The sequence below is a fragment of the Apodemus sylvaticus genome, chromosome 5 (genome assembly GCF_947179515.1).
Source record: "Apodemus sylvaticus chromosome 5, mApoSyl1.1, whole genome shotgun sequence".
Classification (NCBI taxonomy): domain Eukaryota; kingdom Metazoa; phylum Chordata; class Mammalia; order Rodentia; family Muridae; genus Apodemus; species Apodemus sylvaticus.
Genome location: NC_067476.1, coordinates 14,396,929 through 14,521,499, shown reverse-complemented (window position 1 = coordinate 14,521,499; position 124,571 = coordinate 14,396,929). Strand labels below are relative to the sequence as shown.

General features: G+C 46.9%; 2 protein-coding genes and 1 long non-coding RNA gene across 26 annotated transcripts; 2 read left to right on the top strand and 1 right to left on the bottom strand.

Annotated features, from left to right (window-relative positions):
* The first annotated feature begins 28,427 nt into the window (after positions 1–28,427).
* Positions 28,428–100,165, top strand: Ggta1 (glycoprotein alpha-galactosyltransferase 1 (inactive)). 24 transcript variants are annotated; one of them, XM_052182333.1, is made up of 13 exons: positions 28,428–28,646; positions 28,809–28,903; positions 29,846–29,902; positions 48,765–48,840; positions 62,453–62,540; positions 65,769–65,884; positions 76,580–76,756; positions 77,731–77,819; positions 83,430–83,465; positions 85,610–85,675; positions 86,493–86,594; positions 93,020–93,157; positions 97,501–100,165. In XM_052182333.1, exons 7-13 carry the CDS (start codon positions 76,664–76,666, stop codon positions 98,192–98,194), a joined length of 1,218 nt encoding a protein of 405 aa, XP_052038293.1. In that variant the 5' UTR covers positions 28,428–28,646; positions 28,809–28,903; positions 29,846–29,902; positions 48,765–48,840; positions 62,453–62,540; positions 65,769–65,884; positions 76,580–76,663; the 3' UTR covers positions 98,195–100,165. The 24 variants fall into 24 exon arrangements, with proteins under 24 accessions (XP_052038293.1, XP_052038292.1, XP_052038299.1 ...); XM_052182332.1 differs by lacking the exon at positions 28,809–28,903; XM_052182339.1 differs by lacking the exon at positions 48,765–48,840.
* LOC127685293 (uncharacterized) lies at positions 59,808–64,764 on the bottom strand. Its single transcript, XR_007977815.1, has 2 exons — positions 64,316–64,764; positions 59,808–60,018 (listed from the first exon to the last, which is right to left on the bottom strand). It is a non-coding gene; the product is annotated as an uncharacterized LOC127685293 (long non-coding RNA).
* A 9,022-nt stretch (positions 100,166–109,187) lies between the features above and the next one.
* LOC127684124 (N-acetyllactosaminide alpha-1,3-galactosyltransferase-like) lies at positions 109,188–122,795 on the top strand. Its single transcript, XM_052181092.1, has 6 exons — positions 109,188–109,265; positions 109,999–110,082; positions 110,987–111,019; positions 115,141–115,191; positions 117,174–117,317; positions 121,486–122,795. The coding sequence occupies exons 2-6, from the start codon at positions 110,006–110,008 to the stop codon at positions 122,177–122,179; spliced, it is 999 nt and encodes a 332-aa protein (XP_052037052.1). The 5' UTR covers positions 109,188–109,265; positions 109,999–110,005; the 3' UTR covers positions 122,180–122,795.
* Positions 122,796–124,571: the final 1,776 nt, after the last annotated feature.

Here is a 124,571-nt window from a genome sequence, read left to right as displayed (position 1 = left end):
ACCCTCTTAACTCCCATCTCATGCCCTGAATAAACTCTATTCTATACTATATTGTCCAGTTTGTCTGGTCCCTCAGGGGGAAGGGACGGCACGGCATGGCCGATTTCTCTTTTTATGATCACAACACTGTCTTCCTTTGTTACTGTGGGATTTTGAGCAGGGCAGGGTGCATCTTTGACTCCTTGCTATTCCAGAAACCTTGCTTTTCTTGCCTTTGGCTTAGAACCAGCCTGTTAGTCTAGGGTGTGTTTGCCTGTCAATTTTAGGGTGTGGAAGGGTTTCAGGGCATGAAAGCACCCAGAGGTTGATTTTTTTTTTTTTTGACAGTTGTCTTTTCTGGGGCTTGAGTAACTGTTATCAAACCAAGCAGAGACTTAGGTTGGAGCTAGAGCGTACAGAGACTTAGTTACTGAGTTTATTTTCAAAGAAATAAAGGGTTTGTTACATTGGTTTTTTTCCAATTAAAAGGAAAAAGGAAGGAAAAAAAGATTTAAAAAATCTTTCCCGAGAATAAGAGATTTAGCCCAATTGTGGAGTGCTTGCTTGTCCAACATTCTCCATGCCTTGCGTGGGATGCCCAGTAATATACAAACCAGACATGATGTCAAGTGCCTATCTTCCCATTATTTAGAAGGAGAATCAACAAATTCAAGGTCCTCCCAAGCTGCACAGTTAGGTTGGAGTCAGCCTGGGCTATCTGAGACCCTCAGATACAAACAAACAAACAAGTAAAGCCACAGAAAAGGGAAATGGCTCTAGCATAAGACAGCTGTGTAGAAAGCAAGGCCTATGGGTGACCGGGGCCAGACCAACTCCCTTAATGTCTTGACCATGTTGATGGAGGGTCCCCCATCCAAGCTCGCGTAGGCCTAGGAAGATGGCAGGCAGGTGACAACGATTGCCACCAATCCTGATGACCCCTGGAGTCCACAAGGCAGAAGAAGGGAACAAACTTCTGCAAATTGTTGTCAGACTTCCGTAAGCTCACAACGCCCTGCCTCCAAACAAACAAACAAACAACAAACAAATTGATTGATCCCAGAATTTGAGGGAGGAGGGCATGCTTCCCTGAAGACTGCCTAGGATAGCTAACTCTACCCTCACTGTGTTTATCTCTGCGGCCTGGATGCTTGAAGTCGTGGGTTAGCCTAAACTACCGGATTACAGATGACTATCTTCAAAGATCTCTATGCCATCTGCATACAGAATGGCATAATCCCAGGCCACGTCAGCTCACAATTGCCATGACTACAAGTGGACAAAAAGAACCATAAAAAGGTCAAAAGGGAACAGTGCCCACATTCCTGGAAAAGTTGTGCCCATTCCCAGAAAGCGCACAACCACCCCTCCCCCGCATTAGCCCGCCCTGCCCCTCATTTCTCTCGCCCCACAGCTATAGCCATCAAGCCCCCTGGGCTGCCGAGAAGCTGTTTTTCACATTTATTGTCTCCTTTATTCCATTCTTGGCCAAGAATGAAAAGTCCCCTTCACTGCTTGATGGCACTTGATCTTGTTTTTTTCCCCTCACAATTCTAAGAGGGACAAAGAACCCAGTTTCAGGGCTAAAAGTAGCAATGTGCAGGGTAAGGCACAGGAGAGGCAGGGTGCTCTGTTTGTCTGTGGCAGGAGAAGCCTTCTTCCCCGGGCTCTTAGGGGTCTTGCAAACCTGGGCAAAGCAGTCCCTGGTATTGGAGGAGAGAGAGCTTGGAAAGAATCATTGTTTGGAGCCTTTATTTCCTGCTGTGCGAATGAAGAAGAGTTATACCCGCCTTCTGGGGATATGTCCTGAGGTTTAGAGTGAATGTGTGTGCGCCTTCGCGAGCGCATGCGTGTGTGTGTGTGTGTGTGTGTGTGTGTGTGTGTGTGTGTTAGCTTGTGCTCAGTGTGAGCAACCCTTCAGAGTACTCTACAAGAACCTTACTCCAATTCACTGTTGCCTACAGAAAATCATGGAAATGCCTTGCGCTAAGCCTGTTTATCTTGGAATCCAGAAGGCTAGAAGTCTCTCCTCAGTGGACTAGCCCCAGCCTGTTACATGGAAGACAGCTTCTGGAGTGAGACCTTTAAACTTTGTAATGATCCAATCTCTTTTCTTATGACACTCCTCTTAGCTTTATGACACTTGACAATTGCTGTGACAAACAGGAGGAAGCAAAAAGTTGTCACACCAAAACACAACTCTTGCCCCAGAGACAATAGGAGAGGGTTATTAGGAGCCAGATATGACTGGTCATGACCCAAGCTCAGGAGTTCAGGTTACCCTGAATGATATCCCTTGGAGGGGTTAGCAGAACTCTTACAGTCACGGAAGGAAACAAAGGAAACGCACATCAATTCATTTACAGAGTAGTCTGTTGGGAAGGGGACAGCAGCTAGGCAGAGCACAGGCATGCCTGGGACTGTTGCTGTAGGTTCCAGACTGTCTGGTGACATTCTCAGCTCTGGAGTCGGTAGGTCAGGTGATTTCCAGGAATGCATTCTAGAAATGTCACCAGAGTGTCAAAAGGATGGCTCTGGTAAACTGATATGGACTAATGGTAGCCCAGAAGAATCTTATCTCTCTATTTACAACATTTCAACTCTCTCTAACTACAGAACTTCTAGCCACTCACTCTGCTGAATTCCCTGCACAGACATCAGTTTTTCACTGTACTTCAGTTCACAGAGCCAGAAGAGGCTGTGTGGGAATCTGGGGGATTGCTGCTCTTCCCTGTACAACACCTCTGCTTCTAGTTGTTGTTTGGAAATAGCCTCACCGTGCGGCCCAGACCGGCCTCCTACTCAAGCTAATCCTCCCAGAGCTGGCCTCAGAGCTCCAAGTTCTCATTTTCCTGTGGTCTATAGCCTCCCAGGTCCTGAGGACGGAGATGTTGGTTAGTAACGTCCTCTCCTACTGTGCTCTTGACCCCTTGCGCTGCTCAGCGTTGTGACTGGTTACACAATTCTGAGAGGGATAAAGGACGAAGGTTCAACCTGATCACAGAGGAGGAGAGAGCCTAGAACACTGTAGAAATGGACCACGAAAATGAAGGACTCTGAACGTGAGTGGTTGGTTTACCTGGCAAAGAATTTCACGCTCAGTCCTTAGCACCACATGCACACGGTAGACACAGACCAATGCCAAAGGCTGGGAGGTAGAATCGGGATGACAAGAAGTTCAAGGCCACCCTTATAGAGTGAGCCAGCCCCTGGTGGTGGTGGTGGTGGTGGTGTTTGATAAGTGAAGAAAAGGATCCCAGGTAACCCAGGCTGGCCTTGAACTTGCTAAGTACCCAAGGATGACCTTGAGCCTCCTGGTCCTCCTTGCCTGCATCTCCCAAGTGCTCAGAATCTAGACCTGCACCACTATGCCCAGGGTGCTTTTTCTATTTCTAAGACCTTGCGAATCCCACATCACTAGCAACTGCATGGTGCCACTGCCCCTGTAGGATTTGGTGACTGAAGACCTCAGAGTGTCCTCTTATATCTGCCCTAAATGAAGAGAGGTGCTCACACAGTAGCTGTATCTAGAGCCTAATGCAAGAACGTACAACATCTTTGGTAATTTTTGTAGGTTCTCTGAGGGACAGAGAATCACACCCACTCTGAGATAAGTAGTTAAGGAATAACTACCCTAAGGTTGCACAGTGTGTATAATTGCAGGGCCAGAATATGAGCCCAGGCTAATTTCAGGCTTAGGCTAGAATCTAATTTTACTGCACACTAATTCTTGAGGAGGCCCAGCCTACTCACATTTTGTATTTGTGCTTTTAAATATCATGCTCTTAATTTAAGAATTAAATAATACATTTGTACAAAAGAACAATCTAGAATTTCGTTCCCTCTACTCAAGTGGATTGAATTTCCTCCGTGACCTTTCTTAAAAGGTCAGGAGAAGCAACATTTAAAAACAGAATGGAATGCAACTTTTAATGTTTTGGTTGGGTAGGTAGGATTTTTATGTCAACTGCTGGAATTCTTTGGCTCTAAAAGCCCAAGAGTTGGGACTTTAAAAGAAAAAAAAAAGAAAAAAAAAAAGAATCCCAAGAGCATAAAAATACCTGGCTTTCTCTCTGTGTCTGCCTTTTAAAATTAGAAATATGGAAATACCAGAGGTGGGGTTTAATATCATTAGAAAACAAAGGACTTGCAAGTCATAGATAGGTTAAAAAGAGAGCAGTGGAGATTTGAACAGTGTTTCCTTGGGGGCAGCCAGGGAAAGAGGTGTTGACAGGAAGATCATTCCATCCGGGGTGACTTACTGTCAGGCTGGAAGAAAAACAATTGTGTGGATTCCAGGCCTGCATTGTGAGGCATGCATTCTCTCTCTCTCTCTCTCTCTCTCTCTCTCTCTCTCTCTCTCTCTCTCTCTCTCTCTCTCTCTCTCTCTCTCTCTCTCAGCTGAGGCTTCGAGAATTCTGATAAATTCACAAACAATGCCATCAATGTCCTCACCTTTGACTCACCAAGTCCTGTTGGCTTCACGAGTCATCCTCGGTAGATTCTTTTATCCTAATTTGTTGTTTTTCCAGACAAAGTTTTACTCTGGAGCTCAAGTTGGGCCAGAATCCCATGTTGCCTAGGCTGGCCTTAAATCCAGAGCAATCCTCCTGCCTCAGACTTTCAGGTGTTGTGATTACAGGCATGAACAACTATGCCTTGTTTTGGTCTTAACTAGTGGAATCTCAGGTCACACATCACATGCTGTAGTGTGGAGTTTGACTACATAGCTTTGCGCTCCTGGGGGGTCTTGCTCCTCCAGACACTTGCCCGGCAGCTCCCTGGATCTTTATTTTTAATATGACATATAGCTCAGTAGTTGAGCAGTTCTAATTCTCTGCGTGTTACCTCAGGCCCAATCAGGGAAGTGTCCATGGCAGCTTACCCTAATTCTTATATCTCATTGGCTCTCTTTCCTACATCCCTAAACCTGATCTATCTCCCACCTCATCATGACAATCCTTCTTTTTCTCCTCCTCTCTGTCCTAGCCCCATCTCCCTCTGCCCAACCACTGGCTGTGGGCTCTTTATTGGTCAATCAAAAGCCAACTGGGGACAAGGACCTTCCGGGTTTGGACACACAGAAATCCCAATCAAATCAAAGCATTAGAACCAATCCCCAACACATGTCACACAATTGAACGTAGGTTACAGAGTGCTGAGAGAGATAAAGGGGCTGAGACGCTCAAAGGTTCCATGTTGAAAGCAACACGGGAGAGCTGATGGAGCTGGAAAGGGGGTCACTGCAAAGCCAGGCATGAGGACCCCAAATCATGGCGCAGGGTGAAGGGGACGGATTGGCTTCCAGGTCCACTGGATCCAGACAAATGGCAAATGTGTGAATGAGGTGGTCAAGCTAAGGTAAAGCCCTGGTGATAAACAGAGGTTGTCCCCCTGAGGATCCTGTGTCCTTGCATCAGTGTCCTAAGGATGGGCTGATAGGTACTCTGGTAACTTGTTTTACACGATCAAGAAGGGTTACGCTCATAAGCCCAAGAGTCTATTTTGTTCTGATGTGGATTCACTACACCTCTGTGTTCCTGTCTCCAGCCTTCATTGACAAGTTCATAGCTGATAATATTTGTAGGAAAAGTTATTCCTCAGTCCGTCCTCAAGATGGTTCCCGTCTGTGCTTCCATCTGTTCTGGGCAGAGAACGCTAGTTTCCACTCACAATGGAGCAAGCTGATGCCACATAAAATGGAGTCACCCAGGCCAAGGCCCAGCCTGAAAGTTGTTCTATGCAATATGCTACACAGCACAGGAAACAGCTTTCCCAACCCACCCATCCCCATTCCTGAGAGGGGGAGTTGGGTGGGTCACATGGAGAAATTCAATATTGTTCTTTTTACAAGATGCTTTGCAGTTTAAGTAAGTGGAATCCACACTAAGTGTGCGGAATACGAACAATGTTTAGTGCATTTGCTTTTGTCTGTTTTGCTTTGAGAAGGGTCTCACAGTACAGCCCTGGCTAACCTGGATCTTACCATCTAAGACCAGGCTGGTCTTGAACTCACAGAGATCCACCTTTCCCTTTCTCTTAAGTGCTGGGACTACAGGCATGTGCCACCATCCCCTGCCCAATATTTTTCAGATGGAATCAAATTGTACTGGTCAGGTTATACCAAACAGTCTCTCTTATAAAATTGGTTTCCTGTAACCTAGGCTGGCCTCAAACTCACTAGGTACCAGAGAATGACCTTAAGCAAATCATCCTTCTGCCTCCTGATGGGATGACAGGAGTATAGCACCATGCCTGATATCTAATTGAACACTTTACATCTGCTTTACAGACTCTCTTAGTTAGGATTTTATTACTGTGAAGAGACACCATGACCAATATAATTCTTACAAAGATAACATTTAATTGGGGCTGGCTTACAGCTTCAGAGGTTCAATCCATTACCATCAAGGCAGAAAACACGGCAGCGTGTAAGCAGACGCAGTGCAGGAGGAGCCATGAGTTCCGCATCTTAATCTGAAGGCAGTCAGGAGGATATTATCTTCCACAGGCAGCCAGGAGGAGGCTCTGATTCCACACTAGGCAGAGCTTGAGCTTAGGAGACCTCAAAGCCCACCTACTCAGTGACACACTTCCTCCAACAAGGCCACACCTACTCCAACAAGGCCACACCTCTTAATAGTGCCACTCCCTATGGCCAAGCATTCAGACACATGATCTATGTGGGGCCAAACCTATGCCAACCACCACACATGCATATTGAGCTCCCCCTGGTTTGTTTCCATGACAAAGTCTGTGTGTCAATCCACAGGAGTTTTTCAGGATCCTCCGGGGCAAGCCTTTCTGAGACAATGACTGAATATATCAGGTGACAGTGTAGTGTTTCCATTGGTGTTCTATTGCTGCGCAATGACACCAGGACCTCAGCAATTCTCACAAGGGAAATTGTTTAATCGGGGTTTATGTAGGGTTTCAGAGGTTTAGGACATTATCCTCATGGCGAGAAGCGTGGTGGCACACAGACAGACATGGTGCTGGAGAAGGAGCTGAGAGTTTTACATCTGGACCTGCAGGCAGCGGGAAGTGAGGGATTCTGTGCTTGGCTTGGGCTTCTGAAGCCTTAAAAGGCTGCCACCAGTGACACATTTCTACCAACAAGACCACACCTCTGAATCTTTTCTAATAGTGACATTTCCTGGTGACCAAGCATTCAAATATATGAGCCTATAGGAGCCATTCCTACTCAGACCACCACATTCCACTTCCTGGTCCCCACAGCTTTATAGCCATATCATAATACAAGACTGCATGTTGTCCAGCTTTGAAAGTCCTCTTAGTCTATAGTAGTTGCAACACTGTTTAGAAGCTCAAAGTCTCTTCTAAGGCTCAAGGCAACCTCTTAACTCTAACTTCTGTAATATCAAAATCAAAGAGCTGATCCTATACTTCCAATGTGCAATGGCACAGGATACACACCACCATTCCAAGGAGGACAGGGAGCATCATGAAGAAATACTGGACTGAATACAGCTCTTTCTTTAGCACCATGTTGGCCTGTGTGCTGCTCTATGACCCACCATGAGAATGGACTAACCCTCTGAAGCCGTAAGCTGGGCATTGTTGCTACTTTGTTTCCAACCCAGTTCTCTGGTAAAATAAAGCTCAACTCAATCAGTTAACAAAACAAGCTAAAAGCCTTCATTGGGCGACCTCCCACTACACTACTCTATTGCATTACCAAGGTCTGTCAGATGATCCTGGGCCAGAAGGCTGAAGACTGATGCTCCAATGTTTTGGTGTATAGGGCCTGTCCAGGTGATCAGCGGTCTCTATAAATTGGCTAAGTTTTAGAAGCTATATTTTGTGCTTCTCATACTTTCAGGTAATATTAGTCATTCTTGGATTTCTGATGGGGTTGAAGACTAATAGTCTTATAGCCAGTCCAAGCTGTTTAGCATTTAGAAAGATGATACAGATTTGAGAGGATGGTTTTCAGATGGGTTACAGTATAAAGCCAGGACTTGAGTCAGGTATAGAATAATAAGTCTTTTAAGTTTGAATGGATGACAGGGGTACTACTTAATTGATAAAAAATGATTGACTGGGTGTTAGGTCTATCCTGTACATTATAAGTTATAGGGCATACTCCAAATTCTGTTTCCACGCCCCACTTCTCTCTCTCTTGGACTGGTTCCACTCCTCTATGCAGCTCTCCTTGGCAGGTATCCCACAACCCTGGCATCTCCAACATCTCGGCATCTCCAACGAAATCCAGTCTTCACTTTCTCAGCTTCACACAATGGTCACTCCTCGTCTCTGTACAGGGACGCCCCTGATACATGCCTGGCTCAGTAGCTTTTCTTAGCCATGAAGGGAGATTCTACAACCACTTTCTTGTATCCTTGACTCTAAAGCCAGAACCATGACAAGGTCTTCTTGGTCCAGCCACTAATCTGAAGTCCCAAAGCCCACATTTCACCAACAAGTAGCAAGGTCAGGCTGTCACAGCAATACTCTGCTCTCTAGTGATGTGAAGAGACATCAGGATCACAGTAATGCTTATAAAGGAAAACCTTTTAATGGTGTTTAGTTATAGCTTTAGAAACTTAGTCCATTATCCTCGTGATGGGAAGCATGGTAGCAAACAGGTAAACACGGTGCTGGAGAAGGAGCTGAGATCTCTACATCCAGATCTGCAGGCAGCAGGAAGTGATTCTGGACTTGGCTTGGACTTCTGAAACCTCAAACAAAGCCCACCCCACGACACACTTTTTCACCCAGGCCACACTTCTTGATCCTTTCAAGTAGTGCCACTCCCTGGTGACCAAGCCTTCAGATCTCTGAGCCTAAGAGGAACACTCTCAGCTCAACCACACACCACGCATCAGGTTTGAGCATTCCAGTTCACGACAGTCAGAGCATTGTGCCCTGAGGTGAGACTGTAATGTTGTATCACGGTGTTAGACTTACGAGGTGGGAGTCATTCCCATTAGTTACTTTCCTAATGCTGTGAAGAGACACCATGACCAAGGGGACACCCTCTGCTGGCCTCGACTGACAATGCCTACACATGGTGCACATGTGTACATGCCGGCAAACACTCATACACATACAATAAAAACATGAAAGCCCATACATGACACATGCTCTGGTTTTTATAACATGTCCATTTGATATCATGCTTCTTTCTGGGGTTTGTCTTGCTTGTTTGTTTGTTTGTCTGTTTGAGCCCGGGCCTCACACAGGGCCTCCCACTAGCTTGAGCTGATGGAAAGCCTCCTCTCAGGTTCTGAGCTGACAGGTGTGAGCCACCATTGTTGGAGTGCTGGCTGGTTTTGTGCCGACTTCACACAAGCTCATCAGGGTTAGGGGGTGAGAGGGCATCGTTTGGAAAGATGGGACATCTGCTGAGAAAATGCCCTAACCACACTGACGCGTGAGCACGCCCGTGGGGCGGCTTCTTGAAGGATGGTTGATATGGAAGGGCCCAGCCCACTGGGGCAGTTCCCCTGGGCTGTGGTCCTGAGTGGTGTAGGAAGGCAGGCCGAGCAGTCCACAGACAGCGAGCTAGTGCGGGGCACTCCTTCATGGCCTGTGCTTCAGCCCTGCCTCCAGGGTCCTCCCCTGAGCCATGCTGTGTCTTCCCTCAGTGAAGGACTGTGCTGTGGAGCTGTAAGCTGAACCGAGCCCTCTCCTCCCCAAGCTGTTTTCAGTCATGCTGTTTATCACAGCGATAGAAACCCTACATAGTGGCTAAGGCACCACAACTCAATGTCTCTGCTTCACTAAGGATCTAGTTACTGTGCTCCAGCAGAGGTGTGCATCTGCGCTGCAAGGGGCTGGGTCTGTAACCGGGACTCACTGGTCATGCGAGCAGGAAGCACAGGTCAGTGACCAGTGAACGGGCAACAACAGGTCTCTGGGACAATTGGTCTGAGGGTGTGACAGTAATGCTGCCACACAGGGTGAGGTATCAGAGGCTACCTGGTTGACAGCGCCATCACATTTTGTGTGGAATAGATGTCATGCTCTGACACAGATGTCACAACTGCAGATAGGATTACAGGTGAAAGATTAGCTTTTCTACTTGGTACAGGTTTTCACCTCATCGGGGCTTCCACACTCAAGACACCAGTATGGTCCATATGATAAACTCACCTATACTCCTAGCGTCGGTGACTGCCAATTTTCTATAACTGTACATTCTGATATGTCATTTCATCACACTGACATTTCTCAGTACCAAGATTTCCTGTGGGAGACATTGTCTTTAGTTTTGGTTTGTACCTTGTATAACTTTTCTGTTCTCATGCTTTCTATATTTCTTTACTATTTGTCTGTCTGTCTATCTATCTGTCTATCTATCTATCTATCTATCTATCTATCTATCATCTATCTATCTATCTATCATCTATCTATTATCTATTATTCTATTTTCGTTTTTTGAGACAAGGTCTCTCTGCCCTGGCTCTTCCAGAACTTGCTATGTGTCCTGGGGTCCCTGTAAGCATCGGAAGGAGCAGGAAAACTAGATTCATTGAACTTAGTTGGTCTGGATCAGACTTCTAGAGTCTGGTGCCAGGAAGTTCACTGTGAACTTTTAAGTTTAAGTTCACATTTAAACACAGTACAATTTGAGGGAAAGTCTCCAGATAACAACCATTCCAAATCCAGGTGTACAATAAAGCTTACAGCATGACTGCATAGAAACTCCTTTTCAAAGCACATGTGACCACTAGGGTGGGTTCTATAGCCAAAGGGCCTAGCATCTGGTGTGGTCTAGAGATCATCAGGCTCTAAAACACATGTGACATCTCCCCTTAAGGTGTGTTTTATTAACTAGGAGCTAAAGACAAAGGTTTAGGGAGGCAGAGTTTAGGATACATAGTCTGGGGGATTTGGGAATGGCCTGGCTCTATAGACAGCAAAGTTCACGGGGTCGTTAACATCCTTGTGGACCGAAAACAAGTGTTTATTTCCTCCATTGAGGAGACATCTCTCACGAGTAACATTTCTGGTTTCTCCAGTGTTTATCTGTGAGCACGGGAACCTTGTGCCATCCACATGACAGCCATGCTGGCCTCGAATTCAGAAATCCACCTGCTTCTGCCTCGCTGGTGCTAGAATTAAAGGTATGTGCCTCCATGGCTGGCTTTAGTTTAATTTTTTAATGAAAGATTGGCGCGTGTGTATGGGTGTTCTGCTAGCATGCCTGTCTTTCTATCATGTGTGTGCCTGGTACTCACGGAAGCTGGAAGTGAGCACAAGATTCCCCCAAACCTGGAGTTACAGATGGTTGTGAGCCATCAAGTGGGACTGGGAAGGGAACCCCAAGTCCTCTGAGAGCGGCCAGTACTCTTAACTGTGGAGTCCCCCCCCACTGTCTCCTTTGTTTCCCCAACTTGTCCTCCATTCAACTTTCATATTGACTTTTGTTGGTGTACCTGTGAGTTTAATCAGGGTTACCCGTAGGATCGCATGTACTTTACCAGTGACTACTGAAAGGACAGAGAATAATACAGTCTAATTCTAACGACCCCAAGAAATCAGTAGTTTAAAATGCTATCTCGCTTTGTTAGAAACTAGGTAAAAGGTCACATTCCAGAGCCCGCCCTTTGTTTAGACCTAGCAGAAAGGCCTTGAATAGGTGATCCTGGCCCCATAGGGTAACTGAAAATGGGCTAAGCTTATCTTGCTTCTGTAAACTTACGCCATTACCCCTAAGCAGGAGTTCATGCAGCTGTAGACATTATAGGAAACTAATTGGTTCACTGAGCGCGGGCTCCGATAATTTAAACTGATTGGCCTACAAACTATGGAGTGGTACAAATCAATTGGCTCGCATTTCGCGGGCTCTCCATGCTAAGAAATGATTGGTTTGTGATTTGCAGGCTCTGTCTCAAACTTATAAAAGCTGTCTCAATTCGGCACTCGTGGTCCATAGTCCTCTGACCCTGCGTGGTGCACGGCGGCTATGGAACCCAGAATTGTGGAAATAAAGAAATCCTCATGCTATTGCATCGAGACCGTTTCTCACGAGTAATTTGGGTGTCACCTTCCGGGGTGTGGGGTGCTGGGGCACCCTCGGTTTTTGGGGTCTTACAACTACACCAAAGAATAAAGTGTTCCTCCATCAGCAACCATTAACTACAGAGATGGGCGGGGCCTTGTGAGTCTCTTCCCCTAAAGTTAATCTGTCCCTTCCCCCACAGCATTTAGCTGGACTTCTCAGCCCATCCTATTCAAGCTGCGACATTCCTGGCTGGCAGCCTCCACCCTTCCGCTGGTGCTATCTCTGGCCCTTGCTCTGTTGAGAACCATTCAGACGCTTTCACCTTAACAACCAAGGCTGCCTCAGGGCAGTCTCACCTGGAGACCAGCAGAGACCTGCGTGACTAGAAGCAGGCGACCCGCTGAGAAGAAGAACCAAGGAATTCGAGGCCATGGGGGGGGGGGGGGAGGGTTGTTTTCTAAAAACTATATATATTGGCTAAATAATAGTAAAGTCAGTCCTGACTCAATTCTCTTTCGTTGCCTTCCCGTTTATCCCCAGCATTCTCTTCCAGGTCTCCAGTTCACATGTGGCCGCGGGCGGCTACATTAATCTTTATTTTTTATTTTATTTTATTTTTCTGAATGATATGATCCTCCTTTGTAGTGCAGGCTGGCTTGGAACTCACTGTATAGCCCAGGCTGGCCTGGAATTCACTGTGTAGCCCAGGCTATCTTGTAACTCACTGTGTAGCTCAGGCTGTCTTGGAACTCTGGGAAATCCCCCTGACTAAGCCTCCTGATGGATGGCCATTTGGATGTTTCTTTGCTTTATTTCTTCAAGGGAAGAGAGATCCTTCTGGGAAGTGGTCTCTGTCTTGTGGGCTGCATTCCTAGAATAGTCTGGGTGTTTTGCTTCTGTTTAATGTGCCATATTAATTAATCTACTGTGATGAGTAGTTTTCATCTTGGTATGCCATTTGTACTACACACGTGTTAGTATTAAATGTGAAATAGAAAATTGACCTGAATGTGGCCCTGGTTTGGAAGGGGTTTTTGTCTGAGTTATCTTGTGTGAGCCAGACAGTTTTGATGACAATTTAAGTGTTTGTAATGTGTCACACGTGGTATGGCAGCTGGCTTACACACTCATGAGTGAGACTTGCATGTTCTGGTACAGTTACTGGTCTGTTAGCAGAGCTTCCTTTCTCCTCCTCTCGCCTCCTCTTCTCTCTCCTCCTTTTCCCCACCCCCTTCCTCCTCCTTTGAGACAAGGTCTTTTTTGGTCCAGCTGGTCTCTCAAACTCCTGATTATTTGTTATTGAGCTCCTGATCCTCCTGCCTCCACTCCCAAGTGCTAGATTGCAGGTATAAGTCACCTTTGGCTAATGATGCTTCCTTTAACTCATCCATTGCTAATATCTGAAGATGCTTTTGCCTTTTGCCTTATTCATTGTTGACACAGCCCACTTTCTAGTGTTTTTAATTGCTAGATCGTGAGCTGTCCACTTTAAGTTATCTCTAAATTTCGTCAGTTCACAGTAAGGATGTATTTGTTACTTCCCAGACATGTGTGTTGTGTGGATATGTGCACAGCCACACATGTTGGAGCATGTGTGTGTGTGTGTAGTGTTGCACACGTGTGGGTATATACAAGAAGGACAACATGGCTTATTATCCATTTTGTATACTGAGGCAAGGTCTGTTGATGAACCTAGGGCACACACCCCCTCCCCTCAGTTGACTAGTTTAACTAGCAAGCTTGCCCTAGGGATCACCTGTCTCTGCCTCTCACATATTGAGATGACAAATGAGCCATGGCCAGCCAGCTTTTTATGGGTTTTGGAGACCCTGCCTCCAGTCTTCGTGCATGCATGGGCATGGCAAATGCTTACCCACTGAGTATCTCCCCAGCCCTTAGCTCTTAACACTTTCTTGTCCTACTGGGTGAGCTCTATTTGGGGGATCAGCTGTGGGACTCAGTAGCTTGTGCTTTAGTCATGGTTTTGTGCTTCATTTCAAGGACACTTAGGACTACAATATCCATGCCTCCATCTTCCCACAAATCAAAGCCACTCAGCAGCTGAGGTCCGTTTCTAGGCAACACAACATCTGTCTAAGACCTTTGAATTCACCCTTGATGTCTCCTCCACCTTATGGTTACAGTCTATTGCTGCTTTCTGGTTTTAGCAGGTCACACCACAAAGAGCTTCTCCGGGAATCATGAAAATCCCACGTGTCCCCAGGATGGGTGCTTTGGTGGCCCCGGTGGGTAGTCCATTGCATTGTTAATGTGGTTTGTATGTTATCTGGGCACAGATGTCTCCAAAGCATGGGACGGGGTGTTCTGAAACACTTTCAGTGCTGTTTGACCTTGTGATTGTCCTGATCAATCTTTGGCAGCCTTTTAAACAACATTTCATGTGACCCCTCTCTTGACATCCCACGTATTTATGGGGTTTACATCATTAGAATTCTTTGGGTCTCTCTTTGTCTCTGTCTCTGTCTCACTCTCTCTCTCCCTTCCCCCCCTTTCTCTCCCTAACTTCTTTCTCTTTGTTTTACCATGAATGACAGCGTTCAGGAGACTTCAGAGTTCTACTTTTCCTTATACCAGGTCTTTCTTCCAAGAGCGAACTCTATAGCACCCTCTCCCCTCTGTGTGTGCATGCCTGCGTGCCTGTGTGTGTGTGTGTGTGTGTGTACATGTGTGTATGTGCATAACGTTTTGCTAATTCAAGTCCATCTTGACTTCACTAAGCAGCTAAGACTAGACTTCAACCCACAGTAATCCTGTCTCTGATGCCTTAGTACCAGAATTGTAGGTATGTGCCACTAGGCTGGTTCTCCATGCATATGAAATCCTGGGCCATGGGGAGGTTTGCTATTCTTCCCATTGGTCCTGCTTTTGTTAACTAATTCCTTAAGCCTCGAGGTCCTGCACAGAGAGGCAGGGGAACCTTCCAGCTTTCTGACCTCCAGCACTCACTGTGTGCCTCCTCAGCACCACAGAGGAGTGCTACTCTCACCAGGATCGGTTTACACTACAGTGTAAGCCAGGATTTGGGTAACAGCTGCAAGCTTTGAGATTGTGTGTGTGACTTTGGTAGTGTTTCTGTTTTTATCTCTATCACCAAATGGTTTATTTTACTTGAAAAAACAACAAAAAAATTTATAACTCCATATGTTGCCAATTATTTTTGCCAGCAGCACGCTTACTTGTGGGTCTCCTTGGGTGGATGGAGTCCTGCTGGCCGCATTAATCGCTCTAGGTGAACTGTCCGAAAACTGGATTGCTGTGTTTATGTCTCCCCACAATGTCAAAGTTTATCAGAAACAATACATTCACAAGTCAGGTCTACTTCATTGACTCTAATTCATCAAGTACTGCAGATTTCACTTGGTATTCATGGCGACTGGCAATCACAGGGTCTTCTGTCCCAAATTGACTAACCGCTCATATTATCTCTCAGGCCATGTATTTTGTTTCACATAATGATGTATACGTATGTGTGTGTATATGTATGTATATGATTATGTATGTGTATGTGTATATGTGTATGTATATGATTATGTATGTGTATGCGTGCATATGTATGTGTGCATATGTGTATGTATATGACTATGTATATGACTGTATCTGTATATGTATGTGTATGTGTATGTATATGATGTATCACATATGTAATATATATCTTATATATTATATATAATATATATGTTATAGAATGACTGAGACAGGGCCATGGGAGCTGAAGGGCTCAAGGGTGCCTTTCAAAGACAAGATCAGAGTCTGCACAGGTCACAACACTGACATAATTGTGCTCACAGACCTGCTGTGGCACCAGCCTGCCAAAGACCAGAACAGGTTGAGGGCAGAGAGTTGGTTCTGCGCTTACTAGGACTAGACGAAGTCAAGTGGGCCATAAGGTCTACTCATGCCATAAGGTCCTCCTTGTAGATCTTGTGCTGCACCTGATGGCCTGATGGTGGTTGGCAGGCAGCCATCCCCAGTGTAACATCTTGGTTGTCAACTTGATTGCTTCTAGAATGGACTAAAGCTCAAGCATCTGGGAATACCTGTGAGGGATTTTCTTCATTGCATCATTTGCGATGAGAAGATCTACCCTAAACCTGGGCCACACCTTCTGGTGGCAGCACACATAAAAGGAGGTGGAAGAAAGACAGTTTTTGCTTTTGCCTGCTTGCTTTCACCCTTACTGGCAGGTTCATCTATGCTGACACACTCCTTCACTGGTGTTAGAACCTACTTCTTCAGGATTCCAATGTAGACTGAAGACCAACAGCTCTCTAGGAATCCCCTAGGACTCTTCCACTAGACTGAAACTTGTCAGACACCCAGTCTCATAGGCTAAAGAGCTGTTTGGCAATCTATTGAGAGATAGCCACTGTTTGACTACTCAGACCACAGAAACATCCTGTAGGTCACTCATTAGAGTGATTAAATCTCTACATTGAAATATCTAGATTAGACTCATTAAATCTCGACATACTCAAACACACTTAGATGCATACACATTCACAAACACAGATATACACACCCCACACACAGATATACACCACATACACAGATACATACCCCACACACAGATACACACACCCCACACAGATACACACTCCACACACAGATACACACACACACACACATACACACACACACAGACAGATGCACACACACATACACTTAGACATACATATGCACATATTTATCTTATTAATTCAGTTCTGTTCCTCTGGAGAACCCTGACTAGTATACTCTCCTTCATTTTCTATATCTCATATGAAGATAATTACATCATCCTTTGATTTGTTGGTTTTGAGATGTTTGCGGTGAGCCTGGACTATCTGGAATGGTTTTGATACCCCTATGTGTCTACGTGTTCCTGATTTAATTTGGTAAGTTCATAAGTGGCAATACTTCATTCGTGTAAATAAGTTACTTATTCAGCACCTCATGATGTGCACAGGACAGATAGTATTTAGGGGTAGCACACATGCATGTGGAAATTGGAGGACAACTGTCATAGCTTCCTCCTTCAGCTATGTGGGTCCCAGACATTGAATCAGTCCTTGGGTTTGGCAGCAAGCACCTTTACCTGCTGAGCCATCCTGCTGACCCAGGAGTTGGTTGATTATTGGCACAGGTAAGATACAGACTCATTCTGCCTCAGCATTGGTACTCCAAATGGGGAGAACTGCTGGTTGAAAGATGGGGTCACTTAGGACAAAGCCCTGCAGGTGAATCTGCCGTGTGACATGGGACACCTTAGAGCTTGTATGGCCTGAAACATTCATTCTCTCTCTTTTTCTTTATTCTTTCACAGCTTCCCTCTCTTCCCCCTCCCTCCCTCCCTCCCTCGTTCCACCCCCAAGCCCTTTATTTCTTTTGATTTTATGTCTACCTTTCTGCTTCTTTCATCTTTTCCCCTTTCCTTCTGATGTCATTTCCCTATAATGACTTGTGGTTAAGATGAGAGAATCCTGTTGAAACAGAACCTCCACCATGCCACACTCCCTTTTTGGGAGTATCTTACTACGGAGCTGGCTGTGAGTCCCTGGTCTTTTCTGTAAATGTCTCTGACAGGACTGCTCAGATGTGCTGTGCCCCACTGTCACCCACAGGGACCCAGGCCATCTCCAAGGTTCCATGACTAAGTTTCCCTTCTCTAGTGTTCTGCTCATCCCTGCTTCTTCCTAGATATAGGGTCTTACATTTACCTTGCAGTTCTGTGGAGTTAACACTATCTCTCTTGCATCTTTATTAAAACACCTCCTAACCCTTGCTGGATCTGTGAGTTTCCCCACCTGTCCCTGGATAAGGGGCTGGGGAAAGGCCCAGGACTGATGCTAGCTAGCTCTGAAAACCCCAAGTCTTTGACTTTGAAGAAGTCACTTCCCTACCTGCATCTCACTTCTGCATTTGTCTATGAGAGTAAGGCTGGCTGTTTTGGGGATTCTAGGGCTTTCTGGTTCCACAGAAGAGTAGGATTTCCTTCACCCAGTATTTCTGTGAGAAATGCTCACCTAACACTGGGCATGCTGACCTTGCATACCTTATGGCTAATTCTGTTCCCCACCAAGGATGCTAGGAGAAAATTTCTCATGTCAAGGATCTTCTGGATGTATATTTCAAACTCTCCCAGAGGCTACCTCTCCTGACAAGGAGAGTATGACAAAAGGAAGGACCTTGCTCAGAAACAGGAGGACATGAGCTGGGAGTGGGTGTGGACGGCTCGAATCTCAGATGTTGAGGGTGTTGAGGCAGATCAAGTGCTTCATACAAGCCTGGTTTACATCAGGAGAGCAAAAATGAGAGGGTAGGGAGGAGGAGGAGGAGAAAGTCTAGGAGTCAGAGATTGGCATCAATGCCCAGAAAGCAGGCATAGAAGAAATGAATAGAATGGTTGCCGAGGTGGTTTGAATAGGAATGGACCCCATGGATTCATACATTTGAATGCTTGGCTCATAGGGAGTGGCACTATTAAGAGGTGTGACCTTGTTCGAGTGGGTGTTGCTTGTTGAAGGAAGTGTGTCACTGTGGGGTGGGCTTTCAGGTCTCATGTGCTCAAGCAACCCCCAGTGTGGCGCACAGTCTCTCCTTCTGCTGTCTTTGGTTCGAGATGTAGATCTCTTGGCTCCTCCAGCTCCATTCTTCTCTCCATGATAATATGGACTAAGCCTCTGAACTGTAAGCCAGCCCCAGTTAAGTGTCTTCCTTTACAAGAGTTGCCATGGTCCCAGTGTCTCTTCACAGCAATAAAACCCTAAGACATGGGGTCAAAATCAAGAACCAAACACAAGCTTCAGGATTACTCATTATCTGTTTAGATTCATCCAGGTATTATTAATCTCTTATGTCCTTAGCTTTTGTTGTTCTTGTTGTATTTTTCAACTTGAGAAGAGCTAGAGTCACTGGGGAGTGGGGAACCTCAACTGAGGAAATGCCTCCATCAGACTGGCTTATGGACAAGTCTGTGGGGCATTTTCTTAAGTGATGATTGATATGGGAGGGCCCAGCCCACGGTGGGCAGGGTCACCCCTCTGTAGGTGGTTTAAGAAAGCAGCCTGGGAAAGCAATGAAGACAAAGCCAATATGTAGTGTTCCTCTATGGCTTCTACATTAGTTCCTGTTTCCAGGTCCCTGCCTTGAGTTCCTGCTCTAACTTCCTCCAGGGATGGAATATGACCTGAAAATTATAAGCTGAAATAAATCTTTCCCTCGCTGCAAGTTGCTTTTAGTCATGGTGTTTTATCATAGCAACAGAAACCCTAACTAAGGCACTAGTCAGACTTTATCATATGCGCTATATTGAAAATATATCTCCTGTTGTCTGATGAAAATACTATAAAGAAGTCCAATAGTGTGTGTGTGTGTGTGTGTGTTTGTATGTGTGTGATGGAAACAGGAGGAGTAGAAGTTTAAGGTCATCCTTGGCCACAGTGGGTACCACTATCCTTGGCCCCTGAAGACTCTGTCTTAAAAGCCAAAAACACTTTACTGGCTTTCAAAGTTATACTATTCAAGCAATGTAAAGATTAAATGAAAAAATGGTCTTGGTATACTTATTTTTTTAATTATTTATTTATGTTTGTGAGTACACTTTTGCTCTTTTCAGACACACCAGAAGAGGGCACTGGATCACATTACAGAGGGTTGTGAGCTACCATGTGGTTTCTGGGAATTGAACTCAGGACATCTAGAAGAGCAGTCAGTGCTCTTAACCACTGAGTCATCTCTCCATCCTGGTCTACTTATTTTTACCTAGAATTTTTCTTTAGTGAATGATTCATAAGACAGTTTCTGTGCCTTGTTTTGGGTTACTGACTGATAAGATAAAAAAAAGGTCAAAAAAGGTCAAAGCTAGGCGTGGTGGTATAGGCCTATAATCTCCATCCTTGGGATGAGGAAGCCAGAGGATCAGGATTTCAAAGTAATCCTCAGTTATATAATGATTCTGGGCCAGCCTGGGCTACATTAGACACTCAACAAAAGTCAAGGAAAGCCTCACCATAGGAAGGGGCCCAAGGATGTGAAGGTATGCATTTTGACATAAAAAGGGTTCATTTTCTTGTTTGAGATTTTCTGGATTCTTAGCTAGCAGGAGTAAGGGCCTTTGTGCCTTCCATGTTCCCACAGGTTTTTGTCTTCTGCTTCAGTTTCTACCCAGGCTGTTGAATTGCACCTCTTTGGAGCTCAGCCTTCTCACCATGAGAACTTGTCCCCAGAGCTCTCCCTCTGAACATTGATTAGTTGTCCTGGTGTGGAGAACTAAGTGATCTGTGTGAATGCTACCTCCTTCTGGGGCTATGACACCATCTGGCTTGATCATCTCCACAGAGAATTGGTCCTTATAAATATTCCCTATAAGCATGGAGTGCAAAGGGAAGATCTTTTCGCCCTTAGGCATAGGTCCATAACTAGAGGGATGGCAAATGAAGTTATTCTGCCTGTATATTACATCTCTCCTCTTGGCACCACTGGAAGATCAGGTGTGATTAGTATCTGTATGTAGGTGAGTGAAGATTAGATACATTGACATTTGTGTGAAACACCTAGAGCCATTTCTACCTGGTGGTCAGTGTTGATGAGGTCCACCTCTTCTCTCCAAGCCATTTAGTCCTTCTGCTCCTGCAGGATCTGGCATGGCTGTCAAAAGAACAGTATGACATGGTTCCTGCCCCTGGAGCAGAGTCAGAAGTGTGTGGGTCTTCTCAAGTGCTGATGGTTGCTGTAAGCAGAAGGCCTGTTTGTATAATAATGTATATATTTTACTTCATTTTTCTCCTTTGGGGAATGTCTCCCTGCCAAGGTTAATGACTCTATGACAATCAGAAACAGCACAATTCCAGGAGGTAAGGGTTTGTCTGATGGTCCTCAGCAAAATGGTGAATGTTGTGACCTTCAGGACAGCCTTAAGGCTGTGGGAAAGAATTCTGAAAACATGAGTTCAAGAATATATAAATAGGATTTCTCAACAATTTAAAATATAAGAATGCAATATAAAGTATATGAGGGACTTCATGGACCTAAACAAAACAAAATGAGAAAACAAAACAAAAGACAGAAGCAGCTGCACTAAAGAGTCAGGAAAGGGAAAGCAGTTAAAAAACACGGCTTATCGTACAAGTGAGCACCAGGAAGTGAGGAAATGGTGATCTCAGGACAGGATTCCATCCAGCTAAGCTTAGTGTTTGTTTTTTACAAAGGCAGGCAAATTTCTGAGTTCAAGGCTTTTCTGGGACAGAGTGAGTTTAGGTCCGGGTCCGGTGGTACATACCTTTGAGACAGAGCCATCCAAGTCTCTTGAGTTCAAGGACTCTTTACAGAACAAGTTCCAGGACAGCTATGCTTAAGGAGTGAAGGAGTTGGAAAACAGAAAGCAAAGTTTCTGACATAAAAATTGCCTCTATGTCTAGATTTGGCAACCATGAGTGCTGTGTACAATGAACTATATAGGACTTGCTATGTTAAAAAAAATGTACTTGCTATCTTTTTCTAAGAATCAAGGGACTGGGCTAGAGAGATGGTTCAGCGGTTAAGAGCACAAAATGGTCTTCCAGAGGTCCTCAGTTCAATTCCCAGTAACCACATGGTGTCTCACAACCATCTGTAATGGGTTATGATGCCCTCTTCTGATGTGTCTGAAGACAGCTACAGGATACTCATATACATGAATGAATCTTAAAACAAAACAAAACAAAACAAATGAATCAAGGGACTAAGGTTATAAAATGCTGATTTGTGGAATAATCAAAAGGGAACCTGGGGTAAAAGATTAAGTTGATATGCAATTCCTAAAGAAAGTAGCTTATGCAGATAAAATTCTGGGCTTTGGTCTGCTAGAGTTCAGCTATCTAGAGAGTCATCTCAAGCAGACTGCAGAGCTGTCAGATTTCATCCCATCATCGACTTGGATCATCCTTCATCACTCCCAAACACCCCTTCCCCAGGATCCTCTCCCAAGCTGATGCTGGTCCTCGGCATGCCTCAAATCTGTATATGAAGCAAAGAAGTCTGCAAAGGGTGGAACGACTCATAAGAAGCCGAATCCCCCAAGATTCAAACCCACCCCACATTATGAAGCCATTACTCTAAGGTAAGATAATGCATTTCATTCTGCAGTGAAGCTGTTAAGCTGAGGAAGCAAACAGCCACTTCTGGAAGACCCTGAGACTGAGATTCACCAGGCCTCTCCTTCCACAGGCATGACCCAGCAGTAAGAGCTTCCGGAAGACATACTGAGGCAAGGTGGGAAGCCTAGAAGAGTCTCAGGCCATCCAAGCTGCCTGGGTGAAACTCAGACCAACTGGGCTACTAAAGGATCTGTAACAACCTGTTGATCAAGCTCCATGTGCTGGATATTGTGGGCTGTCCCCCATGCTCTGGTGGGCTTGGTGATACTGTAGTCTGTGAATCATGTCTCATAACTGACCCCTCAGTAATATGCATGTAAGTAATCCCAGTAAACCCGTTGGTTCACCACAATCAGTGTTCTGCCGTTGGTTACCCGGGCTGACCTGCTTGCTGATATCTCCTCAGGAACAGTATTACACAGAAAATCTGGTAACTAACAGTCAAGGCATTTACTCAGTATAGCGGCTAGTTGTTTAAGTTTTGAGAACTCGATGGTTTTTCTCAAAAAATTAAAAACAAATCTAGCAGACCCATGATATTAGCTCACATTTTAATGAAACAAATTTAAATCTAAACAAAGCATGAATGTCTTAAGCCCTTGGCTCTATAAACTGAGCAACACAAAGTCCACAACACAAACGTGAATAAAAACTTTAGCATCAAATTTTAAAAAATTCAAATCACATAAAATCAAGAAACAGATTGAACTTGTAACATTGTGTTTCACAATAGCAGTATCAAGTTTTGAGTTACCATTTTTCTTCATTATATTTTAATTTAAGTTTTTTTTAGGGGTTGCAGGTTGTTTTATTAGACCTGGAAGACTTGCTGAAGATGGACTATTTGGTTTGAATTTCTAAACACAGAAGCAGAAGTCTTTTAATTTTATTTTTAAGAGGAATATAGAAAGCATTAGATACCAGTTATAACAGCTTCCAACTTTGTTGGAAACCACTGGGGTTTGCAAAGTGTTCTGTTTCCTCATCTCTTCCACCCTCTCCCCATTTTTTTGGTGGTTATGATGGTCCTGGGGTTGAAACCAGGGCCTGGTACAAACAAGTATGCAAGTTCTTGTTCACCGACCTCTCTCTAGTTCTTTTTACTTTGTCTCTCTTCCTTATGTATTCACTGTGGAAGAAAAGTAAGGAGAGCAGGTACTGGTGTGTCAAGGAACTAGTATAGAGATTAGAGGACAATGTTTTGGAAATCTGTTCTTTCTTACCTTGTTTTTAGGCAGGGATTTTCCTGTCTGTCTGTCTGTCTGTCTGTCTCCTCTCCCTTCAGCTCCTCTCTCTCTCTCTCTCTCTCTCTGTGTGTGTGTGTGTGTGTGTGTGTGTGTGTGTGTGTTCAGGTTGTTGTGGAAGCCAGAAGGGAACAGTTTGATTCCCTTGAGCTATCTAGTGTGGCTGCTGGGAACCAAACTCACAATTTTCTCATAACTCTTTTTTTTTTTTTTTGGATTTGGTTTTTCTGAGACAGGGTTTCTCTGTGTAGCCCTGGCTGTCCTGGAACTCACTCTGTAGACCAGGCTGGCCTCGAACTCAGAAATCCGCCTGCTTCTGCCTCCCAGAGTGCTGGGATTACAGGCGTGTTTCTCATAACTCTTAAGCAATCTTAACCATGGAGCCATTTCTCCAGCTCAAAGCAGAGTCTTTCTTGTTCCTACAGCTTTGATATGCACTTTAGGAAAGCAAGTCCTTGGGCTTTGGGCCATCCTCCTGTCTCCCTCACATATCATTGTGCCTGTGATGGCTTACAGGTGCTAGGGTTGAACTCAGGTTCTCAGGCTTGAGTGAGAAGCACTTTACCTGCTGAGCATCTTTCTGACCTTCGTCTTTTGATCATAATCACAATGGACTTTTGATTGAGCGATATCATTGTAAGCCAGGGCACAGCAAAGCCACTGGACTAGACCACCCCTGGGGAGAAAGGAAGGTTTATTGTTTAAGCTATCTCTCAGGGGCAGAGGACGGGTGGGGGGGTGGGGGGTAGGTGGGTGGAGGGGGTGAAGGTGGGGGTGGTGGGTGGTGGTGGTGGTGGTGGTAGTGGTGGTGGAGGTGGAGGTGTGGGGGAAGAGAGAGACTGAGAGGCTCTAGGCCTGACATGGGCTTTGAACCCTAAAAGCTCACCCCCAGTGACACACCTCCTCCAACAAGGTCACTACTGTTCTAACATTCTTACCTATCAGAGAGTTCCAATCCCTGGTGACTAAGCTTTCAAATATGGAGGCTGCAGGAGCAGGAGCGGCAGGGGGTATCTTATTCAAACTACAAGAGCAACCACAAAAGCTGTGAATCTCAGCACTACCCAAGCGGGGTGGGGGGGGCTGGGGGTGGGGGGGGTGGGAGGGTGGGGGGGTGGGAGGGTGGGGGGTAGGGGGGGTGGGAGGGTGGGGGGGGAGAGGAAGATGGGACAGCTGTTGAAAGGATAGAAATACAGCCTAACTCTAATGACCCCAAGAAGTCAGAAGTTTAAAATGCCATCTCGCTTTGTTAGAAACTAGGTAAAAGGTCACATTCCAGAGCCCACCCTTTGTTTAGAGCTAGCAGAAAGGCCTTGAATAGGTGATCCTGGCCCTACAAAGTAACTGGAAATGAGCTAAGCTTATCTTGCTTCTGTAAACTGCTTATGCCATTATGCAGGAGTTTACGCAGCTATAGACATTCAAGAAAATAGGAAACTAATTGGTCCACTGAGCGTGGACTCCGATAATTTAAACTGATTGGCCTAAAAACTATGGAGTGGTACAAATCGATTGGCTTGCATTTCGAGGGCTCTCCATGCTAAGAAATGATTGGTTTGTGTTTCGAGGGCTTTGTCGTAAACTTATAAAAGCTGCCGCAATTCGGCACTCTCACCCTACGCGGTGTACGGCTGTGGAACCCAGAATTCTGGAATAAAGAAATTCTCATGTTATTGCATCAAGACCGTTTCTCGAGAGTGATTTAGGTGTCGCCTTCTGGGGCATGGGGTGCTGGGGCACCCTCGGTTTTGGGGGGTCACCCTCAGTTTTTGGGGGGTCTTACACTGTCACCTGAAGGTGGGATGGTTGCACGAGTGAGGCTGGACCATGCTCCCCACCGTGGTAATGGACTAACTCTAAATCTGTAAGCAAGCCCCCAATTAGATGCTTTCTTTTTTAAGACTTGCCTTGGTCATGGTGCCTCCTCATAGCGACAGAACAGTGACCATCAGACAGACACCTGTCCTGGGTTTTTTGTTTGTTTCTTTGTTTCTTTTGTTTGTTTGTTTTTTAAACTTTATTAAAGTTGTCTTTGAATTTCCTTTTGAGTCCACTCTTAAAATATTTTTATCAGTGAGACTAAGAGCCCAGGACTGGACTTCAATTTCCCTAGTAACATGAAATAATTCCTTAGGGACTTTCTCGCTCTCGTTTTTGGTAGAACTATCATTGATTTCTCCAACAGTTATTTATTTAGTGCCGGGGCAGGGAGCTCAAGTGTGGAGTCAGAGAACAACTCCACAGAGTCAGTTCTCTCCAGCTACCATGAGGGTTCTGGGGACTGAACTCAGGTACTCAGGCTCAGTAGCAAGCAAACTTACCTGCTGAGCCGTCTGGCCAGCCCTTGTTTTCTCCTTTTGAGCAGGGTCCTTAGCTATGTCAGTTGGGCTAGTTTGATTTTGAGGCAATCTCCCACCTCTGTCTTTTGAATGCTGGGTTTGCTCCTCAACCCCCCCCCCCCCAAGCAGGATGTAATGGAGCTCCCTGTAATTGTAAATATTTGGGAAGTGGAGGCAAGAATTCAGGGTCAGCCATAGCTATTTGACAAGTTTAAAACCAACCAGAGCTAAGCAACATATTCTCAAACAAACTAAAACACTTTGGTAGTGAGGACTTGGAGAGGGCAAACCATGATCAGAACAGGGAATGAAACTATTATTTTAATAAAAACAAAACAACAGCAACAAAATCTCATCCTGCCTAATTGGCAGCACGATTGTGGTGACTGAGAAGTGGAAATAAATGCACTTGGCGCCTCGGCTTACTGTTTTAACTGTGGTTACGAATGAGCTCCTGGGAGCTCACTGGGAGACAATGCTAGGACTGATCTCCAGCAAAGGGCTCATTGTAATGGCTGCTGATCTAGTCAGGGTTATGAAAAAAACCAAACCAGTGCCAAGAAAAGGGTTTCCACAGCACTGAAGGAAGTCAGGACCGGAACTCAAGCAGGGCTGGAACCTGGCACAGGAGCTGATGCAGAGGCCATGGAAGGGTGCTGCTTACCAGCTGGCTTCCCAAGGCCTGCTCAACCTGCTTATTATAGAATCCAGGACTAGAAGGGCGGTGGTGGCGCATGCCTGTAATCCCAACACTCTGAGAGGCAGAGGCAGGCGGATTTTTGAGTTCGAGGCCAGCCTGGTCTACAGAGTGAGTGCCAGGACAGCCAGGGCTATACAGAGAAACCCTGTTTCAAAAAAACCAAATCCAAAAAAACAAAACAAAAAACAAAAAAAGCACCCAGGACATAGCATAGGAGTGGCCCCACCCAAAATGGCCTGGGCCCTTCCCCATCAGTCACGAATCAAGAAAATGCCCCACTGCTGGATCTTACGCAGGTATTTTCTTAATTGAGATTTCCTCCTCTCAGATGATTTAAATTTGTGCCAAACTGGCAAAAACAAAAAACCCAAAAAACAAAAAACCCTAGCCGGTACACCTGTAAGGGCTCCTCACCCCTGAGCGAGTGTGTGTGGCCTGTGATTCCATTCCACTGCTGCTCTCCTCCACTGGGGTTTTCCAAGTTCTGCAGCAGCATTTGGTGAGTACATAGGCTAGGTGCTTACCTCAGGAACCTTGTGCTCCCTTTCCTTTGGCACAGGACCCTCGACAATGTGTGCTTATCTCCGCGACATCGTGACAGCTCGGCTGTAGTAAACTTTAATACGTTTCTTAGCTGTGGCAGTGATGTTCAAGGGCTAGAGAGATGGCTCAGCCAGCGGTAAAGAGCACTTGTTAGCTCTTGTAGGTTAAGTGTTACAGCTCTAACCGGAATAGGGTTGCTAGTGTTACAGCTCCCTCCGGGTTCGGGGGTGGGGGGTGGGGGGAGTGGGGGGAATGTTTCCCCATTGCAAGTGTTACAACTCTGCTCTGGCCCGGCAGGACTAGAACCTAGGAAGGTGGTGGCTTAGGGGAGAAGCAGCAGAGACAGAAGCTGAAAACAGAGTGGACACCGTGTTTCTTGCGGCCAGAGCTCGCCATAGAGTTAGGGCTTTTTACTCTGAATGGCTGGCGAGCGGGAGGGAATGAGGAGGGGCAGCGAGCTGGGTCTGGCCAACCATAAGGGAAGTGTAAGGGTCTGTGGGCGGAACCTGGCTGTGGCGGCTTTCGGAGGTCCTCGGGAGGAGGCGGGGAGCGTATGACTGCTCGTGAGCCTCCCGGGGTTTACACAGAGGTCCTGGGTTCTGTTCCCACGCCCACATGGTGGCCCAAACCATCTTGAATTCCAGATCTAGGGGACCCAAATTGCTTCTTTTGAACTCCTGGGACACCCAGCACACACGTTGTATATATACATACACACACCTTCATGCAAAAACACTCATACAACAAGCAAAAACTTTAAAAATCTTATTTATTTTTTTTAAAAAAAACTATGTCCAATGGTGAATATTTTAGCAAAAGCAAAATTATAACTTTCTGGGGACAAAACAGATCCAACTGTGCCTGAGGATGGAGCAAATCAGATGAGTGCAGATGTACAAACTCGACCACAATTGTTTTGGGCTCCTTTCTAAATAATTACAGAAGATCGCTGTGGCTCTGTATAACCTCGTCAGAGGACCCCCAAGGCTCGAAGACCCCAAGCAAGCTATGCTCCGGATGCCTCTTGGCCAGTTTTCACCCCGGAGCTCAGGACTGGGAGACCTCGCCTCCTAGTAACCATCCATGGGCAATCTTTAACCTGTAGCCTGTGGCCCTTTCCCCTGTCTGTCTTCCCTAAGAAACACGCGGTGTGGAAAGACCTTCCAGGCTTCCACGTGTCTGGCTGTAAGCCAGTGTCCATGAGGCTCTTCCACACTGCATAGGGTGCCAGTCCCCCCCCACCCCATCACCCAGGAACCCCATCAGTTCCTCCTCTGCGACCCCATCACCACGTGCGGGTCAGAAGACACAGGCGGCCGTGAGCGTGTTTTTTTTTTTTTTTTTTTTTTTTTTTTTTCTGGTTTCAGGCTTTTTTCTGCTTGAGTGGAGATGAACCAGCATCACTCCTCCCACAGATGGGAAAGGGGTGCAGGTAGGGGTAAAGTGAGGGATACCCGTGCATCGCGCCGGACGTTGTGTGTCTGGGGGGGGGGGGCAGGCGGGGGAGACCCTCTAGGCTCCCACTCCCGGGTCGGCGCACGCCACTCGCCCGAGCCCTAGGCCGCCGCTCTGGCCCAGGAGGCGCCGGCAGGGGCCGGAGGCGCGCACCCCGCCCGGCACACCCCGGCGGAGCAGCAGCGACCCGGTCTCCTGCAGCGCAGGGCGCCGCCTGCCCGCGTGGTCCAGTCCCCAGCGCAGCGGACCGCACACGCCGGGCCTGCTTCTGCAGATCAGGTGGGTCCCGCCGGGCGTCTGACACTGAAGCCACGAGCCACGCGCGTGGGGAGGAGGTGTGGGCGAGCGGGAGTGCCCGCTGCTTCGGCCCAGCCCTACTACGATCCTTGCTTTTGTCCTGGTCACTTGATCATTTCCTCTGTATCCACTTCTGAACTCCAGGCTCTGTCTCACGCTGAACAGTGTCGCTGCATCTATTCAGCCTTCCCGACCAGGGCCTGCTGTATGCTTACTGGGCTCGCCCGCCCCCTTCCTAGGTATCCGAGTAGCGAAGCTGGGCAGGGCAGGGCAGGACAGGACAGGGCTTGGCAGGGCTGGGCAGGGGAAGGGAGGGGATGATAGGGGGAGGGGATGGTAGGGTTGGGAGAGGAGGGCAGGTCTCGGGACCACCGATACTAACCAGTGAGTCTAGAAATGCAGGAGGTGTCTTTTCCTGTTGTAAGGACAGGACAGGGCGGAGGGCTCTTCCGGACAAAATGGGAAAGGGATGCAGGTAGGGGTAAAGTGGAGAGACACCCAGATTTGAGAGACAGACCGACTCTTAACCGCGAAGGAAGGACCAAGCCAAAATCAAGCCGGAGCAAAGTCTCAGGCACTAACTTTGCTGTGTTGGGTGATGGGAGGTAATCTCGTCACAACTTTTCAAACCACCTCGGTCCCACTGTAAAGAGACACCATCCAGCATTTGGAGATGGCAGGAACCGCTCAACAAAACACGCGCACGCGCGCGCGCGCACGAACACACACACACACACACACACACACACACACACATGTTTTATTATTTTGTGTTAGCATGCAAAGTACTGTGTTTCATTACGGCATTTTCATACATATGCGATTGCACAAACTCTTGAAAATCATCCAAGAAACAGCAAAGTGGGAAATAATGTCAGGGCTGGGGGCGCGGAGGAGGGAGAATGGAGACTGGAGAGACTGCCGTCTTCCTTGCTGCAGGGGCTAGGACAAGGCTAGGAGGGCGGGGATGTCAGCGCCACTAGCTCCTCCCCCAGGAAGGACCCGGGACCCAGGGACTCTTATTTTTGTGGTTTTGCTTGTCTGGGCATTATCTGCCCCAGAACAGATCTGACTGCCTCTTTCATAGCCGGGAGGTAGATAGGTGTGTCTCTGGAGGCTGGAGATTCTGGGTGGAGCCCTAGTCTTGCCTTTTCCTAGCTGTGTGACTCCTTCCCTTGTAGATTCTTCTCGGGATGAGAAATACCGATTCTGCTGAAGACTTCGCTCTCCTGCTCTGGGTAGGCAAAGGCGAGGAGGCTCGCCATGGGTTGGGGTGTCCAGGGGTTGGGGCATAAGGACTATGGGAATCTCTGCCTTTTGACAGTGCTTACTACCTTCCTTACAGTTATTTTGGGGAGTAGTTGCTTCTTCCTGATGGAAGCCGCTTGCCGGTTCAAGCTATCTTTTGCAAGTAACAGGTGTCTGGTGACTAAATGAAATCCCACTTCACTTGGGATGACCTGCTTCCAGGGACCTTGGGTATTGGCTCAGGCCCCAAATGGCCTAGGAGGGGTACCTGGAGACCTTGGCTCCTGCTCCTCCGATCTTACTGCATAGAACCAATTCGTTCACGTCTACTTTCTGTGTTAGGAACTCCCGAAGAGGATGTTTTGGGGAGGCCTCCTGTCCTCATTCCCTGGAACTTGGGCCAGTTTTCAGTGGAATGCCTGTGATCAGAAGGCGGGAGAAGATCAATTGATTACTATCAATGGCCTGCCCCCTCTGTGGCTGAACTCAGAAGCATTCCGAGTCTCCGAGTCACAGAGCAGGATTGGCCACCTTGCCGTGGCTATCCTGGCTCTGTGCAGCCACTTCCTGGCTTTCTGACACTTCTGGGCTAGGGACTGACCGTGAGTCTTATTCCCTGTGCACTTCTGGGTCTTAGTGAAACTTTTTTAGAGTACGTGGTTCTCGCAGGTTCCCTAGCCTAACAGTATGAGTTTGGCACTGTTGACCGGGTTTATAGAGAAGAAAATCAAAGTTGGGAGAAGCTAAGTCACTGGTTTATGGACACTCAGGGATTAGATCAAATCTAAGATTGGAATGCATTCCAGCCAGGCTCTAAGGCTTGTGCCCTTCCTGATTGTTTCTTTGTTTGTCTGGGATGAGTGTTTGTTTGTTTAGTTAGGGGTTTTCTGTGTAGCTTTGGCTATCCTGGAATTTACTCTGTAGCTGGCCTTTAACTCAGAGATTTGCCTGCTTCTGCCTCCCAAGCACTGGGACTAAAGGCATGTGTCACCACTACCTGGCTACTCACTTTCTATTCATCATCTCCCACCATGGCAAGAAAATGGCTAAGGAACAGACACCAGGACTCTGAGGGGGGAAGGACTGGGGAGAGTAGAAGGGAGAATGCATTGGGTGGGGGCTGAGCATTTAAACTGGTGCAGCTCGGGCATAAATATAATTTTGTTTGAAGGGAATATGCTTTCTGATTATTTTGGGTCCTTACAATTTATTCACTAATTTTTAATTATACTCTAATTTGCATACACTAAAATACACAGACCATAAGCATTTTTGGTTTAATGAGGTCTTGTGTGATAATGCTTTTCCCAGGGGGATGCAGTCCCCCCCCCCCACACCGGTCTACTCACCCAGATAGGGAGTCCAGGGCAGCCCAAAGTATGGACACCACCAAAGTCCAACTTGGTGAACCAATGAGCTTTATTGGTGTTATTTATGGGAATATGGGTGAGGGGTTACTTACAGCAGCATGCATGACTCCTGGACAGCTGCATCATCAAAGCACAGGTGAGAGACAGGTCACGACACCTGGAGCACTCTGCGTAGCCTGCAGATATAACTCACTCGGTTGGAGAGTGTCCTTTCCAAGCAACAGATCTAAGCCTGGTCTAGGCAGCTCAGCTGGTTTCTGCTTCTTCCAGGTAGCTGGTCTGGTCTCAGAGTTGTCTTTGCAGCTCAGCTTCCGTCAGTCTGAGGGGCACTTTCAACTTTTATTGCTTGCTTCAGCAGGGAGGGGGGCCTAGTGAATCTGATCAGTTTCGGGGACTTCCTGGAACTATTTTGTTGTTGTTGTTGTTGTTGTTCATTACCTCCCTGTTTAAAGAACTTCCCTGAATGACTGAATATTTTAATCTAGGAAGAGAATGTTGCACAAGCTTTGAGTTGTGTGTCTGGGGAAGGGGTGAAGTTCATTGATGCAGACATCTAAACCCAGGACCTTTAAATACCCAGTTGGGTTGTTGTAACCCCCTGAAGCTCCTGATATTCTCCCACTGAGCAATATCTGCTAGGCCCTGTGATTTGCAGTTTGTTTTGAGACAGGGCCTTGCTTTGTAGGACAGACTGGCTTTGGGCTCTCTACATGAGATTCCCCTGTCTCAGCTTCCTGAGTGTTAAAACCACAGGTGTGCTCTACTGCGTCTGACCAAACACAGGGCAGTGAAGGCTTGGTGGTTTCTTTTGTTGTTGCAGTGTTTTGTTTTGTTTTTTTAAAGCCTGAGGACTGTTTTAAAACTTGAAGAAAATGGCAAGATAGGCAAACCATGAATTTTGGCAGGGGCTGGAAGGAGAGAGACAGACAGACAGACAGACAGACAGACTTGCCTTTTGAGTTGAGGGCCAAGGGCAGGCTCATGAAAGTCTGTAGGCAGCTTTTCGGAGTGTGTGTGCCTGTGTGTGTTATTTTCAGGGAAACAGAATCCCGGAGGATCAGCACAGATGTGCTTAGGATTTACTCTGGAGTCCAAAGAAGAGATGAAGAGATAAAAGGAAAGCCTGTGCTTCTTGAGAACTCAGAAAATTAAGCAGGCTTAATAGTGGAGCTGTGTACCCTGGGGTGGGGGCACTCCTGAGGGGAACATTATCTCGCTAAGGGGATAATTACTCTCTCCTATGGCCTCGACATATGTTCAGGTGTGTCAAGTTTCCTTCAGGTTGGTCCTGTGCCAGACGATTGACAGGCACAGTTGGGTTGATTTTAAGGGAGAGGCCAATAGTGTGTAATATTATTATAATCTTTGGGACTGATTAGAGTGGAGGTGGGCGTCATGGTGCACACCTTTAGTCCCAGCACTTGGGAGGTAGGTCTCTGTGAGTTTGAGGCAAGCCTGGTCTAAAAAGGAAATTCCAGGACAGCCAGGGCTGTTACACAGAGAAACCCTGTCTCTGGAGGGGGAAGAGGGGAAAGGTGTGGTGGGGGAAGAATGTCATGTCTCTCAAGGCCATAGATAGGACTTAGGTTCTCTTCTCCCTTTTTCTTTTAAACTTTTAAAAAAAGATTTATTTGTTTCTTTTGCATATATGAGGACACCATTACTCTCTTCAAACACACTGGAAGAGGGCATCAGATCCCATTACAGATGGCTGTGAGCCACCATGTGGTTGCTGGGAACTGAACTCAGGACCTCTGGAAGAACAGTCAGTGCTCTTAACCACTGAGCCATCTCTCCAGCCCCAGGACCTCTCCCTTAATGGGCTTCAGCAAAGTCGTCAGAGCTCCCCGTCTGTGGGAGAGGTCCATCTTCAGTGCATTCCAGGCTTCTTAATGCCTGCCTAGCTACCTAATATTTGCCCCTCAAGAGTTGAGACTTAACATTTAGGATATGGGTGCCTGGTGGGTCTGTGTACTTCCATCTGAAATGGAGGCAGAGAAGGACTTGCGTCTCCACACTTGCTGACTCTGGCCCTTGAGGTAATCCTGAGGAGCCAGATAGAAGAAAAGTCTATCAGAGGGTGGATCCATTGTAAAAAGACTCCCGGGGTAAACAGGATCATTACTAAGGTCTTAGCAGACAGAACTCATTTCCGCCACAGAAATTTGGACCCAGTCTTTGTGGACTAAATCTGATTTTGCGTATTTGTGTAAAGCCGATGAACCACTTAGCGAATTATTGGGATGCAGGAACAGCGTTTTGTTTCTGGTCAGGGAAAGCTGAGAGCCCTTTGCTCTGGTGTGTCCTGAGCCGGCGGAGGCCTGGAGGCCTGGCTCATCCTTTTCAAATCCAGTGACCTCTTTTATTTCCTATTTTCTCTAGTTATTTGACTCTTGCTGTAGTTTCTACCTGGTTGGTTAAGACTTTTCATAGGTAGCTGAAGCTTTCTCATTTTTCTTCTTATTGTTAAGGTCAGTTGGGGCTCACCAGGGCCAGTTTCAGGGACTCTGGAGATCCCCTTAGGTCTGACAGTCTTTCCCCTGCCAGTTTAGACACGTGCTGGAAGAAGTCAGTCTTTTTTACTATTACTGTTTCCCTTGAAGCCCTGGGGGAGTTTCTTTCTGGGCTGACCATCTTCGTTGCAGAATGTGTAATAGGTAGATCTAACCCTGTCTGTCCTTGGCTCCTCTAATTAGAGGACGGGGAACTTGCGAGAGCTTTCAGAATCCTTTGGGAAGTGTTCAATCACCCCCTGCAGACTTAGGGACCAAAACAATGGCTAGTCTTTCAGGCCCTGTATCTTCACCGCTCTGCTCTGAGTTTGGTTGGCTACTCCCACCCCCCAGAAGGTCAGTTAGGACAGCTCTGAAGAGAAGCTAGGGCATAGAACACATTTGATCAGTTTTACCTTTTACAAGGCAGATAGCTCTAACAGGGGGATGATGGTAAATATCTTAATTAATTAGTTAATTATTTTAAAGATTTATTTATTTATTATTCTATGTAAGTACACTGTAGCTATCTTCAGATACTCCAGAAGAGGGCGTCAGATCTTGTTACAGATGGTTGTGAGCCACCATGTGATTGCTGGGATTTGAACTCAAGACCTTCATAAGAGCAGTCAGTGTTCTTAACCGCTGAGCCATCTCTCCAGCCTCTCTTTATGTATTTTGTCCATAAAGTTTTCTTTTCCCTTCCTTCCTTCCTTCCTTCCTTCCTTCCTTCCTTCCTTCCTTTCTTCCTTCCTTCTTTCCTATTTTAGTTTTTTTTCTTTTTTAAGATTTATTTATTATTATATGTAAGTTCACTGTAACTGTCTTCAGACACACACCAGAAGAGGGTATCAGATCCCATTATAGATGGTTGTAAGCCACCATGTGGTAGCTGGGATTTGAACTCACGACCTTCAGAAGAGTAGTCAGTGCTCTTAACCGTTGAGTCATCTCTCCAGCCCCTATTTTAGTTTTTCAAGACAGCATTTCACTGTGTAGCCCTAGCTGTACTGGAACTCATTCTGTTGACCAGGCTGTCCTGGAATTCATAGAGATCTACTTGCCTCTGAGTGCTGGGATTAGAGGCATGTACCACCACTGCCCTATGATCTGAAAGCTTAAATTATCAGTGATTGGTAACTCTAACAAGTTAAAGTAAACTCGTAGGGACCCTGTGCAGGGATAAGTTCACTTCTTTATTTTTAAGGCTCAGGGATCAAGTTTGTCCTAATCATAAAGAGCACATTTTGTGAGTGAATAAATCAGCACTTGAGAAGGAAGGTTAGGGAGTCTGTGAACTGTGGCTGGAGCACGCACTACTGATTTTCAGAGTCACATTGGCTGAGGAGAATAAAGGCTCAAAAGTTTACCGGAAATCGGGTACATGCTATCCCCAGTTCTGGAGTTCCGTAGGGTCTAAGCGTCCCAACTGGTGATGGTCAGGATCCAGAAGTTGCTTTGATCAGTGGGGACCAAACTTTATACCTTTATACACTCTCTCTCTTTCTCTCTCTGTTTGTCTCTCTCTCTCTCTGTCTCTCTCTGTCACATACACATATACAGTCTCTCTCTCTCTCTCTCTCTCTCTCTCTCTCTCATTCACACACACACACACACATACATACACACACACATGGGGGGCGGTGATATAATTGCCTCTTAGATATAGCTTTAATTTCCATCCTGGAAGAATCTAGAATGACTGGGAGGTAATCCTAGAAGAGCCTTTTATCCTAGGCACAAATGTGTTGGAAGCTTATGACTCTAGGGGAATCTCTATTCCCTTCAGGAGCTAGTTGGTACATTAGATAAAATGTCTCAAGACCTAAAGAATTGCTGGTGTTCCTGATACATTTCCTCTCCAATAACTGCCAGCCACTACCAAAGCAAAGGCCCTAAAGCCCACAGGGACAGAGAAAAAGCTTGGAGATCAAATTGAGAGAACGCCCAAAGGTGCATGGGCCACCATCAGGAACCGCCGCCCCCCCCCCCCCCAAACGGCAGCATCTGGCCATCTGTTTGGCCCTTGTTTATGGATCTCCTATAAGACCCTCTTTTACAGGGTCTTCATCTTGTTAAAAGAACTTAGAATCAGGTTCCACAGGAAACCATTTCATTTTATGAAAAATTGCAAGAAAAACAACAGGGCAGGTAGGCTCCACAATGGAGATCGGCACGCATCAGTACAGGGTGGGAGGTGTCAGCAGAGAAACACTGACTCAAAGAGGGGCAGAACGAGCGTGCTTCCCAAAGACAAGACACATGAGGGTCTACTGCTGGGTTTGTGTGTCAACTTGACACAAGCTGGAGTTCTGGAGTTATGACAGAGAAGGGACATGTCTCCATGAGATCCAGCTGTAAGGCATTTTCTCAATTAGTGATCGATGGGGTAGGGCCCAGCCCATAGTGGGTGGTGCTATCCCTGGGCTGGTGGTTCTGGGTTCTATAAGAAAGCAGGCTGAGCAAGTGTTGGGAATAGTCAGTAAGCAGCACCCCCACACCCCCACATGGCCTCTGCATCAGCTCCTGTCTCCAGATTCCAGCCCTGATTCTTCCAGTGATGGACTATTTTGGTGATGGTGTTTCAGCACAGCAATAGAAACCTTCACTAAGACACAGGAAGGGAACAGTTAGACTTTATATTAGAACTCAGGAAAGTGAGCAGGCAATGAAATATAAGCCTCTATCTTTATTTATTTTAATTTTTTTGAGACGGGGTCTCATTTAGCTCAGACTGGCCTAGGTTATATGTAGCTATGGATGGTCTTGGATTTTTGACTTCCTGCCCCCATGTAGTGCTGGGGATTGAATCTGGGACTGTATCAAGTGAGCTACATCCCCAGTCTCATGGTTTCCACAATCATCAGCACCTGTGTACGCAACTACCTAAAATGAGATAAACTATTTTCTTCAGGCCTAGAGAGATTGCCCAGAAGTTGAAGAGTGTGTTCTGCTTTTCAGAGGATCAGTGTTTATATTTCTAGCACTCAGATCAAGTCAGGTGGTTCATAAATGCCTGTGACTCCAGCTTCAGGGGATCTGATACCTTCCCCCACCTCTGAGAGGGTACGGCATGCCTGTGCACACACCCCATAGACATGCACACATCTCATTAAAAATAATAAATCTTAAAAAATGTTGTCACCCTAGAAAATACCCATTTTCTCCCTCACTCCCCAACTCCCCCACTTCCTATTTCCTGGCTTTGTTGCACATTGATTTTTGAGATTTTTTTTTGTTGTTGTTGGTTTTTTTTGTTTGTTTGTTTTTTGTTTTTTTTGTTTTTGTTTTTTGCCTGATCCTGGACTTCATGTAAATAGAATTAGGCATATCTAGTTTATTTCACTCACACAATGTCTTGAGATTCAATTGTAGTGTGCTTATGAGTAATTTGATTCTTCCATTGTTAAGCCATTTGCTTTTCTCTTCTCTCATTAATGACTAGGTTAGTCCCTTCCGGTTTGGGGCTAGGATGTAAGCATTTTTCTTAAAACCTTTTTAGAATGTTGATGTTCATCCTGGAGTGAAATTACTCCCATTACTCCCATAGCAGTGTGTGAGAACTGGAGTTGCTGAAATATGCTCGTGTGTGTGTGTGTGTGTGTGTGTGTGTGTGTACTAGAGTTGCCAAGATGTGTGTATGTGCACATATATATGTACACATGAATGTGTGTGTGAAAACTAGAGTTCTTGAGATATGTTTGTTTGTGTGTGTGTACAATCTTGAGAGATTGCATACTGGGGACAGCATGCAATGACAAGGACTGCCTGCACTAGGCTGGGACAGAGACATCTCAGAAGCCTGCAGCAGCTCCTTATAGAAAAGGATGGCATCTGGGACCATGAGAAACAGGAGACACATCCCTCCAGGGGACCGTCATCTGAAATAAGGGACTGCCTGCAGTGGGCTGAGTTGGAGACATCTCTGTAGCCCGAGGCAGCTCTTTGTAAAAAACAGTTGTTCCCATTTCTCCTAACCTTAGCCCTGGACAATGGCTGTATAGATTTCATTTGAGCATGACTGCTTTTTAGTTGGCCTTGGTGTGCATAATTCTTCTATTATATCTGACTTTCTTACTTTCTCCTTCTGCTCTGGTAAATTCTGTGAAGCTAGGTGTTCCCCGATGTAATGATTTTTTCTTTTTTTAAATATTTATTTTTTTATTTTATGTAAGTACAGTGTAGCTGTCTTCAGACACCCAGAAGAGGATGTCAGATCTCATTACTGATAATTGTGAACCATCATGTGGTTACTGGGATTTGAACTCAGGGCCTTTGGAAGAGCAGTCAGTGCTCTTAAACAGTGAGTCATCTCTCCAGCCCAATGTAATGATTCTTAAACAATTAAAAATTGAGGCATGGGGCACAGCACAGCACAGTCCTAATGGCCCAGGTGCATGCTGTGTGTTCTCATCTTGGAAACAATGCAATAACTGCACAATGGTAGTTCTTGATTAATGTTTAACTTGCAAAGAAAGTTTGACAAAATTATTAGAAAATGAAATAGAGCCAACATTGTGACCCCGAGAAAGGAAAAAAAAAACTATTAAAGTTATGGAATAAGTTTTGCACAACATTTGAGAGTATAGAGCCAATATAGAATATGTAAAATCTCATATTAGTAAAACTAAGTCAAAACACTGGGACTCTGAGGAGAGTCATTGTGTTCAATGTGCAGAAGCGGAAAGCTAGCGGAACTACTGAGCTGAGGGTTAACTTGATTCTTTCTGGCCACTGCCTGGCGGCTCTGCCCATGTCATTTATCATTAGAGCTTCACAGGAAAATGCATGTAGCTGACCTCGGAGATCTAGCTCTGAAGTATAATAAGTCAAAAGTTAAAGTTTAAACAATGATGAGTTTGCAATTATTATTACCTTGGCTGTAGGCCTGGGAATAGGAAGCTTGAAACTTTGGGGAATAATTGTAATTCTTGATTCTTTGTGGGATGTGGTTATTCTTTTGAATTTGATTTGGCAATGACTATACAATGTCTTTTTTTTTTTAAACCTGCTTTTGGAAGAATCAATAAAAGACTAGGGCAAGAGAAAGGCAAGAGAGTGTGTAGAGAGCATGCAGAGAGCATGTAGAGAGCGTGTAGAGCATGCAGAGAGCATGTAGGGAGCATGCAGAGAGCATGCAGAGAGCATGTAGAGAGCATGCAGAGAGCATGTAGAGAGCATGCAGAGAGCATGCAGAGAGCGTGTAGAGAGCAAGGAGTGAGCGTGTGAAGAGCAAGTGAGAGCGAGTGCGGAGAGCATGAGAAGAGTGTGAAGAGTGTGTGACGAGAGAACATGAGGTGTGTGTGGAGAGTGTGTGTGAGTGAAAGGAGAGTGCATGTGGTGTGTGTGTGAGATGTGTGAGGTGTGTGTGAGATGTGTGTGAGGTGTGTGTGAGATGTGTGTGAGGTGTGTGTGAGATGTGTGTGAGATGTGTATGAGGTGTGTGTGAGGTGTGTGTGAGGTGTGTGTGAGGTGTGTGTGAGGTGTGTGTGAGGTGTGTGTGAGGTGTGTGTGAGGTGTGTGTGTGTGATTGGTCTGTATAGGGTTTCCTAGAAAGATCTTGTCTCAAAACCAAATAGAACACAAGCAAAACAAAACATCAGAACCCCTTTGCTTTTCTAGGTGGTACACACCTTTAATCCCAGCACTTGGGAGACAGAGACAGACTGATCATTGTGTGCTTCAGGCCGGCCAGGGTTGCATCCTGAGACGATGTTAAAAACAATACAGATTAACAAGAAAACCCACAAAGAGTTGATAAATTTACAAAAGAATCAAGATTACTTTCTGGAGGTGGGGGAGGGGTGGCTCAGCAGGTAAAAGGAATTGCTACTCCCAGAGAGAACCCGAGTTCAGCTCACATCCCAACAGTAGGTGGTTCACAACCACCTATAGCTCTAGCTGCAGAGATCCACTACCCATTTCTGTCCTTGTTCGGGACCTGTGCTTATGTGCCCAGCCCCTCCCCCCAAGGCCATGTATGCATAATTAAAAATAAAACATGTGGAGGGAAGGAAAGGGATACCAGGACATGTGAGACTATTCGAAGGCCCTGTTTTGTCCAGGTTTCCTTTTGCAGCATTCATGAAAAGGAGGGCTGGTTACAAGAGGTGTAGTCTGGGTGTCTCTATTCTGATTTACAGATTAGGTCTAATTTTTCTTATTGCATGTGTCCTTTCCTATAATGTATCTAATTTTAGTCATATATCCAACTAGGGGGATTCTCTCTAAAAGGCTATTGGGGGCATAGTTTTGCCTTATTGCCTGTGTATCCAAAAAGTGGTTCAGGCTGGATCGCCGGTTCTGTTCTTCCTGCACTTGAATGGAAATTGTTGAAAACTAGACGTGCAGGGTGGTGGTGGCACACTCCTTTAATCCCAGCACTTGGGAGGCAAAGGCAGGCAGATTTCTGAGTTCGAGGCCAGCCTGGTCTACAGAGTGAGTTCCAAGACAGCCAGGACTACACAGAGAAATCCTGTCTTGAAAAAAAACAAAACAAAACAAAACAGGACGCAGGTGAAGGGCTGAGACTTTTCTGAGGCTGCCTGGTGCATAGGAGAATAGCGTGTGTGTGTGTGTGTGTGTGTGTGTGTGTGTGTGTGTGTGTGTGTGTGTGCAGTGGAAGGAACTGGGTTATCAAATGCATTATTGTGTGCTAACCTGCCTCCTGTGTTTGTCTCCCTCAGAGCCGCTCCGGATATAGAGAATCCTGGGCCCCAGTGTTCTCTGTTATCAACTAGTATTTGTAGACTTGGTTCTTGTAGTCAATAGTTTCGGGAATGTTCCGTTCCTGGCTTTAAAGATGACACGGGTCACTGGGTGAGTGATGGTGCTGGTAGCTGAGAGAGAAGACAGGAAGGGATGTCCAGGGCAGAGAAAGGAATGAATTGACTTCATTGTTAAGTGTGGCAGGACAGTGCTGGGGGGGAGCTGTTGGGAGAAGGACAGGATGGGACGGAGAGGTTGCACTGGGCAAGTAGATTACCAGAATACACAAAGAGTGGCGGTCAGAGCGGAAGGTGGGTGAGCCAGATCCTGAAAGCCCAGCCAGCAGGAAGCACTGACATTTTATAAAAATTACATTTAGTGTATGTGTATGTGTGTGGGCGTGTGCATGCCGTGGTACCTGTGTACAGGTCAGTGGGCAGTTGTAGGCTCTTTCTTTCCACTGTGTGGTTTCTGGGACTTGAGCTCAGATGCTCAGGCTTCTTGGCTAGTGCCTTAACCTGCTGAGCTAACTGGCCAGCCCAAGAAACTTTATTTCAGTTTCCTTCCATAGCCCTGGATGGCTTAGAAGTTGATACATGGACCATATTGGCCTTAAACTCATAGATAGCCACCTGCCTCTGCCTCATGAGTTCTGGGATTAAGGCATACAGCACCATGCCCACCCAGCCGAAGAAGTAGTAGGTTTTTGAGACACGCTTTTTCTGTATAGCCTATGTGTCCCAGATTAGCTTCAGTCTTTCCCTGAATCTGCTTGCTCCCGTTTCCCAAGCACGTACCCCCTCACCTGCCTAAGCATGTATTTTTGTTATGTACATATATATGTATGTGGGTATGTGCACATGAGTGCAGTGCCTTTAGAAGCCAAAAGAGGGCACTAGATCCCCGGAACTGATGTTACTGACCCGCGAACTAACATGTGGGTGCTGGGAACTGAACCTGGATCCTCTGGAAGAGTAGCCAGTTCTCTTAGTAGCTGATCTATCCTTCAGCTGCTTATTTTTGAATTAGCATACAAAGCAGCAAGTTTTTTGAGATATCTTTATATAAAGCTTTGCTCTCCCCTCCTCCCCACTCCTTCCTCTCTCTTCTCCTCCTCCCTCTTCTCACCTTGCCTCCTCCTTTTCTCCCCTGCTCCCTCCTCTCCTCTTCCCCTCCTCCCTGTGCTCTCACTTGGACCCTTCCGGCCCCAGTAGTCCCCTTCCCTTCCTTTAAACTCTTTCTCCTCTCACGTCCCCTTTCTAGTTTCATACCCTATGCTCACACTCACATAACTAACACATAAGCACATGAACACACACACACATACACACACATACACACACACACAAACACACACAAATATTAGAGGTGAGGTTCAGCACATGAGAGAAAATATGAGGTATTCATCTTTCTGAGCCGGGGCATCTCAATTTAATATTCTCCAGTTTCATCCATTTTCCTGAGAATTTCATTTTTATTTGAGGCTTAAATAAGATGCCTGTGTGTATTTATATACACTGAATTTTTATGTCCACCCCCCAGCCTAAAGACACCTAGGCTGATTTCATTTCTTTGCTTGTGAACAGATCAGCTGTTCTGATTCTGATCTCTGCCTGTGATGTAGAGTCCAGGAATGGTGGACCTGGGGCTTGTGGCTGTTTTCAGTTTTGTGAGAAACCCTTGCACAGGTTTGCATAGTGGCTACACGAGTTTCCATTGTCACCAGCAGTGACTGAGGACCCCTCTCGCTCACATCCTTGCAGGCTTCTGTTGTCATTTGTTGGGTTTGGCCAATGATTAGGGGGAGGAGGACTCTCGAAGCCAATTTAATTTACATTTCCCAGAGCTTTGGAGCACACTAATAAACTAACGCAAACCAAATCAACACACAGCATCAGTCTTCTGCGTTTCCACCCTAGAGAACTGTTAGCTCAGTGGCAGTGCATGACTTGGCAGGGTTTTGTTTTGTCTTGTTTACTTTTATTCAATTCTTTATATAGTGTAGACCTTCGTCTGAAGTACAGAGATTGCCGTACTATGGTCATGGGAGGTATTTTCATTATCAATTGTCTTCTTCAGTTTACTTTTCGATGTCTTAAATTTTTCATGGTAGAGGTTTTTTCCTAGGCATATTGTACCTTTATTTATTTATCCTGAAGCTATTGGGAATGGAATATTTCTCCTAATACCTTTCTCAGCAAGTTCATTTTTTGGTATATATAAAAGCGACTGGCTTTTATATGTTGATATTTCTATCTTGCAACTTTACTAAAAATGTTTTTTGCTTTTTTTTGTTTTTTGTTTTTGTTTTTTGGTTTTTTTTGTTGTTGTTTTGTTTTTTGTTTTTTGGATTTGTTTTTTTTCCGAGACAGGGTTTCTCTGTGTAGCCCTGGCTGTCCTGGAACTCACTCTGTAGACCAGGCTGGCCTTGAACTCAGAAATCCACCTGCCTCTGCCTCCCAGAGTGCTGGGATTATAGGCGTGCACCACCACCGCCAGGCTTACTAAAAATGTTTATCAGATCTAAGAGTTTTCTTGTGGAGTCTGTAAGGTCTGTATGTTTGTTTGTTTGTTTGGGGTTTTTTTTTTTGTTTTTTTGTTTTTGTCTTTCTAGTTGTCAGTCAACCAGAAGGTTTGTTCCAAAGTGAACTCTTATTCTGAGACCTAGGCTGAGGGAGCTGCTTCTGTCTGGTGCATATCGTTTTCATAGTGAGAGATAGACCAAGAAAAAGATGATTTGATGCTTCTCCAAACACCCTCTGTAGATGTCTGCCAAAGCATCCTTTTTGCACCAGAACATTGACACTCTCACCCAGTTTCCTGTAATGGCAGCCAGTCACATGACCGAGCACAAAGTACAGCTTTACCCCTTGCTGATTTTCAGGGAATCAGTAGTACTTGGAGATGCTCATCTAATTCACAATATGTTTGTTAATATAATAGTTTCCTCATTATTTTTCAAGGGAACATTTGAAGACCCAAGTGGCTACCTGAAAACTATAGGATTTTCTGTATGCTATGTTTTCCTCTGTAGCTTCTTCAGAACCCAGGGACAGTATCACTGTGATGTCACTGCAGTCAGAGCCCCATCTCCAGATAAGCTGTGACTGTGTGATCCTTCCCAGCATCCAACTCTGTCAAGTGCAGGTACACTCTGACCTCATGCTTGTCTTTCTGATGTCACCCCCTCAAGACCTGCCTCAGCCTCAGGAGTTACTAACCCTCATAAACAATGGGGATATACTGGACAGAGGAATAATTCCTGTCCTGGGCTGTTGTCATTGGGATGGCACAAGATTTCATCATGTGAAGCATGGTATACATTTGAAAACCCATGACTTCGCTTGCATCTGGAATTTTTCCATTGAATAGTTCAGGCTGTGACTTACTGTGGATAACCAAAGCCTCAACCTCTTCTTCAGCTTTCTACAGCTTTGCAAACAGAGCTCCTCTTTTGGGAGCTCACCCCTGATTTTTCCTCCTGTATTGGTCCATTTTCCGCTGTGACAGAATTACAAAGAAAGACTTATTTGGGCTCATGCCTTCAGCCGTTTCAGTCCCTAATTGCTTGGCTCTGTTGCTTTGGTGGTAGCGGAACACAGCACAGAGCATCCCATGTTGGCTGATTCCTCCTCTCCAGCCTCTGCTCTAACCTTGGCTCTTGCAGTACATCCTGCAACAGTCTTCTTGTAAGGCACCAAGCTGATTGGGCATTTTGATCTTTCCAAGCACACATGACTTTCAGGGCTCCGCAAGGGTTAGCAGAGCTTTAGCCTAATTCTTCTTGACCTCTGCCCTGCATACTCCGACTTCTGCTCCAGCCTCAGGAATTACCGCCATTCCTTGGACCCTTCTTCCCCTGCTTACAATGTCCCTTTACTTCCTCCCAAGTCTACCCTCTGTAGACTCCTACCCATCCTTCAAGACTCAGTTGAGCCATTGCCCTTTCTCTGACGTCAGTCTCAGCATGGTGTGTGTGTGTGTGTGTGTGGGGGGGGGGGGTGGTCAGGCATTCCTGGGCATCCTGTGGGGCGGGCCTCAGCTACCTGTCAGCCAGGTGCTGTCATCCAGGTGTCACTGTTCCTTCCCTCCTGAATTGTGAGCTGATGGAGTTTGAGAGTTCATAGTTGGCATGCATTATGGACCACAGAGTTCTCGGGTTGGCACACACCGGTGCTGGTGCGGCCTGGGGCAACCACTGCCCTGGGCCTTTGCTTGCCTTTTTTTTTTTAACCTGTGTAAATATTTTTGTTAACATGTTAACAGTGTGTTAAGTGCACTGTGTGTGTACCTGGTGTCTGCAGAGGTCAGAAGAAGGTATCGAACCCCCTGGAAGTGGAGTTATAGATGGTTGTGAGCATGATAGTTATAGCTACCATGTGAATTTAAGGAACAACCTAGGTCTTTAGAAGAATAACACACACTCCTAACCCCTGAGCCATCTCTCCAGCCCCATGCTTCAGTCCTTGATGGCTATGAAATCCGAGTCCGGCACCATTCTGTTGGCTACTAGGAAAGCTGCCTTCCTTCCTGAGAGGAGACTGGCGGGAGGCATTGGGGAAGTGAAAGAGTTGTTGAGACTTAGGCCAGACTGCTCACCATTTAGACCATAAAGGTCACCATTTAACATGCTTACTTATCCAAATTATTTCTGAGAATCCTTTCAGATCCCAAAAAGAGGAAGTAAGGACAGAGTGTCCACGTCTCTAGCCAGGGCTGGGTTGATCTGGTGCCCAGTCTCCACAGAGGGACTGCAGAGCTTTAAGGTGTAGACATGAGAGAGGCTGTGGGAATTTCCTGTGGAAGCAAGGCTCTACCCAGAGTGAGCTGAGATGGAGGAGGAGCGTGTAGTCAAAGAGAGGCCTGGAAACCGAGGCTGGAGAGAGACAGGCCCTGGAATAAAGAACTCACCTGACTACCGATTAATTTTATGACTCTACCGATTGATTTCATGACTTGGGGGAATTGGGGAGGAGTCTCAGAGTTGTTATATCCAGAATTGTCACAGTGGATGGATCTGGATTGTGTAGTCCTGAGAGGACAGAAAAATAGGAAAAAATAGACAAACTAAGGCTTCGAGTGCTCATGTCTGGGCTCATGAATGAGGTGGGAGAAGTGGGTCATGCAAGCCAGATCTTGAATTCCAGCAGTGTGTCTTTATTTATTATTATTATTTATTTATTATTGGAAGAGGGTGTCAGATCCCATTACAGATGGTTGTGAGCCACCATGTGGTTGCTGGGATTTGAACTCAGAACCTCCAGAAGTGCAGTCAGTGCTCTTAACCTCTGAGCCATCTCTCTAGCTCCTTCGCTATGTTCTTTTCACACACACACACACACACACACACAACCATGTTCTTGCCTGATAACAGGCCACCATACCTAGTTTAAGAGGTGCTGAAGATCAGACCCAGGTCCTCTTGGATGTTGGACAGACACTGTACCAACTGAGCTACAACCTAGACCCTAGGACTTGCAATTAACAAGACTTTCACGGGTCCCGTGGGCCTCTCTTCAGGAGCATTGCTCAGGAGGTCAGTGATTCTCAACCTGTGGGTCGAGACCCCTTTGGGATCCAATGACCCATTCACAGGGACCGCCTATGACCCTCAGAAAACAGATATGTACATTGCAATGCATAACAGTTGTAAATTTTCAGTTATGAAGTAACAATGAAATTAACCCTATGGTTAGAGGGTGAGCACAGTGCAGGGAACTGTGTTAAAGGGCTGCAGCATTAGGAAGGTTGAGAGCCACTGGTCTAGATGCTTTGGTCTGGGCTGTTCTACAGCTTAGGTCGCTGGAAAGGGGGCGTGGGCTGAAAGTTAGGTGGCCATATTATCCTACCTGGTTTTAGTGGTGCTGGCCGGGGTGTTGTGGGAGCCTCAGTTTCCCTGCCAGCTAGATAGCACATGGCACAGACTGATCCCATAATCTCCCTGAACAGCTAAACAAAAGACCAAGGGAAAGGAATCTGAACCCACAGGAAATGAATTCTCAAAGCACAACTCACAGAGAGGAAGTGCCTGATACTCCCTGAGGAATCCCAAGTTGTCTGCCTTGCTCTTGGCTGTAGATATGAGGAAGTCAGCTTCTAGATGCTCCTGTCCCAGGATTCACCGTGGCTCAGGTGTGCAACGTTTGGCTTGCACAACTTCCCTCAATCCATTCTTGAGTTTGTTCATTCATTCAGGGTTGATGGAGCCCTTTCTGAGTGCTGGGCTCTGTCCCTGCCACAGGGAGGTGAGAATTTAGCTCAGGGAGACAGCGCCTAGATGTCTGAGTGTGCACAGAGTCTCCTAGGGAGTGTGAGATAAGTCTTGATCTCGTCTGAGGTGACTAGATGGCTTCCTGCAGATGTGTTCTTCACACCGAGAGTGACAAGGGACGTTCCTGAGGCAGAGGAACCTTCGGTGAGAGGCGACTGTCCAGCCCTTCGGTGACTACTCCAGGATGCTGGTGGCTGGAGGGCAGAAAGGAAGTCAGAGAAGGCTGTGAGCCTGGTACCGGTCAGCTGCCCAGAGCCGTAGAATTAATGTTAGCAACACCCAGAGAACAGCTGCCTGCCTTCCCCCTTCTTCCAGAAGGTCGTGAGTGCTTAGTGGAAGTGCAGCTGTCCCTAGGAGGAACTTGTCCGACTTCAGGTCAGGGAGAAGCCAGGACACTCGCAAAATCAGCACTTGGCTCTGGCAGAGGCTGGCTTTCTATAGATCCTTAGGAAAGTCTGGTTTTGTGTTTCAGACAGTACAGTGCAAAATATGGTTAAATAATATTTCTAAATGCAAACTGGACTGAGTGCTTGTGACGCCATCTTTAATATGTCCAGAACGAAAATCACCAAAGACGTGCTCAGTGACTGAGCCCAAACACGAAGCACCCCACAGAAGGGGTATCACTCAGAGACTGTGGCATAGACAGCAGAGGGAGAGTCCAGCCCCAGGGCAGAGAAGGAATGAGTCTGGTTTGGACAATACACGATGACTTGCTCAGTGTGTAATGGGTCACTGCCTTCTGGTTGCTTCCTTGGAGTTCAAGGTCACTCTGGCTGACCTGGGCTGTGTCCTTTTATATTTCCTGCACAGAAGGACCTGAGATGCAGAAGGGAGAATTTGTCTGTTCTCTTCTAGTGGTAGGTGGGAAGTTTTTGACACCAGCTGAGCAGCAACCACGTCTATCAGAGGCACTAGAGGCGAGGACTTCAAAGAACTACAGATTTCTGCAGGCCAGGGAGGGCCTGGGGCAGCCTCTGGAGGAGGGAACGAGTCTTCTAAGGAGTGTTGGGGGTGGGGGCAATAGACACATTGTGGACCTCAGAACTTCAGTGTCCCCAGTGTTAAATGTTGCAGACTTTAGACATAGGACATCAGTGACACCATTGTGGTAGAGGTGTAATAGTCACCAAAGACCCTGCTTTTATATCCTGGTTTCATCTTCCAAGGTGGCTTCCCCGAGTATGAAAAGCTAGAGGGACAAAAGTCTGCTATGCAGCCTTATGCTAAGAGTCTCTGTGAGGCTGCTTTCAATTGTAGCTCTCTGGGACCCTCTCTTCCCTTCAGTCCTGGCCCAGTGCTGGAGATGGGTAAGCCTTCCACCAACCTCCGAATATGGAGATTTAATTAATCAGAAGGAAAAGAGGGCCAGGGATGCCGGTCAGTTGGTAGAGTATTTGCCGAGTATGCACAAAGGCTTGGGTTTTGCTGCCAGCACCGTGTAAATGGTGTATGGTGGTGCAGGCCTGTTCTCTAAGCACTTGGGAGGTAGAGGCAGAAGGATCAGTCCAAGGTCCTCGTCAACTACAGAGCTAGCCTGGATTCTGGAGACCCAGTCACAGAAACAAACAAACAAACATCCCCCCACCTCACATCTTTGGTACCCCGTTGAAGAAAGCCTACCCCCCAACTCCTTTGAGATGGAATTTCACTGTGTATTCCTGGCTGGCCTTGAACTCAGATATCTGTCTACCTCTACCTCCTGAGTGCTGGGATTAAAGGTGTGAGCCACCATTCCCATATTCTTTTAAACAAATAGATCTACCAAACTACCCTAAATGCCACATGGTTGAGGGCAGACTACCACCTTTGGGGCATGGGGATTAGGGACTCCTTTCTCATCCACAGGAAACACAGCCCTCCACCCCCACCCCCCAGTCGCAGGCAGGCAGCATGGAGGCACTGGGACTTTAGCAGTTGTTTGGTGACTGGTTCTTCCAAACATAACACCTTGCTGTGTGGTGTTTGCCAGTTCCCACAGTGTAAATATTTCCACCCTGTCCATTTCCAGTTGCTGCCTGAGAACTAAGGAAAGGTCCCGGGGACCCACAGCGGTGTTTTCCATCGTCTACATTCAACTGATAAAGGTAAACCCAGAGAGAGACTATCTAACTACCAAGGACCAGAAAGGATGAGCTACCATTGTTCTTAGCTTGACTCATCAACTTGTAACACTTGTAAATGTATCTAAGCTAACTTTCTTTTGTATGGCCTCTTATTCTTGAATTATTTTTGGCAAACACATATGGATACATTTGTAAAGAAAAAGAAAAGACCAGTTGGGTTAGTATATGTGCTTGGGGTGATTGCTTGGGTTGGGGGTCTCCTCTCTGGGCCTCCTCGAACTGAGGTGACTGGATTGAGAGAACTCTTAGATTACCCTCAGCCACTTTGTCTCCATCCTTTATTTAAGCCTGGAGTGATAGCAGAGGTGGGGAACGACCCCAGTCCTGCAGAGGTGGAGAAAGGAGATAGATCAGGAGTCTACGGCTGCCCTCACCAGCATTAAATTGGAGGCCAGCCTGGGTTGCAGGAGGCCCTGTCTCTCTGTCTCTGTCTCTCGGTCTCTCGGTCTCTCTCTCTCTCTCTCTCTCTCTCTCTCTCACACACACACACACACACACACACCTTTCATTTGCTCTGTAACCCCTCTTGACCCTGGTGCGTCCTCTCTTGATCCACGTTATTCATGAGCACCCCTCTAAAGCCCCATGTTGAAGCCTCATTCCCACAGTGGGAACTTTAAGAAGTGGGACTCAGATGGAGGGAGGTCTCAGGTCACCCGAAGTGTGTGTTTGATGGAACACTGGGTTCCTAGATAAAAGGAAAAGTACCAGCCCAGGACACCAAGACCAGGTTCTCAGCACAAAGATTTATTTGTCCCATAGGGACAGAGGGCAGGGAGTAAGAGACAAAGACAGGAGACTGAAGGCAGGAGTGGGGGGTGGGGTGGAGAAGTGGAAAGGAGCAAGGGAATTGGAAAGCAGTATTTGGCAAGGGAGGGTGGTTGAGGTGGAGGGCTCTCTGGATAGAGCGGAGACAGACTGAACCCATGGGCAAATGGAGGCTTAGAAAATAAAAAGGGAAACCCTGCGTTAGGATGAGGTGTTTAATTTTGACTGAGCGTGTTAATTAGGTGAGCCAAAGGAGGCTTTTAATTGCTGGACTTCAATACTTTGATAGCTGGACCTTGACAGTCAGCCTCAGGAGGAGGAAGTGGCCAAACGAGGGACTAGACATTGGTGGCTTGCTTTAGGAATGTAGTCTAAAGGTTTAGCAAGGCAGAGAGAGTGGGGGAAGGGCAAGGCCAGCCAGAGCCACGGGCTCGAATGGGCTGGTGTCCCTTCACTAGAACCTTTCTCCGTCCTGTGTTTTAGATGGAATGAAATGTAGTTATATATATTCATGTGTGTGCGTGGGGGGGGGCATGTGTGTGTATGGGCGTGGGGGTGGAATATATGTGTAGGAGGGCATGTGTAGGGACATGTGTGTGTGATGTGTGTGTATGGGCATTGTGGGGGGCGTGTGTGTGTGTGTGTGACATGTGGGGGGCTTGTGTGTGTGGGAGTGCATGTGTGTGACATGTGGGGGGCTTGTGTGTATGGGAGAGTGTGTGTGTGGGGGGGTATGTGTGTGGGGGTATGGGGGGTGTAGGAGGGCGTGTGGAGGGGCGTGTGTGTGTGTGTGTGACATGTAGGGGGCTTGTGTGTGTGGGAGAGTGTGTATGTGTGTGTGTGACATGTGGGGGGCTTGTGTGTATGGGAGAGTGTGTGTGTGTGTGTGTGTGTATGTGTGTGGGGGGGTATGGGGGGTGTAGGAGGGCATATGGAGGGGCGTGTGTGTGTATGTGATGTGTATGAGGGCATGTGTGTATATAGGCATTGTGGGGGTGTGTGTGGGGGACATGTGGGGGGCATGTGTGTGTGTGTGGTAGAGTGTGTGTGTGTATGTATGTATGTATGTGGGGGGGCATGTGTGTAGGGGCATGGCGGGTGTAGGAGGGCATGTGGAGGGGCATGTGTGTGTGATGTGTATGAGGGCATGTGTGTGTATGGGCATTGAGGGGAGCATGTGTGTGTGTGTGGGACATGTGTGGGGCATGTGTGTATGTGGGGGAGCATGTGTGTGTGTGTGTGTGCATGTGGGAGGGGGAGGGCATGTATATGAAAGTGCCGTGGAAACCAGGGAAGAGACTCAGATCCGCTGGAGCTGGAGTTATAGTTGAGCACCTGGTGTGGTGTTGGGAACCCAAGTTTGACAAGAGCAGCAGCGCTTTCAGGCCCTGAACAGTCTCTCCAGACCCCCCTCCTTTTTCTCATGGTGCCCAGGCTGACCTAAAAACTCTCTAGGTATCCAAGGCTGGCATTAACCTGCTGTACTCCTGATTCCATTTCTTCTACGCTGGGATCCTAAGTGTGTGCTATCAGAACTGGCTTCTCCTTCTCTTCTTCCTCCTCCTTTTCTTCTTCTTCCTCTTCTTCCTCTTCCTCATTCGTCCTCCTCATTCCTCTTCTTCTGCTTCCTGGCCATGACATGTAACATTCCTTTCTGACATAAAGAACTGTCCCCCAAAGCAAGAGGCCATCAACTCTGGACTGAAACTGTCAAAATGCAGGACAAGCCAGATATCTCCCTTACTGCTGCAGCAGCAGAAAGTTAACTCTTGCCAAGAGTGGCCTGGGTGCCCCGAGGGCAGACAGCTCCCTGTGGGCTTCACCTCTGAATCCCAGGCTTAGTCAGACCCGCCCTGTACCTTGCAGGTGCTCCACAATGGGTTGGTTGATGGACTGGGAGGAGGGCAGGAGCCTTCCAGACTTCCCACCCTCCCACCTTTGCTCTGAGCTCCCTCCTTCCTTGAGGATCAGTTTATCTGTAAGAGAGAAGGGTTTGAGGATTGCAGCTTAGCATTTCTTTCAGCTGTGAAGTGCTGCTGTGTCAGCCTACAGGAGCAACTCTTTGCTGGTGTGCTTTCCTGCCTTTTTTTTTTTTTTTTAATGTCAGGGTGTGGCAGCAGAGCAGCCACAGCAGTCAGGATGAGAGGGTCGAGTGATATGACGGCATGGCTGCTGCAGATTGCGTGTTGTGTGCTCAGAGCAGGCCAGAGTGGCGTCCTGAGATGCAACTTGGGCCAGCGCCTCTGGTTCACGGCATGTTTGATTTTACATTGAGTTGAGCTCATCCGTGTGCAATGCCTTTCACGGCTGCAATGATGCGTGGCTCATTCATTCGGTAAGACACCACCACCACCACTACGTGGGGCCACAGGCCACAGTTTAAAAAGCCATGTGCTGGATCACCATGGGACTCGCTCTACATCTGGCCTACCAAGAAATGGTTACAGTGTTATCTAGAATGAATCAAGGCTTGTGCTTGCAAAAGGTCAGGCTGCTTCAAAGAGCCCTGGCTGAGGCTGTACTTCAGGGCCGTCCACTGCTGTGGAATCGCCCCAAGGATCCCACTGAGTGTTTAAGGCAGCTGTTGCCAGCATGAGGGTAGGCTGGTTAACAGGGTGGCAGTCATTTTGCACACAGCAGGCAGGGCAGCAAGAGTGTGACGCCTCTTAATTAGGGAAGCAAGGTCTTCTTTTTAGGTGCAGGAGCATCAGAAGACATGGCTGCAGTACAGTAGAAAGAACTCAGGATTCTTTGAACAGTGCTTAATATTTACTCAGCGTCCCAGGGAGCATTGGGTCCCCTTGCACTGCTTCCAAACAACATGGCAGAGACCCACAACTGAGTGACCCCCAAGGAACAGGGATGTACTGAGTCTCGGGTCGGGTCATTTTCTTCCTTCTTGATCAGCAGCTATTGCATACTGATTTCAAAATGGCTTCCCTCTGGTGCTGGTGGTTAGTGCCAGCCTAGCTTTCTGAGCTGCCCTTTGGGAGCTGGCCCTCTCCACAGTGCTGGGCGAGCCTTTCTTGGAGCCAGCTGAAAATGCAAGGCTGTTTCCTATGTTGCTAGCTAGCTAGAGTCAGGGAAGAGGTGATCAGCCTGAGTGCCTGGCTCAACGGAAACCCACAACGCAGCTCTGGGACCCAAGAGTCAGAATGTAGCCTTGTTCATTTGCATACCACTTAGCACTCAGGGAACTGGTGTTTTGGTTGTTACAGTAAAATGACTCAAATTTCAGGGTTCTCTGGGCCACATGGCGAGGGCCGCTACCCCAGGAAACATGCAACCTCTGTTTGCTTTCATTTTCTCTTCTACCCCTGTAGCAGGTACAACCATGCCTGACTCATAATGGGGGGCAGGGGGGGGGCTGTGCCGGAGCAAATCCAGAGGGACTGGAAAATAAATATAAATGGAACATTTGTTGAGTGCAGCTAGCTAGAGGAACACCTGGCTCGGGACCCTATGTGGAGTATGTGGAGGGTCTTAGTTTTTGGATTCAGGATTGGGGTCCAGCCACTGCCCAGTGTCACCATAGGGCATCTTACTGGATGTTATTAACCTAGGAGTTATCCACATCTGAAATGCAAAGTGTGGTTTCAACAGCACACAAGGTGAAAGCTGAACATCATCCATCTGGAAGCTTCTGAAATGGAGGCTCTGCCGTCTGCAGGTGAGAGGCAGGGGTCTGAGAGCAACTGCAGAAAGAGCCGTACAGGCCCTCACCTCCCCTGCCCAGACAGAGGCTGGAGTTCACTCCGATGGGGCTCTTGGGTCCGGTATGGTTTGGGGCAGAGAGGTTGGAATGGAAGCAAACCGGAAGCAGTGCCTTTGGCAGCCAGAAGTCACTCTGCCTTCCAGAACAAGTGTCTAGAAGCTCCCCGGCAGCCCTCTGCCTACCCGGCAGCCAGCCCCTCATCCTGGTGCTTGGGGGCAGTGTCTAGGATTTCCTGCCTCTCCTCCCATGCAGTTTCCTTTTCCTGCTCTGCTGGGCTTAACTTGATGTTCTGATTTGCTTTCTCAGAGGGATGCCACTGGGACGTGGTCTTCACTGCCTGAGCTCTGCTCACCGCTTTTGCGGATGGGCTGGGCAAGCTGGGAGAGGGACCACGGGAACCAGATCACAAGCTGGAAGAGGGACTGGGATCGATAGTGCTCTGGCTTTACAGACAGGAAAATGAGAGACACAGATTAAGGAATGCTCTAGAACCACGTGGGAAGAGAGGGGATTGGGACCAGGACTTGGGCAATGAGATTGGAGCACACACAATGCAGACAAAAGCCCCCTAAGCCTGCAGGGAGAAAGGAAGTCCAGCCTACAAAGGGGCGGGGCCTCTGAGGTCACGGGGCCAGGCAGAGCTCCTTAGTGCTGAGCCCCCCCTCCTAGTCCACTTTGGTCCGCACAACACTGACCCCAAATCTGTTCGTTCTCTGCTGCTAGCCTCTTATGAATGGGTGAAGTGCGGTGGCCGGGGAACCCTGAAGAGGAGGATGGTGGCCTGGGGCCCGGAGCTGGGGCTTTCGCAGGCATGGCAGAAGCTCTTTGGTCCTTTTTAGGCAGCTTCTGCCACAGAGCCAGCCACACACTGCTTGCCTGCTGCTCAGGTCACACTTCCTGTTTGCCGCTAGGACCCAAATGGAACTTCGAGTGAAAGAAGGGGTGGGTAGGGCCTCCTAACCAAAGGTGTACCAGTCGGAGGTGGAAAGATACCAAAACAGGCTAAACTTTCCTTTTGTCGCTAGGGAAACTGAGGTGAACAGAAGTCTAAAGCGTGTGAGAACCTATCCTGGCTCCCATAGTTTGCCAGAAGTCCCGATGTGAGATTATGAAACGGTCAGAGGAGTCCACGTCTCCACATTCCTCAGCTGAGGGGTTGGGACTGGCACAGGCGTCAGTCTGGGTTAGGAGGCTTAGTGAGATGAACTCCGTGAACAAATTACGTTCAAGTCAACACCAGCACGCGCACTAGAAGTCATCTCTCCTGGCTGACGGGTGGTTTATATCTACCACGGGAGCGTGTGTGGGGTGGGCATCCAGCAGTCAGTTGCACGTGTCCAGACAGTGGCCCGAGCCGGGGAGGGAGTAACCAGGCAAGGTACTTCCAGGCAGTGAGTGGCTGAAACCCCGGGAGGGTAAGGAGGTGGTGACTGGGTAAGAGCTGACTCTTTTTATCTGCTGCCTTTTCGGACTAGAGAGGTAGATCAGATGTAGTGCATATGCAAGGCCATGTCTTGCACTAACAGCACACACAGACACATGTGTGCACACACATACACACGCAGACCCACAAAGATAAAAACACATGCAGGCACAAACACAGCTGAAATGGCTCAGGCTAGCAGCATCTAAGCTGACCTTGAGCGGTGTTTTAATGTCCTTGAGCCTCAGGGTGTATTGGATCTGGGAGGAGACTCCGCTCCTTGAGCAGAGCAAGTATCAGTGAGTGTGGCCACAGTTCTCATCTCCGGTCCCTCATTTTACCTTCTGTATCCTATAACCTGACACCAGTGGATTCACTGACTACATTTCGGCAGCTTTCCCTCCCCCTGCTCACCCATGAAGACTATGTTTTAAAGGAATATCCCAGGGCTTATCCCCCCCCACACATCTACCCTGCAGTGTGGCACCCTGCTTCCCTTTGGAGCTCTAAAGGACCCTGCCACACATCGGGGGATCAACGGGGCTCACTGCAACACCCCAGACTCTTCCTGGCACACAGACAGGCAGGGGGCCTTCAGTTTAGTCCTCTTTTAAACATCTGTTCAGTTTATGTGGCCTGGAGCAGGCTGGAGGGCTGGCGGCCTGCTCTTCATCTGGGCTTCCATCCCATACAGGACCTTTGCAGAAGCAGAAGGGACAGAAAGTAACCAACAAAGTGGCTTTCCGAGCTGCAGTGAGTTATGTCCTGCTGGGAGAGGGGAAAAATAGCCCCCGTTGGCACCCAGTCTCCGCTTCCCCTTTCCTCCTGGGTTTGTGGCTAAACTTTCCAAACCAGACTGCGTCTGGGGAGTCTCATTAGAAGATTTATTTTGGTTCCACTTTTATTTGAAATTTACTTAAATACAGACGAGAACCAGAGGGCTTAGACACGGAGACCATGTCGCTTGCCGCCCGCTTGGACACCTTCCCTGGCGCTGGCCAGCTTGGCTCCTTTGGCAAAGGAACGGCAGGAAATAGGGTTCACGTTTATGCAAAGTCAACACTACTCTGTTACTTTTTATTTACTTCTATTTTTAATCTTTTGGGTGTCGGAGAACCACCTAAACTTATTTGAATATATTTTGGTCTGGTTACAAAAGTCATATATTCTCGTCACAGACCTCACCACACCAAAGCAGCGAGCAGAGCGGAAGCCCTGGCCGTCCTTTCACAGGCGGAGAGACTCCCTCTTCCCTCTGCGGCCCCATTTCTTCTGTCCTCCCCTTCTGGTCCATTTCTTTTACTTCCAAACCTTACCTTCTCGTTAGTCCACCATTTTAGGGCATAGCACGAGGGGTTTGTCCAGTCTCTGCATCTTCCACAGGGCTAGGCACACAGTAGGTACTTCACAATTATCTATTGCTTAGAACAGGATCTGGTGCATTTCCAGTATTTAAAGAACAGAAAAGCCCAGACAGGCAGGTGTGGGAGGTCACATGAACCCTCAGGTACCCGAGGGATCATGTGACCTCCTGAGTCTCAGGACTCAGCACTCATTTTTCCGACAAGTCCAGCAGTCTGGTGAGATTGGGGGATACACTGTTCTGAGATTATATCACAGCATCTGGTTGCAGCCAGGGGTTGCCCAATATTTATAGAACGCAGCTGCCTTGGATTCTTTTGGGCACCTGCAGTATATATAGTAAGTTCAGTATCAAGTGCAGGGGACAGTTAGCACGTGAGTGCCAGCACAGGGATGCTAACACTGTCTGCAAGGATGTCGACTCTGAGATGGCTCCCACCAGTATTGTGTAGAGAGGTAGCTGTTATAAGCCATCCCTACCCCTTCTTTGAATTGGCAACTGGTACTTCCCAATGAGCTTACTGGATGCTGAAAGTTGAGTTTTTTTATTGAGGAAACAGGAAATGTGTCAATTATGATGAGTGTTACAAAGGGAACATATTGCTTACGTTCAAGGTCAACCTAACTGAGGAAGGGCTAGAGTAGAAGTTCTTCCTCTTTATAAATTGCTTTTAAGTCCAGTGTGGTACAACATGCCTCTGATCACAGCACTCAGGAGGTGGAGGTCGACTCTGAGGTCATGGTCTGCCTAGTCTGTTCTAGGCTAGCCAGGGCTATATAGTGAGACCTGTCTTTAAAAAAAAAATTTAAAAAGTTGAATTTATTTCCTTGTATGTATATCAACCTTTTTACTTGTAAAAATCTACTTGTAATTGTCCTATGACCCAAAGCTAGGGAAAACGTTTATTTTCATTCTTTGTGTGTGTGTGTATTTGTGTGTATATATGTGTATACAAATGCAGGCACCATGGTATATATGCGGTGGAGGTCAAAGGCTAACTTGCAGGAGTCCAGGTATAGAACTCAGGTCAGCAGGCTTGGCCACAAGCGCCTTTACCCACCAAGCTGTCTCGCCGGCCCCATCTCCACCGCTCCCCGGAGCAGCTAGGAACTCTGGATTCTCTGAGTTGAAATCTTCCGTGTGCCTTAGGCTCCTTTGGCCTCTGAGAAAGCTGTCAGGTCTCTTCGAGATTATTCTTTTATAAATAGAAAGTAAGCAGGCAGAGAGACGAGCTGAGACAATACTGAACAGCAGATGAATGAACTGATGCTTGAGGCTGCCTCTTGACATGGAAGAACTGCACTGGGCCCCCATCCGTACAATGGGCTGACCTTAGCACTTACCGCACAGAAAATAAATAGAGTCAAGTGAGAGACTCGTGCTCAGGAGCCCGCCTGGCAAAATCTGAGTCGTCAGTGAAGAGCATTTATAACGGCTGCTGTTACTATAATCATCCAAATTAATGTGATTATATGAGCTACAGATCCTTGGCCTTCAGACGTTCACAACCTGAGGAGACAGGCATGGCGGTTGCTGAGGGAAGAGGTAAGGGATTGTGAATTGATGTTCAGCCAAAGGCCCGGGGAATTCAGAGAGGGAAGTTCTCCATGCTGACCAGGCCTGGTTGGCTCTGGTTTTGACTCTGATGTACACAAGTGAGCTCTGAACTTGTTCCTCTCTCTGTACGATGGAGGCTAATAAGAGTGTGCCTCACGGGGGTATTAGGTGCCCGTCCTCCCTCCCTCCCTCAGCAGGTTAAATCCTGGGTCAGTTGGATTTAGCTGCGTCCATTCAGAGAACCTGGTAGATACAATCATCTTCTTGAATCTGTTCTGTGACACAAAGCGGCTGAGCCCTGGAAGGTCCGCGTGAGTTTTTAAGCGCTTGGGCCTACTCCCATCTCCTTGGTCAGATTAGCCACACAGCCGCCATACCCAACCAACTCCAGCAGGCCAGGAATTGAGATCTCGCCATGAAGGCAGAGAGCTGGAGATACCTACTCAGATAACACTAAAAACTCTCCCAAGGTTGGGTGTTCCCTTTTATGCTAAGCTTGCTGACGACAGCGCAGGAAGCTGAAGTCTGTGTTGGGTCCCCCACATAGACTTTTTACTCAGAGGCTGGGAAACCGCAACCAGAGAAGAAAACCCCCAACACTGCTTCTCAGCAGAGAAGAGAAGGTATTCAAGGGCTGTCTGCTGACGCTTCTGGAGGAACAGAGGCCTGGAGCCGGGGGTAGGAGAGGTGACCATGGAAGGGCCAGTGGGACCCACTAAGAGCTCGAGGCCCCTTGAGGGGCCTGTGGGGAAAGCAGAAGGAGCCAGAAGCTGGGTTTCTAAATGACTCTGAAGCCCAGCTGTGCTGCGGTCTGTAATGGGGTGCCTCTTTCTGGTTCTGCGTGCCGGGGCTGACAGTTCTCACAGGGCAGTGCCTCACCCACCTTGTGCACGTGCCACTGAGAGTGAAGCTCACTTTTGCAGTGGTCTGTGCTTTCATTTAGAGAGCCCAGAATGGGGCTTGGGGGAAGCAGAGCAGTGTGGCCGTTTCTGGAGTGTTTTCAGACACAGTTGGACATGTTTAGGAAGACGACAATGGAAGCCAGCCCCTTCCTTGTCCTCTGTGGTTTCCTAGGTCATCTCGTGGGGCCGTTTGGATGGCAGCGTCTTTACCTCATGCTGAGCTGAACTGCATGCATCCTTCCGTCCCTTCCTCCACACCTCAGTTTACTCATCTGTAAAATGGTGTGGCTCGGAAGACTGGGGGCATTGGTTGAGAGGGAAGGAATTCGGAGTACAGGCCTTCAAGGTAGCCTCAAAAATCCTCCTGAAATCCATGGAGCTCAAACAGGTGAGCGAGGCACTGTGAGGGAGCCTCTGGCCACGCCCCTCAGTGGGACATGCTTGGCTTCAGAGCTACTCAGCTCCTGGCATAGGCCAGATGTTGATTCTGGTACAGAATAAATATTTACCTAACAAATGAATACAACAAAATGAGAACAACAGCCTCCTGATTTGCACCAGTGGCTTTCAGACTTTTTTAAAAAATTGTCATTTGCTAGACAAGTGCTCCACTTCCAGATTAAATATATTTATGTGTGGCTTGGGTGCGTGCGTGTGTGTGTGTGTGTGTGTGTGTGTGTGTGTGTGTGTGTGAGGGTGTGTATGTGCATGTGTGTGTGTATGTATGTATTCGTCATGACTGTGTGTGTGGTTGAGGGGGAAAGCTGTGGGAGTTGGCCTTCTCCTTCCACTGTGTAGGTCCTGGGAATTAAACTCAGGTCACCAGGTGTGTCAAGGCAGCAAGTTCCCTACCCACTGAGTCATTTTGCTGCCCCTGTTTGTAGACTGTGGGATATGAGGAGGTAAGAAAGAGCTCTTGGCTTTGCCTGAACCCAGCATCCATTCCCACCAAGTCATGTGGGACAGCCACCAGAGTCCTTGGGGTTTCCTGCTGAGGGAGCCGTGGCCCTGCCTCCATCCAAGGCTGTGGTCAAGGCTTGGGTAGGGAAGGTGATTCAGAAGTGTTCTGGGAATTGCTCAGGCCATGCCAAGGCTGGGCTAGCTGTTTTCAGGCCACGGGTACATGGTGGACTCTGGAGATACACAGAGCAAAATGTGCCAGAGTCTGTGAGGGAGAGTTCTGGAATAATCATCAATGCGAACGGAGAAACTGTTATTTATTGGGAACTTGTTAAAGGGAGCTTGCCGGCAGTTGGTGGGTGCCGTCTCTCTCCGATGTCTGAGAGAATAGCTTTGCTCTTCTCACCTCATAGGCAGGCAGGAGAAACCAAGTCTTAGGAAGCCCGAGGTCATTCGGTCTCACCACTCGCGGCTCTTCCGTAGATGTGGGTTCCATGGACTCTACTTCAGGCTGGTGGGGAGGTGGGGACAGTTTGTTCCTTAGACACAAGGGACAGTAACACAAGCTGCTGTTTCCTAAGGAACATTTTGGGTTCCTGGAACTTTACAGATGGATTTGTTGATCTTCTTGGTAATTCAAAGACTAAATGACTTTTAAAAAAATAGGTTATGGGGTCTTGCTGCACCGCCCAGGTCGACTTGAATCCCTAGGCTCAAGAACACACCTTTTAAAGCTGTTGTGATTGTAGGTTGGAGCCACAGAGCCTGGCTGAAGCACCCCCTGATCCTAGCCCATCTGCCCTCCTCCTTCTGCAGTGCTAGGGCTCCAAGACCTCACTTATTCCAGGCAATTACGGGCTTCAACGCACTCCATTACCCCTGCTTTATAGGTTAGTACACAGGCTCAGAGAGTGGATGTCTAGGATCAGAGGACAAGAAATGTTCTGGTAGTGAACAAGAGCTGTCTCATCCAAGGACAGACAAAACAAACAAACAAACAAAAATATACTCTCCAGTGGCCTGAATTTAAGTTATTTTGTTTGCTTGCTTTTTTGTTTGTGAGTGTTTTATTTTTAAACTTTCTGCTAAAACCTCTTCTATTAGATACGAATTCCTGAAAGCGTTCTTATGCTTGAGTCAATTTATTATAAGAGTTTGAGAAAAATATAATAGGAGGGGAAAAAAATCCAAGAAAGAACAATCTCAGGATTTTCTAGTAAATATTAGATTTGAATACCCCTGGGCCACACACAACTCCCTTTAAGTCAGTCTGTCTGTCTCCCCCTTTCAAGCATCAGATCAGGCAAGTTGCAGAAGTTATAAGAGAGAGGTGCAGGAGGAATGAGGTGGGGATGTATAATGGTTGGCGCCCCTCACTTTTGAGTCAAGATCTTCTCGTGTAGACCAGGATGGCCTCAAACTCAGTTGTCTGCTGGTGGTTTTGTGCGCGCGCGTGCGCATACACACACACACACACACACACACACACACACACCATTTAAAAACAAAAATAAATCTCCCCCTTTACAAAAGACAGCTGAGCATGGGTATTCATGTCTGCGGATATAACCAGCAACAATAGACTGCCTTTCCTTGCTTTTTCATAGAAAACAAAACAAATATGTTACCCCAAGAGCTGGCCCTCTGGGGCACCATAGGAAGGGACTCTAGATTTCAGCTGGCAACGGAAAGGACCAATGGTTAAGACCCAGTTGGGTGTGCTCGTACAGATCTGTAATCTCAGCACTTGGGAGGCTGAGGCAGGAGAATCACAACTTCCAGGCCAGACTGAGCCACATAGCTCTGTTTCAAGAACTAAAATACAACCCGAGAGGACCCAGTCTGGAAGGGTACTGGGAGATGGCACCGTTGACTCACACTTTACTAAACTATTTTTACAGGGGACAATTTTGGGATGTCTCCTCCACCTGTCAGCTGACTCTCAACAGGAAGAGACCTAGGCAAGTGTCTTAGTCAGGGCTTCTGTTGCTGTGAGGAAACAGCATAACGTAAAGCAAGCTGGCGAGGAAAGGGTTTATTTAGCTTCCACTTCTACACCATCGCTGAGGGAGTCAGGGCAGGAACCTGAGTAGGAGCTGATGCAGCGGCCATGACGGGTGCTGCTTACGGCCTTGCTTCTATGATTTTGCTCAGCCTGCTTTCTTATAGAAGCCAGGACCATCAGTTCAAGTATGGTACCACCTACAATGGGCTGAGCTGGGCTGGGCCCTCCCCCACCAATCACTACATAAGCAAATGCCTTACAGCCAGGTCTTAAGGAGGCATTTTCTCAATTGATGGTCCCTTCTTTCGGATAACTCCAGCTGTGTCAAGCTGACATAAAACTACCCAGCACTCAAGGCGTCCCTGAGGTGTGAGTGGAAGGAGCTGTTATATTCAGTTGAGGAGGGTGGCGCTCATGTGGATATGAGGAGTCCCTGGATCTGGGGCCTTGCCTATGTTACCCAACCTCTGAGCTACAATTTCCCTGCCTGGGGAACTAGGCCGGTTGCCCAATGGCTGTGGGGAGGATGAAATGAGACCGTTATTAAGATTATCTTGGGACAGGAGAGACGGCTCAGAGGTTGAGAGCACTTGCTGTTCGTGCAGAGAACTGTGTTTGATTCCCAGACCTCACTTAGCAGCTTACAACCACCTGTAACTTCAGTTCCAGGGCATTTGACCACTTCTGGACTCTGGGCACTGCACACATGTGCATGTAACATACAGGCAAAGCACTCATGCACAAAATTAAAAACATATACGACCACACATATATATGGAGTGGGGAGGGGAGGGAAGGAAAGGAAGAGAGACAGAAAAGAGAGAGCACCCTGGCTGGTTTGGAGCTGCGTGGTCTTGAACTCACAGAGATTGGCCTCCCTTTGTCTCCAGAGTGCTGGGATTAAAGGCATGTGTCACCTTCCCTGGCTTTTATCTTTAAGCATCTTGTGAGGATGAGCCTGGTCTCGCGCTGAGATAGATGTCTTGCAATCAGACAGTTCGGAGTGGAAACAGTGGTGCAACTGGCTGGTGAGTTCCCTATTGTTGAAGGGTTCAATCAAGGAGCTTGGGAAAGAGGGTTAGTGGAAGCCTGGGAGGACTGACCAGTTACCACCGGCATGAAAAGCATGAGGAACTTAAGGCAGGGATGATGAGTAGATGTCTTCCTTTTAGGTCATCTAGAAGGCCATGCTGTTTTTCTAGCTAGGGGCCCAGCACTGAGACGGCAAGGCTGAGGCGCAGGAACTGGCACTGGGAGACCAAAACTAACCCGTTAAGGATCATGCTAGAAATCTCTTCCCAAGGCTGATAAGGCTAACATGCAGGCACAAACGTGAAACTGTGTGTGTGTGTGACATCTTTGGTGGAACTGAGCTCTGCAGGTAATCATGATGGCACTCCCGGTAGACAAAGCTGTGTCCTTCTTGAGGACAGACCCACTAGTCCTTCATGGGGACAAGCCTGTTCAGCTCTTGATGTTCTATGTATGTGATTCTCACTAGGTGCCAGCCTCTGCACAGATGTTACCATTCCCATTTTACAGATGTAGCAGAGCAGGCACAGTGGCGTCACGTAAGCCTCCCAGGATAGCACGTCTCACGTGGCAGAGCCATGGCTGGCCTCCAGACCCTAGATCTCTTCTTACCCAGCCTGGTCCAGCCCCTCAGTCACCCTGAGACGTGGGCCTGAGACATGATCATCCCCATCACACAGGACAAGAAGCCCAAGTCATTTTACCCCCTTGCTCAGCAAGCTTGCCTCTTGTGACCATCCCAAACGGATCTGGGATTAAACAAATGGCAACTAGCAAGCTTGTGTCAGTGGTGCTCTCTGTGCTCTGCCAGGGACACTTAATCCTCACATTCCCACAGAGGTAAATGGGGCGGGGATCGCAGCCAGGGCTCCCCACTTTGAGGTTGCAGTTGCCGCTTCTCAGGATGGCAGTGTGGACAGACCCAAGGCCTGAGGGTGGCATGGCGAGACTCCTCACCCCTCTCCCCTTTGGACCCCTCTGCTTGCCACACTGAGTGTGACTGCTGACCTGGGGAGCATTCCCTGGAGGCCCCCAGGGAGGAAGGGCAGTTCTGGGATGTATCAGGGGAGTATCCGAGCTGGGTGAGCTGACTCTCAGAGCTCTCCCTCCAAGTAAGCCACATGGAGGGCAGAAGTGTGTTTTCTCTGAGGTAAAGGAGGGAAGCTGCTTCCTGTGTTCTGGAGTGTGAGGAAGCTGGGATTGGTAGGGAACCCCATGAGGAGCTGTGGAGTGTGCACAGAGCCCTCTATTCCATCTCCAGCACTGCAAACGTTTAAAGAGGCCCCACCTTTCAACACTACCCTGATGCCCGCCCCTCCCCCCAGTGGCTTTGGTCCCTTGGAAGACCAGAGCTGCACCCTCCTAAGGAATTCAGTCCTAATGAGGAATCCAGGAGAAGGAAGAGGCAGGGCCTACCCGTGATCCTGGGGCCCTAGAGAGTAAGGTGGGCAGGGTGGGGCTTGGGGAGATGGTATCAGAGAGTGCACCAAGCTTCCACAGGGATCTTTCTGGAATTTTCCATCCTTAACATACACACGAAAAAGGCCTGTTAATGAACCCCACCTGTGTGTTCTAATCAAGTGGGGAGGTCTGTGTAATCACCATCCAGACCAGAGCTCGCCACCCCCTCGGGAGTCTGCCACTCCCACTTAGAACACCGTAAGTTCATTTTACTTGCATAGGACTTTAAGTTGAATTATATAGCTGATGCCTCCTCTCCCACCTTTTAAAATACAGGGTTGCATGTATTCTAGGTTGGCCTCAAACTCACCATGCACTCAAGCCTGGCCTTGGAAATCTGTCCACCCCTCTCAAGGACGAGGATGATGGACAGGCAGGGCCCGCCATGCCTGGCCTGGAGTGTGTCCTTTTGCCAGTCTCCTTTTGCTGAATACGGAGTGCTGAGGTCCTCCTGTCATGTGATCTGGCTGTAGCTTGCTGGCTGTCATTGCTACAGAAAGGATGCCTCGGTGGCAGCTGGTGACAGCTTCCTGCTTCTGATGGGCCTTGGGGTCCAGCGTGGGATGTATCTGATGTTCATCGTTTGGAAATAGACTTGAGAGAATGACTGTGTCACAGGCATGTGCCCCTGTGGGTTGAATGGATGCCATCAGAGATGATTTAAGCAAGCCGTTAGGAAAGACTTCCAATCCCTGAAGGTTCTGGTCAGCTGGCTCCTGCCCTCAGAGGAGGAAGCCGGGAAACTTCCTTCTGAGAACAGGAGGAAGAGGCTCAATTCCAGGCTGAGTGACCTGGGGCCAGGCCTTGACTCCTTCCTGTCTGGCATTGGTCCCTTCCCTGTCGTCTAGGGTTCGCAGACTTCCCGGCAGTGTCCCAGCCACTTGGGGAGGGAATGGGGCAGGGGGCCTTGAGTACCACCTCCCGCTTGAGCCAGTGTGTGCCACAGATGCTGCTTCTGAGAACAACAGGCTTTTTTGAAAAGCACAGCGGATGACAGGGTGCTTGCTTCTGGGCACACAGTGTGCAGGCCTGGTGTGCACTGAGCCTGGTCTGGGCACCGTGTGCAGGCCTGGTGTGCACACAGCCTGAGTTCCATCTCTCACATCACATTACTAGATGTGGCACACACCCATCATCCTAGGACTGTTGGGAAGGCAACTAGAAGCCCTAGGTTGTCCTTGGCTACACAGTGAGCTCATAGGCTACTCGGGACCCTGTCTCAAAAAGGAAGAAAAAAAAAAATCTGGGCTCTGCAGTCTTCCCAAATGCATATCGTAAGGGCTTCTCTCTGGAGTTTTACATTATTTTCTAGAGCACATTGGTCCACACAACTGTGGCTTCCAGAGCCGGGCTGTGGAGGAAGAACTTGACTCAAAACCACACTTAGATATCGCATCAAAGCCCTGTCCGCTCACCTGCCTCTGCTCATATGTGGCTCCACTGACTGGCTGTTCCTGGGAGGTATCACTTGAGGATGATTCCATTTTACACAGCTCCCAGTGTTCCCTGGGACTGGGTGATGTGGAGGGTGGTGGCCTCATCTCTTGTGACTCCTGCCCTGGTTTGGTCCTGTAGTTTTCCCTCTTGTGAGGACCAGCCCAGAGCCCTGATTCTGCTTTGCCCTGTAGACCGGGAGTCAACAGCCCTGATAAACAGCCCATTTCCCGGGGCTGAGGGAACAAAGCCCTGTAGCGGCTGCTGAGGGATCTGTCTGCCCACCCCACCCCTCCTCTTCCTGAAACAGCTGTTTATTCTTTTGACAGGAGTTGGAACCCTGTACCTTCCTTTCCTCCGAGCCCTGCCTCCTTCGGCAGGCCGGAGCGCCATAGAACTCCGTTGCTTTGCTGTTTGCTTTGGAGGGAACACAGCGGACAATGAGGTATGTTCAAAGGATTTGTCTCCCAGCCTTGGGTCACCGGGAGCTACTGATAGGTCTCCAAATGGTTCCACCTGAGGGAGGACCCTTGCTCCCTCCCTAAGCGTTTCTTGATCCCTTCTGTGGTTTGTTGTCCTCCCCCCCACCCCCCACCCCCTCCCGTGTTTCAGGAAATGGGGGCTGGTGGAATGCTGCCTCAGGAACTTTAGCATTCTGCGTCTCTTGGCAGCACCCGGGGCTATGCCAGTCAAGTTCAGCCTGGAGTTCTCTGCGTAGGGTCTGAGTTGATGGTTCATGGGCAGGGGGCTGAGTCTTGGCCAGGGCAAGGTGGGAGGGTGCTGAGCCTTCTCTGCTCTGGGCTGCCTCATACCTGTCTCCACTGGCTGGTTGTTCCTGGGCGGTATCACTTGAGGCTTATTGCATCCTACACAGCACTGCTCCCACTGCTCCCAGGGACAGCCCAGCACTCCCCTAGTGTGTCTCTGCTGTAGAAAATGCTTTGATGCTGGTTCCTGGGGGCAGCCAGAAAAAAAAAACGGTAGCTGCATCCCTACTTGAGACTTCCTGAAGGAGACTGAAGCAGAGGTGGTGAGGTGTACCTCAGAGCAGGTTTACTGCCTGTGGTGGTGTGTGATGGCTGTATCTGTGGATTTAGTCAGAGGCCTGGCTCTCACTTTCCTGAATCTCTGTTTATTCTGACCCTAAGGTATTAATATTTTCTCTCTCTGGGTGCACACGTATGTGTACTTATAGGCATAGAGGCCAGAAGAGGCCATTGGATCCCTGGGGCTGGCATTACAGGTAGACATGAGCCCCTTGGTGTGGGTTTTAGGAACCAAGCTGTAATCTCTGTAAAAGCAGAAAGCGCTCTTGCCCACTGAGCCATCTCTCCAGCCCCAGCCCCGATTCCAACCTTTTTAATGAAAACATAACTGGAAGCTAGTTTTTCTTTCTTTTCCCCCCATCAATTGTATCATGTTTCTCCCCATGGGAAATTCTATAATAAAATGGTCTCCCCTTATCCCAACACTGCTTCACTGCCAAGAATAAGACCTAGAGGTAGACGCTCTGACCTCAAACCCGTTGCTTCTGAACGTGTTCAGCAACCTTTACTCAGGCACGGTCTCAGCCAGGAAACAGAGCAGTGGGCACCACAGTGAGCACTGGTGATTGTGAGGCAGAAGGGACATACAAGTGAGGACAGTCAACACCAGGCATATAAGGAGATCCCTGCTAATGGCAGAAGAGTGATCCAGTCAGGCCCCCCAGGTCATCTGAGGAGAAGCTGACCCCAGTTAGTGTTTGGGGTGTGGGGTGTGGTCAGTCACAACAACATGGCAATCCTGAGTGGCATAAAAAGATTTGAGTCTTCTCATGACGGTTGGCAGGGCCTTAGAAGCTAACCCGGCCCCCTACCCTCACCCCTACCCCCCACTCCCACCCCCTCACCCCGCCCACCCCGCCCATGGAATCCCAACCCCAGCACTATCTGCTGTGTACACGGGGAAGCTGGTTAACCTTTACGAGCCTGTTTCCACGTATGCAAAATGGGATTAATAGTAGAGTTACATCACAGGATGGTTGTGGAGGAACTAAAAGACAGCTGGAGAATGCTTTAGCCTGGGCCTGGCTCAGGAAGGAAGCAGGTATGAAGCTCGCTTGATGGGGGCAGGGCACTTTAAGAAAAAGAATTTAAAGTCGTAGATACAATATCTGGTAGAGAAGTGAGTGTGTAGACTGTGAGACGGGGTATACCACAGTTGGTGAAAACGGCCAGGTGACACTCAGAAATTAATAAAAATGATGGAAAAGTTGGGAAATGGATGGGACATGTGGAGCTGCGTGATACACGTTCTGCACTTTGGCTGCAAATTAAAAACATAAAAAGTTTTGCTACTTTTGGTTATGCCCATGCATGTGTGTCTGTGTGAGGGCATGTGCACATGTGCACGGGAGTCCAGGTGCCTTCAGAAGCCAGAGGTGTTTAATTCCCTGAGTTAGTTGATTGTGAGCTGCCTTATACAGATGCTGGGAACAAAGCTCGGTCCCCTGGGAGAGCAGTGTGCACTCTGACCTGCAGAGCCATCTCTGCAGACCTAGGGCCACAGACCCAGTGTCTTTACTAGGATATTCTAGACTGCCACGCCAACTCCAGTGGAGTCCACGTGACCTGGTCACTGGATTGAGGCATAAAGTCTAAGGAACTCAGCCTCCTGGAAAAACAGGCTTTTAAAGCTTTGATTCAGTTTTTATGATTACAATGATTTGTGCTGGTGCTGTAGCTATCAGGACTGGCAGTGGAGGTCGCTTCTGTGTTCAAGAAGATCTTATTTCTCAAAAACTAGATATCGAGGGACAATTAGGAATGGTTCCTCCTCCTGTCCTCCAAGCAATGATTAAAACAGGATATCAAAGACCCAATCAAGGGAATAGCATATGGGACCAGTTACAGCAAGGTAGCCTCAAAGAATAGTTATTTAAGATTCATAAGTATTGGCTAGGAGTACTTCAGTCTAGAGATGGAGGGTGGCCTTCAGAGGAAGTGGCAAAGGAATGGATTTTAGGTTAGTATAAAACAAACGGCCAAGCTTTCGAGCAAAGACATGAAATGGAGAGACACTGGGCCAGCTAAGATCAGGAAGAATGGTTATATTTATGACTATCCTTAAGTGCTTGATGTTCACATTAATTAATTAAGCTCTTGTATTGTAATTTGCCTGACCTTTATGTAACCACCTGATTTAATCTTTTATGATCGTCGCCATATTTTGGTCTATACCATCAGCTGCTTTGATTTAGTAAAAACACATTCAGCTCCATCCTTGTGTGGTGTCTGTCTGTCACTCATTAAATCCCTGTCCACTGCTCCTTCTCCCTGTTCCCATCGGACTGCTGCTCCCAGCTGAAGTCTGGCTTGCCACACTAGACCAGAGGCTCTCAAGCTTCCTAATGCTGAGGCCTTTTAATAATGTTCTTCATGTCAAGGCAACCCATAACCATAAAATTATCTTTGTTGCTACTTCATAACTGTTTTTGCTATTGTTAGAAATCATAATGTATGTTATAAATCATAATGTAAATACCTGTGTTTTCTGATGGTCTTAAGTGACCCCTGTAAAAAAGTCATTCATTCAACCCCAAAGGGGTTGTGACCCAAGGTTGAAAACTACTATTCTAGTGGCATTTTCTTTTTATTTTAAATTAAATTTATTTAGTGTGTGTGTGTGTGTGTGTGTGTATTCACATGTGTGCATTTGCGCCATATATGTGGGGGTCAGAGGACAACTTGTAGGAGTCATTTCTCTCCATCACATAAGACCCCAGGATCTGGGGATGGAAGTCACTAAAGAAGCAAAAGAAAAAGGAAGAAAGGAAAGAAGGAAGGAAGGAAAGAAAGAAAGAAAGAAGGAAGGAAGGAAGGAAGGAAGGAAGGAAGGAAGGAAGGAAGGAAGGAAAGGAAAGGAAGGAAGGAAAGGAAAGGAAAGGAAGGAAGGAAGGAAAGAAAGAAGGAAGGAAGGAAGGAAAGGAAGGAAGGAAGGAAGGAAGGAAAGAAAGAAAGAAAGAAAGAAAGAAAGAAAGAAAGAAAGAAAGAAAGAAAGAAAGAAAGAAAGAAAGAAAGAAAGAAAGAAAGAAGAATATCAAAAGACAGATTAGTTCCTTTGGTCTCCGCCATAGTTGATGTTCATGAGTGGTTATTGTTTATTACTGAGCATTGGGCAGAATTGTTTTTGCCTCATAGTTTGTTGTTAGTGGTGTCTAGGATGGTCTGGACAGCTTCCTGCTCAGGTGGCTTCAGGCAGATCCCCAGAGTGTAGTCTTTGTTCCTTGGTAGGTAGTACGGTAGGGCAGCCGGGCCGGGTGTCAGTTTGGGGAAGCAGTGGAAGCTTGCACATCGTGACCCCTGAACAGGCAGTAAAGCCTGGATGCTAGTCACGGTTCTGGGACCCTGGTGGGTAAGTGGGGCAGCTCCTTGCTTCCTCCTGCAGCCTCAGACAGCTACCAGAGCCAGACAGAGATTCCTCCAGACTCTACGTGATCCTTTCCACTTTAGAAAGCATTTAAGTTTTCTCCTACCTGACCTCTGATATGAATAAAACTTCATCTTGTGAGAGGAGCCCGAGGCCCAAGCGTCTGGTGAGCCAGCCTCTGTCTATCCTTAGATCATCCAGTCTAGGAAAAGCATACGGGCTGCCCTTGTGCCTAAGGGATACAGATGACTGGGACTGAGTTCCCATCCAGACCTGGAGAAGCCTGAAGGAAAGGCCTGGTGCAAATGACTTCTTATGGACTGTGGAACTAACTCTGTCTCTAAGGCAGGAGGCTGGTGGCCCTTGGTCTTCTAAGAGGACAGACGGCTTCAGTCACTTTCCCGCCTGATGTTGGCAAATGCCTTATGTGGGTACCCATGAGAGGCCACAGGACTGCTCTTCTGCAGCCTTGCCCCAGATTGGGCAGAGCAGGCTTTCTCTCTGTCAGACCTGGGGTCTCGGGCTCATCCTAGCTGCTCTGTGAGGGGTGTCCTATGAGAGTCTTGTCTCTGGTGAACACACAGCTCTGCAGCCGTGATTGGAACCCTCTTCCTAGGAGCATTGTCATGGTTATAGATACCATTGTGGAGAATGTGCCGAATGCCTGGCATGCCTTGTAAGAACAGTCTATTTCTGTCCTTGGTAAAGCCCCAAGGAAGATCTTTGTGTCGTCTCTATATTATACATGGGACAACACCTCAGGTTAAAGCAACTTCCCCAGGGGATACATCTGGGACCCTGCGGTGGTCAGAGTCACCACCTGGTCTGATCTTTACCTGTAGTGCTGGATTAAAACACTCTTGGATAGCATTGAGGGTTTGGGGAAACCAAAGGCTGGTGCTGTGGGTAGAGGTCAGTAGAGAGGTGAGTGCTTCCTTAGAATACCTAGTGTGTAGAGTCCTATCACCAGAAATGTGTGTGGTGTGTGTGTGTGTGTGTGTGTGTGTGTGTGTTTGCACACATGCGCGCAAAGGTGTGCATGTGCAAGTTTGTGCATGTGTGAAAGTGTGCATGAACACGCATGTGTGTGTGTGTGTGTGCGTGTGTGCTCGAGTGGATGTGTGTGTGTGTTTATGTGTGTTCATGTGTGTGTTTGTGTACATGTGGATGTATATGTGTGTGTTTTGTGTTTGTGTGTCTGCATGTGTCTGTGTGCGTGTGTGTTAACACATGTATGCATGTATGCGTGTATGTAGTTAACAGGTAGTGTCCAGTTTACCATTCTGTTGTTTTGTTTGTTTTTGTAACATTTGTTAGTCCCCGACACTCTGTAGCCTGTTTAGTCTTTTGCCTCCGGATCTGGAGTGTCGGGTCCCCAGTGGCCTTGTTTATTCGCATGCTTCTGTGTTCAAGAGCCCACTGGTACCCAGTAGTCTAGTCCATGGTGGTTGATGGGTCAGCGTGGTGCAGGAATGAAGTCCCTCAGGATGCTCATTGATTTGTTTACTCCACAAACATATAGGTGCGCCTACTAAGCACGCTGCAGGGCCTGTGCCTCATCCTGCCTGCTCATTCCTTGGGGAGGAAAGAGTGGCTTCCAGGCCCAGGGGGTGGAGAGCAGTCCTTGGGGGTTTGGTTTCCTTGGCAATTGCTTTCTCCCTGCCTGTCTCCTAGCTCCAAGACAATGGTAATGGCTTTTCCAGGGCCTTTTGCTTCCAGGAGGGTCACCTTTCACCCTGATTGAGATGGAGAAAACAGGAGTGCCCAGTGTCGGCTCCAGGGAGGAACTGTTTGTGAGGAATGCTTCCATCTGGCTGGGGGGGGGGTCTGTGAGGTTCTCTGAGGGGTGTTCATTGAGTCGTGAAGTGGATCCAGGAAGGCGGAGGCTTCCCAGCATGGCTCTGCCTCGTGAGATGCCACCAACACTGGTGTGCCCCAGGAGGAGGGATGCAGGTGCTTATCTGGGAACCCACACAGGAGCCAAGCTCTGTAGGGTTGAATCTGGGCGTGGCCAGAGGATGGAGTGAGAGGTGGCAAGAAAATTGGGTCACAGGGTCTCAGAGTTTACAGGAGGGCTCCAGGCTGTCTGTCTGTCTCTCTGTCTCTGTCTCTGTCTCTCTCTGTCTCTCTGTCTCTCTGTCTCTCTGTCTCTCTCTCTCTCTCTCTCTCTCTCTCTCGCTCGCTCACACACACACACTCACTTTCTCTCTTTGTCACTAACTCTCTCTGTTTTGATTTAGTTTGCTTTGTTTTTTAAGAGAGGGTTTCTCTGTGTAGCCCTGGCTGTCCTGGAACTCATTCTGTAGACCAGGCTGGCCTTGAATTTACAGAGATCCACCTGCCTTTCTGAGTGCTGGGATTAAAGGCACAGGCCACCACACTCTGCCCTCTTTCTTTTAAAGTGTAACTCCTATTTTTTTTTCCCCAGATGTTGTTTTACATATTATAGGAGAGACCACACATTCACTTTTAGGAGAGATAAACATACTTATTAGAGAGCTTCACCTCAGATTGACCCATAAGACGTGATCCTGTTTTATAAACTCACCCACCTAACACACAAGAAGTCTACTTTCATTTTCCTCTTTCAAAAATTATTGTTGTAAGCTCACTGGACTTTCTAAAAATATAAGTGCCTACTGTGCACATCTTCTGTAAAGCCATGCAGTGAAAAGGTAAGACTGTGAACAGGCGTTTATATAGTAGTAAGCAGAACAGCATAGGTGAAGGTCCGCCTGAAGCCACTCCTTTATGTGGGCTTCAGTGGAAGTTGTGGGGCAGTGTCTAAGTCATGGTGGGGGTATTTGGTCCTTCAGGGTGGCCTCCTCGAGATCAATTCCTGACCACCTTGCAGTGAGTGAATGGCAATGCTCTCACAGTGACACAGTTTGAAGTAGAGTTTGCATGTAAGCATCGAAGACTCTGCTTTGGAAATGTCCCCGATCGCAGTGGCCTCTATAGTATTCTGAATGACGAACTTAATGGCCTGTGGTGAGCATACGCCAGGCACAGTTTGTGCAGGCTGCACAGGCCCTCGGCCTTCTTTGGTGGGACCATTGTTTGGTTGTTTGTTTCTGTCTGATTATTATTATTATTGTTATTATTATTATTATTATTGTCTTGGAGCCAAGATCTGAAAACAGTCAAACTTGTTTCTTACCTGATGAAAGAGATGGTAATCTACCAATTCTCAGAACTGCAGTTTGAAAAATCTGAGGACATGGAGACGGACTTTTAGGACACTGGCTGTCAAATGCCTCATTTTGGTCCAGAGAGAAAATCAAAATGGTTTTAAAAGACCAATTGGCCATCCTGGCAGCCCTTGTTTCCCTGGGAACTTGGGTTCCACATTCTAGGAAGCATGTTGTGTCTGCTTCTAACACTTCACTCCGACATCTTTCAGCTAGCCACAGCCAAAGGGCACGTGGTTCCCAGCCATAGAGCCACTTCTGATGTAAATTCCTGAAATCTACAAAAGTCACACACACCTACCAGGCCAGTCAAGGTGGGATCCGGAGTACCGGTCTGGACTGCCTCGGGTGGCACAGCTGACTCTGTTGCTCTGTGGCCTGCTCCTTCCACTCGGAGAGGCTTTGGATTGGATACCGGGTGAGTGGGGTTGGTGCCACTGAGCCTGGAAGCCCGGCTCGCCCTTGCCTCCTCGCAAGCACAGGGCATCCTTGGACTTGATCAGACAAATTAACATTCGTCCGTCTTTGCAGCAGCTCTTGCTCGGGCTGGAATGGTGAGGCCTTGAATGTTCTCCATTCGCACCCATTTGTATAAGCTGTATTCCAGAGCTCGCCTTTCTCCAAGCGTTCCGAGCAAGCACTTTCTAAGAACCAGCCCTTGTTTTCAACAGATCCTCCCAGCACCCTCCTTTATGAACATTAGTAATGAAGGCTAACAGTTTGAAAAAGCATTTATCCTGTGATGGCACTGCTCTGAAATCACTGCTCTCCCCCTCCCCCTCCCCCTCTCCCTCCCCTATTCTCTCCTTTTCTCCCCCCCCCCTTCCCTCTTTCTAGCCCTTTCTTCCTCCCTCCTTCCAGTCTCACTATGTAACCTTGGCTGGCCTGGCAGTAATCTGCTGCCTACTTCTGTCTCCTGAGTTCTGGGATTAAAGATATGCACGAGCGTGTGTGTGTGTGTGTGTGTGTGTGTGTGTGTGTGTGTGTGTGTTGGTGGCTCAGAGGGCAGCCCTTAGGAGCCAGTTCTCTCCTTCTATGGTACATTTTGGGCATCAGGCTCAGGCTGTAGACTTTTCCCTGGCCCTTGTTTGTTCTTTGAGATGAGAGTCTTGCTGTGTGCAGCCCGGGCTACACACATTTTCATCCTCCATCACTCGTCTTATTCCCATTGTCAAAACAACAACAACAAAAAACCCGTTTAATTTGATCTAGCAGAGTGCCTCCCCCCCCCCACAACTAATCTGAAACTCTGGACCCACAGAACGAGGAGCTAGTAAAAGAGAAAAGTAAGCTCCCTGGAAATAGAAAAGGGGGTCCCTGCAAATCAAGGGAGGGACCAAAATCAAGGGAGGTGTGGCCAACCTGGCCTTGGCTGAGCCGTTTATCCCCAGCAGCGATCAGCTCCAGCCTGTAATACGCTAAGGAGTCGATGGCCAGGCTTCTGACAGGCTCACTTGATGGGTGTGTGTGTGTGGGGTCTCAGGTTGTGTGGAAGATAAGGTTAGAGAAGGAGGTCTAGGAATTGAAGGGAGCAAGAACTGTGTGGGGAGCAGCTCTTGCCCTGGTCACTCAGGGCCCTTTAAAATCCACAGCCTCTGGGCTAAACAGATAGTGACTGAAGTGTGGTACCCGGGAGCTGTTCTCTCAAGGCCTGATCACAGGCAGCAGGAAGGCTTCGGAACCCAACCCAGCTAATTTAGAGCGTTTGCATCTGGTCTTAGCGCTCACTTCTCTAGAATTAATCTGAAAGCCTTCTGCTGTTCCTTCTGAGATAAGCTCACAGCTTCTGTCTGTGTTGAGCTTCTTAAGAAGCCAGCTCCGAGGAAGGCCTCATCTTCTTAGCTGCTACCTAAAAGGAGCCTTGAGACGGCTCAGAAGGTAAAGGCACTTGCTGTCAAGCCCAAGGACCTGGGTTCAATCCCCGGGACACTGCCTTAGTCAGAGTTCCTATTGCTGTGATAAACACCATGACCAAAAGCGACTGCAGAAGGAAAGGGTTTATTTTACCTTAAGATTCTCAGGTGACACTCCATCACTGAGATGTCAGTGTAGAAACTCAAGGTAGGAAGCTGGAGGCAGGAGCTGGTGCAGAGGCCATGGAGGCTGCTTTGGCTTGCTCTCCGTGGCTGGCTCAGCCTGCTTTCTGCTGAGTTTTCTACCTAGCCTTGGGGCCTTTGGGATGCCACTCCAATGATACTGTGAGTTAGAAGTTGGGGTGTGCAGATCAGCTGGCGGGGCAGAGCGAGCAGTTAAGATCTACTCAGAGTTCTTTTTTTGTCAGGCCTGGTCCTTAGGTGTCTGATGCTCTGGGTGATAAGGCCAGGCCCCACTGCCTTGTGAGGTATGTGGGCCAGAGAGAGGTAGGCCTGGCTCCGGAGTGGATAGTTCATCTGTGGGCCAGAGGATTGTCCTTTCTGAGCTTTTGGAATCAGAGAGAGCCAGCGAGTCTTGAGGAGCAACTTCTCAGACAGGAGAGTGCCATAAGGAATCAAAATGTTATGCAAAACTTCCTAAAGTAGGAACAGCAACCTGCAAGTGCACACTACAATTATAATCTTTCTTTGGTCCTTAGAATTGTCTGTGATTTTCCCTACTAATGCTGGGGTTCTGGTACTCTACCCCCACCTCTCAACAGGTGAATAGGTCTTCTGAACTCATCCAGTTCTTCTCTACCCCAAAAGCTCTGATGTCTCCCAATCTCCCCTCAGGGCTCCAAGAGCTCTGTGCATCCTGCCTTAATAAGCCTTAGCCCACAGTGACACACCTAATCCAACAAGGTCACACCTCCTCCAACAAGGCCACACCTCCTCCAACAAGGCCACACCTCCTGGGCCAAGCATATACCACTCCACATTCCACTCCCTGGCCCCCACAGGCTTGTTCAAAGATATGAGTCTATGGGGGCCATGCCTAGCCACAGCATAATAAAAAATATATTTAGTCCAACTTCCAAAGTCCCCATAGTCTATAGTCTCAGCAATGTTAAAGGTTCAAAGCTCTTCTGAGATTCATCCAATCACTTAACTGTAATCCTCAAAGCAAGACAGGAAACCAGTTGGGCAAACGCCAAACTCTACATCTCTGATTCTGATGTCAAAGCAGTCTTCAGATCTCCAACTCCTTTTTCATCTTTGTTGACCACAATGACCTCCTTTCTCCTGGGCTGGCTCCACTCCCTGTTAGCAGCTTTTCTCAGCAGTTATCCTGTGGCTCTGGCATCTTTAAGATCTTGGGGTACCCAAGTCAGCTTCACAGCTTCTTGTTCCAATGTCTGGGATCCATACCTCATCTTCTGGGCTCCTCCAAAGGGCTGGTGTCACTTCTCCATCTCTGCCTTCTGTAGCACTCTAGGCTCTAGTTGACTACACTCCACTACTGCTGCTGTACTAGGTGATTGATTATCCTATGGTACTGGGAAGTGCGTGCAAGCCGTAAAAGAAAAATCTTCCAATATCCTTCTGTAGGCCTCCAGCAGAAGACGTGGCTCAGATTAAAGGTGTGTACCACCATGCCTGGATCTAAAACTTGCTTTGTTCCAGGCTGACTTTGAACTCAAGAGATCTGCTTACCCCAGTCTCCTGGAATTAAAGGCCTGTACTATCTTGCCTGGACCTAAGATTTTCATGGCCACTATGCCTCAAGATCTCCCTGTCAAGATCTCCATGTCAAGATCCAAGTCAGAAACAAGTCCTCCATCCTCAAGATCTGGATCACAGGTGTGCCCTCCATTTCTGGATTGTAGTTCATTCCAGATGTAGTCAAGTTGACAACCAGGAATGGCCATCACAAGCCCGAGTGGGTGCTGCTCCCTAGAGGCTCTCACCCCTTTATTGTGGCAGCTCATCTTTATCTCCAGTGTGCAGCTGTCACGCCCATTCTGCATCTTGCCTTCCCTGATCTCCATCCTGAAGTACTTCTCAGTCCGTTATCCTCTCAGTCTGTTATCCTCTTCTCTTTCTTTCATAATCGTATGCCACGTTTAAAAAACACCTGAATACTTCCTTCAGTAGTTCCGGTTGTGTGCTGCCTTGGGAGGGTGTGGTGGGGTAAACCAGGTGGGGCTGAAAAGTGGGTGTGGCTTAGGTTTTAAAGAATCATTAGAGCACCGCTTCAGTACCGCAGCAGCAACAGAGTTGGTGAATGGGAGCCTCAGAGGTAACTAGAATTTTGTGGAACATCTTACAGTTCTCTCCTCTCTTTCCGATGCCCATGTGGATCAGCCTCAGCATCCTTCTCAGAACATGAGGCCTCATTAACTGCGCTGGCCTAATTGGCCATGACTAGTTTGTGTACTTGAGGGGCGGGTGGAGGGGGAAACACGTGTCTCAGCTCTAGTGAATTACACACAAATGTATCCTGTTAGAAAGGATGTGGGCAGATAGATGCCTTTCATTATCTTTATTGCATCAAATAGTTAGTGTGAGTGTTTTTCCTGCATGTATGTATGTGCACCACTTGTATGTGTGGTCCCCATGGAGGCTGGAAGAGGGAGGGCATCAGATCCCGTGCAACTGGAGTTACAGACTGCTGTGAACTGCAGTGTGGACGCTGGGAACCGAAAGCGGCAGGTGTTCTGCTGGGCTGTTTAAATCACGGAGCTGTTTCTCCAGCTCCAGAAGCCATCTCACGCTCCAGATTTAATTTATTTAATCTATTTCCCCCTGTTTTTATTTCCTCCCCACCTCTACAGGAGAAAATAATGAATGTCAAGGGAAAAGTAATTCTGTCCATGCTGATCGTCTCAACCGTGGTTGTCGTGTTTTGGGAATATGTCAACAGGTAATTATAAAGCCAGCTAGCAAGGCTGCTTTCATTCCGTGTGACTGGTGCCAGCAGAGTGACCAAGCAGGCTGAACGGAGCCAGAAACAGGATTCCACTCTTCCTGTGTCCCTGAGCCCAAGATGGTCATTAAAACCACAGACCATCCAGGTCACTTCTGCCTAAGTAATGATCCCCCTTCTTGCCATGCTCCTCAGACCTCAAGTTTCTGTAGGCTAGACCCCAAGAGAAAGTACACCAAGCCAAATCCACCATCTCAAGTAGTTTGTACAAGCAGAAGCCAGAAAATTCAAGCCAGGCATGGTGGTGCATGTATGGAATCCTTGTACTTGTAAGGCAGAGGCAGGAGGATCATACAAATGTAAGACCAAGTTTGTCTACAGAGTGACTTCCAGGCCAGCCATAGCCTTACCAGGAGACCTTAATTCTAAAAATAAAGGGGCTGGAGAGGTGGCTCCGCAGCTAAGAGCACTGGCTGCTCTTTCAGAGGAACTGGGTTTGACTCCCAGCCCCAGAGAGCACGGTGACTCACAAGCACCCGTAACTCTAGTTTCAGTGGTCCTACATTGTTTTCTGGCCTCCATGGGTACCAGAAACCACAGATGCAGCGTATCTACGCACGCAGGCAAAACATGCATACTCGTAAAATTGAAAGAATAATTAAATAAAGGAAAAAAGATAAATAAAATTCAGGTAGCATTCCACAAGAAACCAGCTCTGAGTCCCGCAGTCCTAAAATACTTGTAGGATGAAAGTGGCCTTCCCAGTTGCTGGGATTTGCTGCAAAAATACCAAGTTTACCAGTGAGTCATCCATGCCTGGCTGAAACACTCTTTCTCCCTCCCTTGGAAAGTAGGATGAATGAAAGGTTTCTCAGTTGCCAAATGCATCTGTGAATTAAAATCTTCCTGCTTCCTCTGCTCCTGGATGCTCAGGTGTCTGCAGCCTCACAGGGAGATACATCTCCAGCAGAAAGTCCCTGCAGGTTCCTAAGAAGGGACACTGCCTGAGCTCTGCCGTTCTACTTCAGCAGATCCAGAGCTTCCTCAGAAGAGTACTGTTTTCACAATGAAGTGTTTAGTGGCCCGAGAGCTCTTTGATCTGGATTGCAAGCCATCTATCTGATTTGTCTCTTTCAGAATCTTGAGTTTTAAAGTCAGATGAGCCAGCAGAACTCTCTTGGCTACAAAATAGAAACTGTATCTTTAGATTCAGGAGTGGGAGGGACAACCTTCCAGACAGAATGCAGGAGATATGAGTTTCAAGGTGTGGTAAACATGTAAGTACTTCCTGGATGTTCTCTTGTTTCATTCTGAATAGCTACTTTTGAGAAAAGGCCTGACAAGGTAGGGTGTGACTAACTAAAAAGATCTGGAGAGTAGGCTATTTGATCTGAGCTAGTTCAAGGAAGAGATGATTCACTAATTGGATATGGCAACTCTTAGGCTCTTGGGCTAAAGAAAGAACATCTTGTCTAGACCATAAAGCCCAACTGCCTGGTTGGTCCTGGGTTCCCATTTACTGCCTGTGTGACCTTGGGCAAGTTACTCAGCTACTCTGTTCTTCAGTTCCCTACTTTTAAAAATGGGGATAATATCCCAGTATGGTGGATCATACCTGCAATCCCCACACTTGAGTGCTTGAGTCAGGAGGATCACTGTGAGTTAAAGCCAACCTGGTTATGTAGTAAAGTTAAGGTCAGCCTGAACTATACAATGAGACTGTGTTTAAAAAAAAAAAAAAAGCCCTGAAAACAAAAACCATAGAAATCACAGATCAGTGGTAGAGCACTTGCTTAGCTTGTGCACAGAATCCCTGCACCACTGATGGGCAAACAAGAAGATGCTCACTGCCTTCATCATCCTCATCTTGGTCATCTCTGTCATCATAGGCAGGTACCACAGCTTGCATGGCTTCAGCCAGAGAGTCTTAGGTGAAGTTGCTGTCCTTGTCAGTTCCCAGGTGGAGCTTTCTTCTTGGTTTGCAGACAGCCACCTTCTCGCCAGACCCACGCCAGACCCACACTATGGAGAACAAGCAACTTGTAATTGTTTCCTTTTCTTATAAAACCACTAAACCCACCATGAGGTCCCAGCCTTAGACTCCCATCTATCTAAACCTAGTTACCTCCCAGATGCCCACCTCCAAGTCCACATCCTGGGGACAGGGCCTCAGCAGACACATTCACTGAACAGTAGCAGTCTTTACTCTGATAGGCAAAAAATGGCATCAGGGTTGTGGCATATAGAAGGAGCATCTCCAACCACTGGGTTTGTCCAAGATAGCAAGCCGTCTCTGGGGCCGGAACACTCATTTGGATAACCGGTGGGCTCTGGACTGAGTTTGATTAGACACCTTTGGTGTTGTTTAATTAGAGCTGTGCCTCTGTCTTCTGAGTGGCTCACTAATGAAGACATGGTGAATAGAGAACTGGCGCAGTGGCGCTTGCTGCTCTTCTGGAGGACCTGGGTTCAGTTCTCAGTACCCTCACTGGGCAGCTCACAGCTGCCCCTATCTCCAGCTCCAGGGGATGCAGGGATGAAGTATCCTCCTCTGGCCTCCATAGGTACTCCATATATCAGCTCCCCCCTCACCTCCACAACACACATAAACACACACACACACACACACACACAGCATGCACATAAGGGTGTGGCATCTCAGAAAGAGCAGTGATATCTTTGCTGCCAGACAAAGATGCTCTGAGCACCATGGCTAGAGGTCTGGCTACACCTCAGGCAGTTGTTTGATACTAAGACTCTAGATACATTGTTTTCTGATTCATGAAATCACTTGCTTTTCTACTGAAAGCGGACAAGTCTCTAGCACCATCCGAACTGGCCATGCACTGACCTGAAGTGGACCAAGGGTCTTCTTCACCCTAGAGAGGCAGGCGGCACTGTGCCCAAAGCGATTTAAATATAACTGACTATATCCAACAACTAGTATATAAGTCATTTAAAACTAATATTGCCTTCTGGGCCAAATAGAACTGCAGCAAGATCCTATTTCAAAAAAATCTTAATAGGGCTGGAGAGATGGCTCAGTGGTTAAGAGTACTCCCTGTCCCTTCAGAGGACCCAGGTTTGATTCCCAGCACCCACACGGTGGCTTACAACCATCTGTAACTCCAGGTCAGGGGCTCTGATGCTGTCTTCCAGCCTCCATGGCAAGTGATGCAGGCAAAACACCTACTAACATAAACAGTTTTTAAAGAAAATAATAAATGAATAAGGAGATCATGGCCCAGGAAAGCATTTGATTTAAAGGTTTTTGAAAATACAATGCCATATTTTAGAGCTGGAAGGAATCTTGTAGATTAGCGTAACCATAGAGACAAAGAAGGTGATGAAGGTGACCGGAGTTACTGAGCATGTGTGGACACCCAGGCCATGTCACTCCTGTTCTTAGACTGGCTCTGCGAAGTGGGAATGACTCTGTGTGTGTGTCTTCGATGAGAACACCAAGACTCAAGAACGCTCAACATTAAGGTTTCTGTTCACGTTTGGGGAGGACTTATGCCCGTGTTGCCTGCCCGTGAGCCATTCTTTTACTTAACTACACGGCCCGCCCTCCCTTTAGCTGAACCCTTGTATTCAGATGACAGGACTGAGGCCAGCCTTGCAGGGGAGCGGGGTGGGGTGGTCAGCAGTGGTTTATATCTTTGTTCCAAGTAGAATTGGATCTTGAGGCCTCCGCCTTGGGCTCCATGGAGAGCTCCCGTCTTCTGAGTGCGCAAGGGCCACATGGGAGATAAATAGAGCCCTTCGCCGTAGGGCATTACAGTGTGAACTGTGTGAGATGCGTGCATAAGGAACCTGCGATTTAAAGTGGATGAAGGGCGCTGAGGTAGAGAGGAGACCGTGAGACAAGGAGGCAGAGACGGCCTGGCTTGGAAGGAGATTTATAGACACTTAGAAAACACATTCTGTGGGGCCCTCTGGGATGGATCGGATCAGGGAGGGCACAGGAGAGGTGACTTTTCGAGCTGTGCCTGGAGGATTAGTGCTTGCTAAGGTGTCAGTTTAGCCTGGATATCGTTGGCAGATTGTGGGAGAAGATGGTAAAATTTAGAAGGAAGGGTGTTAAAGACAAGTTGGTAACCATGAACTACAAAATAGTGCCCCGATGCCAGGCAGTGCTCTGAATGTTGGGTTCTTGTCTCCTCTCTCCTCATGGTCGCCCCCTTTTCCTCATGCCCCCCCTTTCCCCATTGTCTCTCCCTTTCTCCTCATTTCCTTTCCCCTTCCCATTGTCTCCTCATCATTGTCCTATGACAATATGTGGAGTTACTCCGCAGGCTCAGATGTGGGGTTCAGCCCCTCATTAGCTAAATGACTTTGAGAAGACTCATGGATTGCCTCTGCTCTTCAGTGTAAGGCTGGGGACAGGAAGGGGTGTGAGGATTCCCAAAGTCGCTGTGTGTCAGCTGCCTGGAACGGAGCCTGGCGAGGCTCGCCGAGGCACTGCATTAACACGTTGATTCAGGGCTAGGGACATAGGGGCTAGGGGCATTAGGACTTGGTCCTGGAGTGTGTGTCTTGGGGCAAAGCTGGAGGAGGTAAGAGGGTAGGAAGGCAGATGCTTGCTCCCTAGGAGGAGGCTTGAGCTCTGGTGTGGGGAGGAAGCGGGAAGGGGACATAAGGGCCAAAGAGATCCTGGTAGAATTTGAAACAACTATTACTATGGTATGAGCACAGTCAGATGTAGTAGGGCTTAGGCACAGTGCACCACATTATCCAGTATGGCACTAATTCCTATCTTTTTGAGACATTTCTCATTGGTCATTGCTATGTAGATCAGGGAGGCCTCAAACTTGTGGCTTCTACTGCTCAAGGCTAGGATTAGAGGTACCAAGCCACCACACACATTCCCCAGAAGCCTCTCTGGTCTGCACTGTCATGAGTCATGGCTGCCTTGACCACTGCCCCACTTCCTAACTGTTCTCCACACCAGCTTTTCCTGCCCATTGCTGTGCTCCACAATACTAGCTTTCTAACAGTTCTTCACAGGCGAATCCCCCTGCAGGTCAGATTCGTGCTGCTATATGTTGCCTTCTCTGTTATAGTGTATATTTCTCATGAGTCCCACCCAGCATGTAGAACATGCCTAGCAAGTCTTACAGAGTGACTGGCTAGAGCTAGTGCCCTAAAGTAGCCCTCGTCCCTGGCCTAGCCTTTCTGGGTACTGGTTAAAGCAACACCCTTGGGGTCTGCTCAGCACAGGGGATCTGAGCTGAATGTGGCAGGCTGTTTCCTGTGGGGAAGATGAATCCTCAGAGGGACATGTCAGACCACGGTGTTTCAGCCTTCCCCGCCTTCCTCATAGCCCAGCATCTGGGACTGTGGTGGAAGAGGACCTTCCTGTCACGTAACAAACAGCTGGGCAACTTTAAAAGAGAGAAAGGAGAAAAAAAAGTCCCCCCAACCAAAAAAATAAATAAATAAAAATAAAAAAGAGAATTGAGAGTGTTTGGACGGCCACTTCAGTTCCTCAGTGATGCTTGCGGGAATCCCCTGAGAGCCCAGCACTTAAGGAGAATGGCTGCTGTGAAGCCTTTCTGAGGATTAAAAGTGTGTGACATGTTTCTATTTCTTATTTGCCCTTAGCCCAGAAGGCTCTTTCTTATGGATATATCACACAAAGTAAGTGTTCTGATTTCTGTCTGTCTATTGGCTGTCTCCATCACTTGATCTTTTAGTCCCTATAGTTGATTTCCTCTCTTTAAGGCAGCCATTGTAGTGCTCAGGCCACAGGAGAGGGAGAGGGAGAAAGAGAGGGAGAGGGAGAGGGAGGAGGATCCCTAGGGCCCTGGAGCCAGGGCTGTTCTCTGCCAGTCCCCAAATTGGTCTTTATAGAATATTGACCAGTTTTGCCCTCAGTTCTGATCAGAGGACTCCCCTCCAATAGTGTCACGGGGATCATTTTTGGTTGACTTAGGAAAAGAACCCAGGGAACTGGACGCTGTAGATTATATCTGCAGCTCCGAGGCAATGAGGGAGGAGTTATGTTTTTTGCATGGTGGCCAGGAAGCTCAGAAGAAATTATTTATAATGGCTTTTACCACACGTAGCCTTCATGTGTGTGTTGCTCATTTCCCGGTGTTACACCTGGTGTGTATCCTTAGCTGCGTAGGGATCTTGGCCACACAAACCCAGTGTGCCCTCACTTCAGCTATAAAGAGAAGAATAGATGTGAAACTTTGAGATTGCCAAGGTCATGTGAAAATATACATGGGGTAGCCAAATAAATGAGTGGCATTTTCGTGGTGTATGGGTGTGGCAATCGCATGGGCGTGAACTCTGTGTACAGTTATGCATGTCTATGCATGTACCAATGTGGCCAGAGGGCAGCTTTTATTATTCTATTCTTCTGAACCTCAGTTTCGGAGACAAAGTCCCTTACTGAACCCGGGCATTATTTTTGGCCACACTAGCTGGCCAGCCAGCCCAGGGTCCTTCCGTTTCCACCCCCCAAGTGCCAGGGTTTGAGACTTGCACCACTCCCTTTGGCTTTTGTCTAAGTGCTGGGGAGCTGAGCCTGGCTCCTCATGCCCTTGAAACAAGCACTTCATCCACTGAGCAGTCTTCCTGGCCACCAATTTTTTTTTATTAAAATTGTGTGTGTGTGTGTGTGTGTGTGTGTGTGTGTGTGTGTGTGTGTGTGTGTGCAGATCAGAGGATAACCTGGTTCTTCTATTCATAAGAGTCCAGGAATTGAACTGGTGGCAAGTACCTTTTTACCCACTGAGACATCTTGCCGGTCTTTTCCTATTTCCTATGATTTTTTTTTTTATTCTTGTGTTCTTTCCCAATTATTATAAGCACACCTTGGATTCATAACTATCTCAGACATTTCCAGAGGCAGATGAGGTCTAGAGTGGGTGGGTTTCTTAGCCAGGTGTGGTGGAGTGAGCCTGTTGTCCTCCGCCACAGGCCACATGGGAGGACGACTGAGCTAGTAAACTCAAGACTAGCCTGAGCTACTTACCAGGACCCCATCTCCAAACAGGGTCCCCAATGCTCTCTGTTCAGAGTTATCTTGTCACCTCATCCAACTTTCTCTCACCAGAGATGCCTGAAACTAGAGACTTTAACCATGGTTATCTCAAGTCAGGCCTAAGATGGATTATGATTAGATTCTTATTTTTCTTTTGTTAATCTTCAGATTTCCTGAAGTCATCATTAATTGGGAAATGGGATTTTTTTTTCTCAGATTGACCTCTGTAATACACGCATGTGCACACACACACACACACACACACACAGCTACTCTTGGAAAGTGCTTTCTGTTGTTCTCTTATTACCTCTCATTACACACATCATACACACACACACACAATAACAAAAGAGTTCTGTTTACCAGCCTCTTGCATGTCTGCTGTCTCGCTGGTCATTACAGATCCCTTCGTGGAAGGATTATTATTGATTACCCTTTTCAGAGGAGAAAGTTGCAGTTTAGACGGTTTGTGTGCCAAAGTCACTCCACTAGCAGGAGGAGATCGGGACCACAGGCGCATGTGTCTGCAGGGTCTTCACCATGCTGATTTCCCTGCCCCTTATCCTCAGGGGTCCCAGCGATGAGTAGAGTGCTGAGGGCAGCCCGGAAGGGCGCAGCTGACGCCCCTCGGGTCCATCCTCTGCCTTTTAGCTCAGCTGCCTTTTGTGCCTCCTTGTTTCATGAGCTGCAGCTTGAAGTTCACCTTTACTAGTGATACCTGAAGTTTAGAACCTTCATGTATCCGGGACTGCCTCTGTTTCTAGGTGTGCTTACATTTTTCATTTCCTAGAATTCCAGAGGTTGGTGAGAGCAGATGGCAGAAGGACTGGTGGTTCCCAAGCTGGCTTAAAAATGGGTAAGGGGTCAGGATGGGTTCCTCAGTCCCTGAAACCCAGAGAGGCCCCATTCCTCCCTCCTCCCTCCTCCCTCTTCCCTCATCCCTCCTTCCTCCCTCCCTCCTCCCCTCTTCCTCCCTCCCTCCTCCTGGCTCACTGAACTCACCCAAGAGGTCTCTTCATTGCTGCTGTTGTTGTTAGCTTCTATTGTTATTGTGTGTATTTGTGTGTATGATGTGTGTATGACTGCAGCTGCATGTATGCCACAGTGCACATACGAGGTCAGAAGGCAGATTTCGGGAGGTAATTCTGTCTGTCCACTGTGGGTTCCAGTGTGTGATCATCAGGCTCAGATCATCAGAACTTCATGACGAGCAGTTTTACAGGATGAGCCATCTCCCCAGTTCAGAGGACTCTGACTTACAGTGGAATTCTGAGACCCCCCTGTCCCCTCCTCCCACCTCCTCCTTCCTCCTCCCCTTCCTGTCTGTCTTCCTTCTTCCTCTGCTCTTTTCTATCCAGTTAAGGGTGAAGTTCAGGCTGAAGTTGAAATTTCAGAATAGACATAGAACAGAAATGTTCCTTGGAGTGCTGTTCTAAAAAAAACTCCCCTGTTCTGAAATAATTGAGAGTTACTGGGTCTTTGGACCTAACCCCCAACCTGCATGGTGGCCAGAGAGACAAGCGCTGCACCTTTATCAGAAGTGTATAGGGCTCAAGGGTCAGTGCCCTGCGTCCTCCAGTCCACCCAGTGCTGTGAGTGATGCCTTCTGGCCCTGAGACACGAGTCATGGAAGCCACCTGTCCTTACCAACTTTGTCTTCTCTTTGTTCACAGGACCCACAGTTATCGAGAAGTGGATATAGGAAGACGGAAAGAAAAGGGGAAAAATGGAGACAGCATTGAAGAGCCTCAGCTATGGGACTGGTTCAATCCAAAGTAAGGACAGAGAGTAGGCACACCAAAGGAGCTGGCAGGAGATGGGGGAGGGGCCCCTGGGGGGGATGCTGGCAGGAGATGGGGGAGGAGGCACGGAGGGGGCCACTGAGGGGGATGCTGGCAGGAGATGGGGGAGGGGGCACTGAGGGGGCCCCTGAGGGGGATGCTGGCAGGAGATGGGGGAGGGGGTGATGAGGGGGTACTGGCAGGAGCAGGTAGACCTTCCTCAGTGGGCTTTAGCTAAGAAACTAAGATCAGGGTGCTTTGAATCAGACTGAGCACTGTGGTAATTGCAACAGGAAATGGTCAGTGTAGGTGAAACATAAAACGCTGCGTGAAAGGGGCTTTACAAGCCACATAGGATGCTGCTGAGGAAATGACAAGATCTGGGGCGAGCCAAGAAAACTCTCTAGATTCAGCTAAAACATATCCTTGAGGTAGAAACTATGAGCGAGGAGATCAGGGGCCAGGAATTCACTCCTTCCACAAGCAGAGAACAAGTGTTTATCAGAAACCTAGGACATGGTAGCTGGTGTTTTCCAAACTGCTGCTCACTACCCATCATGTTCTCAGAAAGCACTGAGCCTAAACAGGCTTTAAAAACAAGCAAGGAACTGTGGAGTTGGCGCCGTGGGGAAAGGGCTTGCCATGCTAGTGTGAGGACTGCGGCTCAGCCCCCTGGAAGCTGTGTGGAGCCAGACACAGTGGCCTGTGTGTATGATGCCCAAGCAAGATGGTGGGAATACAGACAAGAGAACCCTGGAAGGTCATGGGTCAGCCAGGCTGGTTTAGGAAGTGGGAACAACAAACCACGCCTCAAACACGGCGGGAAGTGAGGACTGTCCCCTGTGGTCCCCCCCACCCCCAACCTCCACATGTGTGCTGAGGAATGTGAATACCCACATGTTAATATACATCACACACACACCTACACATAGCATCGAAGTATAATAAACGATCAAGGTGCATATCCTAAGGATGAGTGCTAATAAGTAGAATTTTGTTTCTGTGTATGTGTGTATTATTTGCATATAAATATTTCTTCACTTGATCACAACCGAACCTGTAGTTCTTGCCAGAAATTAAAGCTGTGGCCGGGCAGTGGTGGCGCACGCCTGTAATCCCAGCACTCTGGGAGGCAGAGGCAGGTGGATTTCTGTGTTTGAGGCCAGCCTGGTCTACAGAGTGAGTTCCAGGACAGCCAGGGCTATACAGAGAAACCCTGTCTCCAAAAAAAACCAAATCCAAACAAACAAACAAACAAAAAACCACAAAACAAAAAACCAAACCAAAAACCAAACCAAAATAAAACAAAAAAGACCGTGGCAGGCACTGTGTTGGGGACAGTATGATACATTCAAGAAGTTCCTGATCTCGGAACTGGAGTTTTGTAGCTCAGTAGCAGAGTATGTGCTTAGCAAGCATGCCACCCAGGCTTTTTCCCAAGGACTAATACAGAAAGAAGACATGGAGGAAGGAAAGAAGGGAGGAGGGGGGATGGGCAGGAAGTGGGGAGCAGGTAGAGGAAGCAGGGCTGGGGGACTTCATAGTCCTGGGGGGCAGTAGATGTTAAGGTCATGTGATCAACTGACTGGAAAGATGTGAACAGAGCTGCCCAGGGTGACGGTCAGGTCTGGGAGACTTGTGATTGATGGTTCTGCTAGGAAAGAGACGCTAGGAACTGCCACAGGCTTGGGACCTGAGAGGTGACACTGTGTTGCATAGGTGTTCAGGAGGTTCTGGGTGGAAAGCCTCGGTTGCTCATGAGCTTGGCTGAAGATGAGGTGAAGATAGAGGGTCAGGTGTCATCGGCCTACGGGTGGCAGGGAGATCTGTGGTCATAGATGAGGTCATCAGGGTTGAGGAATAGGACAGGAAGTGCTCTGTCTCAGCACTGGAGGGGCTGGCAGAGAAAGAGACCTCTCAAGGGGTGCAGGTGCAGCTGTAGAGGAAGGAGAGAACAGCGCCTCGTTCTTTTTGGGGATCGCAGGTTCTGGAGAAACTGGAGATATTCTGGCAAGTCGACTGTTTTCTCAGGGCAGGAGATTGATGCCAGTGTGCAAGGAGCATTCTGTCCTGCCCAAGTTGTTCAATAGGCTGCGCACGGGGAGCTGCCTGGGAGACACCACGAGTGAACAGAGTTGGGAGCACTGCAGCTTAGACAGGGATGATGTCCAGAGACTCGACAGCTAGGGAGGGCAGCCATGGGGATGAGCTCTAAGGGCTAAACATCTAGAGATCATGGCTACTGGGGTAAGATCTCCCAAGGCTGGACAGCTAGAGATGGCTGCTGTGGTGATGAGGTCCAGGGGCTGGACACTAGAGATGGCCACCATGGGGATGAGGTACCCTGGTCCTAGACAGCTTGAGGTGTCTACTCTAGGGATGATGTTCCAGTGCTAGACACTGGAGATGACACTTATGGGGGTAAGGTCCCTTGGGCCTAGACAGCTTGAAGTGGTCAGCGGGCACCACTTTGAAGAGGCTAGGACAGTTTTGCTGTGGCATTTGCACTGTGAATTACTGTGGGCAGAGAGAAGCAACAGGCCATGGCCTCCTCAGGCCCCATGTAGCGTCACTTTGAAAGGAATGACAAGCGGATCTGTAAGGAATATCGCTTTGAGGGCTGTGTCCCGGACAACGATGTGCTGCCCTGTAAGCATGAGAACCCAGGTTTGATCCTCAGAATGCACTTAAAAATAAACAAAACAAAACAACAACAGCAACAGCAAAACCACCCAAATCCAGACGTGGTGGCATTCACTCGTAATTTCACACTGGAATGTGGGGACAGGTGAATTAGTAGGACCCTGGTCAGCTACTCTATCCTAATTTGTGAGTTTTAAGCCAGAAGAAAATCTGTCTTAAAAATACACACACACACACACACACACACACAAATATATATATGAACAATAGTCAAAATTATTCTCTGATCTCCACATTGGGCACATACACCTACCCATGCACACCATCTTCACATTAATAGGCACCAACATCTATTTCTTGAATAAGTGAATTACAAGATGAGAGAATGAGTCAGTAAATAAACATTTCTATGTATATCAGTTTATCCTTTCCTATAAAGTACCACAGACCCAACCTGGTGCAGGCCATGCATAGTTCCTGTACCACAGGGATGCATATACATCGTGACCTCTGTTTTCTGTCTTTAGGTTCCTCTTGGCCATTCTCCATCCTTGCATCTCCCTCTTCCTGTCACAGGAGCTTTTGACATCTACCATTGAATCTTCTCCTTTACATTATTTCCCATGACACCCCTGTGCATGGCTGGCTCTCACAGCTGTGTCTTTCGCCCGGGTGCCTCTGCCCCTGTCTTGCACCGACCTACCTGACTGCTCTCCCTCTTTGCCTACCTCACTGCACGCACATGATTTCTCAGTCCCACCACACCCTCTTCTTTCTCATTTCCCACCACAATAAATAGTTTAGTCCAAGCCTGGGAGAATTTTTCCGTTGTCCACCTACAGTATAATTCTATTATCAATTCTTGCTCTCGGATTCTTTCCACAACCTCTTTCCATTCCACAGCCATGGGCCCTGTTGTGCTGACATCATCTCTCTACTGGGATTCTACAGCTTGAGTGATGTGTGTTCCTCATCTTTCCTTAGTCTACTGTGTGAGTCACAAGAATTTTAAATATCAATTCATTTATTTGTGTGTGACAAGGCACGCATGTATAAGCCAGAGGACAACTTGTGGAAGCGGGTTCTCTCCTTCCACTGTGAAAGTTCCTGGGAACAAACTCTGGTTGTCAGGTCCCACACAAGTGCCTTTGCCTGCTGAGCCACCCGGCCAGCCTAATACACAGAATTGTAATACTTCTAGTTAGCCCTTGTATACCATTAATGTACCTGTGCATGAAGACATATAGTCTACAACAAGCTCCTAGTAATCTAGAGTCCCAGATGCTTTATTGTGGAGCTCTGTAATTTTTCCAGCAGATTTCGTCCCCTATGGTGGATCTGGCCATGCTGAGGTCACTCAGGGTTGAATGCCCTGTGCAGAAGGGAGGGCATTTGAATATCACATAGCACCATTTCCTCCTGCTCTTTAGAACCTTATTATGGTGATCTTAGCTCAGGCAGTTGACAGTGTCACAGTGGGTGCGTTGAGGGGACAGGGTTGTCAGGTTTGGTAACTGAGCTTACTTCAGGCACAGGTTCCCCCTAGAAGCTTGCCCCTCTCATCCTGCCTCCCTCCTGCTCACACCTACACTTCCAGGCTGTCATCTGGCTTCTCATTCTCAGGTCACTGACAGGCTGAAATTGCCAGTGGCACTGAACAATTAACTGCTGGGAAATAGAAGGTTTCAATTTTTAATTTCGCTTTAATTTTTAATAGTGCTGTTTTGTCTTCCTGCTCAAAAGAGGCTCTCCCTTTCAAGTAGCCAAAGTGGACACTGGGTTTATACTCAGTTTCAAGCAGAGAGGGCCTGAGAGATCATGCAGCTGAGGAGGGGCTGGCAGGGTTGGGCACCCACTGAGATTGATGGTTCTCAGGGGGAGAACTGGGTATCATTTTGTAACTTTAATCTTTTCAAATCCTATTTTTAATAATAGTTCTTAAATGCTTTAACCTTCCTTGTAACCCACCATCCACCAAAGGTATTGGAAAAGAAAGGATATGGGGGAAGTGAACCTGTTACAAAGGTTCTTTGGAGCAACCCCTGTCTTTGTTGTCTGGAAATCAGCAGTTCAGTTCACAGGTCAGCATGAGCGCCAGCTCCATCCACTCGCAAACACCTCACGGCTATACCAGCAGGCCAGTTTGGTAGTGAAGTTAGCAACAGTAGTGATATAAACTAACAGAGACAGCTAGGCCTCAGCCTTGGCTCGAGTCAGCAGGAGGGGCCAGCAGGAACACCAGGAGAAGTTCTCACTGTGCCTCTCTCAGGGAAGTGAAGATCAGGGAAGACACGAGACCCACAAGCATTGCACATCTAGCTGTACTAGCAGTTCAAGCTCTGTCCCTGTCACTCCATGGAGTCCTATTTATCCCCTCCAAGTATCACATGTCCTCCATGAGCCTTACCTCAGCAAGTGTACCCAATCAGCCGGAGTCCTTGGAAGCAGCGACAAACTGCAGTACACCAGCAGAATTTTTTGGTGCATTTCTCTCTATGGTGTCCTGGCAAATGCATCTCAACTATGCAGTGTAAGGTGAACCAATACAAAGAATCTTTTATCACGTGTCCTTTCACGATCTTACTTTTGCAGAACATCCTCTCTCTTGTGTCTCCTTCACTCGTCTGCCTTAGCCTTTCACACCCGTGTCCACTTTGATGAAACGTTCCTTCATGTGTTTGCCCCAGCAAAACACCATCTAACCGACTTTCCAAAGAACCTTTAAGTTTCCACTTCATCATTTCTCTGGGCCAGTGCTTAAACTTAAGTTTGGCTTTTTATGTAGATTAAGTGACCAGTGGCTCAGTCCCCTTCCCCTTCTGGAGCCTCACTGGACTAGACAGTGGGTGCTGGCAGTGGCTGGTGTGGGCCTGAGTGCAGGAGGGAAAGGCCTGTGCTTAGCTCCTGGTAGACATGACACATTAAATACAGGCCTAGTCTTTTCATTAACAACCGCATAACACCACCTGCTCACATACACTGATTACCAACACTGTGGCTCACGCACAGCGACAGGAGTGACTGAGGAGGTTGGCTCGGTTAGAGTTACTGAGACTTCCTTCCTTCCTTCCTTCCTTGACAATAAAGTCAACAACCCAGCAGATGAGGCTGTGACATGTGAGGCCGATGAGGTTCACAGCCGATTCGAGAAAGAGAATCTGTGTATGATTATCTATTTCCACCCCCACCCCCCTGGGGCTGGCTCCTGTGAACTCCTAATGCCAGTGCCACAAAGGCCTATCACGGCTCAGTGCTGACTAAATGCCATCGTAGCTACTGAATGGACAAAGGCAAGTCTGGGGTTTAGCCAGACTCCATCAGCTGAGCGAGTGTCAATCTAAGGAGCAGTGAGAATTGGGGCTCAAAGTACTGGACTCGAGAGAAAGATTCTGGGTTCAAGTCTTAGCTTTCCCCCTTAGTAGCTTGTGTGACTCTAGGCTAGATAAGGGCCAGGTCCGCACTGCAGACTACAGCATTGGGAACCAGTGAGGCTTAGGATTAAATAATAGGCAAATGCTGCAAAGCTAAGCAAACTTGCCCAAGCTGTCTTCCACCCAACCAGGACCTCGCATCTTTGTACTTCAGTGTGTTCCAAGAGAGCTGGAGGTGCCCTGTACATCTATGCCTGGCCCCTGCCTAGACTCCACACCTACTGGGCTTCCTGTCCTGCGTGCAGTCAGGACTGAAGGACGGTTGCCAGCCTCCTCGTCCTTGGCCAGACCCTCACCACACCTTAGTGCAATGGTTCTGACTCAGTGTTGTATGCATCTCACCAGGAACCGCCCGGAGGTTTTGACGGTGACCCCGTGGAAGGCGCCGATTGTGTGGGAAGGCACGTATGACACAGCTCTGCTGGAAAAGTACTACGCCAGACAGAAGGTCACCGTGGGGCTCACAGTTTTTGCTGTGGGAAAGTAAGCACCACTAACAAACGTACCCTTGATTATTTTTTTCATGTTCCACCATCATCTGTGAGGGGCTCCGGAGCCCCACAGAGGCTGGAATTTGTCCAGAGTTTCTAGCCAGTAGACTTTCCTCTTCCTTCTTATGGTGGCTGAGTTAAAAAACCAATAGTGGGAGAGGAGTTATTTCTCCTCCAGTAATGAGCCAATTCAAACCAGAGTAGATTACATTAAATACAGGTTTATTGGGAAGCTGCTCTCAGGCGAGTTCACTGGCCCCAAGGACTGAGGCCAGAGATGTCACCATGGGAGTATGGTAGAGAAGGGAAGAGAGAGAGGAAAGGGCAGAGAGAAGGGAAGGGAGGGAGGGAGAGAGACAGAGAGACACAGAGGGGGCGCTTGAGATGTCTGGATTAAATAGGGAAGAACCTCTGGGGAAAGGGTAAAAAGTTCAGGCATGGGGGTAGAGTATGTCAGGAGGATGCTGGGAAAACCTGGAGGCCAGGTCTGCATTGCTATATAAAATAGCCACCTTGGTCTCTTGTTCCAGGGTTCCAAACCAAACAGGAGGTAAGTCCACCAGTTCCCACCGTACAGGGGAGAGAAACTATCTTCGATGCCACTGGTACCCAAAACCAATAGCATACCTGCCTCCAGGAAGGTATGCCTTTGTAGGAAGCCCCTCCCCCCAAAAAAACCAGCTGCTGGCTGCCTGGGGTGTACGTGCTCCTTCTCTCTCAAATTCCAGGGCCAAGGGCAGGGTGCACATGCTTGGGTGTGTCAGAAGGTAGTTTGGGGGTGTTGCCGCTCTTCCTTCCACTATGTGGGTTCCAACGCAAGCCTTCAGATGTCAAGCCTTACCTACTGGAAATTCTTGCTGGTTTTGCCGGGCCTCTGTGTTGGTGCTTCTGAAAGAACCGCAAATCAATAGGAAGTCTCCTCCCCTGCCATAGACAAGAGGAATAGAAGGAGCACGTTGACCTGCCACTGAGCGTTGACAAGATAGGAACTAGCAGAAGATGCTGTGGTGATGTCCCAGGACCCCCCTCCCAGGGGCCAGCAGTCCTTCTTGGCTTTGGGGCATTCTAACGTGGCTCAGTGCGCTCGTTCCCTGAGGCCGAATGCCATGCCAGTGGAAAGCAGTGGCTGTGGCGCTTTGTCAGTTCACTGGAGGAATTTGTATTGTTTAGGGATTGGAGTCAGGGCTCAGCTCAGCAAACCCTGTGAGCGCCCAAACCACAGACAGCCACATTGCACATTGATTAGATCCTGGTGTTTGCCTAAAAGAACAGAAGATTACCCACTGTCCCACAATGCTATCAACTATCCAATCACAACTCTGCAGAAAAACAGAAGACAGAACAACCCAAAAAGCCCTGTGATCTCTCCCTCCTCCTCGGGGTGGGGGTGGGGTGGGGTGGGAGGGAAGCTGTGCTCCCAGCTAGGCAAGTCTACAATAGGGAATCTGGACCTTAGGGGTTGGCTGTCTGCGCATTTTCAGTCTCCGTGTTGGAGCTCCCTGCAGCAAATCAGTCTCTTAAACTGACTGTTAGACATCGCAGTGACACTGCCCTCCCTGCCCTGCCCCTGAGGATGTTTTCCAAGCTTCAGAGCACACTTGGTTTCCTTAGAGATCAGAGGACAGAGGTGTGTCCTGACCTCCATCCATGAGATCCTGTCAGAGGCTCTCCTGTACCATTCAGACATATTCACGCCATCTAAAGAGTCAATCCTAGACACCCCTGAGCTTCCTGATGCCAAAAATAAAAAAGTGTAACTTATTTCAATGACACTGAACAGCAAAAGCATTGAGAAAAACAAAGCAGCAAAAACAAAACAAGACAAAACAATACACAAAACGCCTGTCATTGCATGCAGAGCATTGTGATTGGCTGCTTGTGAGCTCAGCAAACTGACTGTGGTCGTGTTCTCTGTGTAAGGCTTGGACAGGACCCTCTGGTGTCTCCCTCACCCTGCAGTCTCCTTGGTATGTCTTGGGAAGACAGTCTGTAGCTTGAGCTTATAAAACGATCAATATAATGCCAATTGATTGGGGAAATAGTCAAATTGACCCGAGATATTTATAAATATGAGAAAAATAATAAAAAAATAATGCTGACAATAGCAAATGTTGGAAACTATGTGAAGAAGTAGGAACCTTTGTTTATTGCTAGTTGGGAATACAAAATGGTGCAGCCACTTCAGAAGAAATTCTGGCAGTTTCTTGCACAGCAAAACATGCTCTGTTCATAATCTGATCAAATTCCTCAGTGTTAACCCAAGTTAGTTGAAACGTGTCTACATAGCAACCTGTGTAGATTTTTTTTTAGAAACAAGTCAAGTGGAAAAGTAAACGGATCAATTCAGACAATAGGATAAAATTCCCTGCGGAAAAGTGAATTGTCAGGCCACAGAAAAGAAGGAGGAAGTTTTTGTCAATTGTCAGTAAGTGGAGAACGCAAGCTGGGAAGGTTCCTGTGCCGGCCAGTTTTCTGTCAGCTGGACAATGGCGAGAGTGCCTGAAAGGAAGGAACCTCAATTGAGAAAAAGCTTCCATAAAATGCTGCTGCAACCAAGCCTGTAGGGTGTGACCAGGGAGTGGTCAGTCACTTAGAGCACATAAGTGGTCTCATCTCAGGGCTGGCGGTCCTGGGTTCTATAAGAAAGCAGGCTGAGCAAGCCATGGGGAACAGGCCAGTAAGCAGCACCCTCCATGGCCTCTGCATCAGCTCCTGCCTCCAGGTTCTGCCCTGCTGGAGTTCCTGTCCTGACTTTCTTCTGGGATGAACAGTGATGTGGAAGTGGAAACCAAATACCTCTTTCCAGACCAGTCTGCTTTCGCTCTTTGTTTCCATCAGAGCAATCTGACCCCAAGTAGGACAGATCCATACTGTCCACTCTCTGTCTTTGACTCTGATTCTGGAATAGCCAAACTGTGGTGTCAGGGAAAAGAATGGTGCCTGTGAGGAGCTGAGGCGCTAGAGAGAGGCAGGAAAAGAAGAGCCTAGAAGATTGTGAAGGCAGTGGAACCATTACGATACAACGGGGTTGGATTTGCACAATTCCCAATATGAACCGTAGTATAACTGATGCACCTTATATTAATGTGAGTGTGCCAGCTGTTATACACCTGCCTCAGGAGCACGGGTGGCACTAGGGGAAGGCTGTTCGTATACCAGGTAGGAAGAACATGGGTACATTCAATACATCCAGCTCACTTTTGTTCTGAATTCAAAATTATCCTAAAGCATGCTATCTCTAAGTTTTATCTGTTTTTGATCTCATGTGCATCAGTGTCCTGCCTGCATGTGTGTCTGTTCGAGGAGGTCGGATTCTCCTGAAACTGGAGCTACAGACGGTTGTGAGCTGCCATGTGGGTGCGCAGAATACGATGCTGGGAATTGAACCCAGGTCCTCTGGAAGAGCAACTATTACTCTTAACTGCTGAGCCATCTCTCCAGCCCTGAGGAATGCTATTGTTTAAATATAGGCAAACTTTAATTTGGATTGTAGCTCAGATGGTTGGGTACATTGTAGGCGAGACACTCTAGCTTTAATCCCAGGCACCATGAACACGGCAGATGTGCTGGCACCTGCTGGTAATCCTAGCAGGAGAACAAGAAGTGTCATCTGTGACTGCATAGTAAGTTTGAGGATAGCCTGTTTCAAAAAAAAAAACATATTTAAAATGATATGCAATCTGAGATTGTTCTAGTATATGAATAGTTTCATAACATGGTATTGTCTAGATGATGCACTGGCATTTGGGGTAGCCAATGGGAGGTTGGTAGAGTGGACATACAGTGAGGGCTTAGGTTCCATCCTATGAACCATTCTCTGTTTCACAGAGACTCCTGATTGGGGCTAACCTAACAGAGAGGGTAAGGTTGAGTTGTGAACGCTCAGAGGCTCTGGGAAACAGAGTCCTTTCTTTGTGTTTGCTTTGGCAGGTACACTGGCCTCTTCTAGGTAGTCAAGAGCCAGTTCCTTCTCTTGACAGCTAGCTTCTAAATCAGAGAACAGAGCCTTAGCATGAGGCTTACTGCAAAGCAGAGTAGTTGAGAACACATAGCCCTCAGGGTGGCCAGCTTCCAAGAGCAAGAGGACGGGGCTGTGCATGCCCAGTTTCCTTAACTAAGCTGGCAGTGAGACAAGTCATTCCACTTTCCTCAAGGACAGAGTGACCAGCTAGTGGCCAGTGGCCCGGATCCTCCACAGGCATGTAGAGAATCCATCCCCCACTCCAAATGTATAATCCAGATCATCTAATGTAATGTTGAATATCATATATAATACATACTATAATACATAGTATGATAGCCTGTGGTGGTTCAATATGGCCCTCTCTGTTTCAGGTACATTGAGCATTACTTGCAAGACTTCCTGGAGTCTGCTGACAGGTACTTCATGGTTGGCCACAAGGTCATATTTTACGTCATGATGGACGACCCCTCCAGAATGCCCGTCATCCCTCTGCGTCCTCTGCATTCCTTACAAGTGTTTGGGATCAGGTCTGAGAAGCGGTGGCAGGACATCAGCATGATGCGTATGAAGATCATAGGGGAGCACATTCTGGACCACATACAGCACGAGGTCGACTTCCTCTTCTGCATGGACGTGGATCAAGTGTTTCAAGACAACTTCGGTGTGGAAACTCTGGGCCAGCTGGTGGCTCAGCTCCAGGCCTGGTGGTACAAGGCCAGCCCGGATGAGTTTACCTACGAGAGGCGGGAACTGTCGGCGGCGTACATTCCATTCGGAGAGGGGGATTTTTACTACCACGCGGCCATTTTTGGAGGAACGCCCATTCACATCCTCAACCTCACCAGGGAGTGCTTTAAGGGGATCCTCCAGGACAAGAAACGTGACATAGAAGCCGAGTGGCACGATGAGAGCCACCTCAACAAATACTTCCTTTTCAACAAACCCACTAAAATCCTATCTCCAGAGTATTGCTGGGACTATCACATAGGCCTGCCTTCAGATATTAAAAATGTCAAGATAGCTTGGCAGACAAAAGAGTATAATTTGGTGAGAAATAATGTCTGACTTCAAATTGTGATGGAAACGTGACACTATTATTCTGGCTAATTCCTGAAAAAAAAGTAGTAACACTTGATTTCAACTTAACACACACACACACACACACACACAGAAACAAAACCCACCACCAGGGTAGACACATGTTTTCTCCTAATAACCTTGAGCCTGTAACATGTGAGAAAGAGTCTATGGCAAGTAATCAGGTATAAATTCTCAGTGATTTCTTATGTATTCTGGGTTTGGGGGAAAATTTTATTCTAGAAATCAAAATTAATTTGTCAAGGAAAAGAAGATGCCAGACCCTTCTGCCCAGTCTGTCAGATAACTCACTGCAGGCCAGGTGCTGAGAGATGCATTTGGGAACAGGATGGATTGGGTTGGAGCTGGGAGACTCCATCCCCTCGGCTCCATTGTCTTCCTGGCTTTGCAGCCAGAGAACTTTAATAAGGACGCCAATGTGATGTCAGTCTGTAAAAGCTGATGGCTTCTAGGAGCCGCTGGCAGTCCAGGCCCTATTAGGCTATTGTTTGCCTCCTGGGCATAAAGAAGGCAGAGAGGCAGAGTGTGCCACTAGGTATCTTGGTGGCACATGATCAGAGTCCAGGAAATACGGCAGGGGTGACCACGTAGAAGCTGTGCTCCGGTGGCGTGACATAGGGCCTGGGGTTGACACTTGAACTAAGTTACAAACACAGACAGCTTTCTTCCCGATAACGAACAGTAGGAATCGAATGGAAAGTGCGTTTCTTTTGTTTTGCCCCAATCATATTCACATTGTTAGCCTTGTGTGTTGAACCCTGTGGAGAGGATGTGGGTGTGTCGGGGAAGGGGTGTACCTCAGAGGACTGAGTATGAGGACCCGATTTTTATCAGAAGTCCATGTGTCATCATCTGGTCCTACCACCTGCTCTGAACGGCAAAGAGCCTCAGCCCACCATGTTCCAGCGTGGAGGGCTGACATGGAGCAGGTGACTGAAGACAAAGCCCTCTGTCACATGACCTCATTTTCCCTGCTCTCTGTACTATGCAAGTGTGACAGCCAGACAGAGGTACTGGACAGCATGGGTAACTGGCTTTATGGCAATGGGAGATGCAGTCACTACGACTGAGCTGCTGAAGGGTCAGTTCCCTGCTCTGAGAGAACTGCAGGAGCCTCTCTCTGCATAGGGGGTTCTCAACCTGTGGGTCGCGACCTCCTTTGGGGGGGGTGTCACCTTTCAAAGGGGTTGCCTAAGACTGTTTAAAAAACATAGATATTTCCATTATGATTTGTAGCAGTGACAGAACTATAATTATGAAGTAGCAACAAGCATAATTCTAGGGTTGGAGGTTGTCCATATTTTGAAGAACTGTATTAGGTCACAGCATCAGGGAAGCTGAGAACCATTGCTCTATCTGGGTATTTAAGCCAATCAGTGTAAAGGGATTGCCAATCTGTATTTCTGTGTGTGCGTATATTTATATTTTGCTTGTCTGCAGTTTAGGTTGTCTGTTTCTACCTTTAAGCAGTTTATTTAAAAGTCCATTGCACAGTCTTGATGACCGGTGTGAGGAACTTCAATAAAAAAATCATCTTACCTTTGTCTACACAGCCCCACCTCTTACTTTTCAGTAGTTAACAAAACAACAAAAAACACCAGTCACTTACCCAGAGGAATCAAACCCCACAGAGTTCCAGAACTGATGGGTGTTGCCAAAGGAAGTAGAGCCTGCACGCTGCTAAGAATTCTGCCTGTCACTCACGTTGTGCTGGGTCAGTCTAAAGTGGGAGAGTTTAATGGTCTTGAACCAAAGAAATAATCTGTTCTGAAAGTGTAGGAAAAAGGCTGGAGGAATTTTGAGGTAGTTGATTTTTTTTTTAAACCATCTAAATGAAATCTCTAATGAGTAACTTTAGGATTTTATTAAAGGTAATGTTTGGACATCTTTTTAATATAAAAATTTTGGTTTACAATTGAATAAATTATTTTCTCAGTATATTCTGGTCTGGTCATGGATTATGTATTCTCTCCCATAGATGTTCAAAAGTACCGAATGTGATTTTCTATAATCATAAAGGATTTTAAGGTACCTTGAATGTGCTTTACAAAGACAGGATTACAAAGAGTGGGCTTGACAGCCATTCCAAATTATAAAGCTCTCTCTCTCTCTCTCTCTCTCTCTCTCTCTCTCTCTGTGTGTGTGTGTGTGTGTGTGTGTGTGTGTGCATGTGTACATGTATGAGATTGCCTGCAGAGTCTGCATGGAAAGAGACAGTCTATGGGAGCACTGTCTGGCTGCCCTGTGTTCACGCAGGACATGTGGTTCCCCTGTCCCCCGCTGTCTGGTCTCTAGGGAATCTGATTTCTATAAAAATGAATGCTGTGTTTGCAGAGGGTTATCTTGGCTGAAGTCATTGGTACTTTCCATCACCTGAGAGGGAATGACTGACTGAGGGATGACCTGAACCTGGGCACTTCTGTCTTAGGATCTGATGGCTGTGAAGAGACACTATGACCAAGGCACCTCTTATAAAATAAAACATTTAATTGGGGCTGGCATACAGTTTCATAGGATCAGCCTATTATCATCATGGAGTAGTATACAGGCAGACATGGTGCTAAAGAAGGAGCTGAGAGTTCTACATTCTGATCTGAGGCGGCCAGGAGGGTCTGGATCACACCAAAAAAATTTGAGTGTATCTATGAGACCCCTCCTCCACAGTGACACACTGTCTCCAATAAGACCACACCTCCGAACACTGGTACTTTCTGTGGGCCAAGCATATTCAAATTACACATGACTCCAAACAGTGAATTTCAGATGCTTCACCAAACCTTAGGAAGCTGGTAGTCCTGGGGACTGCTAGCTGAGGATGGGTGGCTTCAGGATAAAACAGAAAGGAGGGAGGGAAAGCAAGGCCACGGAGGGGAACAAGTCCTGGGGACAACGTAGCCTGGCTCCAGCCTTACTTAAGTTCTTTGCTGCCTCTCGGCTTTAGAAACCTGTGAAACCAGCAATCGGAAGGAGGCTTTCTTTTGGAAGGGAGTCATTCTATTGGACCACTCAAGGATTCTGAGTTCCTCAAGGGCCGGGTTGCTGTGGGCCTTTGTACCAACCGGTTCCTCTTATTCATCTACCACACAGGCTCAGCCTCACAGGCATCTATCTACTAAAAATGTGGGCTAAATGCAGCAACATTTATTCCCGTCATGCCTCAGAAGAAATGTGTGTGTTTGTGTGTGTGCATGCACATCCGTATGCATATCTTGCATGTTGGTCTTTGCGCATGTGTGTGTGCCTGCTTGTGGAGGCTAGGACTTGACATCAGATATCTAACTCAGCTGTTCTCCACCCAATCTTCTGAGCCAGCATCCCACCGATGTGAGTGGGCCTCGCTGATTGGCAAGACTGGCTAGCACCAAACCTGAATGGAGCTTGCTGATTGGTTAGACCAGCTAGCACTGACTCTAAATGGAGCTCGCTCATTGGCTAGACAGCCACTTCACAGCACTGGAGTTCCAGCTGCATGGCCCCTCACACCTACACATTTTATGTGCATTCGCAGGGATCAGATTAATGTTTCCATGACAGGCACTTTATCAGCTGAGCCATCTTTCCAGCCCAGACATGCTCCCCACTTCCTCCCAAGGTAAAAGACATTGAGCTTGTCTACAAGGGAGTTGCTAGGTTGGGTGGACTGAGGTAACAAGGCCCACTTTATCTAGAGCACCAGTCAACGTGGGGTCGCAGACTGAATAAAAAGGAGAAGGCGGGCAGAGCCTCAGCATCTCCCTCTGCTTCCGACTGGAGATGCCAAGGGACCGGCCCACCCTCACATTCAGGCTGCTATGATTTCCCTCCGTGGTCCAGCAGACAGATCTTTCTTCCTGTGATTCACAAGACGCGACCAGGGGTTTCAGCTTGGGTTCAGGCTGAAACTCTATGCCAGTGCCGTGCCCAACAGGGTTTCATGCTGCTCGGAGGGCAGCAAGGCCCTGCCTCCATCTGTCCCCGCCGCAGCACACGAGTGGCTCTCAGCTTGGGCGTCCCTTCCCTCCCAGCCCTCGCAGCCATTTGGCAACAGGTAGTGACTGCGGTTTTTTTGCTTGTCCTAACTGGTTCGTGTGTGTGTGTGTGTGTGTGTGTGTGTGTGTGTGTGTGTGTGTGTGTGTGTGCTACTAGCATGTAGTGGGTGTATTCAAGGACACTGCTAAGTGATTCACACTATAGAGGGTGGCAAATTTCACCCTATTTCAAGAAATGTCATTAGTGCCAATTTTGGGGCCGCTGGTGTTACATTCTTTCAGATTTCAATAATAAACATCTGTTTGCCTGTGTGGGAAACCCTAAGGCTCCACTTCCTCTTCCTCCTTAGAATCCAGAGCTCAGACAAAGGAGTTCCCTCTAGTGGACACCAGAGGGCATGAGTTCCAAAGAGAACTAGTTTCTGAAGTGATTTATAACATCTGGTCCTTTGACGGCAGCACCATTTGCAGAAACGGTGTTAATTCTGCGTATAAATGGAACTAGCTCCATAGATTAGGGGTGCATCTGTGGAGCGTTATGCTGGATCAGAACACGCACTGTGATTTGCTTGTAACTGTGCGGTGTAAAAGAGGCTCCAGTCTTGGTCAGACAGGTTAGTTATGGAGACCAGGAACAGCCTTGATCTGTTTAAATCCCATGGGAGCTTAGTGGAAGGCCGATACAGAGATCTACAGAAGGCAAGGGTGATGTGACCAACAAGCATGCTCGTGGGAGCCCACGGTCCCGTGTTCCCCAGTCATGTGACCAACAACATCACTGTGGTATTTGTAGCACACATGGAAATCAGCAGAACCCTAGGCCCCCTTTCTTCCATCTTCCCTCCTTTCTCTTTTTTTATTTTTATTTCAAATCACTTGTTAACATATTGTAAGAACATCGTTTTAACCACAATATGTTCAAGACCCAAAGAAGCAGAGGGAACCGAAAGATGAAACCAGTGAACGATGCAAATCCAGATGTCCTCCCCGCAGATCCAAGGTCCGTCCCCCCTCCCACCGTGATCCAGAGCTGCTCTCAGCACAGCTCCGCTCCCTCTGGCAGCAGAGTGCAGGGACGACCACCGGTATATCAGGGCACTGGGCTGCTCAGAGCAGCTAACAGACTGCTCATTGGAATGTCGTTACTGGGGTTTTTAGGGTCAGCGTTTGGGTCCTGGCAGCTCAAGGTACCTAAACTTGGATAGCATCCCCACTCAAGCTGATTGAGGAGATCATGGTCATGGTGAAAATCACAAAAAGGAGATTTAGCCAACGTGGCCACATTAGGAAGAGGAACAAGTAAAGAGGGCCCATGAGACTCACCACAAGTTCCTCTTAGGAGTTCTGACATGAAGTTTATGTTTAGGTAGAGAGGAACAGGCATGCATACCGAGGCACTCCTGGCCAAGGCGAGGTTTTCCATGTCAGCTTCATAGCTCCAGTCTGTCCTGCAGGACTGTCCAGCAAGCTGTGGGAACTACGTGAAACTTCTTTTCAGGTGGCCCCTCGGGTGCACACCAGTCTCCAGCCTTTTATTATAAGTCTTAAAATGTTTTTAAATTTAAGATTTATTTATTTCTCCTGTGTGTATGAGTGTTCTACCTGCATGTATATATGTGTGCCAGAAGAGACTCATCACAGATATGGTTATGGGCAATCATGTGGTTGCTGGGAACTGAACTCAGGACCTCTGGAAGAGCAGCCAGTGCTCTTAAGAGCTGAGCCATCTTTCCAGCTCAAGCCTTTCATTTTATCCACAGGCGACTCCAGGAGATCCACACCGGGGAAATAAATGCCAGGTCTTTAGGGTGCACTGTCACAATAGTGTGATGGTCAAAGACTGAGGTAAGTGTGTCTCCTTAGGAGGCCTATATTCCTGCTTGGACAGCTGAAAGTGTATTGTGCACTTTGTAGAGGATAGAGGGGCTAATCTTAATGCTGACTTTTTTAAAAAATATTTTTATTTTCTATATTCTTTGTTTACATTCCAAATGATTTCCCCTTTCCCAGATCCCCCCTCCGCATATGCCCATAAACCTTCTTCTCTCCACCCATTCTCCAATCACCTCCTTTTTCTCTGTCCTTATATTCCTCTCCAATGCTAGATCAATCCTTTCCAGGATCAGGGCCCTCTCCATACTTCTTCATGGGAGTCATTTGTTATGCAATTTGTGCCTTGGGTATTCAGAGCTTCTGGGCTAATTAATATCCACTTATCAGAGATTGCATTCCATGTGTATTCTTTTGTGATTGGGTTATCGTACTAAGGATGATATTTTCCAGATCAAACCATTTGCCTAAAAATTTTGTGAATTCATTGTTTCTAATTGCTGAATAGTATTCCATTGTGTAAATATACCACATTTTCTGTATCCATTCCTCCTTTGAGGGACATCTGGGTTCTTTCCAGCTTCTGGCTATTATAAATAAGGTTGCTATGAACATAATGGAGCATGTGTCTTTATTGCATGCCGGGGAATCCTTTGGGTATATGCCCAGGAGAGGTATAGCAGGGTCCTCCGGAAGTGTCATGTCCAGTTTTCTGAGGAACCGCCAGACTGATTTCCAAAGTGGTTGTATAATGCTGACTTAAAGGAAAGACACATGCTCTGGAGCAGAATGCCACAGTTTTTTCTCTTTGTAAGCTACCCAGTCTCTGGTATTTTGTGGTAGTAATATAACACACACCAAGAAATTATTTAGAATTCAGTGGCCCTTGCTTCAAGTGCTCTGTCAAGGTGAGCTGTAGCCTTCAACTACCTGCCCCATCCCTCTCAAAGCTACTTGACTCTGTAGGTGATACTGGTCATCAGCATTCACTGGGGAAGGTAACATCCCAATAGCGGGGACCGTTTGAAGACCTCCTCCAGGGCTCCTTGGGATGCCCACTGCTTTGTATATTCATCAGGTGAACTGGAGGCAGTGGGACATGTGGAACATTCATAATCATGTTAACACGGCCTCCAGAATCCAAAGGCAGCCCAAGGGAGGTGTCTTTCTGAGTGGCAAGGGACACAACATTTGTTCACAAACTTGGATGCTCCTTGGAATTTCCTGGATTAAAAACGTTCATATCTGCACCTAATCCCAAGGATTGCTGCTATTCAGCTGGCTTGGTGTTGGCCTTAGACATCGGAGATTTAAAGGCGTCCTGTGTGACTGTTATGCAGGGAAGCTTGGAAAAGACTGCTGTTATATCAGAGCAATTTGCTCTCTGTGCATGGTTTTTATTGGTGTTTTGGTCTGGATTTTGTATTTTTATTATTTGGGATTTCTTGAAGTTCTTAAGCTTCTATATCAATCATTGCAAAAACTTGGTTAAATTTGATTTCTGCTCCATTTTCTGCTTACTTAAATTTTTTTATCATATTTGTTTGTGTGGGGGTGCCCTGTACAAGTCATAGGACAATGTGAGGGAATCACATGTAGGTGATCAAAAAAATATATTTATTTACATATTTACTATGCAGGTCCTAGTGACTGAACTCAGGGCCTCAGGCTTAGCAGCCTGACTTGCTGGGCATCTCACTGGCTGATTCCACTTTATCTATGAAACCAGTCCTATCGACCATCTGAACTTTAAAAAAAGATTTATTCATTTCTGTATGTGACTGCTGTATTTGCATGTGTGCCTACATGACAGAGAGGACATCAGATCCCATTACAGATGGCTGTAAGATATCTTGTTGCTGCTGGAATTGAACTCAGGACCTCAGGAATAACAACAGGCAGTGTTCTTACCTGCTGAGCCATCTCTCCAGCTCCAGCTAGACTTCATAATAATTATTTTAGGTCAGAAATTTTCTTCAGATTTTTTTTCTCAATTATTCTCCTCTTTTTCACGTAAGATAATTGGCATGGACATTTTATTTGATCTCTTATTTTTCCTGGCTCAGTCAGTTGGCAATTCTACTCAGTAATTTTTTTTTTTTAATTGAGACCAGTCGTCTTTATAGTCCAGGCTGGTCTTAAACTCGCTCTGTAGTCCAGGATGGTCAAGAACTCACAGTAATCCTCTGCCCCAAATATGTACTCTGGCTCAAATATGTACTCTGAAGTTCTAGAATGTCAGTTGTTTTTGGAATAATGCTGTTTGCCTGAGAATTCCTATGGCTCGTTTGCTTTGACAGTGTTCCCTAGGAAATCTGTGAAAGTCCTTGTTTCTGTCCTCTTCTTGTACATGGCTGTTCTTGGTGAAGCAGCACACTGACTCAAAGGGCACAGGCCGTGTATTAGTCAGTGTGATGCTTTGATAAGGATGCTTCCTAAGACCCAATGTCCGGATGCTGAGTCACCAGGGAGTGGCAGTGCTTGAGAAGGATCAGGAGGTGTGGCCTAGTTGGAGGAAGTGTGCCACGGGGGTGGGCTTTGAAGTTTCCACAGCACGCCACGCCCAGGACTGCTCTTCCTGCTGCCTGCGGATCCAAAGGCAACACTCAGCTATGTCTCCAGCACTGTGTCAGCCTGTGTACCACCATCATAATGCCTGTCACAATGATGATAGGATAAAATTCTGAAAAAGCAAGCAAGCCCCACTCAGACACTGTCTTTCATGAGAGTTGTCTTGATCATGGTGTCTCTTCAAGCAATAGAACAGTGACTAGGGCAGGGTTTGCTAGAATAGAACCAATGGATTGCACATACATGTACACGATCCTATCATTTCTGTTCCGTTAGAGACCCTGAATACTACTCCCAACAGTGGAGTGGTGACGCTTTTACCTTAGCAGTGACCAACAGCTGTCTAATTGGACCTAAGACCTGTTCAGTAGGAGGGAGTTCTATTGGCTCTTCATGCTGACTCCAGACAGGGAAAGGCTTTCCTGGAGTGAACTGTGTGAACTTTGTAAATCCTAAAGGCAAGAAAGTGGCCAGGTGCTGTCCCGAGGAGCTCTAGCAGCAAGGCTTCTCTGTCATAACATGTCCAGCCTTTGTAATTGTCACAAAGGTGGTCTCTGGCCCCTCCAGAGGACCCTCCCCAGATATGCTAATTTTACATGAAAAGCCTGAACCAAAGAGCCACCAATCCCTCAACAGGAAAACCCATCAATTCCTCAGCTTCCCAAATGGTGCCAAGGAGTTCAGTTGGTGAGACTTGAAATCCATGCCCTGGAACTCTGTGCCCTGGACAGCTCCACTCCCTAAGAAACCCTATATGAAGCTGTGTTTGCTCAGTTCACGCCGTCATCTCCCAGGAGCAGAGTCAGTAACCCTGGACTCCTCATCCTCCTCCTGGATTCGTCCCTCCAATAAATCTCTTTAGGAGATTAGCTGCCTGGTGTGACGCTAAATGGACTCAGCGGACTTTATGCTTATATGTAACTATATATTTATTTATTGATAGAGGAGGTTAATACAAATTTGAGGTAGATATAGGAGTTAAAGGGGTGGAAATAATGTAAACACAGGAGTCATGTATAAAATTCTCAGACACATGCATTTAACTAAAGCCTAAGTCTAGTCTTCTGGAGAGCTGTTCCTGACTCTGCCGCCTGCCTGCAGATCCTGTTCCCCTCCCTGTGCTGCCTTGCCTGACTTAGGTGGGAAAGGACTTGTGTGGGGGATGGGTGGGTGGGTGGTGTTCTTATGGATTAAGGGATGGGGGAGGGGCTGGGAGGAGGGGACTGGGAGGAGGGAGCTGCAATGGGGATATAAAGTGAATAAGTAAGTAAATTAATGGAAGACTCTAGCCTTCTGGTTATAAAAAATAAACTCCAGCATGTGACTTGTTAAGATCACGGCCACCTGATTCCTCCTCAAGGGACTCAGATGACATCATCATCCACAAAAGACTGGCATGATGAATCCCAAAAGTGTGGATTGACATCAAGCCTCACATAGGACTCGCTTCCAAACATTCAGGCTGCCTTCTCAGACTCCTCGCCCAGGCATGGCAAGGGTCTGTGACGACGCCTGTGTGGAGTTACTTCGTGATCTGGGAAAATAGTAGGTGAGAGGCTGATCTTAATTTCAACCAAGCTGATTGGCATCTAGCTCACTTTTAGACACACAGATAATTTCATTTCGGGTGGATTAACATAATTTTTTAACTTTTCAAAAAGTCTTTACCCTGGGCGTGATGACACACGCCTTTAATCCTAGAGCTCATGAGGCAGAGGCAGGAGGATGTCTGTGAGTTCTAGGCCATCCTGGTGTACAGAGTGAGTTGCTTCCATCCAGTGCAACATAGTGAAGTGTGTGTGTGTGTGTGTGTGTGTGTGTGTGTGTAAATACCGGGGCTTGAACTCCAGTCCAGCTCTTTCTGTTTGCTTTTGAGCTCAGATCGCACCGTGGGTTCCAGTCTGACCTCAAGCTTGCATTGATACCCTCATCTGTGCCTCTGTGAACCCCAGGATAAAAGGGCAACCTTGCATGCCTAGCTAGGCTTTGTAACCTACATGGCTGAAAATCCAATGTGAATGTATGGATAACTTAAACAATATAGTTGCGCCTCCAGGCAGCGCACTACACTTATTTCCTAGTGAGTGATACCGGAGAAGGAGCATAAGTCTCCTGCTGCTATCAGTCCCACTTCCCTTCTGGCTGTTATCATTAGTGCCGTGGCACTGAAAAGATTTAACCATTTCCTTTATTACTGTAGAAGTTTTTGGAGTCACTGTTGGAAAGTCTCAGTATTTGGCATTCAAGGGGGACTGTGAGGTAAGAGATTAGGGGAGTTGTGTCAGGGGAATACAGCGCAGTGAGGGTGCTGAGGAGAGTTCAGACCCACACAGCAATGTAGGGGCGCTCTTCTGTAGGTTTCGGGGGTCCTACGGCATGTAGTTGGTGATGAGTAGCCCATAATATGTAGGTGTAGTCAGGGTGATTTCTGGGTAGAAAGATGAATGAAAAGGGCTGGCCGTTTGGTTAATGTGGACCCGTCATCCTGAATACACCGCCGTAGGCCCTGAGGGCTAATGCCACTCGGTAAACTTCTCTTGATAAAGATTATAGACTCACAGTCACAGGATTTCTGTTATTTCATTCAGAGGCGCTGAGAGAGTTGAAAGAGAAAAAAGTTGCAGCAGGTGGACTTGGTGGGAGTCGCCCTTAGCACAAACCTCATTTAGGTACGTATTTTCATAACTAGCTCTTTGACCCCGTATCCCAGTGTGACTTAAGCCGAGAAGTAGAATTTTAACATCTAAGGAACCACAGTGCCTCACCTGCTAGTCAATGTCACTAGGATGAAGTCACAGAGAAACATGGCCAAGCTCACTCTGTATATACGGGGTTTCCCACGGCTTACTCTGTATACACTGCGTTTTCCACAGCTCCCTCTGTATACACGAGATTTCCCACAGCTTACTCTATGTAAACAGGGGTTTTTCACAATTTACTCTGTATACACGGGGTTTCCCACAGCTCACTCTGTGTACACGGGGTTTCCCACAGCTTACTCTATGTAAACAGGGGTTTTTTAAAATTTACTCTGTATACACGGGGTTTCCCACAGCTCACTCTGTATACACGGGGTTTCCCACGGCTTACTCTGTATACACTGCGTTTCCCACAGCTCCCTCTGTATACGCGGGGTTTCCCACAGCTCACTCTGTATACATGGGGTTTCCCACAGCTTACTCTATGTAAACAGGGGTTTCTCACAATTTACTCTGTATACACGGGGTTTCCCACAGCTCACTCTGTATACATGGGGTTTCCCATAGCTTAGTCTCTATACAAGGGGTTTCCCTCAGCCCATTCTGCATACACACGGTTTCCCACAGGTCACTCCGTATACACAGGGTTTCCTACCACTTATTCTAGAGATACTTAACTTTTATCTTTTGCTTTTTCCTCCAGGAAAAGAATGAGATACAAGATTTTAATCCTATCGCTATTGGTTTTAATGTCTCTCTATGCCCAGTATAGTGAATACCCTTTCAGGTAACTATGAAAACTTAATATTGTATTCTTGGTAAGAATCTGGTGAGTCAAAAAGTTAAAAGGATTTGTCCCTTAAAGAAATCAGCCAATTGTGCAGATCCAAATATATATGAATTATACTCATGCCTGTCTCCATAAATAGAGCCCTCTGTTCCAACACTTCGTTTCTAATGATATCAAAGATTTAAGGAAAAAATGCTATAGATAACCAGGTGTAGTGTTACATGCCTTTAATCCCAGCACCTGGAAGGCAGAGGCAGGCAGATCTCTGAGGCCAGTGAGTTCTCTGAAGCTAGATCCAGGCAGGACAGTCAGGGCTGCACAGAGAATCCCTGTGTTCATTGTGGTTGGGGAGGGCTATCAGAGAAAAAGTGTGAAACTACCACTTACTGTGGCAGCAATAACGTTCATAAAATATGTTAAAGGTGAACTGCTATATTGGAAAGCAGGTGATATCCTCTTTACCGTTGGTGACTTCCGGAACAAAATGTATTCACTCCATAAATGTGAAACAAACAGAAAGACTTCCCAGCTATTTAACAAGTTTCTGCTAATAATGTTAATTAATCTCATTTGTCTCTGAGAATTATCAGGTAGTGGACGAATTGTTTCCTAAAGATATAGCAAAGAGGAGGGGGGAATTTTAGCATGGTGGTGTCACACTGCCTAGTATGAACAAGACCCTGAGCTCGGTCTTCAGCCTGGCAAGGAATAAATAAATGTATAGCACAGGGGGTCCACTTTAATGGTCTCCATCATGTTCATTGCATTATCTGAGCAATCAATGATATACTTCCAATAGTGTATTTTGAAACATTAGTTAATAAGAGAGCTAGGTGATTTGTGAAAAACCCTTTGTATACATTTCAAAGTAATAAGTTGTTTTTTGTTTATTTCCCCTCAGTATAAAGAAACTGCAGATGACCTATCAATGCTGGTAAGTTTTTATTTACAAGTATGGTATGACTTGTCCTTTGTGGACAAAGTTGGTTGATGTGTACATGCTTCCTGTGGTCATATGAATGAGCACCATGTGGCAAACACATCTTGGTGATAGCTAACGTTGCAGTGCCGGGGACCAAGGAAAACAGATGGGTAGTCAGCCATAATTAATTGAGGGCTGGGAACTGGCTAGGAGCAATGTACTAACAGGAGACAGAGAATCCCTACACAGCTTTCCTCCTTGTGAGCTCTGGGAGGGTACACAGGCACAAGACTTGGTTGAAGACCATCAGAAACCACACCCAGAACATCTCCCCAACATGTCTGCCTAAACATGAGCTAAACAAGTAGGACACCAATAAACACAGCCAAATGAATGGTGGGGGAGGGTGGAATCACAAGACCTCAACTCTACAAAGGGCCACACACAACTAAGAAATGCTGAGCACGGGAAAAATAGTTGTCCCAGGCAAGAGCGCACCAACTGGTTTTCTGATAGCAAATGGTCATCCCTGAAAACATACATACAAGACCATGAATTTGGAATACAGCAAGAAAGGGTTGTATGGGAAAGTTAGAAGGAAGGAAGGAAGGGGAAAGGGAAAATGATGTAATCATCACATAATCTCAAAAATGAAAGAAATGATAATAAAGGGCTCGCAGGAGATAGCAGTGGCCACACAGCCAGGGATTCTGAGAGGGTTGTCATGGAAACCCACGGTGATGAGCAGCAGCTTCACTTTCTGATGCTTCCTGTGTCTGGGAGCTGGTTTCATGATGGTTCTGTGACTTATAACATCCTGAGAGGACCAGGTTTACCTGGGACAAAAATGAAAGCAATATGTTAAAAAGGAGTGGGTTTGGTACACAGGGGTGCTTGCTTGTGACCCCAGTACTCAGAATGGAGGCAGAAAGATGAGGAGTTCAATGCTATTAAGCTCCACAGTGGGTTTGAGGCCAACCCAGGATACACAAGAACCTGTCTCAGTAACAGTGGCTAACAGGAGACAGTAGCTTTCAACTATTCATATGAAACAGAACCATTCTCCTAGATAAGATTCAAGGATTCAAACACTCAAAGATTCCAATATCCAAGGAATGCCCACTGCAGCAGAATGTGGGAGAGGGAATGGGCTAATATATTTCTTGGAAATTTTATTTACTTATTTTCTGATACATGGTTTCTCTGTGTAGCCCTGGCTATCCTGGAACTTACTCTGTAAACCAGGCTGGTGTCAAACTCAGAGATGTGCCTGCCTCTGCTTCCTAAGCGCTGGGAGTAAAGGTGTGAGCCCATGCCCAGCTCTGGAAAATGTATTTACTATCATACTTTCCAACAACAATAGTTCATTCTATTATTAATTCTCCTAGCATTGGAATTCTTTAGCCTCACATATCAATACACACCATTCACAGACAATGATGGCCAGAGTTTGAGTTGAGTATTATAGCATGGTCATGCCTTTGAGATAACCTTTATGACACAACACAGCTCCATTCCTGCCTCATCCCTCTACCAACTCTACTCAAGGCTTACTCTCCATGGTGCCCTTATATCTGGGCTACCAAAGAAGAAAAGAATGAGTTGGGAAAATTACTGGACTCCCAATGCTTGTGGCTTTGAGTAGGATCATAAAAGATCTTTGTGCCTCAGTTTCCTTATCTAGTAAAATGGGGACGAGGATTTTGATAACAAAGATAGTATCTATCATCACTTGTGTAAAATAGGAAATAAATTCGATAGTAATTAGTAAAGTGGATAATAGGCCTATATTTTTCAAAACCTAGTTTAATAAGGATTCTTAAATGCTCTAAAACCTCCGTTCTAGTGACCCACCAGAGGTAGTGGAAGGGAAAGGTTAATAGGGCAAAGGGTGTGTGTGGACCTGTTTAAAAATAGTTCTTTGGGACTATTGTCAGGATTGCAGCAGTTCAGTTCGCACAAATCAGCAGCAGTAGCTTGATCCACTCACAATCACTGCTCACAAATCAGAGATGGCAGTTCCATCCAGAAGAAACCACGAGGCTCTGCCAATCAGCCTGCGTCTGCAGAAGTTGCAGGAAGCTGCCGGAATACCACCAGAAGTTCTTTGGCGCATTGATCTCTACCAACAATCATCAGTGAAGAAGGCAAGGTGAACCAATGCCATAGCATCAGCAAAGCTCAACGAAACCCGGCAAAGAGTGGCAAAGCGAACCGATACCACCAGCGATGCCCACTGTCTGTTGGGTTATATACTTACACCCTTTCCAGACGTCACTCAAGCATCCACTCTAGCAAAACATCACATGCCCCTTTCCAGGCAGCTTCCAGGAAAACGCCACGTGTCTGTTCTTCTCCCACATCTCTGCTTCAGCAAAAACATCCTTTCATAAGACAGTTTCCATAAAAACATCACATGACACAACGGAGTCTCCAAAGGATCCAGAAATTTCCACTTCAGAAAGTATTCAAAAAGTACGAGCTATTAATAGCAGAACTCTAACCTTACCCAGCAAATTAGGAAATATTTTACTTAGAGAAGGGCAACTCAAATGAAATCTAAAAGCTATGTGCAAATTATCTGGTTCAAGTTGCAGTATGATTAAAAGAAACTTGAAAACAGACCAATGAACGAGAACAATTATGATGGGTAAAAGACATGACTGGGACAGTATAAAAGATGGGTCATGGGAACTTTGTGGCCACATAAGGAGTGTGGAAATGAATACCATGAAACTAAAGAATGACATGCTAAGCTCGGGGCTTCTGGAGCACAGTATGAGAGGCCAGGCAGAAATCTAGAGAATGATTGGAAGGGGGCGGAGAGGGAGCAGTCTGCTAATTCTGGAAGATGGGAGTATAGAGTTCATTGTATTCTTCTTTTCACATTTACTTCCTTTCAGATTTGTTTTCATCCTACAAAGACTTTTTAAGTCCTCTGGGTTGGTGATATAGCTCAAGGTGGAGTGCTTATTTAGCAATCACGAGGCCATGAGACCACTCCTCAGCATCAAACAACATACCAAAAGACAGACAGACACACAGACACACACACACACAGACATACACACAGACACACACACACACACACACACACACACACACACATTGAGTGAGGCCCATTAGGAAGTTGTCCCAATGACCCAGAAGAAGATAGTGAGGCTTGAAGATGCTGGTGGCAGGGTAGAGTCAGGCAATAGACTTGAAAGAGATTTTGAATGTAAACCCCTTAGGATTTAACATTGGGCCTCCAGAGGCCCTCCGAGCACAGTGACTCCTGTCATGCCTTGGCAGTGCACACATGTTCAATGTGATCAAAGCTATGAAAGGAGGCCTGGAGGGGAGGCGGCAGCACTAAACACTTCACTACGAGGTGTCTGAAAACTCAAGACCTCCCGAACGCAGTGGGATAGTCAGGGTTAAGTTCCTGGAGAAGTCCAGGTTGTATGTAAAAAACCCGAAGTCACAGGGGCGTGCCAAGATGTCACATGGAGAAACAGGAATGTCTCAGAGAAACCCTCACAAAAAATGGTTGTCAGGTCTCAGATGAAGACTCCTCAGCAAATAAGATATTTAATGCTCATCTAGCAAAGGAAATAAGATCTCTTTCCACTATTGAAACACAGAGGTAGGGCAAAGCTGAGGCAGCCAGGTTCCTGTGAGTTCAAGGACAGTCAGAGCTATATAGTAAGACCCTGTCTCGAACAAAAGGAGCAAAACATCAAGCAATGGAGAGTAAATTTGGAAGTGGGATGACAGAAAGTTGAGGGAGCTGTAAATTCTCTCTGAACTCGATGACTATGCAACAGACCTACGGAAAGCCACGAGGGCTGCTGGGCTGCAGGGTCCCGGGCCGCAGGGTCCCGGGCTGCTGGAGGTCAGGGTCCTGGGCTGCTAAGAGGCAGGGTCTGGGGTTGCCGGGCCACAGAGTCCCGGGCTGCAGGGTCCCGGGCTGCTGGAGGTCAGGGTCCTGCGCTGCTGGACCGCAGGGTCCCGGGCTGCTAAGAGGCAGGATCTGGGGTTGCCGGGCCACAGGGTCCCGGGCTGCTGGGTCCCAGGCTGCTGGGCGGCAGGGTCCTCAGTGCCATCAGGATTGCTCATTGTGAATTTTCTATCTTTTATCTTTCTTTTAGGTCTCTGAAAAACCAACCAGAACTACAACTCTCAGACTGGTTTAACGCCACGTAAGAATGCATCTGTGAAGTTAATTCATGAATGTTGTTGGCAGATGGCATCAGTGCCACTGTTGGGAGTGTGTGTACCTGGAACCAAGGAAGCCAGAGGAGGGCACTCCTTCTCCTGGAACTGGAGTTCCAGATGGCAGTGAGTCACCAAAGCGGGTGCTGGGAGCTGGACTGGAGCTTTCCGTCAGAGCATCAAGTGCTCTTAACCACTGAGCCATCCCTCCACTCCCAACTTTGAGCAATCCTGCTATTTAAAACTTGATCTACAACTGTTTGCATCAACTGAAATAAACACATCTGCTATTGTATATGTGAAACACACTTACGTATAAAGCGGCATGTCTATTTATTGCCATTAATCTGGCTTCCTAAGCTTGTAAGCAGTCTAAATCTTTTAAAGAGATTCAAATACTATATCAAAAGTGAAGACTAATATGTAAAGTGTTCCGGGCTGATTTTCTCTAACTCCCTGGCATGTCCCTGCCCTCCCAGTGTGCAAGGATCTTGACATGTAAAGCTCAGAGTCAGGATTCTGTCACTCAAAATAAAATTGTTAACAATAATAGCCTGGCTCAGGCCCAATGTGTGTCTAATTATACTGCGATCTGTGTTTTGAGCATAGATAATGTGTGTGTAGAGCACTTTGCATTCCAAGCTCCCCCCCCATTAATTATTTGGATTAAGGTCACTAGGAAATTCCATTCCAAGTGTGAAGATAGGACTAAACCAGAGGAAGGTTTCATACCCAGAAAAAGGCTTATATACAGCTCTGATCCTGAGCACAGGGGTAAATCTGCACACAGGCGTTCCTTGCCTTTCCTTTCATGTTTTCTACTTAAGTGTAATTACACAATGGTCTGGCCTGCTGCTTTCTTCCCTTCTCTTCCCTAATATATATACTTATAAAATTATGTAGTTATGGAATTCAATATGCATATATATATGCATATTGAATTCCATAACTATATATATACAATGCATATTGAATTCCATAACTGTATATATATATATATATATATATATATATATATATATATATATATATATATATACAATGACAATAACAAAATAGGCCATGATTTTGAAAGAAAGTAAGGAGGAGAATATGGGATTATATAGAGAAGAGAATGATAATGAAGTAATTATATTATAATCTTAAAATGAAAGAAATAAAGACCTATTGTATTTTACACATATGTATTTGTATATATTTTCCCATATATATTAGGATAGAATATTATATAATATAATAATATAGTATATGATACACTATTATATAATTATATATAAATATATATTTTATATTATAAAACACAATGCTATGTTATATAATGTATATATACATTATATATAATATTTATACATGTTATATATAATACATATGCTATATACTATATACTATATATTAATTATATATTATAAATTATATTTTATTTTATATAATTATATTATCATTTCTTAATACATATGGAATCACATATGCTTAATTTAAAATTATATGCATATGTGGGGGATGTGTGGTTGTACACATGAATGGAGTGACCTATTAGAGAAGGCTGTGCCACCCAGGACTGGAAAGTGAACTGTGGTTCTCTGCAAGAGCAGCACACACTCTTACTGGCTGGACCATCTCTTTAGTCCTTTTCTTTCTTTCCTTCTTTTTCCTATTCTATCTAATCTATCTATCTATCTATCTATCTATCTATCTATCTATCTATCTATCTATATCTATTTTCTTGAGACCTAGTTTTAATCTACACCCCATGCTGACCTTGAACTCATAACTGTCTCTCGTTCCTGATGGTTCGACATGGCCATTTCTGATATGATGCTTCCCTAGTTTATCAGAGCTGTCAGGACTTTGGGTTAGCTATAACGGGATACTGCCTTCAGATGCAAGGTATTGGGCATTATCAGAATCCCTCCTGATGGTTTAGGATGATCTGTTTTACTTTAAAATTCTGTCTTTCTTACAAATACAGAATGAACTCTACACACACGGGCATGAGAGTTACTAACTGGTCAGCTCCGATTGTATGGACCGATACTTACAATGAATCAGTCTTGGCAAATTATTATGAAAAGTATCCAGTTACTGTGGGGTTGATCGTGTTTGCAGTGGGAAGGTAGGTAATATCAAGTGTCTTTTAACCCCGGACTTTTCGTTGTAGAAGATGATCTACTGAATCTACTTTACAATTATCCTCTCTAAGCCAATTCTTACCATAATTCACAATGCCACCACCCACTTGGTCTGCCCATAAGCAACCCAATCCCTCAGCTTACTTCTGTGATCTGATTTTCATGGTCTTCCCTCCAATATTAACTTAATTTCATGGGTCTTTTACTAATCACCTTAATACAAGTGTATTGCACTCTTCATTATCTCTATTTTCTCCAGTATTTTCCTACCTCCTACGCACCCACAAGTGATAAGTAACTTCTTATAAACACTCCCACTCATCTGTATGTATTGACTGTCAGAGGAATACAACAAAATAAGATAGCTGTGATTATTAATCATAATGTTAAAAATGGGCATATAAAAATCATCCAGCGATTTTAAGGCCAAAAAGCAAACCCATGCTGAATTCATCCTAATCAAATAGAAAACCAAAGCCATAAAAGTCAACCTTTTAAAAAGGAAAACAAATGCAGTGAAATATTTCCACTTAAAGACAGAAGGGTGGAGACACTGGAATGACCTATAGGCAATAATGAGAGGGTGGGGGGCAGTTGAGTTCAGTGAAATTAGGATATATAGCAAATCAAACACGAAACTTTGAAGACTATTCGCCAGGTACCAAACGTGAACCATCATCACATTGTGAAGACATCAAGTTGGGCATGCGCATGCAATCTGCACACTTCAGACTCTGTACCACATGTTCAAAGTGTGAGGAGAAGAGCCTGAAGCGGCCAGTGGAGTGCACAGGCAACGGCAGAGACACGCCGCTCCACACTATCGGAGCTGCTCAGGAGAGACCGGCTGATTCTTGGTGTCTCTGTTCAAGGTTAGCAGACCTTTCAACAACATCGCAACTTAGCAACACCTCTCTCTCCATACTGCCTCTTTGTAGCATACACATTTAATATTACAAAAACATACAGAGAACAGCCCACTCAACAAGTGTCCTTTCCATGTGTGTGAAATATTCTTTGTGGTTGAACATGTTTAAATCACAAAAGCTGAAATAAAATAAAAAACTGAAATTGAACCAAATATCATATGGGGATGAAATTTTCAAAAATCAATTTTAGGATAAAATAAGGAAAACTCACAAATATGTGAACATTGAATTGAGCAACACGATTTGTTTTTAACTTAGCATCCAAAATCATGGGTTTTGTTCTGACATTTCTGTCCACGCCATGCGCTGTGCCCAAACTCACCTCTCATTATTCTAGTTCGCCATTACTCCACTATGTTCTGACTCTGCAGTAAAGCAAGCCATATTTATCTCCTCCATTCCCCTCTCCTGTTTTCCTCTTTCTGCTCCCCTTAGCCTTTTCCTCTTCCATATCTTTTCACGTGTGCACCACGACCTACATTCCTTTATTCGTGCATCTGAAGGACAGTCTCTTAAATACCCAGGTCAGGGCTGGAGGGGTCGTCAGTTAGCAGAGCGTAAGAACCTGGGGCACGTAAGGCCGGAGGCGACCTCTAGCACCTCCAGAACAGGTCACGGTGGTCACAGCTGTAATCCCAATACTGGGGATGTGGAGGCAGAAAGATGAGAAGTTTAAGGTCATCCTTGGCTATAAAGCACGTTTGAGGCCAGCCCAGGATACATGTGATTCTCTCAGGAAAAAGAGTGAGGGATTTCCTACTTCTCATGAGTCTCTGGGCTTGAACTCCAGAGCCACACATGCAGACATACCAACATGAATACCACGCATGTATACATACATACTGCACATGCACATATGCACATATACATATAACATATGCACAAATACATACCATACACAACACACACATACCACACATGCACAATACATAGCACATATGCACACATGCACACATAAACACCACACATGCGCACTTATATACCATACATGCACACATACTATACTATACATGCACATATACATACCACATATATGCATACACATAGCACACGTACAAACCACATATGCACACATATGTATAACACATGCACACTTACCATATATGCACACATGCCACAAATGCATATACATACCACAGTGCACACATATATACCATACATACACACATACATACCAACCATTCATACCACACATGCACACATACTATCACATATGCGCACATACATACACACATGCACACATTCATACCACACATGCACACATACATGCCACATATGCACACATGCATACACAATGAACACATACATACCAAACATGCACACCTCATATACACACATACATACCACACATATGCACATACATACCACACATTCATACCACACATGTACACATACATACACACATGCACACATACATACCACACATACACACATACATACCACACATGCACACATACATGTAGATAGAAATACTTACCCTAACCTTCATTTTAAGGAGCTGGATAGAGAAGAGTAAACAACCAACGACAAGCTAAAATAAATAAATATGGGAGTGATGATAAATAAAACCAAATGAAAACTCAACTTAGTCCTTTACAAAAAAGGTCACTAAAGTTGATAAACCCTGAAAGAAGAAACAGATTAGGAGGTTTCCTGATAAATATTGGGCAAAGACTCTCTGATGTGCCAGTGGCAAGAGTCACAGAGAAACTGACGCAGACTGGAGGAGATCAAGAAGAGGCTGCCAGGACTAAACCCATCCATCCTGTGTCCCGGACTGGATCACGGCAACGGAAGCGGCGCTTACGAGATAAAACGGGGGAAATCGGACCACAATCTGTAGTTTCGCCGATAGAATAGCACAGTTGCCGGTTTCCTCGTTTTGCCCAAAGCATGGTGGCCACAGAGAATGTGGAGAGTGGCTGGACGGCACGTGGATTGGGAGTCTGGCACACAGGGGAAGGTTTCTGTAAATTTAATAACATTCAAAAGTAGGAAGTTTGGCTTTATCGAAACACCTGTTCTACGTTGTGTGAAGAGAGAAGAGCCACTCACGGAGGACAGGGTGTGTCGGGGTGAAGTGACTATGGCTGTAGGTGTAAATGGCAAAAACTGTTCGGTTGCTGGCTTTTTTCTCGAGGCCAGAGAAGTCACTATAAGGCAATGATACCAAGAAACATGCTGGCAAAGATCTCAGGGAGACTGTGTGGACGCCATGTGCACGCGACCCCAAGACTGTCTCTAATTGTGGCACTCCCCTCCAGTGTGGAGTTACTAAGGAGACTGGGGGACTACACCTTCCTCATTCATTTATACCACGTCAGGGTTTTCAATGATTTAATTAATTGGACCCTTTTAAAAAAATGTTCCTCACCACCTCATATGTAAAAATTAATGCAAACAGGTAATCAGTAACAGTAACGGTAAAGGAGTTAGAAGACGGAAGAGTTCTGCAACACGCCACAGAGGGAACCCGGGCAAGGGTGACTTCTTCGGATTTGAGTGACAGCATCCAGCACAGTACTACAACATCAGTGATCCTTTCCATGGTTCACAAATAGTATTAGATGCGATGAGTTACAACACTCTCTCCTGACCGTTAGTCATAATGTATCGTTAGCCTGATTCCCGAAATGTAGACCAATACCCAGGACTTAGTTCTAAGGGTTGCATACACAGTACTAAAGCAGACCTTTCCTCTTTTGAAGTTACCTGTCCTATTCACCACCTGAGAATCTCTTAGCGGTTTCCAGGAGTGGGAATGAGGAAATGTTTTCCAGCCCAACCATTCCACTGCCATCATAAGGCTAACAATCTACAAAATGCAGGTGACAGAGTGTCATCTGCTACACCGACTGTACACAGCATAGCTCACTATGCACACAGATGCACAGCGGCAGAAGCCCGTAGAGACCCCTCTCTCTCCTCCTGCTTTGCCTGGGCAACCCCGAACTCTGGCTTTCACTTTACACAAGGCTCAGAATGAGGCTCCTTACCTCACTAATGTCCATTTCTTTTCCTGAAGAGCCTCTCTTCTGTTCCATGATCTGTAGACCCTGCCAAAGAAAATAGTGTACACTTTCACTTTCTACCATACTGCTCGTAGAGAATGGTGGCATCTGGGGGCCTGGCTTTGGTGCTGGGTAAGCTATGTCCAGGCGATTGAGATGTGTCCCACCCAAACTGAAAGACGCCACTCAACTGCTCCTTGTTTATTTTGCAGATACCTTTTGTACTACTTGGGCCGCTTTCTGGAATCTGCCGATAGGTTTTTCATGGTCAACCAGAAGGTTGTCTTTTATATCATGCTCGACGACTTTTCCCATATGCCATGGATAGATCTGAATCGCCACCGGACACTAAAGATTTTTAAGATCAAACAAGCGAGGAGGTGGCAGGACATCAGCATGATGCGCATGAAGGTCATCAGTGAACACATCGAAGACCACATACAGCACGAGGTGGACTATGTCTTCTGCATGGACGTGGATCAGCTATTCAAAGCCAAGTACGGTCTGGAGACTCTGGGGGACTCCGTAGCCCAGTTACATACCTACTGGTACAAGGAAAGCCCAAGCAGACTGCCTTATGAGAGAAATGAGTCATCACAAGCTTACATAGAAGTGGGGGAGGGGGACTTCTATTACCACGCTGCTGTTTTTGGAGGCACAACCACTCAGGTTCTCAGGATTACCAAGGAGTGTGCCAAAGCAATTATGAAAGATAAGAAAAATAACGTCGAAGCAGTTTGGCATGATGAAAGTCATTTAAATAAGTATTTCTTTCTCCATAGACCCAGTAAAATCTTGTCCCCAGAATACTGCTGGGATTTACGTCAGAATAAGACTCCTGATATTAAGACTGTTAAACTCTCTTGGAATTTTAAGAATTACAGACTTCTTAGAAAGCACCTGTGATTTGACAGCCCTTCCTTTGCATTTCTGAATTAGGGAGTATGGATTTCCTTGGAAAATTAGCACCTGGCATATTCCAAGAATAAAAAACAATGATTACCAAGTGCCAAATCCAGCAACAGAGAACTTACCTTCAGCTCCCATTGATTCTGAATGATGTCATAAAGGGCATAGGTCACTGAGTCACAGAGTGCACTGACATAACAAGGGATATAGCAGCCAAAGAGTCTGATGGAAGCAGCCGGACAGGTAACAATTTCACATCTGTGTCAATGTTGCAGGTTTAATGTGTTAGTTCATGATGGCATGGGATGGATTCTAGAACTCGAAAAGGAAACTAAGTATCCTGGATGACACGAGCAGATGTGCTGTTGTGGCTGCCTCCTTCAGATTGTATGTAGCCGTTGCTATCTTGAATCAGAGAAGCTGTGGTCACTTTTGAGACCCTCACAGAATAGGGTTCATTAACATTTCCTCACAGGAGGAGGGAGGGGCTCACAAAGAGTCACGAGGCTCCTCCCTGCCTCCCTAGAGATACATAAATGGTTAACGATTGCTGAAAATAAAAGAAGCTTTTTGTTAGTGTGACTAGACCGTAAATCGTCCACACTTCCAGAAATATACTCTTTGATTCACTAAGATAGACTGGAATAGAATCGCTTCTTTTGGTCTCTTGTTGTCCACCTTCTCTGGGATGAATATATACAGACTTCCTAGGAAAAGTCATGTAACACTTGAGTCTTGGGGGTGCAGTTGCATGGCTTCTGTTAACGCTGGTTAATACATGCAGCAAAGGCTGAGCCATCTGAGAGGACAGTGTCTTCAGTGTCCACGTGGCATATGGTATGTGGTGGTATGTGGTCTTCTTGCTTTAGTGGCAACAGTGTAGCCCCTGTTATAGCTAAGACATGCGACATGGGCAGAGGACGAGCGACCGTGACAGGCGATTCCGGAATGGACATCTTCATGTGTTGTGAAATGGCACGACCTCCTGAGGAATGGGGCTGTGCTGTGAGAATACGGGGATGCCTCAATGTGCCCAGTGAACTAAGGATTATATTGAAATCCCTGAAGACAGCACGCATGGGGTGAGAGCACGGGCAGGCTATGGCGGCAGTGACTTGGTGAAGACAAGCGGCAGAGGCTAAGCTGATTGCCCAGAAAGACCTTGACCGCACAGGGGGGGAGGTTAGAGTAGGAGAAGGGCAGGAAGATGCTGCTCTCTGTCTTAGCCTCTGGCTTTTCAGTAAATATGGAGAGGGGGCGAGAAGGAGAGGACAGAGGTGAGAGAATTCCCCACCTGTCACTTCTTTAGTTTTAAATTTTTATTTAGTGGGTGGTGGTGGTGGTGGTGGTGGTGTGTGTGTGTGTATGTGTATGTGTGTGAGAAAGGGTGGAAGGGAGGGAGCCAGGAGAGAGAGAGAGAGAGAGGGAGGGAGAGAGAGAGAGAGACAGAGAGACAGAGAGACAGAGAGACAGAGAGACAGAGAGACAGAGAGAGAGAGAGCAATGTATATGAGTATAGAAGATAAGAAGTCAGGTCTCTCCTTCCACGGGGAATTCCAGGATTAAACTCAAGATTGTCAGGCTTTGGTGTTTGAAGCATGTTTACCCACTGGGCTGTACAACATCCCATGTCTAACTCAGAAATCTGCCTGCCTCTGCCTCCCAGTGCTGGGATTACAGGCGTGCGCCACCACGCCCAGCATGTCTAACTTTTAATACAGTTGAAGAGAATATCCAGGGCTCGGTTTTAATAACATAATATTAGGATCTATAATATTCAGAATCTAATAAGAACATCTGGGTATTTAAAGCAAGGGGTTTCTAGGTTAAGATTACAATGATGAGGAAACCATTGCAGATTTAAATAACAAAGAAGCTGAAGCCATGTTGGTCCATGGGGTTAGAAGGCACAGAGGGTCAAAATCCAGAGCCACCAGTGAAAACTCGTTGTTCTGTGGAGCAAAACTTTGAGTCTTTAAGCTCTCCAGTGTAGTTAGACAGAGCCTGTAAACTGCCAGCCTATCTTTATTTACTTTTTTAAAAGATTAATTATTTTATGTATATAGGCATTTCGCCAGTATGTAAATGTCATGTGCATGCAGTGCCCTCAGAGGCCAGAAGAGGGTGCTGCAGCACTTGGAATTGGAATTCGGTTATCAGCTACCAGGTCCACAGGGTCCTCTGGAAAAAAAAACAGCAAGTGCTCTTAACTGTTGAGCCATCTCTCCAGTCCTGATCCTTGCTTTCTTTTTGCTATTTATTTCACTGAATAAGATAATACAGATAGTGATGAGAGCAGTGCACGGAACATGCAAAATGTTACATGAGGGGCGGCCATCACCATTACGTCCTATTCAACATTCCGTGTTTTTACAGTGAGAGCCATATA

Excerpts from the sequence above, each read along its gene's own strand:
- Ggta1 (XM_052182314.1), top strand. The coding sequence starts at position 58,887 with ATGGTGTGGCTCGGAAGACTGGGGGCATTGGTTGAGAGGGAAGGAATT. Across the intron at positions 65,885-76,579 it reads GGAACACAGCGGACAATGAG|GCTGACTTTGAACTCAAGAG; the intron begins GTATGTTCAAAG and ends GCTTTGTTCCAG. Across the intron at positions 76,757-77,730 it reads CCTCAAGATCTGGATCACAG|GAGAAAATAATGAATGTCAA; the intron begins GTGTGCCCTCCA and ends CCACCTCTACAG.
- LOC127684124 (XM_052181092.1), top strand. The coding sequence starts at position 110,006 with ATGAGATACAAGATTTTAATCCTATCGCTATTGGTTTTAATGTCTCTC. Across the intron at positions 110,083-110,986 it reads TATAGTGAATACCCTTTCAG|TATAAAGAAACTGCAGATGA; the intron begins GTAACTATGAAA and ends ATTTCCCCTCAG. Across the intron at positions 117,318-121,485 it reads ATCGTGTTTGCAGTGGGAAG|ATACCTTTTGTACTACTTGG; the intron begins GTAGGTAATATC and ends TTTATTTTGCAG.